At 43.5% G+C, this 144,179-nt stretch overlaps 1 protein-coding gene across 1 annotated transcript; it reads right to left on the reverse strand.

The window, feature by feature from the left end:
* Window positions 1–13,293: 13,293 nt before the first annotated feature.
* kcnv1 (potassium voltage-gated channel modifier subfamily V member 1) lies at window positions 13,294–113,815 on the reverse strand. The gene is made up of 3 exons (XM_068030958.1): window positions 113,651–113,815; window positions 66,146–67,114; window positions 13,294–14,666 (listed from the first exon to the last, which is right to left on the reverse strand). The coding sequence occupies exons 2-3, from the start codon at window positions 67,089–67,091 to the stop codon at window positions 14,158–14,160; spliced, it is 1,455 nt and encodes a 484-aa protein (XP_067887059.1). The 5' UTR covers window positions 67,092–67,114; window positions 113,651–113,815; the 3' UTR covers window positions 13,294–14,157.
* Window positions 113,816–144,179: the final 30,364 nt, after the last annotated feature.

Consider the following 144,179-nt stretch of genomic DNA (forward strand, 5'->3'; position numbering starts at 1 on the left):
AAATGGGAATGCATAGTCCGAGGAGGAATCCTGCTGACGTCTCTTCTCATCCTGCCAGGCCTGCCCCCTATTGGGTACGTAGTTGTGCAGAGCACAGCGAGCAGCAAAGAAAGGAGCTGGCCTTTTCGGCCCATAGTGCAGGGCATCACCCTATCTATTCAGGGATTGGAAGGACATTTTCAGCATGCCGATCACCTGCTCAATGGTAGCTCTTGTAGTTCAGTGGCTGGCATTGTATCTCTCTTCTGCAGCAGTGGTAGGGTCTCTCACTGGTGTCAGGAGCCATGTCTGCAAGGGATTGCCCTTGTCTCCAAGAGGCCACCCCTCCATCTGAGCCAGTTCAGTGAACAGCGGTGGCGCTGGGCTCAGGTGTCATGGCAGCTGCCTGAGAAGCGGGTACAGATTTGCATGAAGCATCTCTGGTGATCACATACCAGTTGCACCTAGATTGTGAGGATTCCTTTAATGGTAATGTCTGCAGGTGGTAGGCTGGCGGGTGGCCTGATGGCCACATGAGTGCAGTCTATGAACCTGAAAACCTATGGTTCTCCAGCAATGGTGCCGAAACCAATGGCCCTCTGGGCCTGGCTGTGAGAATCCGTCCTGAAGCGGACATACTCACTGGCGCTCTGGTGCAGGGCATCGGTGACCTCCCTGATGCAGCAATGCACTGCTGACTGTGTGACCCCACAAAGGTTTCTGGTGGGCACCCAAATTGCAGCATAGGCATCAAGCTTAAGAGCCACTGCCACTGTGAGGATCGCAGGCATAGGGTGTCCACCAAAGCCCATGGGCTGCAGGTCATCATTGAACAGGGCACAGAGACGTGCTTCTACCCTCTCTACAGGCGCAATCACCTCTGAAACTGGTGCTCTGACATCTGATAATATGTTATGTGGGACTTGTAGATACACGGCGAGTGTGATGGTGAGCTCCCATTGGGGGCTACTACGTGCCAGTTGATTTTGCCTCCGGCGCATATGGATCCTCAGGAGAAGTGGATCACACAATCTAGGATGAGCCATACCCATTTCCATGTGATAAATAAAGTCGTATCCTTCATTTATTCAAAGGTTCCTAACAGGGCAGGGATTGGTGTTGACGGGTAATTTCATGGATCAACTATATGGCGTGCCATGGCATTGCCCATCTTGGCTAACACTCAGAGTGGCACAGCATGACCACATCAAGATCCTACCAGCTGCACTGATTGCCCCCACCACCCATATAACCTTACTCTCCTATCCTTTCTGCTGCCCTCCCCACACACAGGGTGACTAGAGTGCCATTGCTCCTTCACACACACAAGCAGAGTGTGCATTGTTTATGGAGGGAGGGTACACTGCACCTCCCTTCATGCCTGCAGAGCTTTCCCTCCTGTAATCCCAGACCTCCTCCCGCCTCCCTTCCAGTATGCAGAGTTCAGACCCCTATAATCCCCCTCCCTTTAAGAATGCAGAGCTGAGACCACTGTAATCTGCCTGTCCCTCCTCCCTTCAAGTATGCAGAGTTCAGACCTCTGTATATCTGGACTTACCGTCACTGTTGAGTACTCCTGCTTCTGATGTACCGTCTGCTTTTAGGTTCGTGAACGGGATGGCACGTGACGGCCACCTGTTCAACGTAAAATGCCAAAGTGTGGAGTGAGAGGCGATGGGATGCATAACCTGGAGAGGTAAGTAGCGTTTTACATATGGTAATTGTAGTGCTGCTGCCGAGTGGCGGTGGGGGGCCACACCGAGGTCCCCCCACCACCGGTAACACGCGGGCCTTTATCAACATCAGGGGTTGAGGCAGCTCTCTCCCGGCAGATTTTACGGGCCCCTGCGCTGCGACCTATGGCGTCAAGGGGCTGGTAAAATTCTGCCATTTATGTGTGTGTGGGTGAATTAATAAATTCTATTTGGCCCGCTAGATTTGAACACAAAGGAAACAAATTGAACAGAGCAGAGGCATTGGCAATCTGATTGAAAATCTCGAAATTTTTAATCGAGTTTAAGGATAAGGAAATTTTGCAGGTACACAGTTGATTTGCCAAAGAAAAGGTCACATCTATAATTTGTCCAATGTCAAGAGTCAACAACAACAACTACTATTACTTATATTTATATAGTGTTTTTATTGTTAGAAAACATCCCAAAGCCCTGGCAAGTAAATTTGAAATTGCTGTAAAGTGCTTCAAAAGTCATTTGAAAAGGCAATGGAAAGATAAAGGCATGTGCCAGACATGGCCCACAGATGAAAGGGAGACATCAGAACATGCAGCAGGAAAATCAGATACGGACCCTACTCACCGGGTTAAATACATTTTCAAGTAAAGGCAGGAGGGTTAGAAGCACCTGGAGAAGTTGTGTTATTCCAGTTAACTCTAATCAACCAAACGCAGCTTGCTTTAGCATTAACAGAGATAGCTTCAAGGTGGATGGTTCCGTACAAACAGCGCACAGTTTTAAAAACTTATAAAGATATATAAAAACATTATAATTCCTCATTTAAAAATTTTTTTTTAGCTCCCACATTCAAATACCTTTCTCAGTCACAAGACTGGGCTCTCCAGCCTGCAAACCTTTCCATTGGCAACACCAACAATGACAGTTTTCAATCAAAATACAAACAGAAGTACCTCGATGGGGGCGGCAAGATACTCATCAGTTTTCTTCTTCCAAAGATTCAAAGTGGGTTGGGGAAAATTTCTCATCCAGGCTTCCCCAGGTTCAGTCAAGCTTCAGATCTGAATTTAGGTTTCTTTAGATGTCCAATAATTTAATGGTTTAACTGTTAGGGTAAAACTTCTCGTGCATTGTACTGTTTATATCTAAGCATTGTAGGTATAATTTGAAGTTTTAGTTATTTTGATTGTTTTGCATGTTTACCCAATCTGATTCTACCCTGACTGTTACAACCAACAATTTTTCTAATGTCTTTTTCAATTCAGTGTACTATTGATTAATGAAAGTTATCATGTTGTTGGGTTGTGTTAAATGTTAACCTGTAGCAAAAACATGAATGCTGCAGTGCCATTTAGCTCTATCCAAGATGAAATTGCAAATTATTAATCAATGTTAAGTGATGTGATATTTTAGTTACTAGTAAACAAAAATCTTCCCATAATATATCTGATGCTAACAGAGGGCAGGCCGCACATTAAAATAGCAGCTATTCAAATACAAAGTGAGTCTCAAGATAATTCAGGACTGGTTAAAGGATTCCCCAGTAATACAAGGCTCAATTAAGGCAGTCCATCAGAATCCTTGTATTTGATCTGAAGGTGTCACAATTATTTCAACTCCATCTACATATTCTGTCTCCACATGAAAAGAATTGAAAATGCAACACAGCTATTGTGGTCTTTATCAAAACACTATATGTATGGACTTGATCATCTTCTTCATTTACTGATAAATTCTCAGCATAGACTGAGTTTGCCATCCTTTTCAGCATCAGTATTATATTTAGCATCTCTATAATGAGCATACAATGCAACGTTAAATAAATGGTCACATGATACTTTAAATTCAAGTTTGATTCTCATTTGAAATAGCTGTAAAATTTGGTGGGACTTTCTCCTGAGGGTTGGTGTTAAAAGGGCTGCAAAACTGGGGAAAATCTGATTTCTACATCAGCTAATAAACTGGGTTTGGCACAAGTCTATGTGTTCTGTCCAGTGACATAAAAAAGTAATCATACACTCAACTAGGCTGACCTCCAGAGCACCAGGGTCTACTGCTGGAGCCATCCCATTCTGACTCAGCTAGTATAGAGGTCATTTCCATCTTCGCTTCCAGTCGGAGCCTTGCCAGAAGAGCAAATTAAATCATAATTTTCAGATCATTCATTTTAACTTATGAATAAACAATATATGCAGCCTTACCCCTTAATTTGTAATATGTGCAAAATCAAATAAATTACTGCATACAATGTACACAAATGTAACCTTTTATCTACATCAGATGAGCCAGGAGTAACAATTTCAAATGAAAGAATAACAGGTATAGCATTCTCCATTGCTGTCTGCGTAATATCACAAACCAGGGACTGAATCTTGAATTGAATCTTAGCAATACTATACCAAATGACACAGAGTCATAGTCAATGGCCGGAATTTTACCCTTGGCAGATGGGAGCCATCCACCAACTGAAATGTCGATGGCGAATCAACCTACGCCTGGCCTGCGGATCCAATCTGCATTTTGTGGTCCCCAAGCCTTTAATTGGTCTGAGACGGGACTTCCACCTCATTGAGGCAGGAAGTTCCGCCTAATAGAGCTGCTGGCCAATCAGAGGGCTGGAAGCTCTCTGTCCCAGTGGCGCCACTGGGAGCAGTGGACACTGCTCCCAGTGGCGTCACTGGGAGCAGTGGACACTGCTGGGACTGCAACCCAGCCATCGCAAAGAAGATGTCGGGGAGCCCCGGACCAAGGTAAGTTTTTGGTGCTTCGTCGGCGGTGATCAGTTGGGCCCCGGCGAGGCGAGAGTGGTCGACTAGGGGGACGGGGGGGCTTGTTGGGTCCTGGGGTGGTTGGGGCAGTGGGGGAGGCTCTCCGTCGGGCACAGGGTGCCTGATCATGAGGCACCCCCCCAGGCCGTCAGAGAGTGGCCTGCTTTTGTCAGGTGACTTCTCTAGGGCCTGGGCTGCTCAACCGGCCACTTAAGGGCCTTGATTGGCCTGGGGCAGGCGGACCATTATTCACCACCGGCACCCTGCATAAAGTGTCGGTGGAGGTTGGAGCGGGTTGGGAAGGCCTCCTTGAGCCTCCTGCTCCATTTTACACCCCCCATCACCTTCACACTCTTTGGGGGGATGTAAAATTCCGGCCATAGAGTCATAAAGTCATTTATAGCACAGAAGGAGGACATTCGGCCCTTTGAGTCCATGCTGGCTCTCCACAGAGCTATGCTGTTAGTCCCATTGCCTGGCTCTATTCCCATAGCCCTGCAAGTCTATTTCTCTCAGGTGGCCATCCAACTTCCTCTTGAAGTAATTGATCATCTCCACTTCCATGACCCTTGTGGGCAGCGAGTTCCAGGTTATTACCACCTGCTGCGTAGAAATGTGTTTCCTCATATTCCCCCTGCAGCTTTTGCCCAAAATATTCAATCTGTGTCCGCTAGTCCTTGTACCATTTGGTAATGGGACAGCTTCTCCTTGTCTAATTTACCTAAGCCTATCACAATCTTGTACACTTCTATTAAATCTCCCCTCAATCTCCTTTGTTCGAAGGAGAACAAACCCAGCTTTTCCAACCCAACCTTGCAATTAACATCCTCCATTCCTGGAACCATTCTGGTAAATCTCCTCTGCACCCGATCAAGGACCCTCACATCCTTCCTGAAGTGTGGTGACCAGAACTGGATGCAATACTCCAGTTGGTGCCTAACCGGCACAAGGTATTGTTGTTAGGCCTTGAAAATGAACAATTTAAAAAATCTATTTTCTAAAGGCTCTATAAATCAGTATTGAGCTGCATATAAGTGGCATGTTGCATTGTAAGCACTGTAAATATAAATTAATATTTTATGGTTACCATAATGTAATTTTTTCTGATTTTTATATCAAATTGGATGTTTAGAGCAGTAGACCTTGTCATGTATGCTGCTATTTACATCCAGAAGCTACAACACACCTGCCAATTAAACCATTGTGCTCAAGGAAAATTACAGAACCAATAACCTCAAGTGGTAACATTAGTGGACCAATAAATGCCTTCTATCAAATTGAAGAAATGTTACCTCGTGATCACCTTTCTTTTCACAGTGGTGGCCTTATAGGATTGAAAGAAGGTTGACTAACTTCACTCGTCTGGCAAAGTGCTCCCATTTTGATATCAGCAAAACTGGTGGTAGGCTGCAGTTGTCCATGCTAGGACCTTTGAGATGTTCATGATTGGCTGGAGCTGGTGAGTACCCAACTTCAGACTGTTGCAACTCCACTACTGCGGATGCTGGAAATCTGAAATAAAAACAAGAAATGCTGGAAATACTCAGCAGGTCTGGCAGCATCTGTGGAAAGAGAAGCAGAGTTAACGTTTCAGGTCAGTGACCCTTCTTTGGAACTGGCAAATATTAGAAATGTCAAAGGTTATAAGCAAGTGAGGCGGGGGTGGGACAAGAGATAACAAAGGAGACGGTGTAGATTGGACAAGGCCACAAAGCTGACTAAAAGGTCATGGAGCAAAGGCAAACAATATGTTAATGGTGTCTTGAAAGACAAAGCATTAGTACAGATAGGGTGTTAACGGACTGAAGATTGAACAGCAGCAAGTACAAACATGAAAAAAAAACAGTGGGTAAGCAAACTGAACAAACTAAGATGAAATGAAATAAACATACCAAAAAAAATTGTAAAAAGTGTAAAAAAGATAAAATAACTAAAAATAAAAGTAAAATGGGGGGCCCGTCATGCTCTGAAATGATTGAACTCAATGTTTAGTCCGGCAGGCTGTAGTGTGCCTAATCGGTAAATGAGATGCTCTTCCTCGAGCTTGCGTTGATGTTCACTGGAACACTGCAGCAAGCCCCGGATAGAGATATGAGCATGAGAGCAGGGGGGAGTGTTGAAATGGCAAACAACCGGAAGCTCAGGATCCTGCTTGCGGACTGAGCGGAGGTGTTCCGCAAAGTGGTCACCCAGTCTGCGTTTGGTCTCCCCAGTGTAGAGGAGACCACATTGTGAGCAGCGAATACAGTATACTACATTGAAAGAAGTACAAGTAAATCGCTGCTTCACCTGAAAGGAGTGTTTGGGGCCTGGGATAGTGAGGAGAGAGGAGGTAAATGGGCAGGTATTACACCTCCTGCGATTGCAGGGGAAGGTGCCATGAGAAGGGGATGAGGTGGTGGGGGTAATGGAGGAGTGGACCAGAGTGTCATGGAGGGAACGATCCCTTCGGAATGCTGACAGGGGAAGAGAGGGGAAGATGCGTTTGGTAGTGGCATCACGCTGGAGGTGGTGGAAATGGCGGAGGATGATCCTTTGGATATGGAGGCTGATGTAGTGGAAAGTGAGGACAATGGGAACCCTGTCACGGCTCTGGGAGGGAGGGGAAGGGGTGAGGGTAGAGGTGCGGGAAATGGGACGGACACGGTTGAGGGCCCTGTCAACAACAGTGGGGGGGAATCCTCGGTTGAGGAAATAGGAGGTCATATCAGAAGCACCGTCATGGAAGGTAGCATCATCAGAGCAGATGCGTCGGAGACAGAGAAACTGGGAGAATGGAATGGAGTCCTTACAGGAGGTAGGGTGTGAAGAAGTGTAGTCGAGGTAGCTATGGGAGTCGGTGGGCTTATAATGGATATTAGTAGACAGCCTATCCTCAGAGATGGTGACGAGGAAGGGAAGGGACGTGTCAGAGATGGACCATGTAAAGGTGAGAGAAGGGTGGAAATTGGAAGCAAAGTTGATAAAGTTTTCCAGTTCGGGGGCGGGAGCAGGAAACGGCACTGATACAGTCATCAATGTACCGGAAAAAGAGTTGGGGGAAGGGGCCTGAGTAGGACTGGAACAAAGAATGCTCGACATATCCCACAAAAAGACAGGCATAACTAGGACCCATGTGGGTAACCATAGCAACACCTTTTACTTGAAGGAAGTGTGTGGAGTTGAAGGAGAAGTTGTTCAATGTGAGAACAAGTTCAGCCAGGCGGAAGAGGGTGGTGGTGGATGGAGACTGGTTGGGCCTCTGTTAAAGGAAGAAGCGGAGAGCCCTCAAACCATCCTGTTGGGGGATGGAGGTGTAGAGCGATTGGACATCCATAGTGAAGAGGAGGCAGTTGGGACCAGGAAACTGGAAATTGTCAAAATGACATAGGGCGTCAGAAGAGTCACGGATGTAGGTGGGAAGAGACTGGACCAGCAGAGAAAAGATAGAGTCAAATTAGGAAGAAATAAGTTCAGTGGGGCAGGAGCAGGCTGACACAATGGGTCTGCTGGGACAGTCCCGTTTGTGGATTTTGGGAAGGAGGTAGAAGCGGGCTGTCCGGGGTTGCGGGACTATGAGGTTGGAAGCTGTAGAGGGAAGATCTCCAGAGGAGATGAGGTCAGTGACAGTCCTCCATTACCCCCACCACCTCATCCCCTTCCCATGGCACCTTCCCCTGCAATCGCAGGAGGTGTAATACTTGCCCATTTACCTCCTTTCTCCTCATTATCCCAGGCCCCAAACACTCCTTTCAGGTGAAGCAGCAATTTACTTGTACTTCTTTCAATGTAGTATACAGTATTCGCTGCTCACAATGAGGTCTCCTCTACATTGAGGAGACCAAACGCAGACTGGGTGACCACTTTGCGGAACACCTCCGCTCAGTCCGCAAGCAGGATCCTGAGCTTCCGGTTGTTTGCCATTTCAACACTCCCCCCTGCTCTCATGCTCATATCTCTATCCGGGGCTTGCTGCAGTGTTCCAGTGAACATCAACGCAAGCTCGAGGAAGAGCATCTCATTTACCGATTAGGCACACTACAGCCTGCCGGACTAAACATTGAGTTCAATCATTTCAGAGCATGACGGGCCCCCCAGTTTACTTTTATTTTTAGTTATTTTATCTTTTTTACACTTTTTACAATTTTTTTTGGTATGTTTATTTCATTTCATTTTAGTTTGTTCAGTTTGCTTACCCACTGTTTTTTTTTCATGTTTGTACTTGCTGTTGTTCAATCTTCAGTCCGTTAACACCCTATCTGTACTAATGCTTTGTCTTTCAAGACACCATTAACATATTGTTTGCCTTTGCTCCATGACCTTTTAGTCAGCTTTGTGGCCTTGTCCAATCTACACCGTCTCCTTTGTTATCTCTTGTCCCACCCCCGCCTCACTTGCTTCTAACCTTTGACATTTCTAATATTTGCCAGTTCCAAAGAAGGGTCACTGACCCGAAACGTTAACTCTGCTACTCTTTCCACAGATGCTGCCAGACCTGCTGAGTATTTCCAGCATTTCTTGTTTTTCTATACAACTCCACTACTATTGGGACAGATTGCTCTGGCTGATGTCCTGGCACCATGGCAGCTATTGTTTCGGGGTTGGCAAGGTGCAGATGTGCTGACGTTCAAGCACCATGGCGGGTATTGGTTGAGGGGGGTTGTGGTGAGGGTGGAGACATGCTGATGTCCTAAGACAAGCAAACCTCTGCTCTTCCTATCGTGCCACTGTCACTCCCCTGGGGTCCTGTTTCATGAATTCCACTGATATGCAGGAGAGCATGCTTGAGGAAATCAGTAATTCCTGTGGAGCCCACAGTCTGGCTGGCAGCTGTTTGAGTTTCTGCCAAAGCTGCAAAGACTAGTGACTCTGAATCTTGTTGCGACAGCCCAACTTCAATGCCCCAAGAGCTGGCTATATGCTCTATATCAGAATGCAAAGTGGTGATGCGATGTGAGATGACAGCACATAAGCTGGAAGTGGGCTTCTCCATACTTTCAGCCACGATGTGGCAACTCTTTGGCGGTTGTTTCAATACCTCATACAATTGTTCGTTTACCTCAAGGAGTATTCCTTTCAATGCTGGACCCCTGAAGGCTGTACCTCTGTCCTATTGAGCAGAGCTGGGAGAAGACCTCATCCACTGTTGAGGCATCTCCTGGCTGTCCTTATAACCATAACCTGCTTGTGGTCACTTGCACTGGGTGCTTTAACATGTGCAACCACCTTTAACTCCTTATCTAACCCACCTAGGGCCTCACTCTGTGCTGATTCTTGAGTGGGATGGACCATGTCTTAGTGTATCCTCAGTAAAATTGTTCTATTCTGAGATATCTCCTGCAGGACAAGGTGCTGAGAAGGATCTAGAGAAAAGGAACAAGTGATAGTATTGGACATTAGCACCTGACAATCTTCAGAATGCAGCTTGAAGTTGTTAAGCTGACTAAATGTTCAATTTGACTGAGATGAGAGAAGGGGTACAGGTAATATGCAGACACATTGCTTAGATAAGCCATCAGTGTCACCTTCCCCAATCACTCTTGCCAGGACCAAGACTCCAGGAATTTTTGTTCTGTAAAGGCCTTAACAAGCTGTACTCACCCTTGCTGCTCTTATAAGATCATTCAACCTTTTCCTACATTGAATCTCGGTCCTTGGGGTACTGCTGCTAGCACTGGCCTTGTCAGCACCTCTGTCCAGGTCTGCTGGACATTTGTTCCTCTGTATCTTACCAGTGGTTTGAAAGAATCTTTCCCTCCTCGCCCTGACCTCCTCCACCAGGACCTCCAGGGAGGCATCAGAAAACCTGGAGCAGCCCTGTGACTAATTTCTAGTGGCAGAATTGTGTTCAACATTGATGCAATCAGAGTTTCAAGCAGGAACTACAACCTCCCTTTAAAAGGTGCATTCCCGCTTTCAATAGGCCTTGGGTGGTTCGCTAGAAAATTGTGCTGTGATAATAGGTGGGATGTATATTTCCCAATGCTATCAGATGGGATGCCCACCAAATATATTTAAATGAGGCCCAAGAGTTAAAATTACCAGGGCTTCATGCTGTTGACGTCAGGCATATTTGGTGCTCACCCACCCACCAGAATCCTGCTCCTGAATAAAACTCCCCCCCCTTGTGTTTCTGTCACACAAAGGAGGTAAGTTTGATGTTGGATGGCCGTGTAAAAAGAGCAAACTCAGATCAACTGCTTTTATGTACATGTCCTGATTTTAGAATAGGGAGAGATGTATGAAGGGTGGCTGATATGACATTGTCTATTTTATACAACCATCTGATGTTAAAATCATCACTAAAAAGTCTTGATTGTCTCAAGCTTTCCAGAAATCAATCGATAACAATTACTTCACTGTCACTTACTGTTACAACCAGGTGAGAAAGGTGTCTAGGGGTCCCTCTCAGCCTTCACCTGATCTTACCGTAACAGGGTTTCATTTTAAACACAAGAAATGCTGGAAATACTCAGCAGGTCTGGCAGCATCTTTGGAGAGAGAAGCAGAGTTAACGTTTCGGGTCAGTTCCGAAGAAGCGTCACTGACCTGAAACGTTAACTCTGCTTCTCTCTCCACAGATGCTGCCAGACCTGCTGAGTATTTCCAGCATTTCTTGTTTTTATTTCAGATTTCCAGCATCCGCAGTATTTTGCTTTTAATTTTAAACACACTGTGTTTTTAGCTCCCCCTTGGTGAATCCTTGTTCACCGCTTTCCAATTGTAAGGCAAAGAAACCAGAACAAACATGTTTTCTTAGGTTTAAAGAATAAAAATTGGAATTTATTAAACTTGAACTTAAACTCTAATTTGGTTGACGCCTACGGATACACGTCACGCCCACATTAGCATGCATACGTGATACACACATAGAGAAATGAGCAGAAGAAAAATAAAGTGGAAATGTTTAAGCAATATCTGAAGAGTTTTTGTTACGGTTCTTCAAGCTCACTGTAGAGTCCTTGATTGTAGGTAGATCTTACTTTTCGTTGGGACTCAGTGTTCTTCTTAAACCTTGTTCACTGTAGGAGACTTTTCTCTCTTGGGGTTTATGAGTCTTCAGTGGATTCAGAGGCTTGTGAGAGAGAGATGGGAGCAGACAGACAGGAGAGATCTTCTCAGTCCGGGAGCAAAAGGTCTTTCTGCCCAAACTGTTTGTACAAATTCAAAAAACTCAGGTTGCCCAGCAGGTTAAGTCATGTGACTAGCTGGTTTGACATGTCAGTTTGTGTATTCGGCCATCTTAGCAGTCAACCTGGAATGCGAGCTCCCCCACCTTCAACGTCTGGTGATCAAATGTCCATTGTGGGTTGAATGTGTCAGGGAATGGTCCTTTGCTCTTCCAAACACTGTCTGTTAATATGCAAATATCTTTCCAGCCAAGATCTAGCAATTTTTTAAAGCAAATTCTTTCTTCACTTCCACAACAGTTTGAAATTTAATGGCCATGTGGTGAAATTAACATGCCTCATGCTTGGCAGGTGGGGGCCTGCATGACACTTACCATAATTTTTATAAACTTATTTCCATATCCTTTTAATGGTGATATGCACCTCTATCACATTCCTATTGCCACACTTCAACTTCCTTCACAACAGTGTAACCTCTGGCTTATTGTATACAACTACATAGGGGATTTGCCAATCTATATAAATGTTTTGAGTATCTATCATACACCAGACATTATACTTGATGTAAAACCACAAGTTAAAAAAAAATTTTACCTGTGTTTTATTTAGGATTTGAGACATCCTGGAGAGAATATTGAGATAACAGGCAGATCCAGAAAGCAATTCTAATCCAGCAAGCAATTCTCATCTAATACACCTTCTAATAGTGACAATAATTGCCTTTAATTGACCTTAAGACCTATGCAGATTACTTGCTCACAGGGTTTATTTGAGCCAAAGCCTTGAAAGAATAGGCCAGGATTTGGCATGGAGAGTGTTGCATGGCACATTTGTGTGCAATATGTTTTTAAACAAATTCACAGACTTCCAGGTCACCTGCAACTTTTGTGGCCTGGGAGAATCCATTTTCCACCTGTAGATGGGGTGTGACAAATTGCAGCACACATCTTCCACTACTGGAAGGGGCTGCTCCTTAACTTCAGATTACACTTCAGTCCCATGGTCCTGACCTTCAGCCACCTGATGCAGAGGAAGGACTGGTTAAGGCTGAGGATCCCCTTGGGTGCTGCTTCTTCACCTGGCTAAGGTAGCCATCAATAGGTCCAGGCAGCGCATGGTCAAGGAGACTGACCATTCCGACTGCCTGCCTCTCATTTTCAGTCTTCTTGAAGAGGGAGCACGTGGGCTCTATCAATACACTTGAGGCCTTCTGCAACCATTGGGCACTGGTGGGATTGACGTGCAACCCAGCCAACAATATCACAATTGAATAAACTGTTATTTCCTGGTTTTAATTTACTGATCAAAGTTGGACCTCTTTTTTCTACCCCTTTAAAAAGGGACACATTTGTTCATTTGATTCTGGTTGGTCCACAGAGGTGACTATGCCACCAATTAAAAGAGAAAGGGCAGGCCAGGTGAGCAAATAAAGATTACAACATGTACAGACCCAGATCACCTCTGACCAATGCCAGAGAGACCAGCTAGTCTATATAATATAGATGTGGGCACCTGCTAGGCTGTAATTTTATGATGTCCTTTTCAGGGTGCATGATTGAGATGCATTTTGCTGTGTGCCCTTAAAAACTTTTATGTGGCATCCAACTTCAGTTGCCCTGAAGCTTTTCGACCTTTTCAGAAAACAATCTTTTGCATTCTTAATCGCAGATAAGATGACAGGAGGTACGGCATATTAATTCTTTTATTCAGACCAAGGAAAAACAAATTCTGGAAGTTATGGGTGTATTTTACAGCCAATTTAACAATACTCATTCCATTATTCAATTTTACAAATTCCAGAGCTTGTTTTTGCACGCGAGCTCCAATTTGCACAGAGAGTTTGTTAGGTCTCAGTTTGATTTTTGATCATTTATTTTTGATTTACAGTATTTGGTCTAGGATTATCACATGCACTCAGCAGTCACAGAATAAAAAGACAGACATAACTTGGTATTACATTAGACATTTGATATCTGCTCTGGTTTATAAAATCCAGTAGAAAACTGTCTTCTACTAATAACTAGTTCCTAAAAATAATAGGCACGGAGACATCAAAGTAAAATGCTAACAATGGTTCAGTTAAAAATTCCAATAAATAACTGGTATATAATAAATAGTTTAGAAATGTAATCTTGGATCTATTTAGTTCAGTGTGTGTACATCTCAGTTGTGGATGTTCATCCTCAGTTAAATTGCCCAGTTCTCCATAACTGAACAGTATTAAACTTGAAAATCCTTACAGGGCACTTTACGAAGACAGTGCCACTTCTCCAAGTAATTATTTACAGATATGGTTGGGTGACAAAAGTAGTCTTGCAAACACCAGAAACTGTTTGTAAATCTGTCAATAATATCCAGGACCTTGTGATTGCGAGGAGGCTGGTTTCCATCACAAAGATTTCATCATAATTAGCAGTACTGAAATTTACAAACCTTTTTTGGTGTTTTTACTAAGACTTAGATTGAAATTAGGACCATAAATATGTAATGTTTGTGTCTGAGATCAGTGTACTGAGCAACTATGTGCATTTTTGAGACACTGCAGCTTTTAATAATGCTTATAAATAACTGGCTATCTTTAGACTGTGTGCTACATTAATTAACACTAGGTCACCACATGTCATCTCCAGCACTACTTCTGGTACTTGCCCTCTCTCTATTCTTGATCCGTAACATTTCCATAATGCTGCGAGCATAAATATCTCGCAAATTAACATTGACAACGGAATCAAAAGCTGAATTCTTGGTGAGCCTCTTCAAAGCATCACGGTGTCGAAGGGCGGCATCTTTCATCTTCAGAGTAAAGTAACAAGAGGAAAACCTGTCGTTTATAATAGCTATGGGTAGTGATAAGACCAATATGCCAGTCAAAATACATAAAAAGGCAATTATCTTCCCGATAGTAGTTTCAGGTCGGATATCCCCATAACCCACAGTGGTCATGGATGTTGTTGCCCACCACCATGCAGAGGGGACACTAGAAAACGTTGTCTCTGGGACACTGTGCTCCACAGCATACTCCACTGTTGAGAAGATAGAAATGCCCACGGACAGGAAAAGGAGGAGTAAGCCAACCTCTTCATAACATAGAGTGACAGTCATTCCTAGAGATCTCAAACCTGTAAAATGACAAACAATAAACATTGATATATTATATCTGCTTAGTCCAAACTCTGGTCCAATGAATGGTTCACCTGATGTAGAATATGGTAGGACATTACTGCTATTGATAGATTCATAACTGGGAATGAGAAGTGATATATAAGTAAATTGCTCAGCTGTGGAGGTTTCTTGCTGCATGGCATGGCTCTACATGTGTTTTGGTGGTTGGATTGATGTTATAATTGGGATGATTTGGATATGCATTGTAATAAAAGCAAACAAGCTGAGATAACTTCAGGTGACAATTGGATTGTAGCAGAGGCCTTTTCAGTACTTCGTAAACAGAAACAAAAGACATTAGCAAGCAACGGCGATACTCAACTTGTGTGGATGAACCGTGGTTGTCTAATTATTTAAGCTGAAAACATAGTAAAAATGATCAGATGGCGTCACTTAGTCATTGCAATATAACAACTGCAATTAATGCAAGTATTTTCCACTGGTATGAGTCTAAACAGGCATAATAAAAATGAATCAGCCCTTGTACATCTTAAGGATTTGTCATACCACGGATATTAATATAGTTACATTTGTACTTGGCACATGCGTTTAATTATCCTGTTGGCTCTCTCTTGCCATACACTATACTCAACTGAGCAACAGCAGAATACCACTTAATGTGTGCAAACACACAGCACAACCTGTTGGCCAATTAAATTATCATGCTTGGAGTGCAGCAGAGTGCATATGGTGTCTCCAGGCATTCAAAGGTAAGAAAATGAATTTATAACCGGCTAAGCACATCTTAATCTTGGATTTGCAGTGGGATTGTGCTGCACCTGGTATGATGTCACAGAATCAAAGAATTATTACAGCACAGAAGCAGGCCAGTCAGCCCATTGTGTCTGCTCTCTGAATGAGTAACTCATCTATTGCCATTCCCCTGCCTTCTTGCTGTAACCCTGCATATTCTTCCTTTTCAGACAACTATCTAATTCCCTTTTGAATGCCTCAATTGAACCTGCCTGCACCACACTCTCAGGCAGTGCATTCCAGACCTTAACCACTCACTGTGTGAAAAAAAATTTCATGTCGTCTTTGCTTCTTTCTCAATTATTTTGAATCTGTACCATCTCGTTCGCAATCCATTCACGAGTGCGAACAGTTTCTCCGAACCTACTCTCTCCAGGCGTGTCATGATTTTGAATACCTCTCAGCCTTCTCTTCTCTAAGGAAAACAATCCCAACTTTTCCAATCTATCATCATAATTGAAGTTCCTCATCCCTGGAACTATTCTCATGAATCTTTTCTGCACTCTCTCTAACACCTTCACATTCTTCCTAAAGTGCGGCACCCAGAACTGGACGCAATACTCCAGCTGAGGCGGAACTAGTGTTTTATACCAGTTTAACATAATCTCCTTGCTCTTGTACTCTCTGCCCCTATTAATAAAGCCTAGGGTACTGTATGCTTTATTAACTGTTCTCTCAACCTATCCTCTCAACCTGCCTTATGCACATATATACCCAGGTCTCTCTGCTCCTCCACCCCTTTTAGAATTGTACCCTTTATCTTATATTATCTCTTCATGCTCTTCCTACTAAAATGAATCACTTCACATCTCTCCCCGTAGAATGCCATCTGCCACTTGTCCGCCGATTCCATCAACTTTTCTATGTCCTTTTGATGGCATACACTGTCCTCCTCACAGTTCACAATGCTTCCAAATTGAAATTGTGCCCTGTACACCAAGGTCTATATCATTAATATATATCAGGAAAAGCAACACTGACCCCTGGGGAACTCCACTACAAACCTTCCTCCAGCCCGAAGAAACATCCATTAATCACTACTCTCTGTTTCCTGTAACAAAGCCAATTTAGTTTCCATGTTGCTACAATCCCTTTTATTCCATGAGCTATAACTTTTCTCACAAGTCTGTTGTGAAGCACTGTATCAAATGCCTTCTGGAATGCCATGTACACCACATCAATAGCATTGCCCTCATCAACCATCTCTGTTACTTCTTCAAAAAACTCCTGCACGTTAGTTTAACACAATTTTCCCCTAACAAATCCATGCTAGCTTTCCTGAATTAACTTGCATTTATCCATGTTCCTGTCAATTTTGTCTTGAATTATTGTTTCTAGAAGTTTCCCACCACCAATGTTAAACTGACTGGCCTGTAGTTGCTGGGCTTATTTTTACACCCTTTTTTGAACAAGGGTGAAACATTTGCAATTCTCCAGTCCTCTGGCACCATCCTTGAGTCTAAGGAAGACTGGAAAATTATGGCCAGTGCTGCTGCAATTTCCACTCTAACTTCCCTCAGTATCCTTGGATGCATCTCATCCGTCCTGGTGCTTTATCAACTTTAAGCATAGACAGCTTATCTAATGCCTCCTCCTTATCAATCTTAAGTCCTCTTTCACCATAGCCTGAGTAACATCTTCTTCCTTAGTAAATACAAATGCAAAATATTCATTCAGCACCTCAACTATTCCCCTGCCTCTATGTGTAAATCACCCTTTTTGCTCCCTAAATGGCACTACTCCACCTTTTACTACGTTTTTACTATTTATATGTCTATGGAAGACATTTGAATTCCCTTTTATGTTAGCTGACAATTTCTTTTCATACTCCCTTTTTGCTTTTCTTATTTGCTTTTTCACTTCCCCTCTGAATCTTCTATATTCAGCCTGGTTTTCTGTTGCATTATTCACCTGACATCTATCATAAACACACTTTTTCTTTTCATCTTAATCTTTATCTCTTTTGTCATCTAGGGAGCTCTGAATTTGTTTGCCCTACTTTTTCCCTTTGAGAGAATAGACCTTGACTGTGCCCGGATCGTCTCTTCTTTGAAGGTAGCCCATTGCTCAGTTACCGTTTTTCCTGCGAACCTTTGATTCCAATTTATTCGGCCCAGATCCATTCTTATCCCATTGAAGTTGGCTTTCCTCTGGTTAATTATTCTTGCTCTAGATTGTTCTTTGTCCTTTTCCATAGCCAACCTAAACCTTATGATACAATGATCACAGTCCCCTAAATGTTCTCCTACTGATATTTGATCACTTGGCCCACTTCTTTTCCAAGAACTAGGTTTAGCAGTGCCTCTCCTCTCGTTGGACTGGAAATATACTGCTGTAGAAAATTTTCCTGAACACACTCTAGAAACTCTTGACTCTCTCTGCCCTTTACACTACTACTATCCCAGTTTATATTCGGAAAATTAAAGTCCCCAATATAACTACCGAATAATTCTTGCACCCATGTTTGCAAATTTGTTACTCTACATGCTTTCCACTAGTTGGCGGCCTATAGACTACACCGATCAATGTAATTGCACCTTTTCTGTTCCTTAGTTCTAGCCAAATAGGTTCCATCCTTGACCCCTCTCCTTAATCAATATTTCCATTCCTCGCCCTTTTCTTTCTTTCTTATCTTTCCTGAATAGCTTGTATAAAGGAATATTTAACACCCATGTCCTGCCCTTCTTTGAGCCAGGTCTCTGTTATAGCCACAAAATCATATTTCCACATGTCAACCTGTGCGTGTAACTCACCAATCTTATTAACCACACTCCAAGCATTCACACACATGCACATTAACCCTGTGTGATGAAGACCCTACATGCCAAATGAAAAATATTCATTTTGTGTGGAACGTTGCCTGAGACATTTACTAAGACTGTTACAAATAACTTTTAAAAAACAGAACAGCGAGCAGCCAAGATGGCCACACACAATTTGAGCATGAGAAGCTAAATATCTGCTGGAGAGAGAGGTAATTACCCAGTCTAGCCAGAACAATGGAATGCTCTCTGATTGATTTATCTGGGATAGCCTTATCAATGGGGGTCGTCAAAAGCCATCGACACCCATTGACTTTGAACGAGCCAAAACCCCCTACCAAGTATGTTTGAACAGCTTGAGAGGAGAGCCTCGAATTTCAAAGACCTTTCTCCGGAAGCTTCTGTTTCAAACAAAGAGGTGGTCACATCATATTACTGCTTGTGTAACTCTGGGAATTTGTTAATTGTGCCTCAGAAGGCAGACTGTAACTGAAATCCAGTGAAGGAACATCTCCTCTCTCCCTCTCAACAGCAAAGATCCAGAGAAGCCTCAACTGCAAACCTACAGCCCAGTACAGCCAACAACTAAGGGGACATGGATAAAGCCCTGCTTCTGCCTTACAGAACCAGAGAAGCAAGCCCAAATTGTGCACATGGCCCAGCGAGGACCTCAGGGCTACAACTTCAACTAAGGATTCTGGGACTAAACTTCAGTATTTAAATTACATTTTTATAAGGGAGTCTACTCCAACCTCCCAACTCTGTTTTATTCATGCGCAATATTTATGTGTATGTGCTCTCATGTGAATGTGAGCATGGATCCATAGCATATGTTAGGAATTTTAACTGGTTTAGAGTGATAAGGTTAATAAACTTATATCTTTCTTGTTTAAACTCAAGAAAACCTTTCTGATTGGTTCATTTGCAATTATATTAGAGGAACAGGAGCAAGTGCTCACTGAGGTGGTAGGTTAAATCACTGTTAAATAAGATAAACTCTGTTGCGGTCAAATCAGAGAAGTGCGAAAGGGGAGCTTGAGCCCCCCTTCCTCACCTGGGCATAACAGAAATTTGGGGGCTCTAGTCTGGCATTGTACCTAGAGACAAACATGAAATTGGAAGTGAGAAACCAAATTGATCCCAATCCAAAAAACTTCAATACAGGTTTTCTTGTGGTTTGTGTTGCTAGAATACTAACATGTCTGCATCCAATGCCAGTATTTCCCCAAGCCAGGGTGAAGTAACTTGGGATAAGATGAAGGCCTTATCTATGGAAGAGTTAAGTGTTACGACCGGGTGAGAAGGTCTAGGCGTTCCCTCTCAGCCTTTGCCTGGTTTAACCGTAACAAGGTTTAATTTGAAAACACTGTGTTTTCAGCTCCCCCTGAGTGAATTCTTGTTCACTGCTCCAATCATAAGGCAAATAAATCAGACAGGTTTCCTTAGATTTAAACAAGAAACATGGAAGTTTATTGACCTTAAACTCTAATCCAGTTAACAACAATAAATATGCGACATGACCACGCTAGCATGCATATGCGATAAACACACACGCAGATCGAGACAGAAAATGTAGAAGGAATAAAGGGGAAATGTTTAAGGCAATATCTGGTAGTTACAGTCCCTTAAGTTCAATGTGGAGTCTTTGGTTGCTGATAAATCTTGCAATTCGTTGGGGCCCAGTTCACACTTCAACTTGTTCCGATGTAGGAGTCTTTTCTCTCTTGAGGTTTATGTGTCTTCCATGGATCCGGTGGCTTGGGGAGAAAGTGAGAGAGAGGCAGCCAGGAGAGAGAGGCTTTCTTGTTCCAGGCTCCGGTTCCTTTCTCTGTGGCATAATTCAAAAAACCCTAGTTTGCTCAGCAGGTTAATCATGTGACTATCTCCTTATTTGGACCAGTCTCTCCTGCAAAGTTTGTACCTCAGCGGTCTCTGGAATGCATTTCCTTACATCTTCAATATCTGAAGATCAAAATCCATTTGGGTTAATTGGAGCAGGGCATAGTCCTTTGTCGCCACAAGCAGCGTCTCTTAGTAAGCAAATGTCCTTCCAGTCCAGTGTCTGGTGATCTTCAAACAAGTCATTTCTTCACTCCAGCAACAGTTTAAAATCAATGTTCATATGACAAAATTAATATGCCTCATTCTTGGCAGATGGGCGTCTGTATGACATGAGGAATATAGCTGGGCAGTGTGGGATCACTTTCCATGCAAAAGCTAGGAAGTCCGAATTCCTAAGACTTGTGGCTAACCATTTTTCACTCAAACCTGAAGATGCAGAGACAGGGTTGGTGTTAGACTCGAACAGGGTAATGTTAGGTAAAATACAATTAAAACAGAGGAGACTTGAATTGGAAGACAAAGAGAGAGAGAAGGAAAAAGAGAGAAGAGAGAGATAAAGAGAGACAGCAGGGAGAAAGAGAGGGCATTTTCCAGAAAGAGCAAGAGGAAAGGGAGTTGAGGCAGCTTCAACGAGCTATGGGGCAACAAAGTAACCCCAGTGAAAGCATGGCCAATATGGAGATTGCTCTTAACTCAGAACCATGTGCTGAGCTCTTAAAGTTCTCCCAACTGATCCCAAAGTTCAATGAGGGAGATGTGGAAGCATTTTTTGTCATGTTTGAAAAGCTTGCAAGGCAGTTAAAATGGCCGGCCGAGAGCTGGACACTACTGCTACAAAGCAAGCTAACAGGAAAAGTCCATGAGGTTTATTCCCTGTTGCCAGATGAAAGTTCATTAAATTATGAACTGATTAAAATGCTATCCTCGGGGCATATGAGCTAGTACCAGAAATGTACCGTCAGAAATTCTGAACTCTCCGGAAACAAGCTGATCAAACTTACCTGGAGTTTGAGAGAAGTAAGCAGCTGGCTTTTGACCAGTGGTTAAGGGCCCTTAAAGTGCAGCCCACATATGAAAACCTCAGAGAGGTGATTCTTCTCGAGGAATTTAAAAACTCTCTCCCTGTCTCTATAAAGACCCATGTAGAGGAACAAAAAGTGTACAGAGCGAGGCAAGCCGCAGTTCTGGCTGATGAGTTCACTCTCATATACAAATCGGTTCCCCAAGGATAAATCTTTCATAGTCACCCCCACAAACCCGAGAAGTACAAAGGGTGGGAGGGTGATAGGAGCCCAAACAGTCCTGAGAGAGAAAGGAAAGTGGGACACACAGGAGGCTCTCCTCAAGCCAAAAAAGATGGTGCTGAAAGCAAAAGTGAGACCAGGAGACCTGTGTGTTTCCATTCTAACAAGGCAGGTCACCTCAGAGATGACTGCTGGAAACTACGAGGAAAGCCAGTAGGGTTAATCAGGACACACCCACCCAGTGCAGGAGAAGGGACCCTAATGGAAAGCACAGCAGAGCAGGCTGTGGATTTAACTGCAACAGCAGTACGACCCAGAAAAAATACTGCTGTGGGTGCAGGAAAATTTAACAAGATCCCTGAAGGTTATCAGGATTTTGTGTCCGAAGGGAGAGTAACCTCATACCCCTTGAGTGGGGCAAGCAAGCCCATCATCATATTCAGGGATACAGGGGCCACCAGATCCCTTTTGCTGGTCTGTCCCCCAGAGAGTGCAGTGAATGTGAGGATGAAAGTGAATGGTATTGGAGGGTATGCCCTTACTTTTACATCGGGTGCACTTGGAGTGCGACCTAGTTTCGGGACTGGTGACCGTATGGATTGTCTCTAGTTTGCCTGTGGACGGGGTTGACCTGCTCCTAGGTAATGATCTGGCAGGGGCAAAGGTGGTAGCCCCCCAGTAGTTGTAGAGACCAATGGAGGTCAAAAAGACAGGGTAGTGGCAGGAGACGGTCCCCTGCATTTCCCCTGAATGTGTAGTGACTCGGACCATGGCCAAACCAACTCCCTCAGAGGAGACTGAGCTGGCACTACAGACAGATGACCCTGCTGTCTGGTTGTCTGAAACTTTCTTTGGGAAGTTAGAAGACCCAGGAAATGGATTAAATGAATCTTCCCTAGTTGAGGCTCAGCAAGCCGACCCAGTATTAAGGAAGATAGCATAAGCTGCCCAAACTGAAATTGAAGCAGAGGAAGTCCCTGATTGCTACTATGTGAAGAATGAGGTGCTAATGGGGAAAAGGAGTTCTCCTCATAGACCTGTGGACAAAGAGTGGACAGTGGTTCTCCAGTTAGTGGTGCTGCCGAGGTACCATAGAGAAATATTAAGGATGGCCCATAAATTTACAATGGCTGTACATGTCAGTGTACGAAAAACCAAAGCCGCATAAGACAGCAGTTCGACTGACCAAAACTCCTCAAAGAGGTAGTGGAGTATTGTAAAACCTTCCACATATGTCAGGTTGTGAGAAAGCTCCAACTTGCAGTAAAATCTGCACCCCTAATTCCTGTACCAGAGTTTGGAGGGCCCTCAGCAGAGGGCTGGTGAATGGTGAGGATCCCAAAAGGGGACAGACAAGCACAGGTCTGGCAGAAAGATAGGGAGGAAGGGGACAAAAAGAACAAAGAGGGAAGGTTAGAGGAGGATTCCTAAATGCAACCCGCTACTGTCCAATCAGCCAACCCTGAAATATTGGAAAGCTTAGTCCCCACACCCTCCTATGTAAATACAGGGAAATGGAGCACCCTACCAGGGCTGCTACCAACGTTTACAGAAACCTGCAAGGATGAAGAAAGTCCCCAAAGGGGCACAGAAACAGTGCGGGCAATGCCTCACCTAGTCGAAGTGCCTCAGGAGAGTGCAGTGGAATCCGGACAGATACCTGTAGCAGGAATGTCCCAGTGGACCTGGGGGAGATTAGCAAAGAGTCCCTTCCCACAGTCAAGAGAAAAGGGAACCAACAATGCCCTAAAGTGACCAGCACTTGAATGACTCACCAGAACACCGAAAGTGAGGTCAGAGTGGATCCACCCACTGTAGACTCCCATGATCAGAACTCAAGGCAAAGCTAATTAAATCCAACAATTTCACTTCAGACTCCAACAAGAACAAAGGCCCAGGTGAAATCCTGGACACCTCACAGGGGCTTAAAACTAACTCATAACCCAATATTACCATATGGAGAGAAATTAGCAAGGTACTGGAGCCTGACGGATTAGAACCACATGTTACAGAAACAGCAGCTAAGGGGTTAAACCTTGTGCACGAAGGAGAACTTGCCCTAGCCAATTATAGAACTTTGCAGACATCAAGCTTTCCCAACAACCACATGCTTATTAGGAAGCCCATTTCCAGCTTATTGCAAACTGATACCAAAGAAACTTTAAACCCATTGGATAACACCTAACCATCTCAAACCAACCTCAAGGGAAAAGGGCAGTTTAAATCAGCACTGCTGCTGCAGAGAAAAAAAGACAAGCTGCAACAATTTTCAGATTTCTAAGTGGATGAGAGTGAATGAAAAAAGGCATGTGTGTTTTCTCTTTTTAAGTCCTATAATGAAATGCTCCCATTGTCGCATTTCATTCTACGTGGTCAGAGGTGTGACGAAGACCCCACATGCCAAATGCAAAATATTCATTTCATTGTGTGGAACCTTGCCTGAGACTTTTACTGAGACTGTTACAAATAACTTCTAAAAAAACAGAACAGAACACAATTTGCACATGAGAAGCTCAAGGTCTGCTGGAGACAGAGGTGATTACCCAGTCTAGCCCGAACAAGATAAGATTCACTTATCTGGGATAGCTTTATCAATGGAGGTCGTCAAAAGCCATCGACACTCATTGACTTTGAAAGAGCCAAACCTCCCTACCAAGTATGTTTGAACAGTTTGAGAGGAGAGCCTTGAATTTCAAAGACCTTTCTCCGGAAGCTTCTGTTTCAAACAAAGACGTAGTCACATCACCTGGCTGCTTGTGTAACTCTGGGAGTTTGTTAATTGTACCTCAGAAGGCAGACTGTACCTGAAATCCAGTGAAGGAACATCTCCTCCCTCCCTCTCTCCAGCAAAGATCCAAGGAAGCCTCACCTGCAAACCTACAGCCCAGCACAGCCAACAACTAAGGGGGCATGGATAAAGCCTCTCTTTTGCCTTCCAGAACCAGAGAAGCAAGCCCGAATTGTGAACGTGGCCCAGCGATGACTTTGGAACTACAACTTTAAATAAGGATCCTGGGACTAAACGTCAGTATTTAAATTACGTTTTTATATGGAACTCTACTCCAACCTCCCAACTCTGTTTTATTCCTGTGCAATCTATTTATGTGTATGTGACTCTCATGTGAATGCGAGTGTGGATGCATCATGTATATTAGCAATGTTAACTGGTTTAGAGTGATAAGGTTAATAAACTTACATCTTTATTGTTTAAACTCAAGAAAACCTTTCTGATTTGTTCATCTGCAATTATATTAGAGGAACAAGAGCAAGTGCTCACTAAAGTGGTAAGTTAAATCACTGTTAAAAAAGATAAACTCTGTTGCAGTCCAATCAGAGAAGGGTGAAAGGGGATCCTGAGACCCCCTTCCTGGTCAGAAATTTGAGGGCTCTAGTCTAGCATTGTACCCACAGACCAACAAGAAATTGGAAGTGGGAAACCAAATTGATCCCAATCAATCTCCCCTACTCTGATCCCACCTAATAATGTACTATTCCCTACTCTAGTGCTATCTATCTCTCCCAATATTATGTGCACCTTGGTATCCCTCTCTGATATTTCATCCTGGCTCCCACACCATTGTCAAGTTAGTTTAAACCCTCCCCAATAGCACTAGCAAATCGCCCTGCAATGAACTCAGTCCTGGCTCTATTTAGGTGCAACCCATCAGGCCTGTACAGGTCCCATCACCCCGAGAGCCAGTCCCAATGTCCCAAGAATCTAAAGCCCTCCCTCCTGCACCATCTTTCCAGCCAGGCATTCATCTGCTTTATCCTCCTATGTTTATACTCACTTGCACGTGGTATTGGCAATCCAATTGATGTGTTACTTTACTAGAGATAATCTCAAACATTCTAGCTTTAGTAAGCTCAGTCCTCACATCAGGACCTGATTGTTAAGTTGTAGGACCCCTAATGCATCAACATGCATCAGAAACTAATTTACATTGATATAAAAGTGGCAGTTTACAGTTATATTTGATCCAAGATTTTAAATTAATTTCAATGGTTTATTTCTATTATCTTGTCTCATTACCCAAACAAAAATAATGGGCTGGATTTTACTGCAGGCTTCAGGACCTTGATATCAGGACCAAATGGGAGGCCTGAGCCTGCACTTGCCATCAGTGAGACTGGCTCAGCAATCTTCCCAGAGGCGGCCTCCCAGTTGGCCATCTGAGCTCACTAGAGGGCTCCTGATGCTGCTAGGAGCAATCGGAGGGCTGGCAGCTCTTGGAGCCTTGGCAGCCCTATATGGAGAGGTGGGCACTGCTGTGGTAGGTCTGGGACACGAGGACACCTCAACATGGAGGCGCCCTCAGAGGCATGGATCTAAAATAAACATTATTTTGGGTGAAGCCGTTAGACCCTTTGTATCAGAGGGGAATCCCCTCCAGCTGAAATGTTTGAGCCGCAGGTGTGGCCTTCCTTGCCTGTGACCCTCTCTTTGGGGCATGGAGCCTCTGGGTCTGATGACACCCCCCAGCTTGCTACTGGGAGGTCACCTCCATTGAGTTGGCGGCCTCTGCAAGCGGCAAGGTCACGCTTTGTCGGTGGCCAAATGTCGGCGAGCTTGCAAAATCGCCCCTACAGGGGGCTTAAACATCTTAATTGGCTGCCCGCCTTCGTGTAGCTGGCAGCCGAACCTACTCCCAGCTAGCCTCAGGAAAGATCCCTAGCAGTGGGAATGCATCAAGGAGCCATCCTGGCATGGCTCCCCCCATTTTCCCGGCCCCACCGCCTCCAAGTACATCATCACAGGTTAGGAAAATTCAGTCCAATGTGTCACGGCCATATTTACGAACTGCAGGAAGAGGAATTTAAATTGCTTCCTGTGAATTTATATCTCACTGTCAATATAGCACCTCCAAACTCACTAGGAATTTCTTATATATTTGGGTATGCAAGCATCAGAGTCAAACTTCCCACACTTACCATGACACCATCAGTGAGACTACAGCCTCCAGCACACCTATCTGACAACGACCAAGCTTTGGGTCAACACAAAAAACAGTTGAAGATCTATGCCATCTGCTCAAGAACATCTGCAGTCAACCTGCACCATAAGGACTGCAGTGTTAGTCAAAGTCAAGGTCACCAGTTGCACTTTTTTACTGCCAGCTCCTGCCAAGTATACAGCATTATTGTCCTCTGGGAATGATGTGCTGAAGCACCAAAAAGGACAACATTCCTCGCATTCACCTCATTCTCCAGCATCAGTATAACAGGGATGGTAGCATACTGGTAACGTTACTGGACTAGATGTCCAGAGGTCCTGACTAATTCAAAGCAGCTGGGGGAAATTTAAATTCAATTAGTTAATAAATCTGAAATAATGGTTATGAAATTACTGGATTGTTATAAAAGTCCATCTTCACTGGTTCACTTATGTCCTTCAGGGGAGGAGATAGAGTTATAGAGTCGTACAGCATAGAAACAGGCCCTTCGGCCCACCGTGTCCATGCTGACCATAATGCCTCGGGCGGCACAGTGGCGCAGTGGTTAGCACTGCAGCCTCACAGCTCCAGGGACCCGGGTTCGATTCTGGGTACTGCCTGTGTGGAGTTTGCAAGTTCTCCCTGTGTCTGCGTGGGTTTTCTCCGGGTGCTCCGGTTTCCTCCCACAAGCCAAAGGACTTGCAGGTTGGTAGGTAAATTGACCATTATAAATTGTCACTAGTATAGGTAGGTGGTAGGGAAATATAGGGACAGGTGGGGATGTTTGGTAGGAATATGGGATTAGTGTAGGATTAGTATAAATGGGGGGTTGATGGTCGGCACAGACTCGGTGGGCCGAAGGGCCTGTTTCAGTGCTGTATCTCTAATCTCTAATCTCTAGACTAATCCCACCTGCCTGCATTAATTCCATATCCCTCTATGCCTTGCTCATTCAAGTACCTGTCCAGATGCCTCTTAAATGTCACTACTGTTCCTGCCTCCACCACCTCCTCAGGCAGCTCATTCCAGATACCCACTATTTTTTGTGTGAAAAATTTACCCTTTTGATCCCCTTTAAACCTCCTCCCTCTCACCTTAAATCTATGCACTCTAGTTTTAGTCACCCCTACCATGGAAAACAGACTCTGGCTATCTACCCTATCTATGCCTCTCATAATTTTATATACCACTATCATGTCCCCTCTCAGCCTCCTTCGCTCCAGGGACAACAGACCCAGCCTATCCAATCTCTCTTTATAACTCAAGCCCTCCAAACCAGGCAACATCCTTGTGAGTCTTTTCTGCACCCTCTCTAGCTTAATCACATCTTTCCTGTAGTGCGGCGACCAGAACGGCACACAGTTCTCCAAGTGTGGCCTAACCAATGTTAGGTACAACTGTAACATGACATCCCAACTCTTGCACTCAATGCCTCGGCCAATGAAGGCAAGCATGCCATACGCCTTCTTCACCACGCTGTCTACCTGTGTTGCCACTTTCAGGGTACTATGTACTTGCACCCCAAGGTCTCTCGGCTCAACAACACTCCCCAGGACCCTGCCATTCACTGTATATGTTCTGCCCTGGTTTAACTTCCCAAAATGCATCAATTTGCACTTGTCTGTGTTAAATTCCATTTGCCAATCCCTTGCCCACTTTCCCAGTTTATCTATATCCTGTTGTAACCTTAGACAACCTTCTCCACTGTCCACTATACCACCAATTTTGGTGTCATCTGCAAACTTACTAATCATGCCCCCTATATTGTGAAGGGGAGGTCGTGTCTCACTAACTTGATTGAGTTTTTTGAGGAAGTGACGAAGATGATTGATGAAGGAAGGGCAGTGGGTGTTGTCTATCTGGACTTCATTAAAGCCTTTGACACGGTCCCTCATGGCAGACTGGTACAAAATGTGAAGTCACACGGGATCAGAGGTGAGCTGGCAAGATGGATACAGAACTGGCTCTGTCATAGAAGACAGAGGGTAGCAGTGGAAGGGTGCTTTTCTGAATGGAGGACTGTTCCGCAGTGATCAGTGCTGGGACCTTTGCTGTTTGTAGTAGATATAAATGATTTGGAGGAAAATGTAGCTGGTCTGATTAGTAAGTTTGCGGACACACAAAGGTTGATGGAGTTGCGGATAGTGATGAGGATTGTCAGCAGGATATAGATCGGTTGGAGACTTGGGCGGAGAAATGGCAGATGGAGTTTAATCCGGACAAATGTGAGGTAATGCATTTTGGAAGAACTAATACAGGTGGGAGGTATACAGTAAATGGCAGAACCCTTAGGAGTATTGACAGGCAGAGAGATCTGGGCCTGTCAGAGAGGTCCACAGGTCACTGAAAGTGGCAACTCAGGGGGATAGGGTAGTCAAGAAGGCATACGGCATGCTTGCCTTCATTGGTCGGGGCATAGAGTATAAAAATTGGCAAGTCATGCTGCAGCTGTACAGAACTTTAGTTAGGCCACACTTAGAATATTGCATGCAATTCTGGTCGCCACACTACCAGAAGGATATGGAGGCTTTGGAGAGGGTACAGAAGATGTTTACCAGGATGTTGCCTGGTCTGGAGGGCATTAGCTATGAGGAGAGGTTGGATAAACTCGGATTGTTTTCACTGGAACGACGGAGGTGGAGGGGCGATATGATAGAGGTTTACAAAGTTATGAGTGGCATGGACAGTCAGAAGCTTTTTCCCAGGGCAGAAGAGTCAGTTACTAGGGGACATAGGTTTAAGGTGCAAGGGGCAAAGTTTAGAGGGGATGTGCGAGGCAAGTTCTTTACACAGAGTGCCTGGAACTTGCTGCCGGGGGAGGTGGTGGGAGCAGGTACGATAGCAATGTTTAAGAGGCATCTTGACAAATACATGAATAGGATGGGACTAGAGGATATGGTCCCCGGAAGTGCAGAAGGTTTTAGTTTAGACAGGCATCAAGATCGGCGCAGTCTTGGAGGGCCAATTGGCCTGTTCCTGTGCTGTACTGTTCTTTGTACATTCTCATCCAAGTCATTAATATATATGACAAACAACAGAGGGCCCAGCACTGATCCCTGCGGCACACTACTGGTCACCGGCCTCCAATCTGAAAAACAACTCTCCACTACCACCCTCTGCCTCCTACCACCAAGCCAATTTTGTATCCAATTGACTAGCTCACTCTGGATCCCATGTGTTTGAACCTTCTGGACCAGCCTATCATGTGGGACTTTGTCAAAGGCCTTGCTAAAGTCCATATAGACAACGTCCACTGCCTTGCCCTCGTCAATCCTCTTGGTCACCACCTCAAACAACTCAATCAAATTCGTGAGATATGATTTCCCACGCACAAAGCCATGCTGACTCTCCCTAATCAGACCTTGCCTTTCCAAATGCATATAAATCCTGTCTCTCAGAATCCCTTCCAATAACCTTTCCACTACTGATGTATGGCTCATCGGCCTGTAGTTCCCTGGCTTATCCCTGCTGCCCTTCTTGATTAAAGGCACAACATTAGCTATCCTCCAGTCTTCCGGTGCCTCACCCATGGCTAATGATGATACAAAAATCTCTGTCAGGGCCCCAGCAATCTCGTCCCTTGCTTCCCATAGCATCCTAGGATACACCTGGTCAGGCCCTGGGGATTTATCCACCTTAATGCGCTTCAAAACCTCCAACACCTCCTCCTTTGTAATGTTGATATGCTCCAGGATATCGCCGTTCCCTCCCTTGAACTCATTAGCTTCGATGATCTTCTCCATGGTAAATACAGACGAGAAATATTCATTTAAGACCTCGCCCATTTCCCGTGGCTCCACACATAGATTACCACACTGATCCTTAAGGGAACCTACTCTCTCCCTAGCTACCCTTTTACTCTTAATATACTTATAGAATCTTTTAGGATTCTCCTTTATCTTATCTGCCAGGGAAATCTCATGGCCCCTTTTCACCCTCCTAATTTCCTTCTTAAGTGTACTCCTACATCCCTCATACTCCTTGAGGGACTCGCTTGATCCCAGCTTCCTATACCTGACATATGCCTCCTTCTTTGTCCTGACCAGACCTTCAATATCCCTCGCCAACCAAGGTTCCCTAAACTTGCCAGCCTTGCCCTTCAATCTAACAAGAACATACCGGCCCTGAATGCTTCCTATCTCACTTTTAAAAGCCTCCCACTTGTCAGACATCCCTTTACCTGTAAACAGTCTCTCCCAATCAACTTTTGAGAGTTCCTGTCTGATGCCATCGAAATTAGCCTTCTCCCAATTTAGGACTTCAACTTGAGGACCAGTCCTATCCTTTTCCATAACTATCTTGAAGCTAATAGAGTTCTGGTCACTGGTCCCAAAGTGCTCCCCCACTGACACATCAACCACTTGCCCAGCCTCATTTCCTAAGAGGAGGTCGAGTGTAGCCCCTTCTCTAGCCATCCACATACTGCTTTAGAAAACTATCCTGGACACACTTAACAAATTCTTCCCCATCTGACCCCTTAGCACTAAGGCAGTCCCAGTCAATATTAGGGAAGTTAAAATTACCTACTATTACAACCCTATAATTCCTACACCTATCTGTGATTTTCCTACATATATGCTCCTCCAATTCCCTCTGACTATAGGGGGGCCTATAGTATAATCCCATCAAAGTGATCACCCCTTTCTTATTTCTAAGTTCTACCCATATGGCCCCCGGGATATCCTCTCTAAGTACTGCCGTGATGTCCTCCCTAATCAATAGTGCAACTCCCCCTCCTCTCTTACCTCCACCTCTGTCACGCTGGAAGCATCGGTACCCTGGAACATTGAGCTGCCCATCCCTCAACCACGTTTCCGTAATAGCTATAGTATCACAGTCCCATGTACCGATCCATGCTCTGAGTTCATCTACCTTACCTGTAAGGCTTCTTGTATTAAAGCAAATGCAGTTTAGCCTACCAGACCTTCCACGCTCCCTGTCCTGCCCCTGCCCGGCCTGCCTATTGGACTTGCTTGCTTTAACCTCTACATTTGTCTCAACTATCTCATCAGAGAGACTACTACTTTGGGTCCCACCCCCCTGCCAGCCTAGTTTAAACCCTCCCGAGTAGTGCTAGCAAACCTTCCAGCAAGCATATTGGTCCCCTTCCAGTTCAGATGCAACCTCTCCCTCTTGTACAGGTCATCTCTGCACCAGAAGAGATCCAATGGTCCAAGTAGCTGAAGCCCTCCCGCCTACACCAGCTCTTCAGCCACGCATTCATTTGACTAATCCTCCTATTCCTACTCTCACTAGCACGTGGCACAGGGAGTAATCCTGAGATTACAACCCTAGAGATCCTGCTTTTTAACCTTCTGCCTAACTCCCTATATTCACTTTGCAGGACCTCATCTCTCTTACTGCCTATGTCGTTAGTACTAATATGGACCACGACCTCTGGCTGTTCACCCTCCCCTTTCAGAATGCCCTGTGCCCGCTCAGAGACATCCTTAACCCTGGCACCAGGGAGACAACACACCATCCTGGATTCTCGCTCGCGGCCACAGAAATGCCTATCTGTGCCCCTGACTATAGAGTCCCCTATCACTACCGCTCGCCTACACTTTGACCTTCTCTGCTGTATAACAGAGCCAGTTGTGGTGCCATTGACCTGGCTGCTGCTGCTGCTTTCCCTGAGAGGCCATCCCCCCCAACAGTATCCAAAACAGCATACTTGTTATTGAGGGGAATAGCCACAGGGGACTCCTGCACTACCTGCCTGCCGCTCCTGGTGGTCACCCATCAATCCGGCTGAACCTGTGGTGTGACCACCTCCCTGAAACTCCTATCTATGATACATTCTGACTCCTGTATGCTCGTCAGTGAGTCCAACTGCCGCTCCAACTGATCCATGTGATCTGAAAGGAGCTGCAGCTGGACACACTTCCTGCAAATGTAGTTGTCAGGGACATTTGACTTCTCCCTGATCTCCTGCATTTCACAGGAGGAGCATACTACCCCACTGACTGCCATTTCCACCCCTCGCATTACTTCTGGCTTAAAAGAAAGAAAGAAAGAAAGACAGAAATTGGGAATAAAAACAAATCTGCCATCCTTACCCAGTCTGACCTATATGTGACTCCAGACCCATTGCAATGTGATTGACTCTTAAATGTCTTCTGAAATGGCCTAGAAAACCACTCAGTTGTATGAAACCACCACAAAAAAGTCAAATAAGAATAAAACCAGACGGACCAGCCGTCATCGACCAAGGCACCGGAAACGACAAAACCACACCCTGCCCAGTTAACCCTGCAAAGTCCTCATCACTAATATCTGGGGACTTGTGCCAAAATTGGGAGAGCTGCCCCACAGATGAGTCAAGCAACAGCCTGACATAGTTCTACTTGCAGAATCATACCTGACAGTCAGTGCCCCAGACTCCTCCATCACCATCCCTGGGTATGCCCAGTCCCACCAGCAGGACAATCCCTCCAGAGGTGGTGGCACAGTCAGGTGTGAGTGGCCCTGGGAGTCCTCAGTATTGACTCCAGACTTGATGAAATATCATGTAATAAGGTCAAACATGGGGTCAAGGAAAGCTCCTGTTGGTTACTACAAACCATCCTTCCTCAGCTAATGAATCAGTGCTCCTCCATGTTGAACACAAATTGGAAGAAGCACTGAGGCTAGCAAGGGCATAGAATGTTCTCTAGGTGGGGGACTTCAATGGCCATCACCAAGAGTGGCTCGGTAGCACAACTACTGATCGAGCTGGCCAAGTCGTGAAGGACATATCTGCCAGACTGGGCCTGCGGCAGGTGGTGAGAGAACCAAGAGGAGGGTTCTTCTTGACCTCGTCCTCTCAAATCTCCCTGTCACAGATGAATCTGTCCATGACAATATTTGTAGGACTGACCACCACACTGGACTTGTGGAGACAAAGTCCTGTCTTTTGAGGACACCCTACATTGTGTTGTGTGGCATGAACATCATGCTAAATAGGATAGACTTGGAACAGATCTAGCAGTTGAAAACTGGACCATCAGCAGCAGCAGAATTGTATTCAACCACAAATGGTAACTTCATGGCCCAGCATATACCTCGCTCTACCATTACCATCAAAGGAGGGGATCAACCCTGGTTCAATGAGGAATGTAGGAAAGCATGCCAGAAGCAGCACCAAGCATACCTAAAAATGAGATGCCAACATGGTGAAGTTACGACACAGGACTGCATGCATGCTAAACAGCAGATAGCATGCTACAGACAGACCTAAGAGATCCTACAACCAACAATCAGATCAAAAGTCTGCAGTTGTGGTGGGCAATTAAACAACTAACGGGAGGAGGGGGCTCTAAAAATATTTCCATCCTCAATGATGGGGGAATCCAGCACGTCAGTGAAAAAGACAAGGCTGAAGCATTTGCAATCATCTTCAGTCAAAAGTGCTGAGTAAATAATTCATCTCGGCCTCCTCCTGAAGTCCCCAACATCACAGAAGCCAGTCTTCAGACAATTTGATTCACTCCACATGACATCAAGAAAGGACTGAAAGCACTGGATACAGCAAAGGCAATGAGCCCTGACAATATGCCGGCTGTAGTACTGACCTGTGCTCCAGAACTAGCCACAGCCTCAGCTAAGTTCTTCCAATACAGCTAGCCAATAATGTGGAAAATTGCTTGTCCACAAAATGCAAGACAAATACAATCTGGCCAATTACCGCCCCATCTGTCTACTCTCGATCATCAGTAAAGTGACGGAAGGCGTCATCGACAGTGCTATCAAACAGCACTTACTCAGCAACAACCTGCTCACTGATGCTCAGATTGGGCTCTGCCAGGGTTACTCGGTTCCAGACCTCACTACAGCCTTGGCCCAAACATGGACACAAGAGCTGAATTCCAGAGGTGAGATGAGAGTGACTGCCTTTGACATCAAGGCAACATTTGATCGAATGCAGCATCAAGGAGCCCTAGCAAAATTGAAGTCAATAGGAAATAGGGGGAAAACTCTCCACTGATTGGAGTCACACATCACACAAAGGAAGTTGGTTTTGGTTGTTGGAGGCCAATCATCTCAACCACAAGATATCGCTGCAGGAATTCCTCATGGCAGTGTCCTAGGCCCAACCATCTTCAGCTGCTTCATCGATGACCTTCACTGCAACTTAAGGCCAGAAATGGGGATGTTTGCTGATGATTGCTCAGTGTTCAGTACCATTTGTAACTCCTCAGATACTGAAGCAATCTGTGTCTGTATGCAGCAATACCTGGACAGCATTCAGACTTGGGCTGATATGTGGCAAATAACATTCATGCCATACAGGTGCCAGGCAATGACCATCTCTAACAAGAGAGAATCTAACCATCTCCCCTTGACATTCAACGACATTACCATCACTGAATCTCCCACGAAAAACATCCCGGGGCTTACCATTGACAAAAAACTTAACTGGACCAGCCATATAAATACTGTGGCTACAACAGCAGGACATCGTTGGGAATTCTGCAGTCAGTAACTCACCTCCTGACTCCCCAAAGCCTGTCCACCATCTGCAAGGCACAAGTCAGGAGTGTGATGGAAAACTCTCCACTTGCCTGCATGAGTGCAGCTTCAAAAAAACTGAAAATGTTCAACACCATCCAAGACAAAACAGCCCGCTTGTTCGGCACCTCACCCACCACCTTAAATATTAACTCACTCCACCACTGGTGCACAGCAGCAGCAGTGTGTAGCAACTACAAGACGCACTGCAGCAATTCACCCAAGGCTCCTTTGACAGCACCTTTCAAACTCGGACCTCTAACACCTAGAAGGACAGGACAGCATACACATGGGAACACCATCACCTGCAAGTTCCCCTCCAAGTCACACACCATCCTGATATGGAACTATAGCACTGCTCCTTCATTGTCGCAAGGTCAAAATCCTGGGATCCCCTCCCCAACAGCACTGTGGGTCTACATACATCACATGGACCGCAGCAGTTCAGGAAGGTGGCTCAGCATCACCTTCTCAAGGGCAGTTAAGCATGGACATTAAATGCAGGCCTCGCAATTGATGCTGAAAACCCAAGAACGAATAAAAAATCTCCACTTGCTCAGCCATCAAACAGCTTGTTCAGGTGCTATACTGTCACATTACTTTTCCATACACTTTACATCCTGTCTCCATGGTTATTTTGCATGTTTTCTGCCCCCAACAGCCTTTGTAAGGATGAAACATATACTGGAACCATTTACAGTATTACTAAAGGCTGAACTACTTTTTTTGCCCCCATATGCAACCAACTTAGTTTTAACAGTTTGCTTTTCACAAGTAACTCGTCTGGGCTTCATGGATTACTGGCACCAATACTGGGACAAGAAAGTACTGATGTATTGGGATGGGCTCCAGCTGGATCAGGCTGGGACAAGGGTCCTAGCAGAAAGGAGAAATGGGTTAGTCAGAGTCTTTAAGCTAGTTATCGGAGGAGGGGAGGGCTCAGGTGGAAAAGGCTGTGTAAATAATAATTCCATAAAAAATGAAAGGACGATAGTAGAGTAACAGTCAGAAATTGTGTGTTGAGCACTACAAGTAAAGGGAAAAACAATGTAAATTAATTAAATTAGGAGAGAGAAATAAGAAACGTGAGCAAAACAACATTAGGCTAGCATGAGTGACCTAAATAACTGTTTGTTACATAAGCGCATCGAGTCTAAGGAACAAATTGAATGAATTGTAGGTGCAAATTCTACATAGAAGGTGTGACATGGTAACCATTACTGAGACGTGGCTACAAGACAGTCAGGACCGGAAACTAATTAAACCAGGCTATAGGAACTACAGGAATGGTAGGGAATCTGGTAGAGGGGGAGGAGAAGCCTTGGTGATCAAGGATGAAGTAACTTCAGTGATAAGTGATGGCATAAAGAGAGGTAAGCAGGCAGTGGAGACTTTATGGATAGAATTAAGAAATAGAATTGGATTTAAGACTGTCATGGAAGCTGTGTATAACTGGTAGCAGCTGTGAAGTGGCAAAATGTATTAATGCAGAGATTAGATAAAAATGTCATAAAGACTGATTGGTTTTAATGAAGGATTTTAACTTTCATATAGATTAGGATAAGCATATGAGCTCACGTCAGAAAGGTCTAAAATTTCTTGAATGTGTTCGGAATAGTTTTCTGCAACAATATGTCCCAGAATAAACAAGGGGGAAAGCAATATTAGTTTTAATAATGAGTAATGCATGAGATTTAATTAACAGCCGAATGATGCATTAACTTAAATAAGGGCAATTATGAGGGCATGAGAGCAGAGCTAGCTAAGGTAACTGGCAAATCAGGTTAAGGGAAAGGTCAATAGAGATGCAGTGGCAGACATTTAAGGGGATATTTCAGAATACACAGAATAGATACATTTCAACGAGAAAGAAAAATTCCAAGGGGAGGACCCACCATCTGTGGTTAACTAAAACAGTTAAAGATAGTATCAAACTTAAAGTATTAGCCTATAGTTGCGCAAAGATGGGAGGCAGGTCAGAAGATTGGACAGAATATAAAAAACAGCAAAGAATGACTAAAAGATTGATAAGGTAGGTAAAATTAGAGCACGAGAGAAAGCTAGCTGGAAATATAAAGACAGATAGTAAGAGTTTCCATAATTAGTTATAAAAGAAAAGAGTTAACAAAGTGAGCGTTGGTCCTATAAAAAGTGAGTCTGGGGAAATAATAATGGATAATAAGGAGATGGCAGATGAACGGAACAGATATTTTGCATCGGTCTTCACTATTGAGGATACAAATAACATTCCAGTATTAGCTGTAAGTCAGGAAATGGAAGGGAGGGAGGAACTCAAGAAAATTACAACCGCCAGAGGAGTGGTACTGAACAAATTGTTGGAGCTGTGGGCTGACAAGTCCCCGGGTCCTGATTGACATCATCCTAGGGTGTTACAAGAAGTGGCTAGTGAGATAGTTGCTGCGTTAGTTTTAATTTTCTAAAATTCCCTAGATTCAGGGAAGATTCCGTTAGATTGGAAAATAGCAAATGTAACTCCTTTTGTCAAAGAGTGCGGGAGACAGAAAGCAGGAAACTACAGGCCAGTTAGCTTAACATCTGTCTTAGGGAAACTGTTAGAAGCTATTATTAAAGATGTTAAAGAGCGGCACAGTGGCACAGTGGTTCAATTCTGGGTACTGCCTGTGCGGAGTTTGCAAGTTTTCCCTGTGACCGTGTGGGTTTTCGCCAGGTGCTCTGGTTTCCTCCCGCAGCCAAAGACTTGCAGGTTGATTGGTAAATTGGCCATTGTAAATTGCCCCTAGTGTACGTAGGTGGTAGGAGAATGTGGGGATATGGTATGGAATATGGGATTAATGTAGGATTAGTATGAATGGGTAGTTGATGGTCAGCACAGACTTGGTGGGCTGAAGGGCCTGTTTCAGTGCTGTATCTCTAAAATAAAAAAAAATGTTACAGCAGGGCACTTGGAAAAATTCAATGTAATCAGGCAGAGCCAACATGGTTTTGTGAAAGGGAAATAGTGTTTAACCAATTTATTGCAGTTCTTTGAGGGAGTTACATGTGCTATGGATAAAGGGGAACCTGTGGATGTACTGTATTTAGATTTCCAGAAGGCATTTGATAAGGTGCCACACCAAAGGTTATTGCAGAAAATGAAAGCTCATGGTGTCGGGGGTAACATATTGTCAGCGATAGACGATTGGCTAGCTAACAGGAAACAGAGAGTAGGCATAAATGGATCATTTTCTGGTTGCAAGATGTAACAAGTGGATGCCACAGGGATCTGTGCTGGGCCTCAACCTTTTGCAATTTGTATAAATGAATTAGATGAAGGGACCGAAGGTATGGTTGCTAAATTTGCTGATGACACAAAAATAGGTAGGAAAGTAACTTGTGAAGAGGACGGAAGGAGGCTACAAATGGATATAGACAGGTTAAGTGTCTATATAGACAGGTAAAGTGTCTATATAGACAGGTAAAGAGACCTGGCAAATGGAGTATAATGTGGGAAAGTGGGAAATTGTCCACTTTGGCAGGAAGAATAAAAAAGAAGCATATTATCTAAAGAGTGAGAGATTGCAGAGCTCTGAGATGCAGAGGGATATGGGTGTCCTTGTTCATGAATCACAGAAGGTTAGTATGCAGGTATAGCACGTAATTAGGAAAGCTAATAGAATGTTTACTGTGAGGGGAATTGAATACAAAAGTAGGGAGGTTATGCTTCAGCTATACAGGGCATTGGTGAGACCACATTTGGAGTACTGAGTACAGTACTGGTCTCCTTATTTGAGGATGTAAATGCATTGGAGGCAGTGCAGAGAAGGTTTACTAGATTAATATCTGGAATGGGCGGGCTGTCTTATGAGGAAAGATTGGACAGGCTAGGCTTGTATCAATGAATTTAGAAGAGTAAGAGGCAACTTGATTGAAACATACAAGATCCTGAGGGGTCTTGACAGGGTGGATGTGGAAAGGATGTTTCCCCTCATGGGAGAATCTAGAACTAGTGGTCACTGTTTAAATGGTCGCCCATTTAAGACAGAGATGAGGAGAATTTCATTCTCTCAGAGGGTCATGAGTCTTTGGAAATCGCTTCTTCAAAAGACAATGGAAGCGAGTCTTTGAATATTTTTAAGGCAGAGGTAGATAGATTCTTGATAAGCAAATGGTGGAAGGTTATCGGGGGTAGGTGGAAATGTTGAGTTATCAGTTCAGCCTTGAATGTATTGAATGGAAGAGCAGGCTCTAAGGGCCGATTGGCCTACTCCTGCTCCTAATTCGTATGTTCGTATGAACATTTATCCACTAGCGACTATAATATGATTAAGTTTAATGTTGTGTTTGATAGGGAAAAATGCGAAACAGCTGCTAAGCTTCTAGATTTGGGGAAGGCTGTCTTCAATGGAATGAGACAGAGACTGTCCACAGTAAATTGCGAAATTTGTTAATGGGTAAAATGATAGATGTTCAGTGGATGTGTTCAAAAAAGAATTTAACGTGATAACCAGTTTATACCTTTAAAGGGCAAGAGCTCTACTTGTCAAAAAACAGCCATAGATGACTAAACAGGTAAGGAATTACATAAAACTAAAAAGAAAAGTGTATAAGAGTACAAAAAATAGCTCAGGTCCTGGCAAATGGGAGATATGCAAAGAACAGCAAAGATAATAAGAGCTACAAAAAGGGAGTATGAAAAGAAACTTTTGAGGAATCAACACAAAAAGCATTTACAATTATATTGGGAAAAAGAGGGTGGTTAAGAGCAATGTGGACCCCTTAAAAACTGACAATGGGTGACATTAAATCAAAATAAGGAACGAGTAGACATGTTAAAAAATTACTGTGCATCAGCACTTACAGTAAAGAAAGCGGATCATATGCTGGACATACCAAGGAAGCTAATATTGAATCAGGGACAGAAGTTTTCCCATGGACGTTGGGACCCTGACATCAGGATCAAATGGGAGTCAGAAGTCCGCACTGTGTGGGAAACAATCACCTGGCAATGATTTCCCCAAATTAGCCAATTAGTGGCCAGAGGACAGGCTCATGAAGCTGGAGGACCAATAGGAGGCCCTCCAGCACTGAAGAAGCAGAAGCCTGCCTTTCCAGATAAGAGAGACAGGGCATCCCTCCAACTTCTTTAACTTCTAAATTAAAAAAACCCTCAGCATCCGGGCCACCATTATGTGGAGGGGGAGCCCCTCCACAGGGTTGCCTGTGGCCACATCTGAGGCTAGGCGGGTGGAGAAGGCCTCAAAATCTGCTTGGAGCACCGACCCCTGATCTGCTCTTCTGTTCCCCAATGTATTGGGAGGCCAGGAGGCAGACTGGAAAATTCTGACAATAGGCCTTAATTGGCCTTCAACTATCATTAAGCGGCTACCTGCCGCTTGTGGGTGGATAGTCCTGTCATTTCCAATCCCGCCTCTGGGAAAATGCCTGGGGGCGGGATGGAGCTGGTAGACCAGCATACCAACTAGTAACATAAATTTTGGTGCTCGCCCCATCGAGGGCTAAAAATGCTGCCCAGAGCTCACCAAAATTTATATAAACAACAGTAATGAAGAAAATAATAGCACTTAAGAATGACCAGATGGTTTCCATCTTAGGGTTTTAAAGGAAATAGATGAGAACATTCAAGATGCCCTAACAAAGATCTTCCAAAATTATCTCAATTCAAGAACTGTTTCTTTCAATTGGTAAATTGCACATGTCTATGTAAGAAAGGTGAGAGAGGAAAACCAAGAGATTATAGACCACTTAACCTAACATCTGTTGTCAGGAAATTACTAGAGCCTATCATTAAAGATGAAGTGACTGAACACTTTGAAATTTTTCAGCTAATCAGAGACAACCATTAAGGATCTGTAAAGTGTAGGTAGTGCCTAACAAATCTGATTGAATGTTTTGAAGACGCAGCTAAAGTAGTAGATAGGGGAAAGTCTCTGGATGTTTTTTATATGGACCTCCAGAAGGCATTCAGTAAAGTTCCTCATAAGAGACTGTTAGCTAAAGTTGAAGCTTGTGGAATACAGGGTAAATTATTGACTTTGTTCAGAGATTGGCTGAGTGGCAGGAGACAGAGAATAGGAATAATATGGAAGTACTGTAATTGACAGCATGTGACTAGTGGCATCCCAGAGGGATCTGTGGTGGAGCCTCATCTATTTATTGCATTTAATTCATGATATACATGATGGGATAGAGAGAGCTACATATCCAAAGTTGCTGATGACACAACTACTGTAAGCAGTGTAGACGGAAGCATATATAAAAGAGATATTAATAGATGAAGTGAATGGGCAAGACTGTGAAAAACGGATTTCAATATAAGCAAGTGTGAAGTCATCCACTGTGGACCTATAGAGGATAGAACAGGGTAATTTCTAAATGGTGAAAAGGAAGAAACAGACTTGGGGGTCCATGTACATAGATCACGAACAAGTCATGGAAAGGTACAAAAAAAATCAAAAAGGCTTGTTGACCTTTATATCTAGAGGCTCCCCTATGAGTTTCTGCTGCCAGAGATTTCATGGAGGCAGCCTCCCTGCAGCAGCCTGGGACCATCGGAGCCAGAGCCTTCGTGGCCCAAAGAGGGGGCTGCAGACAGGAAATGCAGCCTCATGGCCCCTACGATCTCCCTGGAGGGGTTTGCCCTGCGATCAGTGGGCATTGGCCATCCAGAATTTTAAATAATACTTACTTCTCTGAGGTCCTAGCTGCCTCAGCATTGCCCAATTCTCCTGGTCGGGCTGCTGAGGCTTCAGAGCTGCTGACCCTCTGATTGGGCTGGCAGTATTAGGAAGCCTGTCTGCTGTCCTTAATTGGGTGACAGACCCGGATGCAGCTAATTAGGAGGCTGCCTCTGGTAAAATTGTCGAGCAAGTCCCGCTGCCAACAAGTGCAAGCTTGGGACCCTCATTTGGTCCCAACATCAGGGTCCTGAAGCTCGCAGTAAAATTCAACCCTATGCTCCTAGGTTCTCACCATTCCCTTTGGTGAGTTCCCTGAGCCTAGCTTAATATGAGACTGGAGATGACATGAATTAATCTTTAGAAGGCAACTCAACTCCAGGAAATCCTAGCCGATTGGCCTTGATTAAAATCAATGTGCATTATACTTGTTCACCAGTTTTCTGACTCTGCAGAACACCTATCCTATGTTTTGTTCATTCATATTCTGCAAACTGTAACTCTGTGGCTGTTAAGGTGTTTTTATACTTGTTTTTCCTCTGATCTCTGTGGAGCAAAGCTCCGTTCCATCTTTCATTTGTACTGTTATTTATTTTGGTCTCCTTGTAGGTCTATTGAAGACTAATTAAGAGGAAAATAGACTTGGAATATCACTAATGTAAGCACACAGAGCTGGTTCGCTGTACTAGAGACATTTTGTCATGTTATTTGCATTATTTTCAAGGACACTGGAATGGTGAACTGGTTGAGTCCAGTTATCAGGCCACAGGAAGAAGTCATTATAAGTTTTGCTAATTATCAAAAAATGCATGAAAAATGAGACTTTGCTGTCATTGGCTCTATTGAGGTGAAATGCTTGCACTTTAGAGGGCCACTGACCTCACATAACCTATGTGTCGACTGTCAATACACTCTAGGATAGTAAAAACATGTTTCATCTAAGTGCTCTTTATTCCCCATTCTGATTTGATTATGTCTCCTCTTCTCTGATTAGGTAGCTGACTGATGATTTGGAAACAACCTATTTAGGCTTAATTGCTTAAAATTCAATGCACCCGTGGAGCATAAGAAATAACACAGAATTAAAACTTGTCAAAACTACAAGGCAAATCAAAGTGAGTCAGCCTCTACTTAGTTCAGTTGGCTGCCGGATTTGGCACTGTAATGCCTGTTTTTTTCGGTGCTACAAATGCCATTTTGCTACTAAATTGGTGGCCTTGGCGCACTAGCGTGGGACACCATTTTGGTGTAACTGTTAGTGCATGCACAGGGAGCAGCTCCAGGATGTAAGCAGAGTAGGTAGATCATGACGTCAATCAGTGATGTCATGCTTATTTGATGCCAGCCTTGCCATTTTGGAGCGCAATACTCCAGCTAATGCCCTCTCTTAAACATGCAAGCTGAGCACACATTGAGTTGCAGGAAGGACCCCCCTCCTCCACTCCGACCCCTGCCAACCAGTGCTGTTTAAAGGAATCATCAACTATTTACAGGTTGCTGCAGGCTTCACAACTTCACCATCTTGAGGGCACAACCATTGTCACCAGCTATGCAATGACCAGCTGAGGAGCAGTAGGATGAGGAGGGAAAGGAAGAGGGAGAGGATGGAGAGGAGGAGGCATCCAACACAGTCCCTTTTTGGCCGGGCTGTCCGTGATCGACTCATCCCACTGTGATAACAGTAAATGCAACCGCAATTCTCCATTCAGTAATAGTCCCACACCTTCCCTTCCCTTTGTTACTGATCATCACGGCATCTGCTTGGCCACAATGCAAAAATAAAAGTCAACACAAAATAAACATTCCAAACCAAATTTCTAAATCAAACCATGGCATATTGCATACAATCATCAACTAATCACCCTTGTGATTTTCGTTAGTGCCTGTCTTCTGTGTGCCTTTGCCTAGTGCTCTTATGAAGTGTTTCCTCAGTGGCTGCAGCATGACTGGTGGAAGGCTGCTGACATTCAGTGTGGGAGACTGAAGATGACCTTGCAGGATTACCTCGAGCAGCTCTGGCTCTAGAATCCCAGCTTCGGACTGTATCATCTCGGCATGGGGGGCAGCAGTCCAGGCTGACTGGGTAACAGTAAGGGCACTGGCAGCGTGGCAGTGCTGAGAAGACTGTTGAGAGTGGACAGCAGATTTGTGCTTCACAGAGCCAATACCATTCCCCTGGAGTGGCACCTCAGCAATCCTAGTAATCTGTTGGAGGACAGATTGCAGAACTGCTGTGACACCTGACAAGCCCCTTTGAACACTGGTATTCACAATCATGATGGCAGTAGTCTGAGCCTGAATGGCAGCAAGCTGACCTTACATTTCAGAAGTTTAAGCTTTTACTGCAGCACTAAGATGTTGGACGGCTTCCCCTTGTGCTGCAATGGGAGCTGAGACATCGGCCATCAGACACTGCATCAAGATTGGGTTCACAATTGTGGTAATGGAGTTGGCCTCCATTTCCTTGCTGGAATGGATGGCATCCAAGCTCTGCACAAAGCCCTGTGCTAAGTTGGTGCCAGACTACTCCACTGTTCTTAACATTGTACGCTTTCTGGCAGCCTGCCAATGCACCAAGCATTTCATTGTACTTTTTTTTTTATTTATTCAATCATGGGATGTGGGCATCGCTGGCTAGGCCAGCATTTATTGCCCATCCCTAAGTGTCCTTGAGCAGGTGGTGGTGAGCTGCCTTCTTGAACCACTGCAGTCCATGTGAGGTCGGAACACCCACAGTGCCGTTAGGAAGGGAGTTCCAGGATTTTGACCCAGCGACAATGAAGGAACAGTGATGCAGTTCCAAGTCAGGATGGTGTGTGACTTGGAGGGAAACTTGCAGGTGGTGGTGTTCCCATGCATTTGCTGCCCTTGTCCTTCTAGTTGGTATAGGTCGTGGGTTTGGAAGGTGCTGTCTATGGAGCCTTGGTGCATTGCTGCAGTGCATCTTGGAGATGGTACACACTGCTACCACTGTGCGTCAGTGGTGGAGGGAGTGAATGTTTGTGTATGGGGTGCCAATCAAGCGGGCTGCTTTGTCCTTGGATGGTGTCGAGCTTCTTGAGTGTTGTTGGAGCTACACCCATCCAGGCAAGTGGAAAGTATTCCATCACACTCCTGACTTGTGCCTTGTAGATGGTGGACAGGCTTTGGGGAGTCAGAAGGTGAGTTACTTGCCGCAGGATTCCTCGCCTCTGACCTGCTCTTGTAGCCACAGTATTTGTATCACTACTCCAGTTCAGTTTCAGGTCAATGGTAGCCCCTAGGATGTTGATAGTGGAGGATTTGGCGATGGTAATGCCATTGAATGTTAAGGGGAAATGGTTAGATTCGCTCTTGTTGAAGATGGTCATTGCCTGGCACTTGTGTGGCACAAATGTTACTTGCCACTTATCAGCCCAAGCCTGGATATTGTCCAGGCCTTGCTGCATTTCTACATGGACTGCTTCAGTATCTAAGGAGTCACAAATGGTGTTGAACATTGTACAAAACTGTTTGTATGTTTGTACGTTCGAAGCTATTGTTACGACCAGGTGAGAAAGATGTCTAGGGGTCCCTTTCAGCCTTCACCTGCTCTTACCATAACAGGGTTTAATTTTAAACACACTGTGTTTTTAGCTCGCCCTTGGTGAACCCTTGTTCATCGCTTTCCAATTATAAGGCAAAGAAACCAGCACACACAAGCTTTCTTTGGTTTAAAGAAGGAAAGTTGAAATTTATTAAACTTAAACTTCAACTCTAGTTTGGTTAACGCCTATGTATACAAGATGCGCCCATGCTAGCATGTATACCTGATGCACACATGCAGATAGAGACAGAAAAGAGCAGAAGAAAAAAAAATAAAGTGGAAAAGTTTGAGGCAATATCTGAAGAGGTTTTGTTATGGTTCTTTGAGCTCACTGTATAGTCCTTGATTGTAAGTAGATGTTGATTTTCGGTGGGACCCAGTATTCTTAAACTTTGTTTGCTGTAGGAGAGTTTTCTCTCTTGGGGTTTATGTATCTTCAGTGTATTCAGAGGCTTGTAAGAAAGAGATGGGAGCAGATAGGAGCGATCTTCTCAGTCCAGGAGCAAACAGCCTTTTTCAGTTCAAACTGTTTGTACAATTCAGAAAAACCCCAGGTTGCCAAGCAGGTTAGTCATGTGACTAACTGGTCTGACCACGTCTTGGATTGTATCACCTTAGCAGTCTCTGGAATGCTCCTCTTACACACAATACTTGTTGATCAAGTCCATTGTGCGTTGAATGTGTCAGGGAACGGTCCTTTGTCCTTCCAATCACCTTTTGTTAATATGCAAATATCTTATCCAGCCACAGCTGATCTACTTAACAAGTCCTTTCTTCACTCCTGTAACAGTTTCATATCAATGTTCATGACAAAATTAATGTGCCTCATTCTTGGCAGGTGGGGCCTAGCGTGACACTATGATTGTTAGGTATGAGTCATGCTTGATAAGCATCGTTGGTAGATGAGTTATGGGGGTATGGTGCATTAAGTAGTGGCTAAGGTGTAGTTGATAGGATATGACATTTTAAGACGCGTTCTCTGATCTTGATCACCTGTCTGAGATTATTGAACTTTTTGCGGCACTGCATCCAGGTCCTCAGGGTTTGACTCCTGGCATTGACCTCCATGACTATCTGGTCCCACTGTCTTTGCCAAAATTGTATGGGGTGCCTCCTTGCCCCCTGTGGCTAAATCATATTTCTCCTCTCCATTTCTTTCTCAAAGGCATCCAGTGTAGCATCAGAGAACCTTGAAGCATACTCTCTCTCCTGTTAGAGTCATAGAGTTATACAGCACAGAAACAGGCCCTTCAAACTATCGTGTTGTGCCATAATTTATTCTTCTTCCTGTTCAAACTCTCTTCCACAGATATCTGCACCCGCTTCAGCTAGAACCCACCTCCCCTTTAAGAGGTGCAAGTTGGCATAGGTCTGTCACAAACCTAGGCCCCAACCAAGGCATGCAGCCAATCAACAGTGCGCTTAGGGCTGGCTGCAAGCAGCAACCAAATATTTCAGGGCTATTTGCCCCATTGTATATAATGAATCCATCTGTAAGAGTGGAGGAATATATGTCTGTCAGGAATACGAATTTTATTTGTTGCTTTAGAATAACAGAAGGGCTTCTATCAATCATACCTCAGAAGCTGCAGGGAAATAAAATCACCAGCAATTATATTTCAAAGAAAAGCCTTTGACAACCCCTCTATCAGTTCCACCCACCAAAGATTACAGCCCCTACTGAGTAGCCAAACTCCTGACTGCTAATTGCCAGTTATCCACCTCCAGGCTACTGTATTTTGCTTGTTGTGTTACTGAGTCTTTAACAAAAATACAAGGTAAAGATTGAATACTTATCAAGATTACTGATTTAAAGTTTTCATGAGAAAATGGACAAAAGTTGATCATGAAAATACTGTCAAAAATCCCAGAATACTATCTATGAAAAGTGTAAATTGACTTATAGAGTCATCATAAATCAGTGCCCCAATGTTAACATTTTATGCATCATTGTGCATTCAAATTTCTGATGATTCCCAACTTCAGCATTGACACGTGAAATTACAATGCATGTCATATGAGACACATCTCCATTATTACAAAATAGCATATCCTTCAACTCACCATTGACAATGACACACAGGAAAACCAGTTATAATATAACAAAATGGTATAGTGGCAAGCAAGTCCTGCCTGTAATGCTGTGGCATTATACTTCCTCTGTCACGCCCTCATGTCACACTGTTACAGTTTTTAATCAGTTGAATCAAAGCAAATCTTGGGCTGAGTTTCTATTCAGGCAAAAACTCAAATGAAACTACAATGGGCACCACTCACGACTGCTTAAAGTCCAGCGGGCTGCCACTGCCACAGTTCTCAGGATCCATCTAATTTGAACAAATGTGTTAGGCTCTTTACGGTAGTAATGCCTCTGAATGGCAGCTTCCAACTTAGCAAGAGGGCATGTGAACTTTCATCATTTTACTGCATTTAAAGTGCATACAGTCGTCAGCACGAGAAATTCTGAAGAAAATCAAATTAGAAAGTGTCTATCAGATTTGATAGTGTACTGAGATCCCCAGTCTTCCTGATGAAGCTGTAAAAGTGCTTTTATTGGAAGTTGGACTGCAAAGGGGTGCTTTTTTTTATTTGTTCACAGGATGTTAGTATCGCTGGCAAAGCCAGCATTTATTGCCCATCCTTAATTGCCCTTGAGAAGGTGGTGGTGAGCTGCCTTCTTGAACTGCTGCAGTCCATGTGGTGTAAGTACACACACAGTGTTGCTAGGCAGGGACTTCCAGGATTTTGACCCAGCGACAGTGCAGGAGTGGTGATATAGTTCTACCTCAGAATGGTGTGTGACTTGAAGAGGAGCTTTGAGGTGATGGTCTTCCCATGCATCTGCTGCCCTTGTCCTTCGAGGAGGTAGAAGTTATTGGTTTGGAAGGTGCTATTGAAGGTGCCTTGGTGAGTTGCTGCAGTGCATTTTGTAATTGGTACACATAGCTGCCACTGTGCACCAGTGCTGGAGTGAATGTTTAAGGTGTTGGATGAGGCGCCGATCAAGTGGGCTGCTTTGTCCTGGATGGTGTCAAACTTCCTGAGTGTTGTTGGAGCTGCACTCATCCACGCAAGTGGAGAGTATTCCATCACACTCCTGACTTGTGCCTCATCAGTGCGAAAGATAAGGCTGAAGCATTTGCAACAATCTTCAGCCAGAAGTGCCGAGTTGATGATCCATCTCGGCCTCCTCCTGAAGAACCCAACATCACAGATGCCAGTCTTCAGTCAATTAAATTCACTCTGCGTGATATCAAGAAAAAACTGAAGGCACTGGATACTGCAAAGGCTATGGACCCTGACACTATTTCGGCAATAGTACTGAAGACCTGTGCTCCAGAACTTGCTGCACCCCAAGCGAAGCTGCTCCAGTACAGCTACAACACTGGCATCTACCCGGCAATGTGGAAAATTGCCCAGGTATGTCCTGTACACAAAAAGCAGGACAATTCCAACTCGGCCAATTACTGCCCCATCAGCCTACTCTCAATCACCAGTAAAGTGATGGAAGGTGTCATCAACAGTGCCATCAAGCGGCACTTGCTTAGCAATAACCTGCTCAATGACACTCAGTTTGGGGTCCGCCAGGGCCACTCAGCTCCTGACCTCATTACAGCCTTGGTTCAAACATGGACAAAAGAGCTGAACTCAAGAGGTGAGGTGAGAGTGACTGCCCTTGACATCAAGTCAGCATTTGACCGAGCATGGCATCAAGGAGCCCTAGCAAAACTGAGGTCAATGGGAATCAGGGGGAAAACCTCCGCTGGCTGGAGTCATACCTAGCTCAAAGGAAGATGGTTGTGGTTGTTGGAGGTCAATCATCTGAGCTCCAGGACATCACTGCCCTGAGGAACTCCTGCAGTGATATGCTGGGTCTGAGATGATTGGACTCCAACAACTACAACCATCTTCCTTTGTGCTAGGTATGATTCCAACTAGTGAGGAGTTTATCCCCTAATTCCCAATGACTTCAAATTTTGCTAGAGCTCCTTGATGCTCCACTTGGTCAAATGCTGCCTTGATGTCAATGGCTGTCAGTCTCACTTCACCTCTGGAATTCAGCTCTATGGAGATATCTGCCAGACTGGTCCTGTGACAGGTAGTGAGAGAAAATCAACAAGAGGGAGAAACCTACTTGACTTTGTCCTCACAAGTCAATCTGTCGCAGCATCATCTGTCCATGACAGTATTGTTAGGAGTAACCACTGCACACTGCTTGTGGAGATGAAGTTCCATCTTCACAGCAAAGACAAGCTCCATCGTATTGTGTGGCACTACCACCGTACCAAATGGGATTGACTCAGAACAGATCTAGCAGCTTAAAGCTGGGCATCCATGATAGCTATGGGCTATCAGCAGCAGCAGAATGGTATTTAACCACAATCTGTAACCTCATGACCAACTCTGGTTCAATGAGGAGTGTAGGAGAGCATGTCAGGAGCAGTACCAGGCATACCTAAAAATGAGGTGCCAACCTGGTGAAGTTATAGCACAGGACTACATGCATGCTAAACAGCTGAAGCAGCATGCTACAGACAGAGCTAAGCAACCCCATGACCAACGGATCAAATCAAAGCTCTGTAGTTTACCGTATCCAGTCGTGAAAGGTAGAGGACAATTAAACAACTAACGGGAGGAGGAGGCTCCACAAACATCCCCATCCTCAATGCCCAGCATGACAGTGCAAAATACAAGGCTAAGCATATGCTCTTCAGTAAGAAGTGCTGAGTGGATGCTCCAACTTGGCCTCCTCCTGAGGTCCCCAGCATCATAGATGCCAGCCTTCAGACAATTCAATTCACTCCATGTGATATCAAGAAATAGCTAAGGGCACTGGATACAGCAAAAGCTATGGGTCCTGACAACATTCTGGCAACAGTACTCAAGACTTGTGGTTCAGAACTAGCCATGCCCCTAGCCAAGCTGTTCCAGTAGACCCACAACACTGGCGCCTGTCCAACTATGTGGAAAATTGCCCAGGTATGTCCTGTCCACAAAAAGCAGGACAAATCCAATCTGGCCATTACTACCCCATCAGTCTACTCTTGTTCATCAGCAAAGTGATGGAAGGTGCCATTGACAGTTGTTACGTACAAGTGGGAAAAGGATGTGGATGGTTCCCATTGTGCACCTCCCAACTGACCGCAATCGTGTTTTTTTTTAAATGATGAGTTAGCCCCTGTGTGTCTTTTGGGTCAAATAAACAGATAAATGACAGGTTTTCTTGTAGGTTTAGAAACAGAAGATTAACTATTAATTGAACGATATTCATTCCCCAAAACGTTCCCAAATTTCAGAGTCTTCCGCATTAGAGGCCCCAATGACAGAGGCCCTTAGGGCTTTGTCCATGGATATTCAGATTGCTGCCACAGACACCTGAGGTGTCAGGTGAAGTCAGCTGTCTCTTTTGGTTTCCAAGTGAGTGAGGCTGAGATGCAGACAGGCATCTTATGGGTTTCACTTATCTCATTGTTACATTGAGGTCTGCTTTCTCACAGATCAATGCCATGTGGAGCCAATGCCCAGTATTATTGATGCAGCCATGTATATGTATGCTGTTCTTTCTTTGGATTACAACATACCCAGCTCCTCCAGCCAGTCTCCTCCAGAAAATGTAGCTGAAAAGACTCAGGGCCAGTTTGTCCATGCAGATACACAAGATGTTTGGCTTACAAACAGTCCATCTTGGAATTTTGCAGCTATTAGTCGGGAGTCACCTCAGTCCCAAGAGGGTCAGGTAGCTATGCAACAGCCAGTCACTTTCCAGACTCCAGCCACTGAAGGAGAAGCAAACGATTAGCTTCCACATCACCAAACACAATGGCAAGAAGGACATGTGACAAAAATGCACTTAATGTACGTTGAATTTTTAACTTGTATTTTATAATGCTAGATAAAGTACGTAAAGGATTAACGCCAAAGGTTTCACAAATTATTAAGAAAGCCACCAGTTTGGCTGTGAGAACTTCACAAACTATAAATCTCTAGGGTACACATATCTGAGATGTCAACTCTGTATCAACCATAGCTATTAAGTGCATTCACAAATCTCTTTGCATTGTCAAAGGTTGGTTATCTGTTCAGTATTGATGAATGACTGTTTGATCTAATCTGATGAGGAACGATGTAGTCATTAGCTATCTTCTGCTTCAATATATTTGCAGAGGTGGTCATATGCCACCTTGATACAAAACAAAGAATCAGACCTCAGCCTGGGCCAGTGGGCTTGATTGAAAGCTCTGTCTGAGACCTTTAGGAATGGGACATGCTGGTTGATTGAGTGTAATCCTCAATGGCAGACAGCCTAGTGGTCAGAGGTTTCTGATCATAGGATTGCATTGGGAATCATGCGGTAGTCTATATCTAGTGTCAAAATTTCAGGTCTTGGAGGCAATAGCTGAACAGCTGTTCATTTTAAAAAGCTTTGGGTCTGCCAGCAGATGCAGCTGAGCTACTTTTCTAATGGTAGTCAGTTCTACAGGGGAAGAGGTGAGTTTATATTTTGAAGACTACCAACAGATGCAATGGAGTGTTGTTACCCACACAGACTAAAGATAAAGTGAATTCCTGGAAGTACAACAACAATAAAATAAAATCTATTAAATATAAAAGATGATATATATATATATTTAAATAATATATTAATTATAATGTAATTCATTATATATTAAATATAAACTAATCTATGATATATTAAAACTATCATTTAATATCTGAATGTAAAATAAATCAAAAGTAACATTAAAAACCAATTAAATATTAAAGAGATCAAAATGAGAAGGTTTAATTACCTTCCGGGAGTACTGGAGAGACATGTGGTTCAATTCCAGTACATTTACAGAGGTGGTAATGCGAATATAATTCTTTTCCATTCATGTAGGACCTAATGACCCTGGCCACTCATTCCTGTGGTTCTGATTTCTACTTATGAAAAGAAAGAAGTGAAAAAGAGGAGGGGGAAGAGAGGGGAGAAAGGAAGAGGGGAGAGGGTAGGGTAGAGAAAAGAGAGATGAGAGCAGTAAACAGGGAGGGAAGGAAAGGTGGAGAAAGCTGCCATTTTACCCAAATGTTCTGGTGAAATATAAGTGCCGATGCAGGGATATTTAGTAAGGAAGGAACAAAGCAAATAAGAAGTTTTTTTGGGCTTTTGCTGTACAAAGCTACATCTTTAGCAAATGAGCATTTTAAAAAAAGACTTCCTCCATATTACATGAGGGTTTATTGACGTACTTATTGATCTACTGCAGCAGGTAAGGAAAACACTGTGGGTGAGAAATTGGGTTCAGTAGCGCTCATTTTTTGGCCTCTACAAGTGCCATTAGGGATCCAAAATGGCATCTGTGGCACGCACACACACTTCAGATGTGAAGCGCACTGGATGCCGTCTCTGTAAAGAGGTTAGCATGTGCAGAGCAAGTATGCAGAGCAGGCAGATCATGACATCAACGCAGCTTTGATGTCAGCACTGCTATTTTGGAGCTCCATACTCTAGCCGTTGCCCTCTCTTAAGCTTGTACACCATCCACCACGTTAAACATTCACTCCAGCCACCACCATTGCACAATGGCAACAGTTTATACCATATACAAGATGCACTGCAGCAACTCACCAAGGCTCTTTCAAAAGTATCTTCCAAACATGCGACTTCTACCACCTAGAAGAACAAGGGCAACAGATGCATGGAAACATCACCACCTGCAAGTTCCCCTCCAAGCCACAAACCATCCTGACTTGGAACTATATTGGTGTTTCTTCACTGTTGCTGGGTCAAAAACCTCAACTCCATCCCGAGCAACACTTTGGGTGTACCTACACCACATGGACTGCAGCGGTTAAAGAAGGTGACTCACCACCACCTTCTCAAGGCCAATTAGGGATGGACAATAAATGCTGGCCTATCCAGAGATGCTCACACCCCATCGAAGGATAAAAAAAACATGGGTTCAGCAGCCAGAAGGAATACGCCCTTCCCCCCACCCACCTCCTCCCACCCACAACCAGTGTTATTTAAAGGAATCATCAACTTCTTCCAAGTTAGTTAGTGGTGGATTTCTTCAGCTGTTGCTACAATTCTACATGCTTATGGTGCTTTTCATGGTTGTTTCAAGTTTCAAAAGTCTGCAACAAGTGGGTTGGCAGGTGTTGAAGTACTTTATGGAGACTTCAAGGCTTCTGCACTAATCATTTTGCTCTCAGACATGGCCTTCCTCTTGAAATCATACATGACTGGGAGAATGAGCAGAGGCCATGCACTGGAACCAAAAGAGATTCCACTCTCTCAGTAGCTGCTGATGTGTGTCCATAGGTAGCATGTCATGGAAGTCAATGCCCAATACCCTGGCAACAGTCATGATGCCTTCATTCTGCTGCAGTCCACTATGCCAGCTGTATTGCAGACACCACAGCAAGTCAAAGGGTGGCTATTGGGTGACAAAGACTATCTGTTGATGACAAGGATCATGACTCTGGTTAACAACACTTGTGCACATGTGCAGCATGCATACACTGGCTGGATTTTGCTGAGACTGTTGGCACCTCAACATTGGGACTATTTCAAGTCCCTGACCCCGCTGGAGGTCAAAGTGTGACATGCATCAGTATTTTGCTGGAGGTGACCAATTCGTGAGTCACCTCCTCAATATCTGTCCAATTATGGATGGCAGGCACGATCAGCAGGTAGGAGCTGAAGGTGGTGAATCCCATTTAAAGGGCGCCTGTCACCCATCAAAGTGGATGCAGCCAGAGAATGCTAGCCCTGAGGGAACAGGCTTTCAGAGCATTAAAATGGCAGTTTGTCATGGTAGGGTGACCCCGCAGTTCAGTGACACCTCCCTGGAGGTCACGCTAGAGGTGGTGAGAGCTTGCAGGGCCACGTTATTTCTGTAGAGCGGCAGGAGGAAGACTGCCAGGCAAACAAAAGAGGCATGGCTGGCGGTTGCCAGGGAGGTCAGCAGCCTCAGCGTGGCTAGTAGGACTTGGGTCCAGTGCAGGAACTGCTTCAACAGCCTTCTGAGGTCTGGAAAGGTGAGCAACATGCAAAGTCAATCTGTCAGCCATGAGGGTCTTAAAGGAACTGAACACCTCAGTGCAGTAGGGCCTCAAAGCAGCCAATGACGAGATCTGCTGGAGGACAGACTGGTGGACTGCTGATACATCCTGATAACTCCTTTGAACGCTGTGATCCACAGGCATGATGGCAGCAATCTGAGCTTGCATGGCAACAAGTTGACCTTGCATAACATCAGCCTGATCTTCTACTTTGGCACTCAGACTTCTGGCGGAAGCTGCTTGTACTGCAATAAAAGCTAAGGCATCAACCATCAGATGCTGCACCTCACTTGTTTATAATCTGTGACTTTTCTAATATTTGTCAGTTCCGAAGAAGGGTCACTGACCCGAAACGTTAACTCTACTTCTCTTTCCACAGATGCTGCCAGACCTGCTGAGTGAATCCAGCATTTCTTGTTTTTGTTTCAGATTTCCAGCATCCGCAGTATTTTGCTTTTAATATAGATGCTGCATCCTTGTTCGGACCATGAGTGTGTTGATGGAGTTGGCACCAGTTCCATGATGTAAAGGTTGGGTTCCAAGCTTGGTGCAAAGCCTTGTGTCAGGTTGGTGTTGGACACCTCCTCATGTCTTGACATTGACCATAGGCTGTCAGGCAGACTTTCCAATGCAGGAAGTATTTTGTCATGTACACCCATTAATAATCTTCTATAGCCCAGCCCATTCAAGTCCTCATCTGAGCTTTCTGCAGCAGAACTTGTGTGCAAACTCACGCTTTGGCAAGTTGCCACCTACTCTATCTTTGTGCCCTGCCCTGTCTGCAGTGCATTTGTGCCTGGTGTCTCACCACGTGCAGATCCTGCTTCTATGCTATCCTCTAAGATATGTGCAGTATCAGTAGCTGACTCAGTAGCTGCATGTGAAATCAAGTGATTTCACTTGATTGATCATCACTGTCTTCTTTGTTTTCCTCAGCTGCTGACCAGGTTACACTTCTTGGGTATCTGAAGGGGAAAAAGCACGAGGCTTGTGGTGAGGGAAGAGGGTATAGTAAGAAGTTCATGCTCTGGGAATGAGAGTCCACACTACATGAGGACCTCAGTCTCCTGTGTAGCCAGTATGAACAGCACACACATTAAATTAGGACCAGCACATGACAAGATATCACAGTTTTCTGCTTAATATGAGATTGCAAGGATGAATATGGCAATGTAAGCCATGTATTATTTAAGGGGCACATGCAATGCGCATCTCCACAGATAAAATGATGATGCAACATCTAAAAGTAGGCACTTAGCAATGTCTGTATGATCACTGTGCTTACAAGAGATGGTACTGAGAAGGAAGAAGCTGCTTTAGCCAGATCCTTCCACTCATTATCAACATTGAGGTAGGTATCCAGGAGCAATTAAAGACTGGAGCTGTCTTCATAAACTTGTCATTGCCATACGATATTGTCTGGAGCGAAGGCCTGCTACTGAAGCTTTCAACAATACATACCGCAGAACTCTTTGGCTTATCAACACCCGAACAAGCAACTGTAAGTTCCACATTTATCTTGGTGACAAGACCAACTGAACACGGATGCTAAACAATGGTCTGCCATAAGGGTTGATGGTCACACCAGCCTTTTTCAACATCTATACGGTGGACATGCCCTGTACCAAATCCCGGCAGTTCATCTATGCTGATGACATATCACTGCTAACGCAGGCATCAACATTAGGGAAAACAAGGAGGATGCTCATGAGTGACACACATTAGGAAGGATGTGAAGGAGTTAGAGAGATGCAGAAAAAATTCATGTGAATGGCTCCAGGGATGAGGAACTTTAGTTATGAAGATAGATTGGAGAAGTTAGGACTGTTTTCCTTGGAAAAGAGGTGATTAAAAAAAAGGGAGAATAGAATACGAATGTAAGCTAGCAGAAAATATAAAAACGGACTGTAAAAGCTTCTGCAGGTACATAAAAAGGAAACGTTTGGTTAAGAAAAATGTGGGTCCATTACAGGCAGAGTCAGGAGAATTTGTAATGGGGAATAGAGAAATGGCAGAGAAACTAAAGTATTACTTTGTGCCTGTCTTCACTGAGGAAGATACAAGAAATCTCCCAGCATTAGAGATCCAAGGGATTAGGAGGCATGAGGAATTGAAGGAAATTAGTATGAGTAAGAAGGCTGTAGTGGAAAAATTAATGGGGCTGAAGGTTGATATGTCCCCAGGACCTGATATTCTATATCCCAGAGTTGTGAAAGCGGTAGCTACGGAGATAGTGGATGCATTGGTGATCATCTTCCAAAATTCTATAGATTCTGGAGCAGTTCCTGCAGATTGAAAGGTCGCAAATGTCACCCCACTATTTAAGAAGGGAGAGAGAGAGAAAACAGAGAATTACAGACCTGTTAGCCTTACATCAGTCTTTGGGAAAATGCTAGAATCTATTATGAAGGATGTGATAAATGGACACTTGGGTAATAATGATCTGATTGGGCATAGTCAACATGGATTTATGGATGGGAAATCATGTTTGATGAACCTATTGGAGTTTTTGGAGGATGTTACTAACAGAAATAATAAAGGAGAGTCAGTGGACGTGGTACACTTGGATTTTCAGAAGGCTTTTGATAAAGTCCCCCACAGGAGATTGGTTAGCAAAATTAAAGCACATGGGATAGGATGTAATATACTGGCATGGATTAAGTATTAGTTAACAGGCAAAAAGCAGAGAGTAGGAATAAATGGGTCATTCTCGCATTGGCAGGCTGTGACTAGTGGAGTACCGCAGGGATCAGTACTTGGGCCCCAGTTGTTCACAATATATATCAATGATTTGGATGTGGGGACCAAGTGTAATATTTCCAAGTTCGAGGATGATACAAAACTAGGTGGGAATGTGTGTTGTGAGGAAAATGCAAAGCAGCTTCAAGGGGATTTGGACAGACTTAGTGAGTGGGCAAGAACATGGCAGATGGAATATAATGTGGAAAAATGTGAGGTTATCCAATTTAGTAGGAGTAGATGTGCAGAGTATTTCTTAAATGGTAAGAGATTAGAAAGTGTAGATGTACAAAGGGACCTGGGTGTCCTTGTCAATTAGTCACTTAAAGCTAACATGCAGGTGCAGCAAGCGATTAAGAAGGGTAATAGTATGTTAGCCTTTATCGTAAGAGGATTTGAGTACAGGAGTAATGAAGTCCCGCTTCAATTGTATAGAACCTTGGTTAGACCACACTTGGTGTACTGTGTGCAGTTTTGGTCCCCTTACCTTAGGAAGGATATTATTGCCATTGAGGGAGTGCAACAAAGGTGCACCAGACTTGTTCCTGGGATGGTGGGACTGTCCTATGAAGAGAGACTGTGGAAACTGGGCCTGTATTCTCTAGAGTTTTGAAGAATGAGAGGTGATCTTATTGAAACCTGCAAAATACCTAAAAAGGACAGACGGGGGAGATGCAGGTAAGATGTTCCCCCTGGTTGGGTAGTCCAGAACCAGGGGACATAATTTCAAAATAAGGGGGAAGCAACTTAGGACAGAGATGAGGAGAAATTTCTTTACTCAGAGGGTTGTGAATCTTTGGAATTCTTTACCCCAGAGAGCTGTGGAAGCTCAGTCATTGAGTATGTTTAAAGCAAAGATTGACAGATTTCTAAATACCGATGACATAAGGGGATTTGGGGATAATGGGGGAAAAAGGCATTGAAATGGATGATCAGCCATAATCATATTGAATGGTGGGGCAGGCTCGATGGGCTGAATAGCCTACTCCTGCTCTGATGTTCCTATGTTTCTAAGGCTGAGAGGTGATTTGATAGAGGCATTAAAAGTTATGAGGGGTCTGGACAGAGTAGATATGGAGAAGCTGTTCCCATTTGTGAAAGGATCAAGAACAAGAGGGAACAGATTTAAAATAATTTGTAAAAGAAGCATAATCAACATGTGGAAAAATTTTTTCACCCAGCGAGTGAAGGTTTAGGTCTGCAATGCACTGCCTGAGAGTGTGGAGAAGGTGAGGGATACGAAAATGCTTCCATTATTTTTAATATTTTTATTTTTGCCACCTGTGCTGGAGGCCACCTGTGATTTGGGTTCAGAAAACAGCAGAACCCTTGGTGACCAGAAAAAAAATGGTTAGGGAGAAGTCACATTTCAAGGTTTATGGAAGTCAGGAGGTCGACTCACTGTTTGGGGTTTAAACATTGTTTTCAGTTGTTTCATTGTTGTGGTGACTGTTTGAAGACAGTTGGTGTTTTCCCGCCAAGGGGAAAAGCAACCACCCAGCATTCCTCCTTCTCTACCTTTTTGAAGAGATCCTGCCATGATCCAGTGTCAAAAAAAAATCCCTGTTGCCGTATAGCTCCTGAGGAGCTGGAAAAAAGTCCTGTGATTCAAGTGTGTGCTGGTGTAAAAAACTTGATGCTGTATTCCTCCTAGAAAGCCTATTAGAATAATTCTCGACAGCTGCAGAACAGACTGCTTCTTAAACAAACTCAGTGACCCGTCTCCGTATACCTGGATGCCAGACCAAAAAAGGGACAACTAACTTCCTTCCGTATCTTCTTTCTAACCTCATCAAGAATTAGCATGTATTTGATGTAAGCAGTCTTTTTTGTCTTTTTTTGTAACAGACCTCTGCAGAGTAAATTGGTATATTTTTGCCAGTGTGTGTGTGTGTGTGAGTGTAATTGGGGTATTTGTAAAAAGGGAACTTTCATATCTTAATTGGTGTTTTAATTTGCTTCGATACTGGTTAAGTCTTGTTTTATAATAAACTAGTAGTTTTGTAGTTCATATAAGAAACCTGGTTGATGCATTTTATTCTGGGATAAAAATTGGAATATATGATTGTCTGTATCATTAACCAAGTAAACATTTAAATAGATGTTGTGACCTGTGGGGAAGTGGAACTAGAAGACAGTGCACTCCTCCTGCCTTGATTGTAATAGCTAATTGGGTTCATCATCTGTGTTACCCAAAGCCAACAATGTGCAATTGTAAGTGGGGTGATACTAACTGAAAAGAGGAAAAGTAAAAAAATAAGGTTTCTTGTGCATTAGAGTAAAGTTTACACTACCAGAATGTCTTTGTCAGTTGCTAAGACCCTACATCAGACCAGTGGGAGTCATTCAAAAAGGAAATAGTGAGAGCTCAGGGCCAACATGTTCCTGTAAAGGTGAAGGGTAGGACCAACAAGTCTAGGAAACCCTGGATGTTAAGGGATTAGAGGATTGGATAAGGAAAAAAAAGGAGGTTTATGGCAGATTCAGAGCACTGAAAACAGCAGAAGCCCGAGAGCAGTATAGAAAGTGTAAGGGAGTACTTAAAAAAGTAATTAAGAGAGCGAAGAGGGAACATGAAAAAAAACTGGCGGGCAAGATAAAGGAAAATCCCAAGGTGTTTTATCAGTATATTAAGGGCAAGAGGATAACCAGGGAAAGAGTAGGGCCCATTAGGAACCAAAGTGGCAATCTGTGTGTGGAGCCAGAGGACATAGGTGAGGTTTTAAATGATTACTTTTCATCTGTGTTCACTATGGAGAAGGACGATGTAGGTGTAGAGATCAAGGAGGGGGATTGTGATATACTCGAAGAAATTAGCATTGAAAAGGAGGAAGTATTAGCTGTTTTCAAAGTGGATAAATCCCCAGGCCCAGATGAGATGTATCCCAGGCTGTTATGTGAGGCAAGGGAGGAGATAGCAAGGGCACTGACATAAAGTTTCAAATCCTCTCTGGCCACAGGAGAGGTACCAGAGGACTGGAGGACAGCGAATGTGGTACCATTATTCAAGAAGGGTAGCAGGGATAAACCAGGTAATTACAGGCCGGTGAGTCTAACATCAGTGGTAGGGAATCTATTGGAAAAAATTCTGAGGGACAGGATTAATCTCCACTTGGCGAGGCAGGGATTAATCAAGGATAGTCAGTATGGCATTGTCAAGGGGAGATCATGTCTAACAAATTTGACTGAATTTTTCGAGGAGGTGACTAGATGTGGGTAAAGCAGTTGATGTCGTCTACATGGACTTCAGTAATGCTTTTGATAAGGTCCTGCATGGGAGGTTGGTTAAGTAGGTAAGAGCCCATGGGACCCAGGGCAATTTGGCAAATTGGATCCTAAATTGGCTTAGTGGCAGGAGGCAGAGGTTGATGGTCGAGGGTTGTTTTTGTGATTGGAAGCCTGTTAACAGTGGTGTACCACAGGGATCTGTGCTGGGACCCTTGCTGTTTGTAGTGTACGTTAATGATTTAGATGTGAATATAGGAAGTATGATCAGTAAGTTTGCAGATGACACGAAAATTGGTGGTGTCGTAAATAGTGAGGAGGAAAGCCTTAGATTACAGGACGATATAGAGGGGCTGGTAAGTTGGGTGGAGCAGTGGAAAATGGAATATAATCCTGAGAAGTGTGAGGCAATGCATTTTGGGTGGACTAATAAGGCAAGGGAATATACAATGGATGGTAGGACCCTAGGAACTACAGAGTGTCAGAGGACCTTGGCGTACTTGTCCATAGATCACTGAAGGCAGCAGCACAGGTAGATAAGGTGGTTAGGAATAATAAGGGATACTTGCCTTTATTAGCCAAGGCATAGAATATAAAAGCAGGGAGGTTATGATGGAGCTGTATAAAACACTAGTTAGGCCACAGCTGGAGTACTGTGTACAGTTCTGGTCACCACACTATAGGTAGGATGTGATTGCACTGGAGAGGGTGCAGAGGAGATTCACAAGGATGTTGCCTGGGCTGGAGCATTTCAGGTACGAGGAGAGACTGGCTAGGCTAGGGTTGTTTTCCTTAGAGTAGAGAAGGTGAGGGGTGACCTGATTGAGGTATACAAAAGTATGAGGGGCATTGATAGGATAGATAGGAAGAAACTTTTTCCCTTAGCGGAGGTGTCAATAACCAGGGGGCATAGATTTAAGGTAAGGGGCAGGAGGTTTAGAGGGGATTTGAGGAAAAGTTTTTTCACCCAGAAGGTGGTTGGAATCTGGAACACACAGCCTGAAGGAGTGGTATAGGCAGGAACCCTCACAACATTTAAGAAGTTGGAATACTCTCCACTTGCCTGGATGGGTGCAGCTCCAACAACACTCAAGAAGCTCAACACCATCCAGGAGAAAGCAGCCAGCTTGATTGGCACCCCATCTACAAACATTCACTCCCTCCACCACCAATGCACAGTGGCAGCAGTGTGTACCATCAACAAGATGCACTGCAGCAATGCACCAAGACTGCTTAGACAGCACATTCCAAACCCGCGACCTCTACCAACTAGAAGGACAAGGGCAGCAAATGCATGGGAACACCACCACCTGCAGGTTCCCCTTCAAGTCACACACCATTCTGACTTGGAACTATATCGCCGTTCCTTCACTGTCGCTGGGTCAAAATCCTGGAACTCCCTTCCTAACAGCACTGTGGGTGTACCTACCCCACATGGACTGCAGCGGTTCAAGAAGGCAGCTCACCACCACCTTCTCAAGGGCAATGAGGGATGGGCAATAAATGCTGGCCTGGCCAGCGACGCCCACATCCCATGAAAGAATTAAAAAAAAAGTATTTAGATGAGCACTTGAAACGCCATAGCATACAAGGCTACAGGCCAAGTGCTGGAAAATGGGATCAGAATAGATAGGTGCTCAATGGCCGGCACAAACATGATGGGCTGTATGACTCTACGACTCTATTCTCATGAAGTTTATGCTATGCTTTCTGAAGAGGATTTTGCAGATCATGAGATTGCAAAAAGTGCTATTCTCACTGCGTTTGAGTTGGTCCCTGAAGCTTACCCGCAGAAATTTTGGAACCTCTGGAGACAGCTTGAGCAGACTTAAATAGAATTTGAGAGGGCAAATCAAATTAATTTTGCTCGTTGGATGTGGGCTATATAGGTAAAGGCAACATACGAGCACCTTAGGGAACTAATTCTCCTGGAAGAATTTAAAATGTACTCCATCCATTAGTAAGAACCCAGGTAGAGCACCAAAAAGTTTCAACAGCCAGATAGGCAGCAGAAATTGCTGATGATTACGAGCTTGTTTACAAGCCCAAACCCTTTGCCCATCACCCCACAAACCCAAAAAGGATAAAAGGTGGGAGGGTGAAAGGAAGATAAGTAGTTGGGGACAAGAAAGTACAGCTGGGAACACCCCAGAATCCCCTTCTCAGGCCAGAAAGAAGGTTGCTGAGGGTGGAAATGAGGTCCGAAAGCCTAAGTGTTACCATTGTCACAAGGTGAGACACCTTCGTGCAGAATGCTGGAAGTTGCGGGGTAAACCCCTGGGACTTATTGAGGTGCACAAGGCCAATGAAGAGAAAGGTGCCCTGACTGGAAGCACGACAGATCAGGCTGTAGCTCTGACTGCAGCTGTAAGGCCAAGAACAAAAAGTGCTGTGAGTGCGGGGGATGCAAACAAGATACCTGAGAGTTGTAGGGAATTCTTGTCAAAATAAAAAGTAACTCCTTATCCCTCAAGTGAGGCAGGTAAACCTCTAGTTATACTTAGGGATACCCAGGAGCCACACAAACTCTTTTGCTGGGGGAAGGCATAACGTTTCCACCAGAGTACACATTGAATGCCAAGGTTTTAGTGGGGAGTATATACCCGTACTTTTGTATTGGGTGCACCTGAAGGGTGACCTAATGCCTGGAGCGGTAATTTTAGAAGTTGTCCATAGTTTGCCAGTAGACTGAGTTGAACTACTCCTGGGGAATGATTTGGCCAGAGCGAAGGTCGTAACTTCTCTAGTAGTCATGGAAAAACCAAGTGAAGTTAAAGAGACAGAACAGTTGCAAGAAAAAATTCCAGGAATTGTTCCTTCATGTGTTGTGACCCGAGCAATGGCTCTTCAAGTTCTACTGTCAGAGGTAAAAGTGGCACTCGAGACCAATAGCCGAATATCTGGAACTTTCTTTGGGGATTTGGATGATGTTTTTATTTCTGTCCCACACTGCCCTGTTTGTCATTTGCCGCGATGCCATCATGCTGCGCGAGATGAAACAAGTTTTGAGCAACACTAATCTTCCCATTCACACAGACCTGAAAAACCTCTGGAGAAAGCTCTTAAAATCATGCCAGTCACTCTGGGAAACAGCAGCTAATATTCAAACAGCTGGTATCAACCAGTTAACCAGATAGATGGAATCGTAGGATGCATGCAGTGCAAAAAAAATCTAATTGCTGACCCAACAGCAGAGGTCCTTTTTGATCTCCTTTAAGACAGTGGACAACGCTCAACTAAAACCACACAGGGCATGTGGCCATCTGCTCCATAGTGGACGATGAGGGACAATCCAAAGTGCATTTGTGGCCATGAGTCCAAGACCATGGAGCACATCAAATCAGCCTGCACACTACATAGAAAGTTTAAGGAACAGAAAGAGGCCTCTTGGCCCAAAATGTCTGTGACAGCTGAAAAAAGATCCACTTGTTCTAATCCCACCTTCCAGCATTTGGTCCGTAGCCCTGCAGATTACAGCACTTAAGGTGCATATCCAGACTCCTTTTGAATGAGTTGAAGGTTTCTGCCTCAACTACCCTTTCAGACAGTGAGTTCCAGACCCCCACCACCCTCTGGGTGAAAAAGATTTTCCTCATCTTCCCTCTAACTTTTCTACCAATCACTTTAAACCTATGCCCTCTCATCACTGACCTCTCTGCTAAGGTGAATAGACCCTTCACCGCCACTCCATATTGTTCACTAAGATCTGTTGCAGGAAGCTCCTCACTTCCCAACTCAGCAACTCAGGAGGCCATCCAATAAATAGTCACACTCAACATCCCAAACCTTTCCCATCATACGAAAGTAGTAATAACACATGTTGCAGCTGATCAAGACTTACTAATTTCAAATTCTGTGAAACTGTGTTTGAAAATAATTATATTTTATATTTTTACCTGAGGATTATGAAGCATCTACCATCAGACTTCCTATGTTACACTTACATAACTCACAAATTTCTGTGTCACACTTGCATTCAATAGAAAGTTTGGACTAAAAATCACAACTGACCCATGACAAAAAATACCAAGCCACATACAGCTAGCCAGATAGGGGAAGCGGCGGCATAGTGGTAATGCCACTGGGCTAGTAATCTAGAGCCCCAGGCTAATGCTCTGAGGACATGGGTTTGAATCCCACCACAGCAGATGGTGAAATTTGAGTGTCCAATTAATAAAGCTGGAATTAAAAGCCAGTCTAATGGTGACCAACTGAGCAAGCCACTCAGTTCAAAGGCAATTAGAGATGGGCAATAAATGCTGGCCTAGCCAGCAACTCCCACAAACAAATAATAAAAAAACTGACAATCAGTAGTATCTTTTCAAATTCATCAGTCTGTAAATAGTTGCTATTAAACAGGAGCATAAATAAAATCACTTTAAGTACTTTTTGAAATTTTTTTCAGGTGCCATCTTGGCTTCTTCACTTAACTGAGAATTTACTGATGGAAGTAAGGTTCCCTACACAATAAAGGCATGAAAAAGTTGCACCATCTATACAAAGATTATTGAGTTACTAGTCTGCAAAAGCCTTGAGCAGAACTTTCAATTTTGGTAGTGGTATTAAACAGACGGTAATGAATTGGCCATTCGTTATACACCCTGTCTGATTTTCCATTCCAATGACTTCAAACCCTTATCGTCCATTTTATGCTGCTGCCAAAATGGTAAGTTCCACCATTTTCTGTTTGAAATGCCTTTAATGTTTTCCACTGAAAGCCTAGGGCTCGATGAGGTGCCTGAGGTTGGTGCTCATGAGGCTTTCCAGTCCTATCGCTGCCATCTAAAAAGACTAAGGTATAAAGTAGACTATGGGAGGAATGTTATGCTCTCCCCCGTGGTGGGACTGGAAGCAGGGAGAGCATATAATCGGGTGGGATGGTGAGAGCGGACTCTGTCACCTTCCCCCTGCACTGAAATTAAGTCTGGGGCGGAAAGGCCTGTGAACGGCCTTCCCCTCCACCCCCCACCACCAACAATTGAGGTCCTTAAGTGGGAAATTAATGCTCAATTAATGGCCTCATCCTGCCACCACTGCAATTAGCTGAGTGATGGGCGGGCCGCATGGGAAACACAGCAAGAAAAACCGTGTGGGTTGCTTGCAGGCGTCAGGGTAGGGGGAGGGGGGAACGGGGATTGTCAATTGTTAAGTGCCTGAACGAGGGACATGGCATTGGGAAGGATGGAGCCCGCAGAGAGCTAACCCACTGTCTTTGCTGTCGACCCCTCTACATTTCCCTCCCTCATAAAGACCCCTTCTGCCCTGACCTACCTGTGGTCTGAGTCCAGCGCTGCTCCTGGGCCTTGTGTGGATGCTCCACAGGCAACAGCCACCACCTCCACTGTGGCATTGCTCAGTAAAAGAGCTGCCATCCTCTGATTGGCCGGCAGTTCTCATCAGAGGGCAAGACTTCCGTCGCTGGGGTCCTTGATCCCGTGGAAAGCCAGCCGGTCCCCAGTTAAGGGCCGAATTGGCACTTGATTTGGCAGGCCTCCCACAGAAGGGACGACGTGGGGTTCTCATTGGCGCTTTTGCCGGAGGTTGAGACACCCGTTGCCCGGTTAAAATCTCGGCCTACAACTTCCAGCATGCATCTGCCCTTATAACTGTGGGAGTTGATTTATTGATCATTGGGAAGACGGGCTATTCACAGAGTGTGGCAGGACTTGCTATTTGTCAGCTCCACCACCACCGCAATGCCAATTCCCCCATCTCCACAGGAGTGACTAAAAGTTTATTCATTGTGGTAGGGTATAAGGAGGATCATGTAGGAGGAGGGAGTTATAGAAAGGCAGAGAGTTTTAAGGTGGGGATTCCAGAGCTTAGGGCCTAGACAGCTGAAGACACCCCTATCAATGGTGGACGAAGGGAATGAGTGAGGTGTAAGAGGCTAATGCTGGAAGAAGTTACAGAGACAGGGAGGGACAAGGCCATCAAGAGATTTGAACATAAAGATGTGAATTTTAAATTTGAGGCATTGGTAGATTAGGAATCAATGTTGGTGAGCGTGCACAGGCTGATGGGTGAGATACAAGTGATGGGCAGCAGAGTTTTCTATGAGATCAAGTAGAACATGGAAGCCAGCTAGGAGAGCATTGGAATAACATATTTTGTATTAAAGCTAATACTTTTTATTGATATTTTATATTGGAAAATTTCTATGTGAAGTGTTGCTTACCTGTTGAGTGCCTGCCAAGCTTCAACATACGTAGTGATCTCATCAACCTCAGGATCTGGACAACTTTCCCTACATTTTCCAGTTCTGTAGAACCTCCATAAAGTTGCTCCACCAGCATAGTGATGTAAAATGGGATCACAGCAATGAGATCTATGATATTCACCAGACTCTTAAGGAACTTGCACTTATTTTTCACACACAAGAATCTCAGTAGATACTCTGCAGAGAACCATGTGATGCAAATATACTCAATCGCGTTCAATAAAGGGGGTTCCAGTACTGTATATTCAAGGGAAAAGAGTGCCATGTTTGCAATGGAAATGAGAACAAAGGCGACAGAAAGTATTCCAAATATTTTAGCTAGCTTTGAAGAGTCAGGTTTCTCCATCATGACCCATAGTTTTTGCCTTAGTTTTTCACAAATTACTCCAGAGAAATCTTCCTCTTCATTCTGAATCATTTCTGTATCTCGCTTTATGTCTAAAGCTTCATTAATTTCTTTCCGTCTGTAATATTTGTCTCGGCAGCAAATGTCAATGTTAAGTTCATCTATTCCCCAGTATTCAATTTCCTGCAGAAAGGACATTGCACAAAGTTCTTCATTTACATGCAATCTTCCAGTTTTATAATAATTTATGATGTACTTGAATGTCTGAGAACTCCGGTCAAAGAAATACTCATTGTCCACAAAGTTGGCATCATCACATAGTTCCAGCACAGAATCCTGTTCAGATGTAGCCAGTTTCCCCAGGCGTGTTTCAGGGTAGGACAACAGAATTTCATGTGGCAAAATGAATCTGCTTCCACCAACATTTATGATGAAGGTGTTTAAAGGATTTTTATTCAGATGCTCTTCGCTGCAGAAAACATTGGATTCCAGTGAGAAAAACGAACAATTATCTTCATTCTGCTCAACTAACCAAGGAGAACAACTGGGAGACTTCATGGTACATGGTCACTGATGATGGCCTGATAAATAAATTTAAAAATTATCTTTATTAGGACACATAAAGAACATTAAAAACGTTGCTATATCCCTTTGCATTGCATTACACATTACCCATTAAAATGGATTGCGTAAAACATTTCATGAAAAGCTGCCTCAGCAATGCGTTATGAAGGTGTTTCCATGTTTTAATATTTTTGAGGACTTTTATGTGTAAATTGCTATGAAATGTGATTTTGAATGAAGGTGTTACATTTTTTCCAAACAAAAGTATAAGAATTTTTCTGATGTGGCTTGAGCACAGGCTGGTAGAAAGGGTTATTGTAACTTGAAAAGTCAGCATCATAAACTGTGTCCACAAAATCAAAAGGCAATACAGATAGGAGGAAAGCATTATTTGGTGGATGTTTTTTTGATTTTGACTAAACTGGATTTGTACTTTTCATTAGAATACGTAGAAAAAATATGAACACAGGATTTCGTAAACTCCTTGATAAGCCCACTTTAGGATATTAAATTTAGAGTTTTAATGACCTTTTCCTTTTGCCTCTGCTGGCAAAACTGTTCCTGTAATTCAAAATTTTGCTAGACATGCATTAATTTGGTACCTGTCACTTGATCTTGTAATTAGTCAAAAATTTTCAGGAAGTGCTACTTTCCAAATGTCAATGGTTCTTAAAGTAAATTTGCATATTCTGAAAGGTAGCTGACATGGCATAAGAGTGCATTAACATGTTGTTAACGCCAATCTGTATTCTTTTCCATCATGCATTTAATGTATCCTTATATGGTTTATACCTGTAGACTGAAGATACATTTGAGGCATTGGAAATGGATGAATCCAACCAACAGAAGTAACGCTAAAAAAAACCTGCAAATACTAGAAATCTGACCTGAAAACAGGAATTGATAGAAATACATAGCAGGTGCTTTATCAATGACAGAAGTTTTGGTTGTGACCTTCCATCCTAATAGTGTTATGGGAGAGGGAAGGGAGATAATTACCAGAATGTCCAAATAGATTATTTTTTAAAATGTAGCAAGGGGTGAAAACTCAGTAAGATAATCTCAGTGAAGCAATTAGAAGAATAAAAAGCAGTGAACATAGGTAAGGAGAACAGTGAAGTAAAAACAAAATAGCCAAAAGAAGGAATGAGCTAAATGTGGATGCTACAAAGCCTTAATAATGCAGGTCCAAAACCTTCCAGGATAACTACTTAATTTTTAACACTCATGTAACTTTAAAAATGTTAATTAAGTGTAAGGGCTGGAAGCCCTTTAAAAATGGCGTTGGTGTCTGCGCAGATGTGCCGGATATCGTTGCTGGGGACGAAATGCCCGCCCCCTCCACGTCATCGGGGGGGGGGGGGGGGTGGTGCGCTCCACCCCAGCCATGTAAATGAGCCACCATGTTTAATATCGCAGTGGCGGCTCTGCGGAGTAAAGCCTGCGAGTGTGGGCCGCCATCTTTGAAGCTCGCCACCAAGATTGGCGGCGAGCTTATAAAATGCAGCCCGCAAACTCAGAATCACAGAATAATACAGTACAGAAGAGGCCCTTCGGTCCACCCAGTCTGCACACATGTATTAAAGACACCTGACCTGTCTACCTAATCCCATTTGCCAGCACTTGGCCCATAGCCTTCAATGTTATGACGTGCCAAGTGCTCATCCAGCTACTTTTTAAAGGATGTGAGGCAACTTGCCTCTACCACCCTCCCAGGCAGGGCATTCCAGACCATCACCACCCTCTGGGTAAAAAAGTTCTTCCTCAAATCCCCCTTAAACCTCCTGCCCCTCACCTTAAACTTGTGTCCCTTTGTAACTGACCGTACAACTAAGGGGAACAGCTGCTCCCTATCCACCTTTTCCATGCCCCTCATAATCCTGTACACCTCAATCAGGTCACCCCTCTGTCTTCTCTGCTCCAGCGAAAACAACCCAAGCCTATCCAACCTCTCTTCATAGCTTAAATGTTCCATCCCAGGCAACATCCTGGTGAATCGCCTCTGCACCCCCTCCAGTGCAATCACATCCTTCCTAAAATGTGGCGACCAGAATTGCACACAGTACTCCAGCTGTGGCCTTACCAAAGTTCTGTACAACTCCAACATGACCTCCCTGCTTTTGTAATCTATGCCTCGATTGATAAAGGCAAGTGTCCCATATGCCTTTTTCACCACCCTATTAACCTGCCCTTCTGTCTCCAGAGATCTATGGACAAACACGTCAAGATCCCTTTGTTCCTCTGAACATCCCAGTGTCAGGCGATTCATTGAATACTTCCATGTCACATTACTCCTTCCAAAGTGTATCACCTCACACTTATCAGGGTTAAGTTCTATCTGCCACTTTTCTGTCCATTTGACCATCCCGTCTATGTCTTCCTGTAACCCAAGACACTCGACCTCACTGTTAACCACTCGGCCAATCTTTCTGTCATCCACGAACTTAGTGATCCTACCCCCCACATAGTCATCTATGTTGTTTATATAAATGACAAACAATAGGGGACCCAGCACAGATCCCTGTGGTACGCCACTGGACACTGGCTTCCAGTCACTAAAACAGCCGTCTGTCATCACTCTCTGTCTCCTACAGCTAAGCCATTTTTGAATCCACCTTATCAAGTTACCTTGTATCCCATGTGCATTTGCTTTGTTGATAAGTCTCCCATGTGGGACCTTGTCAAAGGCTTTGCTGAAATCCATGTAAACTACATCAACTGTACTACCCTCATCTACACACCTGGTCACATGCTCAAAAAATTGAGTCAAATTTGTTCGGCATGACCTCCCTCTGACGAAGCCATGTTGACTATTCCTAATCAAATTTTGCCTCTCCAAGTGGAGATAGATTCTCTCCTTCAGAGTTTTCTCCAATAGTTTCCCTACCACTGATGTGAGACTCACTGGTCTGTAGTTCCCTGGCTTATCTCTATAACCTTTCTTAAATAGTGGGACCACATTAGCTGTTCTCCAGTCCTCTGGCCCCCCCCCCCCCCCCCCCCCCCGGCCCTACCCTGTGGCCAGAGAGGAATTAAAAATTTGGGTCAGAGCCCCTGCCTCCCACAGCATCCTGGGACACAAATCGTCCAGACCTGGAGATTTGTCCACTCTTAAGCCTGCCAAAACCTCCAATACCTTGTCACTCCCTATGACAATTTGTTCAAGAACCTCACAGTCTCTCTCTCTGAGTTTCATATCTACATCCTCATTCTCTTGGGTGAAGACAGATGTGAAGTATTCGTTCAACACCCTATCAATGTCCTCTGGCTCCATCCACAGATTTCCCCCTTGGTCCCTAATGGGTCCTACTCTTTCCCTGGTTATCCTCTTCCCATTGATATACTTATAGAATATCTTGGGATTTTCCCTACTTTTACCAGCCAGAGTTTTCTCATATCCCCTCTTTGCTCTCCTAATTGCTTTCTTAAGCTCCATCCTACACTTTCTGTACTCCACTAATGCTTCCATTGATTTGCTCCCCTTGTATTTGCTAAAAGCCTCTCTTTTCTTTCTCATCGTACCCTGAATGTTTCTGGTCATCCATGGTTCTCTGGGCTTGTTGCTCCTACCTATTACCCTAAAGGGAACATGTTGGGCCTGTACCCTCCCCATTTCCTTTCTGAATGCCCCCCACTGCTCTTCTGTAGATTTCCCGACAAGTAACTCTTTCCAGTCTACCTTGGCCAGATCCTGCCTTATTTTACTAAAATTCGCTCTCCCCCAATCCAAAACCTTTTTTGCAACTTGTCTATTTCTTTCTCCATAACAAGCTTAAATTGTACCATGTTGTGGTCGCTATCACCAAAATGCTCCCCCACCAACACATCAACCACCTGTCTGGCTTCATTCCCCAGAATTAGGTCCAGCACTGCACCGTCCCTTGTTGAATCCTCTACATATTGAGCTAAAAAGTTCTCCTGTATACATTTTAAGAACTCCACTCCATCTAAGTGCTTAACACGATGACTATCCCAATTAATGTTGGGAAAGTTGAAATCACCTAATATAATTACCCTATTATTATTTTTACGCACCTCTGCAAATTACGCACATATTTGCTCCTCAATTTCCCGCTGACTATCTGGGGGTCTATAATAAACACCTAGCAATGTGGCTGTCCCTTTTTTATTCCTAAACTCTACCCATAAAGCTTCATTTGATGCCCCCTCCAAGATATCATCTCTCCTTACTGCAGTAACTGACTCCTTAACTAATATTGCAATGCCCCCTCCTCTTTTACCCACTCCTCTGTCTCACCTGAAGATTCTATATCCCGGGATATTGAGCTGCCAATCCTGCCCCTCCCTCAACCATCTCTCCATGATGGCTACTATATCACAGTTCCATGTGTCAATCCTTGCCCTTAACTCATCCGTTTTACCTGTAATACTCCTGGCATTAAAGTAGAGGCCATCCATCCTGGTCTTACTCCCTTGAAACTTACTTCCGCTGTATTCCCTCTGACTTGTTTGCTTTCCTGTGTTTAGCTGTGTCCCTATTCTGCTAGGAGTCTGCATCCCCTCCCCCTGCCAAATTAGTTTAAACTCCTCCCAACAGCACTAGCAAACCCGCCAGTAAGGATGTTAATCCCCCTCTGGTTCAGATGTAGACCATCCACTTGTACAGGTCCCACCTTCCCCAGAAATGGTCCCAGTGGTCCAGGAATCTAAAACCCTCCATCCTGCACCAACTCTTAAGCCACACATTCATCTGTGCTATTCTCCTATTTCTATACTTGCTAGCACGTGGCACTGGGAGTAATCCAGAGATTACAACCTGAGAGGTCCTGCTTTTTAGTATACTGCCTAACTCCCTGAATTCTTGATGCAAGACCTCATCCCTCTTTCTACCTATGTCATTGGTACCAACATGTACCATGACCTCTGCCTTATCACCCTCCCCCTTCAGGATGCCTTGCAGCCGTTCAGTGACATCCCGGACCCTGGCACCAGGGAAGCAACACATTATCCTGGAGTCATGTTGACAGCCACAGTAGCACCTATCTGTTCCCTTGACTATAGAATCCCCTATTATTATTGCAAGTGGGACCCCAGGGGACTCCTGAACTACCTGCCTGTTTCTCTTGGACTGCCTGGTGGTCACCCATTCCCTTCCTTCCTCAAGTCCCTTCAGCTGCGGTGTGACCACCTCTCTAAACGTGCTATCCACGATGCTCTCAGACTCGCGAATGCTCGTCAGTGTTTCCAGCCGCTGTTCCAGCTCTGAAACCTGAGCTTCCAGGAGCTGCAGCTGGACACACTTCCTGCACACATGCTGGTCCCGGGGACTGGAAATGTTCTCGGATTCCCACATGCAGCAAGAGGAGCAAACCACGGCTTTAAGCTCTCCTGCCATGACTAAACCCTTTAAATTTAAAACTTTCGGAGACTATTATAATAAAAAAAATCAACTAAGTCTTGCTAAAACAATGACTTACAATTCAATCCAGTTTGAAAAATACCCACCAGGACTTACTCATCAGTCAGATGTGCTCTTTGGAAACTCTTGGCTCCCCTCACATTCTTTGAGGACAGGTAGGAAATGAAAGGAGCTCCTTGCTCCCTCCTCACCGAACTTCCTCAGTCACAAAACTCTGACTTTAGCACTCTAATGCAGCCCCAAGGCAGCACTCCAGTGCAAATGAAGTCAGCACTGTAAGATGGCCCACTTTTAGACTGTCTGACTCTAACCCCTGAAAACTAGTTTAAGCCAGTTGTCTACTTAATAAAGTGCAGCTGCAAACAGAGTCTGAGTGAACTCTGTTTAAAGCTGGTCTAAAACTCACCTTCTCCAACCCAAACAGCAACTGTTAAGTTAATTTGCTAAATAAAAGACTAGACTTTAGATAAAACTAACCCTTAATTACCCTCAGTCACAAAACTCCCACTTTAGCACTCTAATGCAGCCAAAAGTCAGCACTCCAGTGAAAATGCAAACTCTCAAAAAGGCAGCTCTGATAATTAATGTATAGATCTTGCCATATCGGGTTGTTTCAACTTTCAGGAGATCACCTCTCGGCTCCTTCTGACCCAACAAAAAAAAACAGAAACTTTCCGCTTGTCAGCAATTTTCCAATGGCCTACAGTGGCTCCTTTATGGACCACTGTGAGACTGCTTAAGACACAAGCCCTGCCAATTTGTACTCCAATTTTGCAGTTGGTATGGAATCCCTATTTGTTAAAACGATCAGCCCAATGCCTATTTCAGGCAGGCACCCTGGACAACTAAAAATCACCTGATCTACGTTAATGTCAGCCAAAACTCCAGTGCAAACTCAGGTGTAGGATTTTAGTAAATTTTTCCCTCATTTTATAAGCAGAAAATGGGGGAACTTGGTTGCATTTCTCCTCCATGAATCCCACAAATTTCACTTAGGGGCATAACATTTTAGATGTAGATTGTCAAAAAAAACAAAAATCTAAAAACTCAGGAGAAAGCCTGAAATCTTCCGATAAATAAACTGATAAATATCAATACCTCTCACTCTGTAACTACGACTGCATGACTTCTTTTGGTATTGTCACTTGTCAGGTTTTAATAATTGTTTATTTTAGTTTTTAATTGCCCCATAGTTTTGTTTTTCTGTAAAATGTGTATATTTTGCAAATTGATTTGTATTTTGCATTAGTGTTGCAACCAATAAAAGATTAGCAAAAATATTAGGAGGCAAGAGCAAATCTTGTAAAGTGATATTTTGTGCTCCACTTTTGATCAACTACTCTAAGCATAGTTCCCAGACTGGGTGATTGTTCAATATATTAGGCACATTATTAATTAGCTAGAAGCAAGCTTTCCCATATTCTAACTGCAACCACAAAAATGTAAAACAGAAAAAAATCATTTTAATTCCTGTTCTTGCTGTTGTTCATTTACAGAAAGTTACTCTGGTTATTAATCTGAGACAGATTGTTTGTGGAAATTCAAAAGAAGACACTTCATCACTGGTTTATTTAATTAACAGATGGCAAAAAGTAAACCACAGTTTTGGGCCAACGAAGATACAGATGGAATCCAGGCTGCAGATCATAAGTATTAAATCTCACTATACACAAGTTATGTGCTTTTGTAAATCTCTGGCCAAAGGGTTGCATCGCTAATGTTAAGGCTTCTAACAAGCAATACTGGGAAAAGATTTTCTCAGGTCCACGTATTCGCAACTTTATCAACTCAGTGTAAAAATATCTTTGATGACAATTTCTAGCGCAATATAATCCTGCTAGAAATAACAAATTGAGGAAGTTTTCCCACTAAATTGCCAGATTATGAAAGAAATTTTAAAAAAGCATTTATATGGTGCCTTTCACAACATCAGGACATTCCAATGTGCTTTATAGCTAATTAAGTGTAGTCACTTTTATAATGTAGAGCAGTGAGGCAACCAATTTGCACACAAGGTCCCACAATGAGATAAATGGCCAAATAAATTGTTTTAGCGATGTTAGTTGAGAGATAAATATTAGCCAAGACTAACATATACTAAGCAGACCAAATTTTCCCCAGTAGTGTTCTGGTGAGGATTAATGTCAATTGTACTCTCCTTAGAGTAAAGGAGATTTGATGGAGGTGTTCAGACTCACAGACTAAATAAGAAGAAACTGTTTCCAGTGGCAGAAAGATCGATAACGAGTGGACACAGAATAAAAGAACAGAGGTGACACAAGATAATTTTTTTTTATGCTGCAGTTTGTTGTGATTCGTAATGTACTGCCTGAAAAGGTGGTAGAAGTGATTCAGTAGTAATTTTCAAAAGAGTACTGAGCTATAGCGACAAATAGGGAAGTAAGACTAATTGTATTGTTCTTTCAAAGAGCTGGCACAGATACAATGGTCTGAATTACCTCATTCTTTGCATCATTCTATAATTTTATGATATATTCTTAGATCCCATGTTCCTGCTATGAATTGAAAACACGTTGCCTATTAAAATGGATCAATTCAAGTTTCAAACACTTAATAATACAGATCACACAAAATCTGTAACTTCCATACAAGACCAACTACCCTCCTCTTTTATGTACTAATGGGGAGTGCAGAAACAAATTGTTCCCAGTTGATTGTCCTTATTGGAGACAGTTAAAATTTTAAAGACATATGTTATTTCCAATATTCAGAGATCAATATTCACCTAACTTACTGGGCGGGAAACCAATGGGCTTGAGTGAAATGCCAATTTTTCAACTTGCCCAATATTACTTCCCATTTTCCTGATGGGTGGGTTAGGTTAACATTGACTGCTATGCCTGAGAGATGAATAGGCAAAGTGGCTCAGTGAGGGAGTTCCAATTTAGAGTGTAGACAGCTGAAGGCACGGTTGCCAATGGCAGGGCAAAGACAATGGGAGATGTATAAGACGCTAGAGTTGAGAGAATGCAGTGTTTACAGAAGACTGTGGGGCTGGAGGAGGTGACAGGGAAATGGAAGGGTGAGACGATGAAGGGATTTGAACATGTGGATGAGAATTTAAAAGTTGAGCATTGGTGAAGCAGGAGTCAATGTAGGTGGAGGATTATATATATATCTAAGGAAGAAAATACTTAACTTGGAGGTAATACAGTGATATGCACTAGATTGGTTGCTGGTATGAGAAGGCTGTCCTATAATGAGACGCTGAGGAAATTGGGCCTGTATTCTCTGGCGTTTAGAAGAATGAGAGCTGATCTCATTGAAACATACAAGTTTCTGAAGGGGCTTGACAGGGTAGACACAGAGAGGTTGATTCCCTGGCTTGGGAAAACGGGGGCACAGTCTCAGGATAAAGGGTTGACCATTTAGGACTGAGATGAGGAGAAATTTCTTCACTCAGAGGGTTGTGAATCATTGAGTATATTCAAGACTAAGATCGATAGATTGTTGATCTCTCAGGGAATTAAGGGATATGGAGAGTAGGCGGGAAAGTGGAGTTGAGGTAGAGGGTCAGCCAGGATCATATTGAATGGTGGAGCATGCTTGAGGGGCAAATGTTCTACTCATTTTCCTATTTCTTATGTTCTTATGTTCTTCTGTAGGTGAATGAACATAAAGTTGAGGGTGAGCCCATGAGAAGAAGCAGGATCGATGAAAGACTGCTGTCTTTTGACTGACGACTCTGAGGGCAGAAACCTCCAAATCTGTGTTTTTTGCTGATTTTATCAGCCTGCCGAGTGAGATTTCATCCAGTGGAGAAACTGGGCAAATTGAAATCTATGTCAGTGGTTCACTGAATGTGAAGTATATCAATTGTTAAGTTTCCATGTATGTTAAGAAATGGCTTCGAAGAAAGCATATTTTATTGTTGGGATATATAATAACTAATGTATGATATCGCTATAGGATGTACAGTTTTGCACCGAATACTATTTATTTATTATTCTACGTTAAGTTATTGGTATGTTGCTTTAATGCTGGAGCATCAGTTCGATATAGTTTGTATTAAATCTCCCTAGTGAAGCAGAGGAGAATGATGCTGTCACAGTAGTAGGTTCCAGTAAGCCAGAATACAGATTCTCTGTTCAAACCCTGGGGCTCATTATAATTTACTTAGATATTAGGCAGGCAAAGGTACACCCTAGATTTTTGGCAATGTGCCATCTGCTTACTGGAATAGTTAGCAACACTGACACCAAGAAGAACATCTAGTGCAAAAGTCAAAAACAAAACAGTTTGGTACCAGTTAAAGAACCAAAAAAATCTATCTTTGTTGTTTTGAGGCCATTTTAGATTTTTCTTCTCCTGATACACAGTGCTTCATGAATCTTTGTGTCAATTGTAATATTTATTTTCTTTCTCCTGAGGCACTATTGTAGGCATGAATGGATCTTCTGGTGGGAATTCCCAATGCGAATGTTTAGGACTACTGCTCAAGTGTGGAGCGCAGAGTGATTGGGTAACAGAGTGCTTCATAAACTGAGTGTTAAAGTCGAGAATTTGGTGCAAGTGGGAATTTGGTGAAGAAGGGAAAGGAGGTGTTGCTTTTTACTTTTTTTGCTTTACCTCCAGTAGCTGGTGAGTGTTCTTGTTTTGTTTCCAAGCTAGGGGCTGTAACTTGCTATTCCATTACTTTACTAAATTAGTAACTAGTTAACTAATCAGATAGACAGACGTGACAGGGTAGGTGACATGTCATGACTGCGACATATGGGAGTTTGTGGAAAGCATTACAATCCCGGACAGCTATATCTGCATTAATTGTCTGTGGCTTGAGCAACTGCGGATCAAAGTTGCTGAACTGAAGTCTGAGCTGCAGACATTGCAGGGCATCAGGGAGGGGGAAAGTTACCTGCACAAGAGTCAGTTGCACCCATTTAGGTTAAGTTAAACTATAGAGTTGGCCAAAAGTCAGGGACAGGGTGTGACTGCGAATCAGGCAAGTATGGGGATTTAGGATGCACTGAGGGAGGAGCGTCAGCCCTTGACTTTGACCAACAGGTATGAGGTACTTGCTACCTTTATGGATAAGAACTGTAAAGATGTGCAAATTGACTCAGCACCATGGTGGGTGGAGTGAAGAGGAATGTGGGAATGATAGGGGATAGTATAGTCCAGGGAATAGATACAGTTCTCTGCAGCTGTGACTGGGAGTTCTGAAAATTGTGTTGCCTGCCCGCTGTTAGGGTTAGAGACATCTCATCATGGATGGAAATAAACTTGGAATGGGGGAGGCAGGAAGAGGTTGTCATGGTCCATGTAATATCCAATAACATACGTAGAACTAGGAATGATGTTCTGCTGAGTTTGAGGTGTTAGGGTCCAAATTAAAATGCAGGACATCAAAGGTTAAATTCTCCATATTGTTACCTGAGCCATGTGCCAACTGGCATAGGGTCAAGCAGATTAGAGAATTAAACAGATGACTCAAAGAGTCATCTGTTCCGTTGGATTGGGCTCCACTTAAACCAGGATGGGATCAATTTCCAAGTGAATTGTATGATGAGTGCTATGGATAGGGCTTTAAACTAAAACAGGAGTGTAGGGAGATTTAGAAATCTAAAGAGAAAAGTCGAAGCAATAGAGCAGTGTAACAATTTGAGTAAAGACAAGCCAAGTTTTTTAAAATTCATGCATGGGATGTGGGCATCGCGGGCCAGGCCAGCATTTATTGCCCATCCCTAATTGCCCTTGAGAAGGTGGTGGTGAGCTGCCTTCTTGAACCGCTGCAGTCCATGTGGGGTAGGTACATCCACAATGCTGTCAGGGAGTTCCAGAATTTTGACCCAACGACAGTGAAGGAATGGCGATATAGTTCCAAGTCAGGATGGTGTGTGACTTGGAGGGGAACTTGCAGGTGGTGCTGTTCCCCATGCATTTGCTGCCCTTGTCCTTCTAGTTGGTAGAGGTCGCGGGTTTGGAAGGTGCTGTCTAAGGCGCCGTGATGCGTTGATGCAATGCATCTTGTAGATGGTACACACTGCTGCCACTGTGCATCGGTGGTGGAGGGAGTGAATGTTTGTAGATGGGTTGCCAGTCAAATGGGCTGCTTTGTCCTGGATGGTGTCGAGCTTCTTGAGTGTTGTTGGAGCTGCACCCATCCAAGCAAGTGGAGAGTATTCCATCACACTCCTGACTTGTGCCTTGTAGATGGTGGACAGGTTTTGGGGAGTCAGGAAGTGAGTTACTCGCTGCAGGATTTCTAGCCTCTGACCTGCTCTTGTAGCCATGGTATTTATATGGCTACTCCAGTTCAGTTTCTGGTCAATGCTAGCCCCTCGGATGTTGATAGTGGGGGATTCAGCGATGGTAATGCCATTGAATGTCAAGGGGAGATGGCTAGATTCTCTCTTGTTGGAGATGGTCATTGCCTGGCACTTGTGTGGCGCGAATGTTACTTGCCACTTATCAGCCCAAGCCTGGATACTGTCCAAGTCTTGCTGCATTTCTACACAGACTGCTTCAGTATCTGAGGAGTCACGAATGGTGCTGAACATTGTGCAATCATCAGCGAGCATCCCGACTTCTGACCTTATGATTGAAGGAAGGTCATTGATGAAGTAGTCGAAGATGGTTGGGCCTAGGACACTACCCTGAAGAACTCCTGCAGTGATGTCCTGGAACTGAGATGATTGACCTCCAACAACCACAAACACCTTCCTTTGTGTTAGGTATGACTACAGCCAGCAGAGGGTTTTCCCCCTGATTCCCATTGACCTCAGTTTTGCTAGGGCTCCTTGATGCCATACTCGGTCAAATGCTGCCTTGATGTCAAGGGCAGTCATTCTCACTTCACCTCTTGAGTTCAGCTCTTTTGCCCATGTTTGAACCAAGGCTGTAATGAGGTCAGGAGCAGAGTGGCCCTGGCATAACCCAAACTGAGCATCACTGAGCAGGTTATTGCTAAGCAGGTGCCGCTTGATGGCACTGTTGATGACACCTTCCATCACTTTACTGATGATTGAGAGTCGGCCAATGGGGCGCTAATTGGCTGGGTCGGACGTGCCCTGCTTTTTGTGTACAGGACATACCTGGGCAATGTTCCACATTGCAGGGTAGATGCCAGTGTTGTATCTGTACTGGAACAGCTTGGCTAGGGGTGCAGCAAGTTCTGGAGCACAGGTCTTCAGTACTATTGCCGGAATATTGTCAGGGCCTATAGCCTTTGCAGTATCCAGTGCCTTCAGTCGTTTCTTGATATCAGGCGGAGTGAATCGAATTGGCTGAAGACTGGCATCTGTGATGCTGGGGACTTCAGGAGGATGCCAAGATGGATCATCAACTCGGCACTTCTGGCTGAAGATTGTTGCAAATGCTTCAGCCTTATCTTTTGCACTGATGTGCTGGGCTCCCCCATCAGTGAGGATGGGGATATTTGTGGAGCCACCTCCTCCAGTTAGTTGTTTAATTGTCCACCACCATTCACGGCTGGATGTGGCAGGACTGCAGAGCTTAGATCTGATCTGTTGGTTATGGGATCGTTTAGCTCTGTCTATCGCATGCTGCTTAAGCAGTTTGGCATGCAGATAGTCCTGTGTTGTAGCTTCACCACGTTGACACCTCATTTTGAGGTATGCCTGGTGCTGCTCCTGGCATGCCCTCCTGCACTCTTCATTGAACCAGGGTTGGTCTCCTGGCTTGATGGTAATTGTAGTGTGGGGTATATGCCAGGCCATGAGGTTACAGATTGTGGTTGAGTACAATTCTGCTGTTGCTGATGGCCCACAGTGCCTCATGGATGCCCAGTTTTGCATTGCTAGATCTGTTCGAAATCTATCCCATTTTGGCACGGTGGTAGTGCCACACAACATGATGAACGGTATCCTCAATGTGAAGGCCTATAGCTCCTTGTCAAATTTTTGCTGAGAAAAATAGACAGCTCTTCTCTTCAGTAGCAGGCTTCACTGGAGGGTCTCTTAAAACTGGTTTCAGCTGATATTTACACAGTTAAGTGGAAACATTATACCGTGTGACCTCTCTCTCTCTCTCTCTTGCTATCACCTAGGTAAGAAAATGCAGCTGGCACACTGTGCCTCAGAAATCCAACAGCTTCTCTCCCTGTCTTAAAGGTACACTGTTTTTAACAGAGTCTTAAAAGCACACTGTTTTAATCCAAGGAGAAAATAAATATGGTTCCATGACAAAATCAATATTTGAGTTACACAAATTTTGAAAAGACTGTTCTGGACTGGTGGTAAGTGTATGGGTGTCTCCCACTGTTCACCTCCCAAATAACCAAAATCGTGTTTTGTAAAAATGATGAGTTAGCCCCTGAGTGTTTTACTTGTCAAATAAACAGTGACAGGTTTTCTTGTAGATCTAAAACAGAAAATTAACTACTTATTGAACAATATTCATTCCACAAAATGTTCGCAACACCACTTATGTGCGCATTGACTCTCACAAGCACTCTCAAGAGAAGATAGATAGAAGGTAAAGGGAAGAATCCAACGTGTGGTAGGTGTTTGTGGTTTATGGTAAACGTGTTCAATCATAGAGACATAGAACATTTACGGCACAGGAAGAGGCTACTTGGCCCATTGTCTAAGTAGAGCAGTCTGTTTTTGAAGATGCAGACCTGGGAGGTTTGTAGTCTTGACTTGTTGAGGTGTTGTAGATATCTGGTGGTTAAGATTTCAGATTGGAGGTGGCGATCACTTTTAGTTCTCTGCTGCAACAGGTTGAAGTGTAGAATCAGCAGCAGGGCTTCTTCTTCTTGGTTAGGCTGGGTCTTTCCACAGCACTTGGCTGGACTTCTTCTGTGAGGTTGTTGTGATCACTCTCTCTCCAGTGGGTTGCCTTTTAAGGTCAAAATCCATCAAATTAGAGTCATTGTTAGTTGACACATGGCCCGCTCCCCCTCGTGTGATCACTCAATGGGCAAGATGTGGAATCCATGACCATCCATTGATGTCTGGATGGATATAATGCTGTTATGATGTGGCTACTTTACACCTTCTTTGTTTCAGAAGAACACATTCAATTCAGGAATACCTTTTGTAATGGTTTGAGGATGGGTGTAATTGACACCTTAGTTGGATTGTATCCTTTTGTCCTTTCGCGACAGTGAGACAGTTTAAATATACAGGCCAAGTCAGCTGACCTCTGGTGGCCATTTGCAGCACATTGACCACTTTTTAAAGGAAGAGTCAATTTCAAAGATTTCACATTGAATAAAGCTCATATCTTAAAAGTAGGAATATGATATGTCTTTATGGGGCATGACACGACAGACAGAATGGAAAAAGGAGGACAGTCCTGTTAGTAAAGGATAACATAAGGACAGAAGTGAGAAAGCAACTTGGTTCAGAAGATCAGGAAGTAGAATCACCGGGCTGGATTTTAATAGCCCGCCGCCAATTTTAGCGGCAAGCTCAAAAAAATGGCGACTCGCCCGCGCACGCCGCATGCCAAAGAACCGCCACGATCTTAAATGCGGTGGCTTATTTAAATAGCCTGGGCAGCCCACCTCCCCCAAATCATGTGGAGTGGGCGGGCTGTCCATTCCCGGCAATGGAGTCAGCTGCCTGTGTACAGGCACTGGCGCCATTTGTAAAGGGGAGACATGCCAAGCCGGCACATTTAAATTTTTAAAGAGGAAACCCCCCCGCAAAGTTAAATAAATAAATTCCCAATGCCCCTTTCCCACCGCCCCAATAACAATTACATTATCTATTTGCCCTTACCCCAAAACACTTACCTTTCACACCTGACCTTTCTCCCAAAACTACACAAAGTTTAAGGTTCAACCCTTCCCACAATCCCCTACAAACATTATGTATATTTGATCCCATTGTACCCTCCCCACTCCCGGCACTGACAAACTTACCTCATTCCCCTCCCCACCAGTGTGGTGCCTTGTTTTCCCGGACAGGGATCTGAAGGCATGGGAGTGCCAGCCACTGCGTCAAAGATCATGGCTGGCCCTCAAGATTGGAGGTAAGTGTATTGAAATTTATTAATTTTATTGATATTGATTGCATATTTAAATTGTGGTCCTGTTGCCCAGAGGTGGGCGGGGGAGCCGCAATGGAGCCTCACCGCTCCGGGAGAATCGGGTCAGACCCTGTCGGCATCGAGGTCTGCGGCGGGCCTCATCCAGAGCCATCTTCAGGCCACCCGTGCACCCACCCCCCACCACCACCTCCACACCAACCTGCCAAGGATCACGCATCAAGGGCTTGTTAAAATCCAGCCCAGTATGTGTGGAGACTAGGAATAATAAGGATCAAAAAAAGCTGGTGGAAATAATTTATAGACCCCCCAATGGACAGAACATTAAGCAAGAAATAATTGGAGTTTGTAACAAAGGAAATGTGATAATTGTGAGGGACTTTAATCTTTCTATAGATTGGACAGATTAAATTGGAAAAAGGTGAGATGAGTTTGTAGAATACATTTGCAATAGTTTCCTGGAACAATATGGATTGGTAACAACTGGAGATAATGTTATATTAGACAAGTATTGTACAATGAGGCATGTTTAATTAGTAATCTCATTGTAAAAGATCTTCTTGGAAAAAGTGATCATAATACAATTGAATTCCATATTAAGTTTGAAAGTGACATATGCCATTCCCCAAAAAAATCATAAAATGAAACAAAGCCAATTCCATAGGTATGAGAGCAGAGCTGGCTAAGGTTGATTGAATAAAAGGTAGGGTTAAATAAACAGTGGGTAACATTTAAAGAAATCATTCAAAATGTCCAACTAAAATAAATTCCATTAAAAAACAAAAACTCAGCAAAAAGATCCATCGTGGTTTACTAGGGAAGTTAAGGGTATGATTAGATTAAAAGAAGAGGTTTAAAAGTACAGGCTTATAATGATGCAAGTAGTAGTAAGCCTGAGGATTGGGAATATTTTGGAAACCAGCAAAGGGCAACCAAAATGTTGATAAACAGGGTTGTGGATGCCCATCCCTGCGTATATTCAAGACTGAGATCAATAGGTTTGTGGGGCTGGATTTTACCCTAGGCGGACGGGAATTCACCACCGATGCAAAAGTTGGTGGCGAACCCACTTCCGTCTAGCCTGGGGATCCATCCCGTATTTTACGGGTCCCCAGGCTTTAACTGTCCCGAGGTGGGACTTCCACCCACTTGAGGGAGGAATTCCTGCCTCAGTGAGCTGTCGGCCAATCAGCGGGCCGGCAGCTCTTAGTCCCGGCAGCTCTTAGTCCCAGCAGCACCACCGGGAGCAGTGGCCACTGCTGGGACTGCAGCCCAGCCGACACCATTGACCCTAGAGAGTGGGTAAGTAGGGGCATGCCTCACCAGGGGGATTGGTCGTGCTCCGGTGAGGCTAGGATGGTCATTTGGGGGGAAGGGGCGTCTTGGGTCCTGGGGGTGGGTTGGGAGGCAGGGGTGGCCCTCAATCGGTCACCCTGTGCCCGACTGCCATGGCCCCACCCTCCCCCCCAGGGGGCAGAAAGGCCAGCAGCTTTTGCTGGGCGGCCTTTCACGCCCCCAACACACCTGCTTGCCACGGGTAAAAAAGTGGCCACTTAAAGGCCTTGATCAGCCTCGGGCGGGTGGGCTGTTTCCTCCCCCCGCCCGACCGCCGTAAAGTTCACCGGAGTCGGGAACGGGGCAGGTAGGCATTCCGGAGCCTCCCACTCAATTTTACGCCACCCCCACGCCATCATCCGACCCTCTGGGGCGGCGTAAAATTCGGCCCCTGATCTCTCACGGAATCAAGGGATATGGGGAGTGGAGAGGAAAGGGCAGAGAAGGTAGAAGATCAGCCATGATCATATTGAATGGCAAAGCAGGCTTGAAGGGCCGAATAGGCTACTCCTACTCCTAATTCTTATGCTCTTATGCATGGAAGGTGAATACCAACACAATGTGACTGTGCCGAACAACCCATTTCCAGATTATAATTTTCACACAATTCTATGTGATTTGGTGTTCAAGGATGTAGATGGGATCTGTTCATAACACCATGACTAGGGCATTACAAAACACTTTTGCTGCATTTTGTTCGTACTGATAACTGCTGCTTATTCACAATGCTTGATATTTCATTCAATTGTTCTGCTTTGCTTTTATTGAACATTTACCAAATTATTATAAAAATATAACATTGCAGGAAACACAGTAGTTATTGCACTTTCGAGGGGTATATAAGATAGATGAATGCTACATTCTGTAAATATGTAAGACATGTACCCGAAATCTAAATATGTAATCAGTACATGACATAGGGTATGAGGTAATCTTCCTATCCCCATGGCACAACTAACACCATCACAAAAAATGAGTATTGAGAATCACAATAAGTGCTTCATCATATTATTAATTGTCTGAGGGCGGGTAAAATCCAACTTTTGCAGGAGCGTAAAACCGGTGGTAGCAGAATGTTTGCCCATCACACACTCAGTACAACTTACCTTTCCATTAACTTCAATGGAAATGAAAATTGAATGGACTGTATAACAGGTGTTATGATCCTGTAGTTTTTTTTCTTTTCAGGGAAGTATGCGGTGTGCCTTTAAGGCTGGAGAAGGATCAGTACTGCTTTAAAGTGGCAAGCTCCAGAGATTGAGTCAAAGAATGCATTCTTGTTGCTGTAGGATACAGCCATTCGGAGAACAAGGACACAGATACAATGTTACTGATTGACATTTGAAACTAGCTTAAAAACTGGCTTTTGAGACACAGTTAACAGACACAGACAGACAGCTGGATCAGCATGAATGGAACAGAGATCTCTAATAATTTAAACTGAAGGAAGGGAAGTTAGACTGTGACAATCTTTGATCCCTCAAAAATTCTAAAGCCTAATTGATTCATTAAAAAGAGTTTGCAAGTTGAATTCATCGCTGGAGAAGAAAAGCATCACTTCAACTGCTGAACTAGACTACGGACTGTTCTACTGTTAAAGAACCTTTCCCCCCCTCCGCCCCATCGGACGGCTCTGAGAACCTCAAGCAACCTTGGACTGTTCCACATTGGAAGATTTCACTTTGGCAGGTGCGTAAATCTGCAAAGACACTAATTTTTCTATTTTAAATGTTGTTTATATCTTAGTTATATATAAGAATTTAGTTTTTCTAATTAAACAGTTAATTTGTTGATCTAAAGACAACTGATTTGGTTAGCCTCATTCAGGGGTTAATAGATGGTACAATTTGGATGGGTCTTTCTTCAATTTGGAAAGTTTAAAATGATATGTTAAATGATCTACGGAGGGGCAGGACTGAATCAACAGTGCGTTTCTCCCACCACAATCAGAATCATACATTTTGATTGGGGGCTTTTTCTTGAGTGTTCGGTCATAACACAAGTGGTCATCCGTTACTATTTTGTGGCCCTGTCCAAGTTGAGTTTGATTCCCTTAGCTCATCATAGTGCAACCATCAGCTCAGTGTAGCACAATGTCTCAGCTTAGTTGGATTTTATATAATCACTATATTGTGGAGCTTTAATTCATGTTCCGATTACAGTATGAATTGCCATGGTTAATCTTACGCTTTGTATTCAATGACTCATTGACAAATTTCCAGCATTTGTTATTCCTCTCTAATATGGTCGTAAATTATTCAGAGTCTTCCTTTTAGAATACTGGCTGTAGTAGTTGTGGGTTGTTCTGGCTTCTTCTGGAATTCTTTGCTTCTTCCCTGGGATGCTTATAGTATGTTGTCATCTGTGGTCATTGTCTTCTTTCTTCAGTTGTATTTTTCTCATCCTAGCTGCAATTAGCTTTGCATATATGTTATCTCTCTACATTGTTAACCATGTTACTTTACTCTGGGTTCAGAGACTTGAGATGAGACTGAGATTTTGTTTCCATTGAACATTTCTTTAATTTGCACCTTTCATTCTTTTTGCGACACAATAATCAGTCCACTACTCCATACCTTCAAAAGTCTTGTTCAGATACCATCTAAGCAAGTACTATTCTCAAGTAAAACTTTTTGATATTACCAGAATGTATAAGTCATGGCTGACTTTAACCTTTATTGCACTGAATGTCTGTAGTGTGGCTTAAATTAGCCATCTCTCTCACAGGTGTTAAGACAACACAAATGATACAACAAAATAAAAACAGAATTGAAAGAGTATAACTATCAGAACAGGCTGAGGCTCTTTTCTGTGGAAAAGAGAAGGTGAATAGAGGTCTTTAGAATTATGAAGGGGTTTGATAGGGTATGTGTAAAGGAAATGTTTCTGCTTTGGGGAATCCAAAACTACAGATTATAAATCTAAGATAGTCACTAATACATGCAATAAGGAATTCAGGGGAAACATCTTCACCCAGAGAATGGCTAGAATGTGGAACAACTTGGAATAGTTGTGGTGAATAGCTTAGATGCATTTAAGGAGAAGCTAATATAAGTACTTGAGGGATAAAGAAACAGGAATACTGATAGGATTAGATGCTTGTGTGAAGCATAAACACAGCATAGATCAGTTGGGCTGAATGGCCTATTCCTCTGCTGTAAATTCTGAGCTGTACATTCTGTGTAAAGTAAAATAATTTTCAAACATTGTAAAACTCAGCCAACTTCAAATATCAGTTGTCAAACAATACTGAAGTTCCCAAGTGCTCCCATTCTGAGCATGCTACTGAAAAATATATGTCTGTTCCCATTAGCCTCAATTTACAGGCATTACTGTTATATTGTTATAAGAAATTACTACCGAAGTTCTAAGTTTGCCAACATCCTGACAGAACAATTAGCAACAATATAGTATAATAATTATTCTGTGAGGTACACTCAAACCAGGTTCTTTGTCTTTGTGACACGAGGGTAAGGAAAGGGTTATTTTAACAGTCTTTTTCATATTTATTCATTCTTGGGATGGGTGCATCACTGGCAAGGCCAGCATTTATTGCCCATCAATAATTGTCCTTAAAGGTGGTGTTGAGCCACCTTTTTGATCTGTTGCAGTCCATGTGGTACAGGTGCATCCAGAGATCTCTTCGCGAGGGTGTTCCAAGATTTTGACCCAACAACAGTGAAGGAAAAGTGATATAGTTCCATGTCAGGGTGGTGTGTGACGTGAAGGGGTACTTGCAGGTGGTGGTGTTCCCATGTGTTTGCTGCCCTTGTCCTTTTAGGTGGTAGAGGTCATGGGTTTGGAAGGTGCTGTCGAAGGAGGCTTGATGAGTTACTGCAGTGCATCTTGTAGATGGTACACACTGCTGCCACTGTGTGCTGGTGGTGGAGGGAATGCATGTTTAAGGTGTGGAAGGGGTGCCAATCAAGCAAGCTGCTTTGTTTGGGATTGTGTCAAGTTTCTTGAGTGTTGTTGGAGCTTCACTCATCCAGGCAATTGGAGAGTGCCTTGTAGATGGTGGTCAGGCTTTGGGGAGTCAGGAGGTGAGTTACTCGCCACAGAATTCTCAGCCTCTGACCTGCTCTTGTAGCACAGTATTTATATGGTTGGTCCAGTTATGTTTCTGGTCAATGGTAACCTCCAGATGTTGATGGTGAGGGGATTCAGCGATGGTAATGCCATTAAGTGTCAAGGGGAAATGGTTAGATTCTCCCTTGTTGGAGATGGTCATTGCCTGGCACTTTACTTGCCTCTTATCAGCCCAAGCCTAAATGTTGTCCAAGTCTTGCTGCATGCAGGCACAAATTGTTTCAGTATCTGAGGAGTTGTGAAGTCTCTTTATATTGTAGTCCTATTAACTTTTAGTTTTTGACTGTTAAAATGAGTAAAGTCTAATTGTAAGACAGGCTTGCTTTATTTTCAGTTTTGACAGTAAAGGCTAATTAAAAGTAGAGACAAAGAGCTTTAGTTGATAGCAAGTTCTGAAAGAGGACACATCTGTGAATACACCATTCTTTTCAGATGGGAAGAGAACCTGTTCAAACAAAAGTTACTGCACACACGCAGAACAGGTAGTGAAGATTTCTTTATTTGCTCAAGCCTTGAAAGAAGTACCTGCCTGAGAAAGACCATGGAGCTGGAAATTTAATGAGTGAGTGAGTGAGTCAAATTAAGGACAGAACAGGCAAATCAGTGTTGAATAATAACCGTGGATTAGGTGATACTGTGAAACATGTGCAATATTATGTTGCAAGGTGGAGAAAAAGCATTTAAAAAGTGTGTGTTAGAATAGATACTGCTTGGCCAATCAACTACACCAAGCTCATAACTGTAACATATTTTGAATTTCCTAGTGAATTCATAAGGTTTTGCTATAGATGTGATGTTAAGTATATGCGTAATTACTGTCGATAATTATTACTGTATGCTTAATTCCTATGAACATCAATAAATGTTCTGAATTCTATTGTTACGAGGAGTAACATAAACTTACGTAAACATCTGATCATCACCTTCCTCCTCAAGAAACTCACACTTGACCCCACTGTCCTTGCAAACGTCTGCACCATCTTCAACCTAACATTCTTCCCTAAAGTCCTTGAACATGTTGTCACCTCGCAAATTTGTTCCCATCTTTCCCAGAATTCCATGCTCGAATCCCTCCAATCAGATTTCCACCCTTGCCACAGGACTGAAAGAGCTCTTTACAAAGTCACAAATGACATCCTATGTGACTGTGACTATGGTAATGATCCCATCTATCATTCTCAAACTGTCTGCAGCCTTTCCCTCTCTCTGTAACCTCCCCAGCCCAATCCTGCAATTCTGACCTCTTGCACATTTCTGATTTGAATTGCTCCATCACTGGAAGCCATGCCTTCAACTGCTTGGGCCCTAAGCTCTGGAATTCCCTCCCAAAACTCTCCACCTCTCTTTCTTCCTTTAAGATGGTTTTTTAAAACCTACCTCTTTCACCGAGTTTTTGGTCACTTGTCCTAATACCTCTTTATGTGGCTTGGTGTCAAATTATGCCTTGTGAAGTATCTTGGGATGCTTTACTACTTTAAGGGTGCTATATAAATGTAAGTTTTGATGTCGTGAGAACACTTATCCTCTAACATTAGGATGAAGAGAACATCAATGCCCTGAAGTGTAACAGAGTTTCCACTGCAGGTTCACTGAGGAATATCCTGGAACACTATGCATATGTATGAGAAAAATAAAGTACTTGCCTTTATATTGCGCTTTCCATTTTTGCAGTCTGTCCCAAAATATTTCACAGCCAATCAAGTACTTTTAAAGTATAGTTACGGTTATGTCAGCAGATGTGGCAGCCAGTTTGCAGCAATGAGGTTTAATGCACTTTGATGATGTTTTTGAGGATTCAAGTGTTGATGAGAATAATAAAAAAGTGCCATGTGAACTTTTACATCCACTTGATCAGGTTTAAAGTCTCATTCAAAAGATGATGGGGGTGATTTTCGGCAGTGCATCAGGTGCGAAACAGCCTCCGAGGTATCGAAGCTGGGGTCTTGAACGGAAACACTGGCTTGGCCCGCTGTCTTGGTAAAGAAGTTGAAACCTGCATTAGGAACAGTCGCCCGGAGGATGGTTAAACGGCTAATTGCCACTTAAAATGCCAGCTAGCGCTCATTAAAGAGGCTGCATGGAATTTTGCTGGTTAACATGATCTCTTAACAGTGACCAGTTGTTTGGGAGTAAACAAAGAGCTGGATCTCGTGCTCGGCCCGACATCGGGATCCGTGGCGGGGGGACCGGAGAATCAGAGCTGCAGCAGCCGCCACGGAACTTGACACGAGGATTGCGGGGCCTGATCTTCCTGGGGGTAGGAAGCTCTGTGGCGGCACTTCTTTAGGGACCCTACTTCAAATATTTAAAATACCTCTCTGCATACATTACAATGTCATCTGCTGCGATCTTCCAATCTGTTCCCGATCTTGAGCTCAACATGCGGTACTCACGCACCTTAACTTTCCCGTCCACGAGAAGCTGGCACCACCGAGCAGGGGAAAGGGGTCACCTCTGTATTCTGTGTATAGGTGGCGGGCGGGTGGGGAGAGGGTGCGGAAGGGGTCAACTCTGCATTGTGTGTAAGGATAACGGGGGGAAGGGGTCAACTCTGCATTATGTTATGGATAGGAGGGACAGGGTAACTCTGCATTTTGTTTGCAGGGCTGGCAGCCTTTTAAAAATGGTGCCAGCACCTACTCCAGCATTAGGTGACGCTGTTCATGGCGTCGCTGATACTGTCCCCGCCATGTGATTGGGGGCAGCTGCCATCAGTATGTTAAGTCGCCGCCCGCCACAGAATCGCGGCGGCGCGGTGGTGTGGATCCTGTGGGGGGGTGGCTGCTATTTTCTGCACCTGCCGCTGCTCCCAGCAGAGGAACAACAAAATCCAGCCCAAGGTGTCGCTGTCGATTTCAAGGGCTACTTAAAGGGAGACTCACTGTTTCATGTTTCCTTGATGCTGGAGCTGCAAAGAGGACTTCTGAAACAACTTCTGGGACACGTTATCAAGACTTCATCAACACTCATGCAATATTTATTCCATAAATTCTCCGCGGACTTCACCTAATAAGAGGTAGTGCTGTTCTATTCCACCTTATAGGAGTCACCAGGAGAAAGGAAGTGCTTGAAAATTCTGATACAAGGTCATCAGCCTGAAACATTAATTCTGTTTCTCTCTCCACAGATCCTGCCAGGTTTGCTGAGCATTTCCAGCATCTTCTGTTTTTACTTGATTTCCTGCATCCATAGTATTTTGCATTTCCTCTTAAAGGGAAGCTGCACTGCAGAACTGAAGGCTGCTGGTAATTCATTTTGTAAGAGTGAAGGTGAAGGATGATGATGCAGCAGACAGGGGAGAGGGCTTCCAGAGTTAATGACGCTGCATTGGAGGTATTAGTGACCCGGATGGATTCCCAGAGGGAGGCCATGTTTCCCTGGGGGAGGGACGGTGGGAGGGGGGGCGGGGGGTGGTGCTGCAGGAGGTGCTCACACATCAGCCTCTGAAGGAGTTGGAAGCACATTAGCAAGGAGGTAAATGCCCAGAGTCTGGCCCTGAGGACATGGCAGCAATGCTGAAAGAAGTTTAATGACCTCACATGGCTTGTCAAGGTGAGTGAATGCATCCTTACATTACATCTCATGCCCACCACAATACCAACCTCTCAAGCTGCTCAATGCACCTTACCCTCACCACACCCAGCAGCATGCCCTGGCATTCAGGACTCGCACCTAATATTCATACAGTCCATCTTCACACTAACCTCCTTATGTTATCTCCAAGGGCCTCCAGCTGTTCAGCAATGGCAAGCACATCGGCCAAACACAGTGCAGCACATTCACTACTGATATTAGACCATTTCTCTTGTAGGCAAAGGTGGCTCATAACACCAGGAAGATCCAGAAAACCGACGAGGGTCCACCACAATTCCAACCCCGTGCTTCCTCGAGGCAATGGTGCTCTGCATTATGGAACCAACAGCAACACAATCTGTAGCATTCGGTATCACTAAGGCCATCCAGAATGATGGTAAGTTACTGTCCCTTCACAACTCTCTCCTCACCTTCACCCTGAGATGTGGCATGAAGTGGAAACTGCAGACGGTGTGACCATGGAATTCCTGCTTTTCTCCTCATTCTTCTTCCCTCACCCCAACTCTGCCCTTCTGCTTTAATGATAAATAAAAACAAGAAAAGCTGGAAATGCTCAGCAGGTCTGGCAGCATCTGTGGAGATAGAAGCAGAGTTAATGTTTCGGGTCAGTGACTCTTCTTTTGGAACTGGCAAATATTAGAAATGTCAAAGGTTATAAGCAAGTAAAGTGGGGGTGGGGCAAGAGATAACAAAGGAGAAGGTGTAGATTGGACAAGGTCACAGAATAGCTGACCAAAAGGTCATGGAGCAAAGGCAAACAATATGTTAATGGTGTGTTGAAAGACAAAGCATTAGTACAGATAAGGTGTTAACGGACTGAAAATTGAACAGCAGCAAGTACAGCAGCAAGTGGCACCTTCCCCTGCAATTGCAGGAGGTGTAATACCTGCCCATTTACCTCTTCTCTCCTCACTATCCCAGGCCCCAAATACTCCTTTCAGGTGAAGCAGCGACTTACTTGTACTTCTTTCAATGTAGTATACTGTATTTGCTGCTCACAATGTGGTCTCGATATTGGGGAGACCAAACGCAGACTGGGTGATCGCTTTGTGGAACACCTCCACTCAGTCCGCAAGCAGGACCCTGAGCTTCCGGTTGCTTGCCATTTCAACACTTCCCCCTGCTCTCATGCTCACATCTCCGTCCTGGGATTGCTGCAGTGTTCCAATGAACATCAACGCAAGCTCGAGGAACAGTATCTCATTTACCGATTAGGCACACTACAGCCTGCTGGACTGAACGTTGAGTTCAATAATTTCAGAGCATGACGGGCCCCCCATTTTACTTTCATTTTTAATTATTTTTTCTTTTTTACATTTTGTTGTATATTTATTTTATTATATCTTAGTTTGTTCAGTTTGCTTACCCACTGTTTTTTTTCATGTTTGTACTTGCTGCTGTTCAATTTCAGTCCATTAACACCCTATCTGTACTAATGCTTTGTCTTTCAACACATCATTAACACATTGTTTGCCTTTGCTCCGTGACCTTCTGGTCAGCTATTCTGTGGCCTTGTCCAATCGACACCTTCTCCTTTGTTATCTCTTGCCCCACCCCCGCTTTACTTGCTTATAACCTTTGACATTTCTAATATTTGCCAGTTCCGAAGAAGGGTCGCTGACCCGAAACATCAACTCTGCTTCTCTATCCACAGATACTGCCAGACCTGCTGAGTATTTCCAGCTTTTCTTGTTTTTATTTCAGATTTCCAGCATCCGCAGTATTTTGCTTTTATCTGCCCTTCTGCTTGTCTGCTTTCAGGTACCCAACAGCTGCCTCAATGCAGCCAGGAGGAAGAGGAAGAACAACCCTGTGACATGCCATGTAAAAGCTGATTACATTAAATATGCATCATTCTTTGCTGTGCTCCTAGCCTTGTTTTCCTTTCATTACTCTGAAACAAAGGAATTACAACTTTAGAAATAACAATCATGTAGGGAGATTTTCAACCCATAACAGGTGCAAAATGGGCAGGGAATTCACAGCACCCACCCAATCATGTGGGCCCATCACTTCCACGTGATGGGTGAAATGTCAGCACTACTGCACTAGTTATTATTGGCAGCTCGCCTATTAGGTAGGAAGGCAGGAATTCAGGCAGGCGTGGTCACTTCAAGGTAAGTGGTACCTCTTAAAGGGAGGTGCACTTTGCCTGTGCAGCATGCTTCAGACTTCAAACAGCCAACAGTCAACATGAGTTCTGCAATGCCTCCTCTATCTTCTGACAACGCAGTGTAAATCTATTTAAAGGAGGTCTGCAGCCATAAGGAGGTCCTCTTTTTAGTAAATGGTTAAAGGGTTCCAAAGTAAATAGCACGGCAACAGTCAGAGGTGACTGAGCAGGTGAACATACAGCATTATGCTCAGATTCAATGAGAATAGTTAAGGTAAGACTACAGCTCTGTCTTCTCTTATACTCTGTTTAGTTCTGTACCACCTATAGCCCCAGCATTCACAAGCTTCCCTTTCCCCACAGATAAAGATCTCCAGGGCCTGTTCTTTAAAAAAAAACCTGGTCTTCCAACTTGTGTAGAATCTTGTTTACAGCATCGAAATAATGTCATCAAGCATGGAGCGTGTGGTCACTTATGCACTCTACAGTGGTGCACTCAGTTATAAAGATTGTCATAGAAATCAAAGAAAATTTATGTCGCAGAAGGAGGCCCTTCGGCCCATGGTATTCATGTTAGTCAAAGAAGAGCTGCCCCACCTAATCCCACCTTCCTGCACAAGGTCTGTAGCCCTGCAGGTTACAGCTCTTCAAGTAACCATCCAAGTACTTTTTAAATGTGTTGAGAGTTTCTACCTCTACCATCCTTTCAGGCAGAGTTCCAGGTTCCTACCAACCTCTAGTTCCATGGCTATATCCTGGTACTTAGCTCATTAGCATACTGAGTTCTTAGGGACATCACTCTTAAAGCAATCATACAACACATATGAGTCTATAAAAAGCAGGGAATGGGTACTGAGATCTGCAGAACCACAATGGTAACAGCCTTCCAGTCACAAAAACACCCATCAGCTATTACCCTTTGCTTCCTGCCACACGGCCAATTTTGGATCCAATGTTGTGACAGCCCGAGCAGCTTTGATGGAAGCTCACTCAGACTGCTCCCATTCATGGTCGGAGTTCCACCATATCTTCCAGCTTGCTAAGAACGAAGGAAAATATGCATTGAGACATCCAAACTGTCACATTAGTCCTATGCTGCTCACAGAACAGTGGGAGTGCTGAGGTGCAGCTCTATGCAACTGGCAGTGGCACCATGGGAGAGGCACGTGTTATCTCATTGAAGATGACAGCACACCTCCTTCCCACCACCCCCACAACCAGAAAGTCAGCTGGGCCAGATTGCCCCAGACATAGCTGATATGCTCCAATCTGCAGATAGGATCTCTCGAACTGGAACACCCACCATGGCCATCTTACTTCATCTCAGTAGATAAACAGCAGCCTTTCATCTCCGATGTTGTAGTCACTTGCCTACCCGGACTAGGCGGCACAGTGGCGCAGTGGTTAGCACCGCAGCCTCACAGCTCCAGGGACCCGGGTTCGATTCTGGGTACTGCCTGTGCGGAGTTTGCAAGTTCTCCCTGTGTCTGCGTGGGTTTCCTCCGGGTGCTCCGGTTTCCTCCCACATGCCAAAGACTTGCAGGTTGATAGGTTAATTGGCCATTATAAATTGCCCCTAGTATAGGTAGGTGGTAGGGAAATATATAGGGACAGGTGGGGATGTGATAGGAATATGGGATTAGTGTAGGATTAGTATAAATGGGTGGTTGATGGTCGGCACAGACTCGGTGGGCCGAAGGGCCTGTTTCAGTGCTGTATCTCTAAAAACTAAAACTAAAGGCAAAACTGTACCTTGACAAGCACAAGAGATTTGTGTAAGAGCGGCCTTTAGTTTTGGAATTTGTTTGATTCCAATTTATAATGATTGTTATATAGCAAATTCTTGCAGTTTCTTTGATTGATGGTTATTGATCAAACCATGTATTGACAGAAATACCCATCCTGTGTTTAAGTTGATGACTGGAGGGTAGAAGGACTGGATCTGATATTAGGAGGGACTGTTGGTGCAGATGGGAAAGTACATACCTGACTGTGGCTGAGGAGCCCTTTAAATATCACTGGTAAAATGTCCCAGCTGCTCCCCCTGGGATTTGTGGGATTTTTGTTTGAGGATGGGTGAATTCTGCAGCCAGACATTTGAAAATGGTAGAAAGGTACTCAAACACTCACAGGGCCCTCATTTACAAGTATTTATTAAACACTTGCCACTTTAGGACAAGCACCCTGGGTAACCAAAATGCGCCCAACTCAAAATGATTTTGAATAGACTGTCAGTGGGCATCAGGCATGAGAGATCACCATACAAAATTTGGAGGCCGAACACACAATTTAGCAGTGCCATGAGTCGAAAATCCATCCCATAATTTTTGTTCTTACAATAACTACAGCTTATAAACACTTCTTTGATGCTTTTCTGTTTCTGCTTAATCAAATGTGTATTTTGTGGCTTATGATCAATCAGGAAAATAATGTATTTTATAGATATTTAAAACACACCATACATAAATATTTTCACCTCCCTATATTCAGCAGAAATTAATAATGTGTGTTTTAAGATACTTTGGTGCTACAGATCTACAATCATATCTAGTCTATGGGGGTTCAATATGCAATGCAAGCATATAACACGTAACTACACTGAAAATATAAAGGATAACTGCGCACAATGATTGATATTTAAGTGTTGAAATTACTCTGAATGCTATGTTTAATGGTTTAGTTAATGCACTTATGTGAAGGGCCTTTGTCAGCTGTTTCAAAATAAATGGGTTAACTGGTTTGTCAAAATATCACAAGTAGAAATTTTACAGAAGTGTGTGAACCAAGGTGCTAAAGATAGAACTCAAAATGATATCTATCCCATGAGATCTGCACTACTGAATGGCAGAATTTTACTCACAAATAGGCACAACTAGATTATCAATAGATTTATTGCTGTTGTCTCATGGAAAATCAGACACTACCAGCAAGAAATTACAATGGGATTCACATGCTATATTTCCAGAAATGTAAAAGGTAACTCAGAATTCCAGGACATCGAACTGGAGACGCATGTCTAACAAGGTGCATTCCGGAACAATGCCTCATGAATTTGGAATCCGCTCACAGATTCACTTCTAATGACAAAACATTCAAAGCTATCTTAGAACATTGACAATGGAGTCATACCTCAAGGGGGTGTTCAGTGAAACAATGAGACTCGAGAGAAATTGAAAATACCTAGACTTGAATCTAATTAAATTGCAAACGAGGACACTGGACAATTATGTGACCACCTCCCCATCTGTGGAAAAGCTAGCAGTCTTTTGCAAAAGGACAAGCCCCTGAGACTTTGGAGCAGACAAGCTTTGAGTGCTAACCAGATAAGACCCCAGTGGGGGCGGTCTCTCTCTCTCTCTCTCCAGATAACCTCACAATTTTGAAACCTGACTGCGACTGTGGAACATCCAAGTCTACCATTGCTACAGACAGACACCCCAAAGAAGAAAGCCACCTACAACTCTGACTCCAAGAAAAACCTGAACCAGGTGGGTGGGCTAGCCACAAAGTGCACTTCCACCGGCCAGAGACTTCAAGATCACAACTTCAGACAGAAAACAATGGAATTATCTGACCCTACAGATTGTATATTATTTTTACTTGTTCTGGATTTTAATCCAAACCAGACTATTCCTTGTCACTCTGTACGCTATTTGTGTGTGTGTGTGTGTGTGTGTGTGTGTGATTCTCATGTATGTGTGTGAGTGAAAGGTAGTGTAATTTTATTATTTTATTTAGATCGAGTTTAGTTTTTTGTATGTACAATAAACTCACTTCTTTCTTCTTTATACTCAAGAAATCCTGTCCAATTGGTTCTTTTACAATCACAGCAAAGGTAAAAGGTAAAGCACTCACTGAAGTTGTAAGCACATCCACTGTTTTAAAAGGAATAAACTATGTTGCAGTCAAACAAGGAGAATGACAAGAGAGGAGCCTTGTGACCCTTCCTCACCTGATTGTAACAACAGGCATCCTTCAACACATTGTCACACATTATTAATGTGTTTCCTACACATGTACAGAAGATTAGGTTAATTGTTGCAGATATTGCACTGAATCCAACAAGACCTGGCTCTCATTAATCCAGTTTACTGCAGATGGCTTTTCAAAGCATGGCCCTGAAACTAAAGTTGCACATGACTGAGGAGGTTGCAACTGTGCCAGTGGTGCTGGGCGACACACTTGTGATGCCAGCTTACATCTTCGCCAGCATAGGCTTCAGGTAAATGGAAAATGACTGTTTTCCAAAATGCACAGCTCCTCACTTCTACTGCCACCACGTTCACTTTCCCTCTCACCTCTCTGAATCAGAGTGTGCTGTTAACTGCCCAGTATCCCGGCAAACAAAGATTCTCTTGAACTATCCTTCAAAATTAAACTGACCATGAAACACCATTCGTTCACTTCTCATGTGGCTGCACAATATCACAGAATGATTGGCCCACCTCTATCTATCTGTGCTGACTTCAGACTAATTATAGATTTTGTGCAATACTGACCAAGATATCGCCAAACAAACTAAAAATTTTAAAATTCTCTTAACTATGTTAAATGGCCAACCATTCACAAGATTCTTGTAATGAATAAAATGAGTTGATTGCTTCTGGAAAAAGCCAATTATCAAACATTTTGAATAATCTGTGACATGGGACCCAATTCAAGGACATTGATAACAAACTGCATATTCAGATTAGTGTCTTTGGCATATCAGACCAAAATGTATATTTTCTGCAGCTTGAAGAAACAGTCCCAGGGCATCACTGCAGGAGTTCCTCAGGGTAGTGTCCTAGGGCCAACCATCTTCAGCTGCTTCATCAATGACCATCCCTCCATCATAAGGTCAGAAGTGGGGATGTTCTTTGAAGATTGCACAATGTTCAGGACCATTTGCGACTCCTCAGATACTGAAGCAACCTGTGTCCAGATGCAGCAACACATGGACAACATTCAGGCTTGGGCTGATAAGTGGCAAGTTGCATTTATGCCACACAAGTGCCAGGCAATGACAATCTCAAAAAAGAGAAAATCTAACCATCTCCCCTTGATGTTCAATGGCATTACCATCACTGAATCCCCCACTACCAACTTCCTGGGGTTACCATTGACCAGAAACTGAACTGGATCAGCCAAATAAATACTGTGGCTACAAGAGCAGGTCAGAGGCTAGGAATTCTGCAGCGAGTAACGCACTTCCTGTCTCCCCAATGCCTGTCCACCACAAGGCACAAGTCAAAAGTGTGATGGAATATTCTCCACTTGGCTGGATAGGTGCAGTTCCAACAACACTCAAGAAGCTTGACACCATCCAGGACAAAGCACCCTGCTTGATTGGCACCCCATCCACCACATTCAAAGTTCACTCCCTTCACCAGTGACGCACAGTGGTAGCAGTGTGTACCATCTACAAGATGCACTGCAGCAACTTATCAAGGCTCTTTCGACAGCACCTTCCAAACCCATGACCTCTACCAACTAGAAGGACAAAGGTAGCAGATGTATGGGAACACCACCACCTCCAAGTTCCCCTCCAAGCTACAGACCATCCTGACTTGGAACTATATCACTGTTCCTTCACTATCGCTGGTTCAAAATCCTGGAACTCCTTTCCAAATAGCACTATTGGTGTACCTACATCCCAAGGACTGCAGCGGGTCAAGAAGGCAGCTCACCACCAACTTCTCAAGGGCAATTAGGGATGGGCAATAAATGCTCGCCTAGCCTGAGATGCCCACATCCCATGAATGAGAAAAAAACAGTAACCAATTTTACCCTGGTGTGTACTGTGACCAGTAAGAAAGAATCCAATAAATATTTCTATCATAGACAAAATTTTTCTTATCATAAAGGTACTTAAAACACAAAATTATATATTTCACAGTACATAATCAAATTTAAGTTGCTTGAGGGTCAAGCATGGATCCTGTGGAGTGATGGCCCCATCTGATGAGCCGTACACAAAATTCGTGGGGAATTCCCTGCAATGGAGATTTTCGGTTATCAGTACAATTTAGATTTATTTTGCCAAATTGCTAGAGCACAGTTAGCTAGCAGCAGGACTAACTGCCTCCAATTTTCCATGGATAGCTCACTTGAATAATTAATCATACCTGCCTACGCAGCTTTGCCCTCATAGAGGAAGCAAGCCTAATGGAAAATGTAGAAATTCTGGTCAGTGGATCCAAATGAAAGAGATTGACATATTTAAATGTAAATGTCTGTACAAAGAAAAAATATTGTTTCATCTTTCATCAAGTTGCGTAATGAATTTTAGATATTTCCCTGCCAATGCCAGCAATAGCAGAGCAGAGAGGAGAATACCAGGCATAATTGAAGCACAAAACATATTGGGCTGGATTTTGTTCTCCCCCAGGTGTCAGGTTTCCGTGGTGGGGGACGGTGGGGGGAGGGGGTGCACATGTAGATGGCTCTGGATGAGGCCCGCCACAGACCTAGACGCCGGGAGGACCTGGCCCGATCTTCCCGGCGGCAGCAAGGCTCCATGCCAGCCTCCCTGCCACTGGACGACGGGACTGCAATTAAAATATTCAAATCAATACATTTACATAGACCTACCTGCAACCTTGAGGGCCCACCGAGATCTACAGTACAGCAGCCAGTACTCCCGTGCCTTCAAATCCCTGTTTGGGAAAACACGGTGCCACACTGGTGGGGAGGGGGGAGGAGGTCACATTTTCAGTGCGGGAAATAAAAGTAATAGGTGTAGAGGATGGTGGGAAGGGGTGAACTTTAAACTTTGTGCAGTTTGTTGCGGGTGGGGGGGAGGTCAGATGTAAAAGGTAAGAGTTTTTTGGGGGGAAAGGGCAAATAGTTAATGTAATTGTTATTGGGTGGGTGGAAAAGGGACATTATAAATTTATTTCTTTAATTTTGCAGGGTTACCTCTTTAAAAATTTAAATGTGCCGGCAAGGCTGGCTGCCCTTTAAAAATGGCGCCAGCGCCTGCACATAGGCAGCTGATGCCATTGCCAGTGACGGACAGCCCGCTCCTCCATGTGATCGTGGGCAGCACAGCCAGCTCATTATGTCCATGATTGAAGTATAATACAGAGATGTACAGACTAGAAGAGTCCACAGTTTGATCCTGATCTGTGCAAAATTAGCTGATCCCAGGCAGAACAGAGATCGGGCGCTGTAATTGGTCTCAGGAACCTTGGTTTTGGAAGAAGTAAAAATATTCAGTCAAGGTATCCACTTCTGATCTCTTGTCCAGTGACCACTGCTGGAAAGTATATATGTGAAAACAACTATAGATGGTATTTCTCCCATTGATTGTCTTTTTCTGCTAAAATTGTCCGAGTACTAAATGTGATTTCTCACTGAATTTTTTGTTAGGATTATTGACAGGAGGACTTTCATTCTCTGTATAAGTACTGTCAGTAGTAATTACATACCTAACATTGCACATTTTAAAATATCTCTTTTAAAGATCCCTGCAATCATTCATTTGCTACACCATAATTGGAACAGATGTGCGGAAGCAATATAGGACAATGGCATCCACTTCCTGCAAGGCTAATCATAAGCAGGCTCCTAAAAGTTATCCCCTTTAACAGATGTCTAATTACCTCTTTAATTGCCAGAAGTTAAATGTTATAGTAAATGTTATAGTTAATTCTTGTGCCATATTTCAGTTTCCTTCTAGGCTTTGGCAACTTCCTTTCAGCATACTATCTCCTATAAAATGTTAATCTGCTGAGCAAATTGGACCTTGTATCTGAGATATCAAATTTTGCAGATTTACAACTCTATTCACCAGCATGTGGATGACAGTTAAAAACTTAATGTAGGCACATAGCCAAATATCCTGTTCTCCCATTTGAACATTGAAAAGATTTTTTTTAAAGTTGGAAAAGTTGCCAGGTCCTGCAGTTATAATGAAGCTAATAGTGTAAAAGGCTATTTCTTTGATTTGGTCCCAGACCTCTTGTGAGATACACTTCAAATGACTTAACGTCCTAAGTATTCTATAGCTTCCATTGATGCAACATCAAAACCATTTGTGTCAATGTAAACCCAATTGTATTACAGGCCCAGATGTCTACAAACAAATGAAGTGGTCAGATTGTTCTCTTTTCTCTTTAGTTTTTCCTACATGCTGTAGGTGGAGGATCGGGTGTGGAGTCCCATCACTTCTCAGAGGAACATTATATTCAGCACTTCTTGGGTTTCCTAGCTTAGATCTCAATGTATGAGCGAAGAGCCTCTATCCACAAACAACTGTGCATGCATGCAAGGGGTGCTTTGAAACTTGTTCTGCAATGCTTTTCCTCCAATTTTTTCCCCTATGTATTTTGACATATAATTTTCTTGATTCTTGTCTTCGATTCCAGACATGTATGTCCTCATGATTGTCTCAGTATTCAATCTCAAAAAGGAAAGAGTCATAAATGTTAAATGTAATTTGATCATTCTTCCATTCATATCACTTCTGGTATGAGTGTGGAGCTAGAGTTACAAATACTTCACCTTAATATATTTTGATGTTACCATGTAATCTAGATCAGCGCAGAGCTTCATGCAATAAGAGCACCTATTTGGAAGTTAGATCATGATAGCAGCTGAATGGGGGTATGGTGACATAGTGGTTATGTTACTGGGTTAGTAATCCAGATGCTAGACTAATAATCCAGAAACATGCATTCAAATCCCACTATAGCTGTAGAATTTAAGTTCAATTAATTAAATCAATAGTTCTCACACTGGAGTCTGTGGGTCCATAGATACTTTCCAGGGGGTCTGTAAAAAATGCTTACTGAGCTGGTTTTACATGTGGGTGATGATGGGCAGCTGTCCACAAACTTGGAGTGAGGTGTAGCTACCACCTATGCTATGAAGGCAGAGTAGGCTGGCTTTCTCACCAAGAAAGGGAACATGCAAGAAGTGCTGAGAGTAGACAAAGAGAAACTATTTCTTCTCATTGGTGCATCTAAGACTCAGAGGCATAGTCTAAAAATTAGAGCCAGATCTTTCAGGAGTGAAATTAGGTAACACTTGTTCACACAAAGGGTGGTAGTAGTTGGGGACTCTCTTCCATAAATGGAAATTATTAAATTTAAAACTGAGATTGACAGATTTTTGTTAACCAAAGGTATTAAGGGATATGGCAGAAAACGCTCGAGGGACTAAATGGCCAATCCTATGTTCCTAAATTCCTGTGAAGCAGCACACAGATCTGTACACTAAATCTGTAAATAAATTACATGCTTCCTTAAAAGCATTATTAAAACACGCTTTACATTCCACACTTTTATATTATGAGTAATAAATGGATGATAATTTAGATGGGGGGGGGGGGGGGGGGGCTGCAATTAGTAATCCTTTTGAAAAGGGGTTCTTCAACCAACAAATGTTTTGAGAACTGCTGAATTAATTAAATCTGGAATAACAAGCTAGTATCATTAATGGTGACCATGAAACTACAGGATTGTTGTAAACGCCTGTCTTATTCACTAATGTCCTTTAGGGAAGGAAATCTGTTGTCCTCACCCGGTCTGGCCTTTATGTGACTCTAGATCCACAGCAATGTGGTTGATTTTTAACTTCCCTCTTAAATAGCCTAGCAAAGTACTCAGTTGTATTCAAGAAGGCAGTTCACCACCACTTCGATTCACTCCGAGTGATATTAAGAAACGACTGAAGGCACTGGATACTGCAAAGGCTATGGGTCCTGACAATATTCCAGCAATAAAACGGAAGACCTGTGCTCCAGAACTTGCCGCACCCCTAGCCAAGCTGCTCCAGTATAGCTCCAACACTGGCATCTACCCAGCAATGTGGAAAATTGCCCAGGTACGTCCTGTACACAAAAGGCAGGACAAGTCCAACCCGGCCAATTACCGCCCCATCTGTCTACTCTCAATCATCAGCAAAGTGATGGAAGGTGTCATCAACAGTGCCATCAAGCAGCACTTGCTTAGCAATAACCTGCTCAGTGATACCCAGTTTGGGTTCCGACAGGGCCACTCAGCACCTGACCTCATTAAAGCCTTGGTTCAAACATGGACAAAAGAGCTGAACTCAAGAGGTGAGGTGAGAGTGACTGCCCTTGACATCAAGGCAGCATTTGACCGAGTATGGCATCAAGGAGCCCAAGCAAAACTGGAGTCAATGGGAATCAGGGGGAAAACTCTCTGCAGGTTAGAGTCATACCTAGCACAAAGGAAGATGGTTGTGGTTGTTGGAGGTCAATCATCTGAGCTCCAGGACATCACTTGAGGAGTTCCTCAGGGTAGTGTCCTAGGCCCAACCATCTTCAACTGCTTCATCAATGACCTTCCTTCAATCATAAGGTCAGAAGTGGGGATGTTCGCTGATGATTGCACAATGTTCAGCACCATTCGCTACTCCTCAAATACTGAAGTAGGCCATGTAGAAATGCAGCAAGACCTGGACAATATCCAGGCTTGGGCCGATAAGTGGCAAGTAACATTTGCGCCACACAAGTGCCAGGCAATGACCATCTCCAACAAGAGAGAATCTAACCATCTCCCCTTGACATTCAATGGCATTACCATCGCTGAATCGCCCACTATCAACATCCTGGGGGCTACCATTGACCAGAAACTGAACTGGAGTAGCCATATAAATACCGTGGCTACAAGAGCAGGTCAGAGGCTAGGAATCCTGCGGCAAGTAACTCACCTCCTGACTCCCCAAAACCTGTCCACCATCTACAAGGCACAAGTCAGGAGTGTGATGGAATACTCTCCACTTGCTTGGATGGGTGCAGCTCCAACAACACTCAAGGAGCTTGACACCATCCAGGACAAAGCAGCCCACTTGATTGGCACACCATCCACAAGCATTCACTCCCTCCACCACTGGTGCACAGTGGCAGGAGTGTGTACCATCTACAAGATGCACTGCAGCAATGCATCAAGGCTCCTTAGACAACACCTTCCAAACCCGCGACCTCTACCACCTCGAAGGACAAGAACAGCAGATTCATGGGAACATCACCACCTGCAAGTTCCCCTCCAAGTCACACACCATCCTGACTTGGAACTATATCGCCGTTCCTTCATTGTCGCTGGGTCAAAATCCTGGAACTCCCTTCCTAACAGCACTGTGGGTGTACCTACCTCACATGGACTGCAGCGGTTCAAGAAGGCAGCTCACCACCACCTTCTCAAGGGCAATTAGGGATGGGTAATAAAGTGAAGCCCACTTCCCATGAATGAATTTTAAAAAAAAATTTCTCAAGGGCAATTAGGACTTATGTTCCCATCATAAAATGCTCTGCATTGTGAGTGCCACATTGTAAATGCTACTCTATAAAAGAATCAAGAAAAATCAAGGATGAGCAAAAACAGTTCTATACATTAAACATCATATCTCTCGTCTAATAACTAGATAGGAAATGTTTTCCATCTGTGCACACCAGTTTGTATACTCCATTCCTTTAACTTGGAATTACTGCTTATTACCCACTCCATCCAATCTAACATTAGAGAAATCTTCCAACCATGAGATTTAGGCCTGTTCTGATGAAAGGTCACAAACCTGACTCTGTTCCTCTCTCTACAGATGCTGCTAGACTGGCCGGGTATTCCCAGCATTTTCTATTTTTAGACTAGATTTGGACCCTCTGGAATTCTCTTCTAAAATTCCTTTATCTTGCTACTTCTCTCCCTTCATAATCATAATTCTGTGTAATTCTTTTAAAAATCAATCTCTTTGGCCATGCCTTCAGTGTCCCACACTTTCAAATCCCTTCATTTCCTGCTCAATAGCCTTGTAAAGTGCTCTGAGATACTCTTCTATCTGATGAATGTTATATAGGTTGCTATCATTTGATACCTTTTTATTTACTTCACCACATTGTCTGGAAATTGAAAGGAATGTATGGGTCATTTCTTCCAGGTCCCTTTCTAAGCCTGCTGGTGATAATTAATTACATTCATTATACACTAACAGCTCACAATGATGCCAGCATTGCATATTTTAATTTTATCAGTGTTAAATTAAGTTTACCATGTCATTACTCTGTTCTGTAAGTGATCTAACTCCTTTGGAAAACCTTCTCCTGCAACCTTTGTTTCTACTGTTCTCTCTATGGTTTGCTGTCAACACATTCAACAGATTGCAAATTATTGAAGTACATAGATCTTTTAAATAGAGGAACCTCATTGTATTTGCACTTAACTACTGACTGTGGGTTCAAATAATAAAGAAAGTAGTGCCTTTCCAGACTTCAGGATATCCTAAAGCACTTTACAACCAATTAAGTACTTTTGAATGTAGTCACTGTTGTAATGCAGGAAATAATGTCAAGAACCATGGATCAAGGGGATACTTCTGAAAGAAGGAACAAAGAACTTGTCTTTATACAGCCCTTCCATGACCACAGGACATCTCAAACTGCTCCACAAATATTGAAGCACTTTTGAAGTTTTATTTCATCATTATCTACAATGCAATTTGCCATTTATCAGCATCAGCCTGGATATTGTGCAGATCCTGCTCCTTGTAGGCATGGACTGCTTTGTTATCTGAGAACTGCAAATGGGACTGAACATTGCAATCATCAGCAAACAGCTCCCTTTCTGATCTTATGGTGGAGGGAAAGTCATTGATGAAACAGCCGATGATAGTTAGGCCAAGGATCCTGCCCTGGCAAACTCCTGCAGCTATGTCCTGGACTGAGATGATTAGCCTTCAGCAATCACAACCATCTTCCTTTGTGCCAAGTATGACTCCAACCACTGGACAGTTTCCCCAGTCCCCATTGACTAGCTTTCCAAGGATGATACCAGAACTGAAAGGGCACAACTGTCAGAAAAGATGAAACAGGCTAGGGTTCCTTTTTTCTAGAAACAAGAAGACCTGATAGAGGTCTTTAAAATTATGAAAGGATTCAATAGGGTAGAGTAGAGAACACGTTTCCACTTGTGAAAAGTCCGAAACTGAAGGTCATAATAAATGCAGTAAGGAATTCAGGAGGAAGTTCTTTATTCAGAGAGTGGTGAGAATGTTTTTATTATTCTTTCATGGGATGACAGTGTCGCTGACAAGGCCAGCATTTGTTACCAATCCCTAATTGCCCTTGAGAAGGTGGTGGTGAGCTGCCTTCTTGAACCATTGCAGTCCATCTGGTGTAGGTACACCCACAGTGCTGTTAGGAAGAAAGTTCCAGGATTTTGTCCCACCAACAGTGAAAGAAGGGCGATATAGGTTCAAATCAGAATGATATGTGACTTGAAGGGGAACTTGCAGGTGGTGGTATTCCCTTGAGTCTACTGCCCTTGTCTTTCTAGGTGGTAGAGGTAGCGTGTTTGGAAGGTGCTCTCAAAGGAGCCTTGGTGAATTGCTAGTGCATCTTGTATATGGTACACACTGCTTCCACTGTGCTTCAATGGTGGAGGGAGTGAATGTTTAAGGTGGTGGATGGGGTGCCAATCAAGTGGGCTGCTTTGTCCCAGATGGTATCGATCTTCTTGAGTGTTGTTGGAGCTGCACTCATCTAGGCAAGTGGAGAGTATTCCATCACACTCCTGACTTGTGCCTTGTGGATAGGTTTTGTGGAGTTAGGAGGTGAGTTGCTCACCACAGAATTCCTAGCCTCTGACCTGCTCTTGTAGTCATAGTACCTATATGGATGGTCCAGTTAAGTTTCTGGTCAATGGTAATCTCCAGGATATTAATGTTTGGGGATTCAGCAATGACGATGCTGTTGAACATCAAGGAGAGATGGTTAGATTCTCTCTTGTTGGAGATGGTCATTGTCTGGACTTGTGTGGCGCAAATGTTACTTGCCACTTATCAGCCCAAGCCTGCATGTTGTCCAGGTCTTGCTGCATGTGGGATCGAACTGCTTCAGTACCTAAGGATTCGTAAATGGTACTGCACACTGTGCAATCGTCAGCGAACATTCCCACTTCTGACCTTATGATGGAGGGAAGGTCATTGATGAAGGAGCTGAAGATGGTTGGGCCGAGGACACTACCCTGAGAAACTCCTACAGTGATGTCCTGGGGCTGAGATGATTGGCCTCTGGCAAGCACAACCATCCTCCTTTGTACTAGGTATGTCTTCAACCAGTGGAAAGTTTTCCCCCCTGATTCCCATTGACTTCAATTTTGCCACGGCTCCTTGATGCCACACTTGGTCAAATACTGCCTTGATGTCAAGGGCAGTCACCCTCACCTCACTGTTGAAGTCAGCTCTTTTTGTCCATGTTTGGACCAAGCTGTAACGAAGTCTGGAGCCAAGTGGTCATTGCGGAACCCAAACTGAGCCTCGGTGAGCAGGTTATTACTGAGTAAGTGCTGCTTGATCGCACAGTCAATGACATCTTCCATCACTTTGCAAATGATTGAGAGTAGACTGATAGGGCGGTAATTGGCCGGATTGGATTTGTTCTGCTTTTTGTGGAAAGGACATACCTGGATGATTTTCCACATTGCCGGGTAGATGCCAGTGTTGTAACTGTACTGGAACAGCTTGGCTAGAGGCGCAGCCAGTTCTGGAGCATAAGTCTTCAGTACTACTGCCAGGATGTTGTCATGACCCAGAGCTTTTGGTGAATCCAGTGCCTTCGGACCTTTCCTAATGTCATATGGAGTGAATTGAATTGGCTGAAGACTGGCATCTGTAATGTTGGGGACGTTAGGAGGAGGCCAAGATGGATTATCCATGTGGCACTTCTGGCTAAAGATGGTCACAAATGCTTCAGCCTTGTCTTTTGCACTGTTATGCTGGGCTCTCCCATCATTGAGGATGGGGATGTTAGTGGAGCCTCCTCCTCTGGTTAGTTGTTTAATTCTCCTCCACCATTCCACAATGTGCATCACGATACTACATGGAGTGGTTGAGGCAAATAGCATAGATACTTTTAAGTACATAAGGGAGAAAGCAATAGAGGATATATTGAGAGTGTAGGATGAAGTAAATAGAATGAAATGAGGCTCATGTGGAGCATAAATACCGTCAGAATGGACAGAATTTCTGGTTTCTGTGCTGTAATGCAATTAGTGGTGATCAAAGTGCTGCTTGATAGCACTGTGGAAAACTCCTTCCATCACTTTATGATGATTGTGATAGGCTGATGGGGTGGGAATTGACCGGATTGGATATGTCTTGCTTTTTGTGGGCAGGACATACCTGGACTTTCCACTTTATTGGGTAGATAATGGTGTTTTGGAGCAGCTTAACTAGGGGCTTGGCTAGGCCCAGCGCACAAGTCTTCAGGACTGCAGCTGGGGTCTTGTCAGGGCCCACAGCTTTGCTGTGTCTAGTGCAATGAGCTGTTTCTTGATGTCATGTGCATTGAATTGAATTGACTGATAACAGTAGCTATTGTAGAGATATTTGGCAGACAATTTACTCACAGCAAGTTCCCACAACAACAATGAGATAATAATCAGATAATCTGTTATAGTGATATTATCTGAGGGATAAATGTTGGCCAGGGCACCAGGAGAATTCCTTGCTGTTCATCAAATAGTTCTTCAGTATCTTTTGTGTCCATCGAAGAGGGTTAACTGGGCCTTGGTTTAATGTCTCATCCGAACTATGGCACTTCCAACATTTCAGCACTCCCTCAGTACTGCATGGACGTGCCAATGTAGATTATATTATTAAGTACCTGTAGAAGGGCTTGAACCCACAAGTTTCTAACTCTGAGGTGATAGCACGACCACTGAAACAGTGATACTCCAAAAGTAGTCTTTCCACTCTTCCTTCCCCTTTAAATAAGGATGGCACAGATGATTAAAATGAAGGCATTATGGAAGCCTCTGGGGAACGTGAATTCACATGCATTATTCTGCGCTGGTGGTTGCATACCAGGTGCACATGGAATAAAAGCTCTATGGTCCAAATGAGGAATTGAATGCACAGGAACTGAAATAATAACATGGATGCAAGCAGTGACCTCCTGGCTCTTGCAAAACCAGCAGATCTGCAGAATTGTTCTGCCCTATCTTGCTGCTGTTCCTGTCAGTAGTATAAATGATAAAGTTGTTGGCTCACTCGATCATGCCTGCTTTTGTGATTTCCTTAATATATCTGTGGATAGCAAGTAGGCTAACAATGGAGATGCCACCAGTACTAGCCTGAAAAGAGGCTCCACACATAAAAAATGAGAGCAATGGTGAATTTGATAATTACTGGCAATGTTGTATATATGTTTGTACCTGAAGAACTTCATTGATGAGATACATTACTTATTGCCTCCCTACTTAACTTCAGACGGGCAAAGCTCTTTTGTCATTCCCAGGCAGCCGTGCTTAGAGACAACTGAATCGGATGCACCATGTATCAACAAACATGATACAACTTGCATGCTATCTTATATTGGGACGGCTCTTTCCTGCTGTTGCTGGTTCTTCTCAGCCAATTGTAGTGCATGTAGAACACTGAATCTAATACTCATTGTACACAAAATACTCAAGGTTGCAGAGCAGCATTGCAGCAGTAAAATTTGTGCTAGCACACTAGCTGCCCATTTTAAATCATGCTTAATTTTTTTTTTTGCCCATTGACTTCAATGGTGAAGAAAATCTGGACAATTTCAAAATTTGGAGTTTCTAATTCCTAATTGGGGATTTTAGTTAATGGAGAGGACTGTGACAAAATAGAGAACGTGAATAAATTTGCAGAATGGGCTTGTAATTGGCAAATGACCTTTAATATGGATAAAAAGAAAGAACTGAAAGACTTACATTTATGTAATATCTTTCATAACCACAGGACATCGCAAAGCACGTTACAACTATTGAAGTACATTTGAAGTGTAGTCACTATTGTAATGTAGGAAACACAGCAGGCAATCTGTGCACAGCAAACTCCCACAAACAACAAGGTGATAATGACCAGATAAACTGTTTTTGTGGTGTTGATTGAGGGATAAATATTGGCCAGGACACCAGGGATAACTCCCCACTCTTCTTTTAAATAATGCCGGGGGATCTTTTACGCCCATCTGAGAGGCAGATGGAGCCTCAGTTTAATATCTCATCCAAAAGATGGCACCTCCAACAATGCAGCACTCCTTTAGCACTGCACAGGAGTATCAGCTCTGGTTTTCCTGGAGTGGGACTTAAACCCGCAACCTTCAGGCATAGAAGCAAAAAGTGCTACCATGTGAACCACAACTGACACTCAAGTACATGTTGGTACATTTTAGTAAGAAGGAGGCCCATACATCTCAGAAACTAACTCTTTAAATAGGTAGAGGAGAAGAGGGATCTGGGGGTACAGATAGACAAATCGCTAAAAGTAACAATGCAGGTTAATAACACCATTAAAACACGCTGTTATTCATTTCTAGCTGGGTAGAATGGAAAAGCACAGAAGTCATGTTAATTTGTAGAGGACCTTGGTTAAACCATACTTGGAGTACCATGAATAGTTCAGGTCTCAATATTATAAAAAGGATATAGAGGCACTGGAAATGTACAAAAAGATTTGCTAGAATTATAAAGAAAAAGAAAGAAAGACTTGCATTTATATTGCGGAACTTCAGTTATGAAGATAGATTGGAGAATTTGGGACTGTTTTCCTTGGAGGAGAAGGCTGAGAGGAAATTTGATACAGATATTCAAAATCATGAGGGGACTGGACAGAGTAGATAGGGAGAAACTGTTCCCACTCATGAAAGGATTGAGAATGAGAGAGCATAGGTTTAAATTAATTGGTAAAAAAAGCAAAAGCAACATGAGGAAAAACTTTTTCACTCAGCATGTGGTTAAGGTCTGGAATGCACTGCCGAAGAGTGTGGTGGAGGCAGATTCAGCTGAAGCATTCAAAAGGGAATTAGACAGTTCTCTGAAAAGGAAGAATGTGCAGGGATAGGGTTACGGGGAGAAGGCGGGGGAGTGGCACTAGGTGAAATGCTCATGAGGAGAACAGGTGCAGACACGATGGGTCTAATGGCCTCCTTCTGCACTGTAACAATTCTGTGATTCTTTCACAACCACCAGATGTCTCAAAGTCCTTTAAGGCCAATGAAGTATTTTTGAAGTGTAGTCACTGTTATTATTTAGGAACCAGAAATGAGAGGTTATACTGACCAAGAAAGATTAAAGAAATAAGAGATCTTTAAGATTATGAAAAGATTTGATAGGATAGATGTAGAGAAGATGCTTCCGCTTGCAGGGGAGACTAAATCTAGGGGCCATAAATATAACAGTCACTAATACATCCAATAGGGAATTCAGGAGAAATGTTTTTACCCAGAGAGTGGCTAGAATGTGGAACTTGCTAGATCAAGGAGTGGTTGAGGCAACTAACATAGATGGATTGAAGGAGAAGCTAGACAAACATATGAGGGAGAAAGGAACAGAAGGATATATTGATCAGATTAGATGAAGGGTGCAAAACACATGACAGCATGGACTTGTTGGACCGAATGGCCTGTTTCTCTGTGGTAAATACTATATTATGCTATGTAATGATTCTTGATATGATGGATTATATCCCTGTTTAGTAGAGTTTTGAAGTAAATTTATTTTCTGTGACAAACAGACAGAACGTGCTCCAAAATTATGTCAGGTAGCTCACTTGGAGAACAATTATTATGGGGGATGGACTCTAAATCTACTTAACTTGGATTTCCCTTGCAAGCAGTTTTTAAATTTAACTTATAGATTATCGAATATATGCTGGCACATGCTTAAAGCGACAAAGTGATATAGTTGTGTCTCATCATTTCATCACTTGTGTTTACAAATTGGTCCTAGTAACCCTTACAGATTCTTTGCAAGACAACATGACTTCCAAAGATCAAAAAAAAAATGCAAAAGGACTGAAATCACCTGTGCACAGCAACAATAGACAGGAATGGAAAGTTTTAAAAAGGTCAGGCACAGAGAACTATACAGAAAATAATTGAGGGGGAGATGAGAAGTCGAAACAGAGACACCGACAGCAGATACATATCCACTGTGTCTGAAAAAGATGGCACGAGGGGCTAAGTACATAATGCTGTGTTTCTGCCTTTACACATAGCGAGAAATTAAATGCCTCCTTAGTTGCAAATGTATTGTAACAAATGTTTCAGCCAATCATTTATATAACAAAGAGTATACAAAAATCAATCTAATGAAAACTTAGCAATGGTTAGATAAAAAAAGTCTGAAAAGATGCTACTTTTCAGAAATAATCTTGTGGCAAAGTCTTCTGACTGCTTCGACAACAACAACTTTAGATAGCCCTTTCAACATAGTAAAACATCCCAAGGTGCTCGACAGGATCAAATAAAATTTGACACCAAGTAACATAAGTAGATATTAAAACAAGGGACCAAAAGCTCGGTCAAAGAGGTTGGTTTTAAAGAGCGTTTTAAAGGAGAAGAAGATGCTTAGGGAGGCAATGCCAGACTTTAGTAGAGTAACTCATATAATCCAATCTCCATATTAACACCCCGTGAGTGTAAAGAAAGAATGGTCATTTCCTTTGCATGAATGGCGTCACATTAAATAAGATTGGAAATGTGAATTGTTAACAATTGTTCACATTTGTTTTTTTTCTCCCTCATCAATGTGAAACAATCACCAGCTGTGGGCAGTGTCTATTCGAGGTGCATTTACTATTGTACTACAGAATATCTCGCTTTAACGCGACGGAAAGTTCAAGGAAAAACTTTGGCGCTAACGATTCCCATTGCGGCGCTTTTCTTTGTTTTAAATCTCGTCCTTCAATCGATTTTGTGGGAAAATCGATTCAAACGGGCTTTGAAAACATTAGGAACATGTACGCATCTGCATCGGACCTTAGACTTTACTCTGTCGTTTTAAGATAGGTCAGAGAGAACACTGAGGCCAAACACACACATGAAGTGATTCAGAAATAAAAGTGGCAAGAGAAGGTAGAGGGTAAAATGTCATTAAACAATAGAAAGGTATAAAGTGATTGCAAAAATTTATACAAGGAGGGAAAAGCACAAACGTTAAAAAAAGGTATAAAGCAACGTGAAACTGGGTTGGAAGCTACAATTAAGAGATCAGGAGTAGTAGGAATGGTAAGGAGCACAGTGGAGAGATAAAAGCAGCAACGATTGATAAACTGACATACGACGGAAGAAGCCAGAGGAAGATCTACCTGGGTGTGGGATCAGTTTCTCCTCACTGATGAAGGTGCCGGGCAGAAGCTGGCACTGCCCACGGGCTCCGGGGGCACTAGGATGGTTTTGCCCTGACCCTTTGGTAGCACTGATGTCCCGGGTTCTTCTACTCGCAATGTCGCAGCGCTCAGACTGAAAGCTGGAGCCGGGCAGCTCCCAGCTCATTTGGCACTTTCTCCCAGATGTTTTCTCCCAGCTGTTTCATCTCAATCCACGTGGTCCCAAGGAAAGCAAACTACATCTGCTTCCCCCCCAAAAATAAACCCGCCCCGTTTAAAATCACGATATCCCGGGTTCTGTATTATCTGCCTAACTAATATGACATTCTTGCTCACCGTTACAGCTGCATTTGAACACTTTCTCTAGTTGTACAAAGCTCACAGTCCGCCCGCCGTGCACCGGGAGCAAGTCAGCGACTGTCACCAGAGAAAACTTTGGAGCAGTCTTGTGCTTCCTGAAAACAAATCAAATAAGCCTCACCTACAATCTGGCGAGTCTACCTGGTGCAGGCTACAGCTCTCTCTCTTTCCCGACAGATACAAAGACCAGAAATGCAGTGATCGCCCAGTAACTGAGAAAGAGTTCCTTGTCCTACAGCACTGCTCTGCAACGTTCAGCTATTAACATCACTCAGGCGGCAAGTGCTAACGGTGCTAGGACTGACATCCATGATCAAGTCAGGGCCATTAAGTCCATTCACACTTATTTGCTATGTTCATTTTTAAGCAATTTACATCACAATGAATTGCGTTTTCAAACCAAGGTGAGTTATTTCCACAGGGAAGGGTGGCACATGACTATTGTGACAACTGGTTTCTAGAAACCCTTAAGGCAGTTGTGAGGGAGCCCATGTTGTAGAGAATAAAAGATGCTTCATAGCGAGCAGGAACCCGTTTACATTGAACCAAAACATTAAAACTTCTCTTTGCCCCATCCCTTTCTATTCTTTTTTTTTCTCTTTCTAGTCTCTGCCGTTTTTATTTTTAAGTTTAATTTGATTATTTTTGTAACTGTCCTATAATTTTGTAACTGCCCGACGTGTCCTATTTCCTACATTACAACAGTGAATACATATTTTAAAAAGCACTTAATTGGCTGTAAACCATTTTGGGAAGCCCTGAAGTCGTGAAAGGGGTTATATAAATGCAATTCTTTTACATATTCTAATATTTTTCTTACTTTTTCCCAACTTTAAAATCATTTGCTTATCTTTTCTCTCTACCCTCCTGCTCAAGGATGAGGCCATACTGTGGAGGCCAGGGCCCACCTCCTGAATCCACTAAGTGGTCTGCCACATGTGGCTCTCCATGGGGGTTGCCAGCCTCTCAATGGAGGAGGCCATGTGCTCATATGCCAGAGATATGGCACCACTCATGGCATTGATGGACTCCTCCATCGTTCACGCATGGGAGTGAACAGCCTCTGGGAATTCTGACAGATATCTACACATTTCACACTGCTGCTCTAGACCCCCAAGGCTCAGCATCTGCATGAAGGTAAGCATTGCTGGGCATGTCCTCAATCCTCTGATGGACACTGGCCACAGCTGTCACTGTTACTCTGGTGCATCTGTGCCAGCTTGGATTCCCTCAGCGGTGCGGGAGAGACTACATCCATTGCCATAGACTCCCTCCTGCCTGTCCTTGATGTAGAACTTCCTGTAGTCATCAAGGGACTCAGAGACACCACTGCAAACAGTAGTGAGAAGATTTGTCAACAGCGACCATCACTTTTCTCATTCTCTTTGGGCTCCACACTTTCCTTACCTTCTGCGACAAGCTGGCCTGTTGTAATCCATCCCATTTCCATCCTTCCTCCTCTATCTGCATTATTAGGGCAACAAAGAGCACACCTCCTCCTGTGAGACTCTGCTCTCTAGCATTATGAGCTCACTTCTTTTGCAATGACAGAAATAAAGAGTATCACATAACTCCCATGGTCCAGCTATTCTTGTCAGACTGTGCTACTTCAAATGGCCATAATTCCACCCTTCTGAAAATGATCATTCATGCTTGGCACTGCAGCGAGCACCTCTGGCGTGAGGCCACTCCATGCCTCATTGCCCACAGTGGTCCTTGGTGAGACCCCATGCACTGGTTGGTCACCACTCCTCACGTTTCATGGCTGCCCTATAAGACATGTAGGGCTGTCACCTTGCCAGTCCTCACTAGGTCATTGAAGTGCTCCGGCACTGCACCCACATTCGTGCGACCACCCTGTGGCTGCTGCTCACTCCCTCAGCCACTTCCATGCCCTCATTGTGAGGCTTGCTGACCTCCTTCTCCTGTCTATTGGGAACAGAACCTCTCTCCGATTCCTCAAGCACCTCCAGGGAGCCGTCACTGAAACATGGAGCCACCTTTCTTCTCACTGCAGCCATTCCTCCATAAGTTCCCTTGTGCTGCAGCCCTTCCTCTGCCTTCTCTGTGTCCAGCAAGTACGAAGGCTGCACACTGGCCAGTAAAAATGGCATCATTAACCTCCCTGCCAGCACTAGCTCCTGCCCGCCATTCATTATAACCAGCTCCCCCGCCGGCCAGATGCTAATTGGCCTCATAGCCAAAGATTGCCCAACAAGTTCTGCCACCATCCCCCCCCCCCCTCCCCCCCCCACCCCTGCCATATGGCCACGCGACCCTCAACTGATCCCAGCATTGGGATCGCGAATCATTTACTAAAATCCAACTCAAAGTGTACATTGACTGGCAATATTAACTTAACAAGTTAGCAGAGTTAAAATAATTCAAGAAAGCACAATTAGAAAGGTTGGGTTTTAAAAATTTCTATGATTGTGTGACATTAGATATCAACTGCTGGAGGTGCAGTGAGAATATTTTAATCAGAGAAAGACCTTCTCAGCTAATGTGTGGCTTTGCCACTTGCCAGTTATCAAGTCATTCTCAGTCATAGAATAAAATGAGTGCTTCAGTGTTCCCTGTTTTATGCTCTGTTTGCACAATGTGTCAGATTAAAACATGGCTGGACACCTTCATCTCTTACATTCCTGTCATCTTTGCTACTCTTTCACCTTTTTAATTTTTCTTGCACTATGCTGTGTGCACCCTTGCATTAAAAAAAGGAAGAAAATATAGATGGTTTTCAGTTTAAAATATGAATTTAATGTGAAGATCATGCTTATTTTCATAAGCTGCTAATTTTCACCTTTACACTTTATACTGTCATCAAAATCCCTTGATTAAAGTAAGACTTATAATTGAATGCTTGCCATCCATTATCTACATGCAGTTTTGTCCCATATTATCACAAGACTTGTCTTTCACCTATTTGTAGTTATGCTTGACTAACATCTTGCAAAATGTTTAAATAGCTAGATGGATTTTGTTCCGAGCTACATATATCCATTTATTTGTTTAACATTAAGTAAAAATTAATTAGAATGAAAGAACAAAAAATAAGCTCGAAATGACTGCTGCCGATATTAACGTACGAATGCTTAACATGTTTGTATGATGTTCTTTTGCTATTTTAGTGGAGGCTTTAACTGATTTAAAATAAATAGGCTAATATATGCATTAAAGAATTAGATAGCATAAATAGAAATTATTTCCTCTGGTGGGAGAGTCCAGAACATTAAAAATAGAAATAAAAAGAGGTGATTCCAGAAATACTCAGCATCTGTGAAGAGAAAAACAAAGTTAATGAGCTGAATATTTGTTTTGGGGGCAGAAAATGGAGCCAGGACTGTTTCTGGGTCCCGAACCCGCCCCCATGGGGGCAACAGTCATTGGTCGGAATTTTGATTGAGGCGCCCCCAATTCCCTGACCAATTATGGATGGCAGATGGGCTCTCAAAGCTGGAGAACCAATCAGAGGCTTTCCAGCTTCAGAGGAGCACCTGTCTGTAATAAAAGGTAGGTAACTAAGTGGGCTCTCCAACAGGAAGGTGCCCTCTCAGCAACCTTTTGAAGAATTTTATTAAGAAATACAAAACGCAGCCAGGCCACTACTGTGGGGGCGATGAAGTGGTTAGGGTGGAGGGGTGGTGGGGGGGGGGTGGTGTTGGAGAGGGTTGGTGGGGTGGTGGTGGAATCCCTCTCTGCAGCAGCCTTTGGCTACACCCTCACCCAGGCAGGCAAGGAGGGCATGTAGACCTGTCTGGAACACTGGCACCCCAGCCTGACACTAGGTGCCTGCCTCCAGGCAGTGAAACTGTCTCCTGTTGGGTTAAGAAACTGAAGATCGACTGGAAAAACCCAGCCAGGCTCCATTACTTAGCCTTAACAAGGCTCCTAATGAGCCTAATTGGCTGCCTGCCTCATGGAGGTGGCAGACTCGCTGGACGTCAAACCTGTCTCAGCCAAAATGACCACTGCCAGGAACAAGTTCGGGAAATCGGCATGTTGGCCCCTTCCGGTATTTTCGGGCCCCCATCTGACTGCGTTCCCGACCTTGGTGGAGCCCAAAAATTTAGCCCAATGTTTCAGCTTGATGCCCTTTCATCGGAACAGGAAGAAGTTAGAGATGTACCAGTGTTTAAACAAGTACAGAGGCAGGGAAAGGTTGGGGTTGGATGGGGAGGAAAGAACAAGAGGGAAGGTCTATGATTAAATGACAAAAGAGATAATGGTTCAAGGCAAAAGGGGTTTTAATGGGAGAAACAGAAGACGGATCTAGAGAAGCTGTAAATGGCAACAGAAGAACCATTACCAGCATTTGCTATCTCAAAAAATGGGAGCAATGGGTATGATCTAAAATTATTGAACTCAATGTTAATTCCAGAAGTTTGTAAAGTGCCAAAAGCTGATGTGCTGTTCCTCAAGCTTCTTTTGATCTTCTTCGGAGCAATGTATGAGTCCAAAGATAGAGGGGTCAGACCAGGAATGGAATGGGGCAAGTGACCAGGAGCTCAAGACTGAATGGAGGTGTTTCGCAAAGCAAACGCCTTAAAAATAGAGCGAGGCTCTTCAGGGGTGATGTCAGGAAGCACTTCTTTATGTAAAGGGTAGTGGAAATCCAGAGAACTCTCTCCAAAAAGCTGTTGAGGCGAGGTCAATTGAAATTTCCAAACTGCATTTGTTAGATTTTTGCTTATTAAGGGTATTAACGTTTATGGAACCAAGGCGGGTAGATGGAGTTAAGATAGTCATCAGCCATGATCTAGTTGAATAGCGGAACAGGCTCAAAGGGCTGAATGCCCTACTCCTCTTCCTATGTGCTATTAAAATGGCAAATAAAGGAATGTCTTAGAATATGTTAAACATTTGTCTGCTAATACTGTCCACAGTAATTTCTGGTCTATTATTACTTAAGTAGTTAAGTCTCAGGTGCAGTTCAAATAGCTCACTGTTGCCATCTACAGTATAAACATCCACACATGTCAATTTTTATCTTTCAGTTATGTTTTCAACTATCACAAAATTAAACCAAAATACCTATAGTAATATGCAGATACTGTAGTATGGTAGAGACTTTGAACAAATATTTTGTATCTGTCTTCATGGTAGAAGAAACTAAAAGCATCCCAAAAATAGGAGCAAAAGGCAGGGAGGAACTTTAAACAATCATTATCATTAGAAAAAAAGTACTAGGAAAACTAATGGGTTCGAAGGCAGCCACGTCCCCTGGAAGGATGTTAAGGCATTAGAGAGGATGCAGAAAAGATTCACGGGAATGGTTCCAGGGATGAGGAACCTCAGTTACATGGATAAGTTGGAAAAGCTGGGTCTGTTCTCCTTGGAGAAGCGATGTTTAAGAGGAGATTTGATAGAGGTGTTCAAAATTATGAGGGGTCCGGACAGAGTAGATAGGGGGAAACTGTTCATATTGGTCATAGGATCCAGAATTAGAGGACACGGATTTAAAGCGATTGACAAAAGAAGCAACAGCGACACAAGGAAAAACTTTTTTATGCATTGAGTGGTTAGGATCTGGAATGCACTACCTGAAAGTGGGCTGGAAGCAGATTCAATTGAAGCCTTCAAAAGAGAACTGGATAGTTATCTGAAGAGAAAAGAATTGCAGGGCTTTGGGGAAAAGGCAGGGAGTGGGATTAGCTGTGTTGCTCTTGTACAGAATTGGCATGGACACAATAGGCTGAATGGCCTCCTTCTGTGCTGGAACCAATCTATGATTCTATGACCTGATGGCCTGCCTGGGACCTTAAAAGAAATGGCTGCAGCGACAGTGGATGTATTGGTTGTAATCTTCCAAAATTCCCTAAAGCACCATCTCCTCCAGGAGGCTCAGGGAATGAATTGGTTCAGCCTCCCCCACCACCCACACCTGTCTTCTGTCTCTTCCTCGTATTATGGGCAACCTTCTCCTGCAAGAGAGAAGGCAGAGTGTCAGTGATTGTGTGACACTGTGCCTGAGTGATGTGCCTGCCATAGCTGAATAGCTGGAGTTGTGTGGAGGCAGGGAGAGATGGCTTTGATGCTGGCAGCATTGGTAGATGTGTGTGGGTGAGGTGGAGTATCTAGATGTTAGGCGTGAATCCTGAGTGCCAGGGTATGCGGCTGGGTGACTGTGAGGATGTGGTACATTGTGCAGCGTGAAAGGCTGTTGGTGTGGTGGACATGAGATATAATGTGAGGATGTATTCACTCGCTTTGACCACCCATATGAGGTCATTGTATTTTTTCCTGCATTGCTGCCATGTCCGTGGCGCCAGACTCCGGGCATTCAGGTCCTGGGTGATGTGTTCCCAGTCCCTCTTCAGGCTGTGTCTTGAGGCTTTCTTTTCCACCCAGGGAAACATTATCTTCCTCCTGAAGTCCAGCTCAGTGACCAGAGCTTCCAGTGGAGCATCACTGAACGGGGGAGCCCTCTCCTGTGCCTGCTGAGACATCCTTCCAATCTTGAAAACTGATTTTCTATCAGGCATTATTGCAGCTTGGAGGACAGAGAAGGAGTGCTGGAACTGCTCTGGTCAACACAGTAATCATGCAATCAGGTGGGTAGATGAAAATTTCATGGTCCCTGCCTCGATCTGCACGGGAGTGGGAAGGGTGCAAATCACAAAACCTGTGCGCAAAATTCAGCTGAACCAATTTCTAGCCCATAGAATTCTTAAGGGGTTTGATAGGGTAGCTACTGAGAGGATGTCGCCCCTGGCTGGGAAATCTAGAACTAGGAGACAAATAATAAGGTGTTGGCCATTTTGTACTGCGATGAGGAGAAATTCCTTCACTCAAATGGTTGTGAATCTTTGGAATTCTTGACCCCGGAGAACTGTGGATGCTCAGTCATTGAATATATTCAAAACAGAGATTGATGGATTTTTGAATGTTAAGGAGATGAGAGGATATGAAGATAATGCCGGAGGATGGAGTTGATGTACAACAACACGTTAGAAACAACATGTTCAGAGCATGAGGAGGACCTCCTGTTGAATTCTGTCAAGATCTCTGATACTAGGCTGAAAAGCCTTCAAATTCCAGGCCAGAAGGCAAGCCTGAGATGAGTGAATTCAATTCAACGTATTTCTTTCTTTTGGGCCTCCTTATCTTGAGAGACAATGGATACGCGCCTGGAGGTGGTCAGTGGTTTGTGAAGCAGCGCCTGAAGTGGCTATAAAGGCCAATTCTAGACTGACAAGCTCTTCCACAGGTGCTGCAGAGAAATTTGTTTGTGGGGCTGTTGCACAGTTGGCTCTCCCCATGCGCCTCTGTCTTTTTTCCTGCCAACTACTAGTGTCTCTTCGACTCGCCACATTTTAGCCCTGTCTTTATGGCTGCCCGCCAGCTCTGGCGAACGCTGGCAACTGACTCCCACGACTTGTGATCAATGTCACAGGATTTCATGTCGCGTTTGCAGACGTCTTTAAAGCGGAGACATTGACGGCCGGTGGGTCTGATACCAGTGGCGAGCTCGCTGTACAATGTGTCTTTGGGGATCCTGCCATCTTCCATGCGGCTCACATGGCCAAGCCATCTCAAGCGCCGCTGACTCAGTAGTGTGTACAAGCTGGGGATGTTGGCCGCCTCGAGGACTTCTGTGTTGGAGATACGGTCCTGCCATCTGAAGCCAAGTATTCTCCGGAGGCAGCGAAGATGGAATGAATTGAGACATCGCTCTTGGCTGGCATATGTTGTCCAGGCCTTGCTGCCATAGAGCAAGGTATTGAGGACACAGGCCTGATACACTCGGACTTTTGTGCTCCGTGTCAGTGCGCCATTTTCCCACACTCTCTTGGCCAGTCTGGACATAGCAGTGGAAGCCTTACCCATGCGCTTGTTGATTTCTGCATCTAGAGACAGGTTACTGGTGATAGTTGAGCCTAGGTAGGTGAACTCTTGAACCACTTCCAGAGCATGGTCGCCAATATTGATGGATGGAGCATTTCTGACGTCCTGCCCCATGATGTTCGTTTTCTTGAGGCTGATGGTTAGGCCAAATTCATTGCAGGCAGCCGCAAACCTGTTGATGAGACTCTGCAGGCACTCTTCAGTGTGAGATGTTAAAGCAGCATCGTCAGCAAAGAGGAGTTCCCTGATGAGGACTTTCCGTACTTTGGACTTCGCTCTTAGACGGGCAAGGTTGAACAACCTGCCCCCTGATCTTGTGTGGAGGAAAATTCCTTTTTCAGAGGACTTGAACGTATGTGAAAGCAGCAGGGAGAAGAAAATCCCAAAAAGTGTGGGTGCGAGAACACAGCCCTGTTTCACGCCACTTAGGATAGGAAAGGGCTCTGATGAGGAGCCACCATGTTGAATTGTGCCTTTCATATTGTCATGGAATGAGGTGATGATACTTAGTAGCTTTGGTGGGCATCCGATCTTTTCTAGTAGTCTGAAGAGACCACGTCTGCTGACGAGGTCAAAGGCTTTGGTGAGATCAATGAAAGCAATGTAGAGGGGGATCTGTTGTTCACGGCATTTCTCCTGTATCTGACAAAGGGAGAACAGCATGTCAACGGTCGATCTCTCTGCACGGAAGCCACACTGCCTCAGGGTAGAAGCGCTCGGCCAGCTTCTGGAGCCTGTTCCGAGCGACTCGAGCAAAGACTTTCCCCACTATGCTGAGCAGGGAGATTCCACGGTAGTTGTTGCAGTCACCGTGGTCACCTTTGTTTTTATAGAGGGTGATGATATTGGCATCGCGCATGTCCTGAGGTACTGCTCCCTCGTCCCAGCACAGGCATAGCAGTTCATGTAGTGCTGAGAGTATAGCAGGCTTGGCACTCTTGATTATTTCAGGGGTAATGCTGTCCTTCCCAGGGCCTTTTCCGCTGGCTAGAGAATCAATGGCATCACCGAGTTCCGATTTGGTTGGCTGTATGTCCAGCTCATCCATGACTGGTAGAGGCTGGGCTGCATTGAGGGCATTCTCAGTGACAGCATTCTCCCTGGAGTACAGTTCTAGGTCGTGCTCAACCCAGCGGTCCATTTGTTTATGTTGGTCAGTGATTATGTCCCCTGATTTAGATTTGAGGGGGGCGATCTTCTTGATGGTTGGCCCAAGAGCTCTCTTCATGCCATCATACATTCCTCTGATGTTTCCGGTGTCTGAGGCCAACTGAATATGACTGCATAGGTGTTGCCAGTAGTCGTTTGCGCAGTGCCTGGCTGTTCTTTGTGCAGTGCTTCTGGCTGCTTTAAGTGCTGCGGATGTTAAATCGCTGGGGGCTTTCTTGTCGTTCAACAGTGCAATGCGCTTAGCGGCTATGACAGGTTCCAGCTCTTCATTATGAGATTGAAACCAGTCTGCATTTCTCTTCGCACTTTTGCCGTAGGTGGTCAAAGCTGACTCATAGATGGCGTCTCTAATGTGGGCCCACTTGGTCTCAGCATCCCCTGTGGGAGTGTTTTGAAGGGCTGACACAAGTGAATTTAGAAATTTTTGTAACAGCTGTGGGTGAGAAATTCTGCTCGTGTTGTTGCGCGGGTGGCCCGCGCAGCAATAGTGTACTTATTCATAATGAATAAGTACACAGGGCAGAAAATTCAAAAAAGTTATAATGTTTTGAAAACATCAAATGACAAATTAATTTTATTCACCTGCTGTGGTAGTAGTGTGATAGGAAAGGGCCCCAGCAAATAAGGGAGCTCACACTCTGGATTTAATATTCCCGCCGCCGCTTCTGGCGGCGGGCAAAGAAAATAAGCCACCGCGATCTAGCGCATAGGGGCTCAGGATAATACGCCGGTCGGGCCGCCCACCCCTCCCCCCAATCACGTGCTGTGAGGCGAGGGTCTGCGACGCTGGCAATGGTATCAGCTGACTCTGCGCAGGGGCTGGCACCATTTTTAAAGGGCTGCCAGACCTGCTTATAAATGTAAATATATAAACCCGTATTCCCCCAGTGCACGCAAAAAAAGAAAATTGCCCCTTACCCTCCGAGCATAACAATCAAATATAATCGTTTCCCTCTTCCCCCCCCCCAAAAAACATTTACATGGAAGATTTGACCTTCCCCCATCCCTCCAACCATTCAAAGTGCAGAGGTCACCCCTCCCCACCTCCCCTACGCTCCACATGCTGATTGGACCCCGTTTCCCTGCTCCCAACTGCACTAAAAATCCTAAGTACCCCCTTTCCCCACCTCGGTGGCACCAACTTTCCTCATGAGTGCCGGCTGCTGCACAGATGATCCCGGGCAGCCAGTAAGATCGTTGTCAATTTTATTTAAATTTATTCATGTGCTTAATTTACATATGTAAAGTTGGGTCCCATAGTCCAGTGGCAGCGGGGGGCCACCATGGAGCCTCACTGCCATCGCGAAGATCGGGCCTGAGACTCCGGCGTTAGATTCCGTGGCGGGCCGCTGCTGGTACAATCCTCTGGCCGCCCTCACTATGGATCCTGACGTCAGGACCTCGACAAAATTCAGCCCTTAGAAACGAAGATGACTGAGTCATTCTGTACTCAAAGCTAAGAGAATAGGAGTGCTGCTAAAGTGTCACATCACTTCACTCTCCGACACTGGTTAATCGCCTAAAAATGATGTTCACAACCTGATGCAATTTGCGCTGTCAATAATTATATAAGCTACAGTGTAGTAATTGAATGTTGTAGATTGATCTAAGTAATCCGCTGTAATCATGCATTACTAATTTATCCTTAATTGCATATGAGAATCTTATCAGATAGTGCTAATGAGTATTATTCTCTCTCCACAGCTGAAGTGGAACCATCTCAAGCCAAAGATCAATCCAAAAATTACCGCTGTCACCGTCACAGAAGCTGTGGCACCTGCACCTGCAAATCCTTAAAAACCACCACCAGGAGAGTACACACCTGGAACAGAGGATGTGAAGATAACTATGTAACTGTACCATACCTTGGTCAAAATTTGATTTAATGTACATGTTGTATTATATTTTTGTAAGATCTGAAATTTGCATGTTTGTTCAGTTGACTGGAACCTGTGCCTAATATTGCATTCAACTGCTATATTTAGCTCACTGGTTATAACTGGACAATGCTATATTAAAATTATATTGAAATTACAACTCAGTATTCATATTGGGTAGAATATTTTTACATTAAGTCCATTTATCTTTGAATTGCACTAAATTGACATAAAGTAACAGGGAAAACAGCCCCATCTTGTGTGACTGGAAACCAATCAAGCTGCAATTTAGAGCCTGACTCCAACAATCCTTTGAAAACTGCACTTAAATTTTGATGTCAGGTTGAAAAATATAACCAGATATAAATGGTCACATGGAAAAGAAATATGTTTTTGTTTAATTAATTAGTTTAGCCATTAGGTTTTGCAATAGTCAGCATTGTGTCTACCAGAATGAGTTAACATTTGCAATGTTAAAACTGGAAACAATCTTGTAGGTGATTAGAACATTTTTACTTTGCCAAAATGAGACATATTAATTTCGTCATATGGAACATTATTTTTGAAGTGTTACTGGATATTGAAATAACTTGTTTAAAAAGACCACAGAACAGTGGCTGAAAACATGGCTGCACATTTGCATTCTAAAAGACAGTTGCATGAAAAGACAATGGGAGTACTCCCTGATCCAATTAGCCAGGTGGATTTTGTCAATAGTGATGATCAAAAGACATTGAGAGTCGTTGAATATGTAAGAGACAGAAAGACACCCCTGCAAACCCCCCCCCCACCCGCCCCCCTACCCCCGAGAGTGTATGGAGGAGCTTGGAGGAATCCACAAACCTTACAGGTGAGGCTGCTCCAAACAAGGAGCTAGTCACATGACTAACCTGCTGGCCAACCTGGGGCTTTTTGAATTGTGCCTGACACAGAAAGAAAGAGACTGCAATTGAACTTCATGGAGGAAGATCTCCCTCCTTGTCTCACGCAAAGTTCCAGGGACCCATGGAAGTAACTCAAAACTCAAGACAGAAGACTCCTGCAGCCTTCTGTTACCAGCTAAACAAGTTTTAAAGTGTGCACTGGGTCCCAACAAGAACTGCAAGACTTAACTTCAATCAAAGACTTTACATCCAACCTCGAACCAGTAACTGAATTCCATCTATTACTTAAAATCTTTCCCCCTTAATTCTTTCTCTTCCTCTGTCTCTATTTGTGTGTGTGTTTATCGCATATACATGCTAGCAAGGTCATGTTGCATATTCTTAGTAGTTTTAACTGAGTTAGCATTTTAAGGTTAATAAACTTAAAGCTTTCTTGCTTAAATCTGAGAAAACCTGTCTGGTTGATTTCTTTGCAATTACAATGAGAGAGCAGTGAGCAAGGACTCACTGAGGGGAAGCTAAAAGCACGATGTTTTAAAAATTAAACCCTGTTATGGCCAAACCAGGAAAAGGCTGAGAGGGGAGCCCTCGACCCCTGCCTCACCTGGTCACAACTCCTTTTCATTATTTGAATTCTCCTACATTCACTGTTTGGGATTATGTCAGAGACCAGAAGCAACAAAAACACTGCAAGGCTATAGATTTAACTTTTACCTTGTTTGACAACATTCTATGGACATTTATTCTTCAGGTAAATTTTTAGCTATAGATTTTATATCTTAAAATAAATGGAATAAAATTATGGGTTTTACTATTTTAATCGGCTGAAAAAAACATGTTACTAATCACCATAAATAGTAAAATAAGATAAATCAATAAAATATACAAGTTATTCAGAAATTATGGCATTCATGAATGACATTGGAGGAGAGTCAGAGAGATCCTCAGTTATGACAGTTTCAAATCTCTAAATATACTAGTAGATTTCCTATAACATTAATTGTGAGTAGTCCAGCAAAGCTAAATACAATAAATATTTGTAATGTAGCATGAGACAACACTGGCCCACATTTTCCTGTGAAGATAATGGAGTTTAATGATGCTCACGGTTATTAATGTTTAAGTCATCCAGCAACTTGTGTTGAGGAAGAGATAGCCCTTGAATTGCAAATTGTCACATGTTGCCATTCCACCGTTAGCCTCACATAATCGGCAGCTCATCCTCAACTTCCCCATGAGTTTCATGAAGTCGCTGCTTTTGTGCATTAATTGCCAATTAAACTCTGTAGAAATATAGGGATGTTACTTAACAATATAAGTACCTTTTTAATGAGGAGCTATATGTTCTTACAATACCAATCAACCTCTCCAGCACAGAAAGGGAACAATTTAAACTATGGAGTCGCCATCATACATGTAGTAAATTGTTTATTCACCAATTTTCTGCCTGATTATCATGTGACATGGATTATGTCAGTATTCTAGGTATTCAGCAGAATCAGAATCTCTCACAGTCAGGTTTGTCCCCAGCACGTAAAGCTTAAGTACTTGAAAACTCAAGGTGATGTTTGTAGATTCCAGACTGAAGCAAGGCTCAAGCTCTTGAAAGAAGGTCTGGTATCTCCTGCAAAATTTCTTGCAGGGATTTCTAATATTGCTGTTGATTAATTTTATGGGTAAGCTTAATATTTTTAGTGCAAAGCTTTTAAACTTTTTAATGGCAGAAATATTAGCTCAGGATTTTCTGACAAAATAACGGTGAGGCTAATAGTGCTCACTTATGCACAAATCACATAACTTCAGGGGAGGGCTGTTATCCGGCTAATCCAAAAGTTTCTGGCCGAAATACACCAATTCACCATGACCTTAGTGAAAACAGGATCTCACTGTCTGCATCACCATTGAAGGCATTGAACAGAGTGAAGTAGCTATACTTGCATGGTAGATACAAGCTAAACCCATCACATAAAGTTGAGCCAAGCTATTACACATCTAATTCCCCTTGTAATGATGCGATGGTGTTAATTACTGCCTATCAACAACTACCACTGAAACTTCACGACTGCAAGTGTGGAGTGTCATTCCATCAGGTTTTAATTGTTGTTGTTGATTTTTTAAAAATCAATAAGCTGGATTTTGTGGTCAGCAGCGAAGCAATGGCACTCGCTGCTGAGGTCAAAGAAAGCTGCCTCTAAAGATTTAGTGATCTCTGTGGCATGCACCTCCTCTTGCAGGTTAAAATTCCATCCAGTTGTTAGGTATTAGGGAAGCCACTTTTTGAGCTATAGAGTTCTTTTGTAAAGGAAATTTAAGAGGAAACCCTTAAATAAATTAAAATATGATATGGGGCAGAAATATCACAAGATTAAACCAATTACCTATAGACAATTTCAACAGCAAAATATAACTTGGAAAGACACTTTGAAATATCAGTCCCTTATGTTATTAATATTTTAGAAAGACTATATTCTGTGACAACTATACTAGCCAGAAATATTCCAATCGTATCTTGTTCTTGCTCTAGCAAAACATTTATGAGTTTTAATGACACTTAATAAACAAACCATAAAGCAAAGCTGGTGTGTGCTGGCACAATCATGGATCATGAAAAATAGTAAATTATTGTGAAGGCTCTAAGTTGCCCAATTAAACTTTCTGGGCATCTGGAAGATATCAGTTGAGTCTTTCTCTTTATTATAGTGTAGTACTTTGATTCAAAGTTGTAATTTGTTAGGAAGAGTGAATGAATAAAATAAAACTGTAGCTATAACATAAACAGACTTTTCAATGTTGCAGCATCTAGCTTGATGTAAATATTACATAGAATTACATTGATATTATAGCACAGAAACAGGTCACTCAGCTCAACAAGACTATGTCAGTGTTTATGCTCCAGAAGAGCCTTTTTCCACCCTCCTTAATCTGACGTGTCCAATATTGCTTTAGGGTTTATCTTCTGTCCAATCTGTGAAATCAAAATAAAAATACTCTATCAATGAAAACACAGAGGTAATTGATAGAAAAGGTTGAATTTGTTGCTCAAGGGTTATATGATTAATTGACTTGTGAAAAAACACATAATTCACCATGATATGACCTCTAATACATCCAGTGATGTACTATTTTAAGTTCTTAAATGGACAGGACTATATATTTTCACAAAACTGCAAGGCACTTCTAGATTTTGAAAAAGCTCAGAACACTTAGCAACAGAAACCATATAAAGCACAGTTAGAAAATGAATGCTAAAATGTTTGGGATTTCAAACTTATCGTGATTGATTTTAATGCAGGGCAGGATTGGTATGTGGGGAGCCTGAATTGGGCGACATATCACGGGAATGATGTCAAAGTTGGTGTGTGAGAGTGGGAAATGGGCCTGGAGCTGCTGCCGCCAGGGTTCTGGCATAAGGTATCTGCTGCTGGGGAGGGATGCAGAAGCAGTGCCAGTAGGAGAAGGGAGAGAGATCACGGCAAGAGAGGCCCAAAGATTGCTTGTGGGATACTTCTGCTCCTCCTGGCCTGACAGGAATCCTTCCAAAATTAAAAAAAAATGAATTTTTCTTGCCCTCTTCTGTATTTCACAAGGTTGCCCTGGCAGGTTTATCACCATGCAGGTCTCCCCACCAGTACTAAAAATAGCATTGTGGCACCAATGACATGACCGCCTCAGTGGTAAAAGGGCCGAGAACTCAGGTTGAAAGATGAGAAAGCCCTCCCCTGGGGCCCACATGATAGCTGAAACCTTCCACATTTATGCTTTTTTGTTAGATGTAATGCCTTGGATTTGTATATGACTCAGTGTTAGTTAACACTTTAAGGAGGAATCGTTCATAACATTGCTACAAATTCAGAAAATAGAGGCATTTGTGGAATGCGATGGAGACAGGCATCTGTGAGATGTGCTGGATGTACAGTGTTAGGAGGTCTTATTGTGATGCATCTTTTATGCTGAATATAATCTCTTAACTAAACAGTAGTGTTTGATTTTGACTCTGTAAGTCAATGGGTTTTGAATGAGTTAAAATCTCGCTTACATTCTGAGGAAAATATTTTGATGGGAATGAATCTGATTGATGTCGCTCACCTAATTAACAATCAGTACCATGGGATGACTTAACTTCTGCGTCATTAGTAAAACTGTGAGAAATAGTTGAAGAAGAAAACCTCACTCATTAGTTTAGTCTGAGCTACATTAAGGGGGGCTGAATCAGGCAAAACTGGGCTTCAGTCTCTGGAAATAGACACAATATGCAAACTGATGAAAATTATTTCCTGTGTCTTCTAATCTAGATGAAAGAACATCATTCCAAACCAGATTAATTTCCTCCCCAGCTAATGATACAACATTTTCAGGAACTCATACCCTCAGCCCTTGAGTCACCATTTGTTAATTCAATTTCCAGCCCATGCCTGTCCATTCACAGTTCCAGATACACCAGCAAAAATGGCTCTTGTCCCCCTTTGCCATAACCAAAACTCCTTCTACCTTTCATAAACATTTTCAGTCTTTGGTAATTCTTTGGTGCGTCATCTGTTTCCATAAATGAAAAGTAAGACTGTTGTTTTGTAAAAGCTAACCACAAGAATTTCAAAAATAACTTATTGCAGCAGCTCAAAAACTGATGAAAATAAAGATCAGTGGTGGCTGGATTTACCTTTTATATCCCAGATCAAGCCCAAAGATGTATTGGAGGGATGGAAAGCTTTTAATTCTTGCTGTGATTGTTATGAAATGAAAGATACCTGCTATTTTACCTAGAGCTGACTTAAGGGCTCAGTAATAGCACTCTTGCCACTTGAAACAGAAAGTTGTGGTTTCCAGTGTCACTCCAGAGACCTCTGCACATGATCTAGACTGATATTCCAGTGCAGTTCTGAGGGACTGCTGCACACTCAGAGATGCTGGTTTTCAAGTGAGAAGATAGTGACTGCATTTCAAAAGAAACTTAATTGGCTAGAAAGTGCATTGTGACATTCTGAAGTTGTGAAAGGTGTTACATAATGCAAGTCTTTTAATTTGTTTGATATTTTTTGATTTTTTGAATAAACAATATACTTGGAACTCTTACCTATATATCGTATTGGCTGTAAAAAAGGCATTTTGTGACCTGCAATAAGGTCAAAAAACAAATCAGAAATATATCAGTCTCCAAATCTGGCCACCTTCATAAGTGCTATACATCACCATTGGAGGGTTGTTTGTCTCCTTGTAATTATAGTACTGCAAACAAAATTAATTTCAAATATTCATAATCAATGAGTGTGATTTTAACCCCCAAGCCAGACAGCAAGAGTGCATGGGAGGGGTTAAAATCAAGTGAGTTACTCTGTTCCCGCCCAATGGTATTTTATCTTTGCCAACTTTCAAGTTGGCTTAGGCTCCTGCAACAGGCGGGGGTGGAACACAATTAAAGTATAAAATCATTGAAAAGTTGTGGCTCAATGATGCCATTAGTGACAACGCTATTTGTACTGGAACTCAGTGGGAGGCCCGCCTGTTTTTCTTTTTTTGTTGTGAGACAACCTGAGTCACAGCTCCTGGTGACCACTTTCAACCAGTCAGAGGTGGTCTCTCATCAGGAAAGATGGGTAGTATCTAGGGCTTGAAAGCAGCTGGTATGAAGCCCCATCTGAGCAAAAAGGCAAGCTGTTAAAATGAAAACAAACTGATGGCCTGCTGTGGTTGAGTTCACATTTTACAGTTGAAAAGCAGTGCCTTGCCAACTCTTTAAAAAAAAATCACAGTGCTGCCAACTACCATAGTATTAACACGTCACATCGGGGAGAGAAGACAGCACAAAAACAAGATAAACTGGTAATAGTGGGCAGATGGTGGATTTAAGTATTGTTTTAACAATCAAAAATATGTTGGGGTTGGGTGGGGAACTGGCTTTAAATGGAGCTGCCTAGCTGCCAACTGAATAATCCAGCTCATCTTTTCAAATGTTGAAGTTTCATTTCTCTGCATGATACAGGAACAGTGTGTCACAGAGTTGGCCAGCCTTCAGTGCTCCTGGACCAAGGAAAAGCTTTGAACTTTTGGGTCAGGAAAGCATTTCTTTTGGTGCCAGCGATTTGCCAAATTTAACAGTCATCACTCTGTAAACCTCAATAATTGGCTCTAAGGAAGCTACACAAAGAAAAGCAAAGTCCAACATTGAAATATCTGAAATAAGTAAATACACAGTAGTTAAAATATTTAATGTTTAAAGAATAAGCATCGCCAGCTACTGACCATCTCCCTGTGAAAGGTGAATATCATGTGTTCAAATGGTGGGATCCTGTGTCTAGTGTAAAAGAACTGAAAAAAATGAACTTGGCTTTATATAGCTTCTCATCAATTCCTCAGGATTCCCCAAGGAGATTCGCAACCAATGCATCATATTAGAAACATAGTCAAATGTGGCAGACAATTTGTGCACACCAAAATCTCATAAATAACAAATGGGATGATTGAACAGTTAACCTGTTTTTTATGATGTTGGTGAAGGGATAAATCTTAGCCAGGAAGTTGAGCTTTATAAATAAATAAAATAAAGAGTTCTGATGGAAGTTCACAGACCTGAAACTTTAACTGTTTCTCTCTTCACAGATGCTGCCAGACCTGCTGAGTATTTCCAGCACTTTCGGTTTTTATTTATAATAGAGCTTTTATGTCCATATAAACACGAAGACAGAACTTCAATTTGAGAGCTCATCTGAAAGTGCATTGCCCCAGTACTGCTCTGGTGTGGCAACATAGGTTCTGAGCATAAGTACCAACATAATTCAACATATACGCTGATAAATTGAAATGATGATTAGATTCCCATACCATACATGTCAAAATATTCTAGAGGAAAATGTTCCAGATTTATCTATGTCAGAAAGTCATTTTTCACAAACCTTGATCGATTTTATCTTAAGACTTTTAAACGAGCATAGAAGCAGAATTGATCCAGTCACTATGAATATTGAAATCACTTACATGTGTTCTTTTCAATTCATTTATGAATTTGCATGACATGGGGACTCAAGTAATTCTTTCCCCACACTTATCATTCACCACATACGCATTCGTCATGCAATTTATATTGTGGTATTTATTGTTAAGCAGACCCCCACCTGCCAAGAATGAGGCATATTAATTTTGTCATATGAACATCAATTTTAAACTGTTGCTGGAGTGAAGAAATTACTTATTAACGAGACCACCAGACATTTGGGCTGGAAGGACATTTGCATACTAAGAGACGCTGCTTGTGGAGACAAAGGACTATTCCCTGATCCAATTAACCCAAATGGTAAGGAAGCACATGCCAGGCCTGCTAAGATAATACAATCCACAAACCTTGCAGGAGAGACTGTTCCAAATATAGGAGCTAGTCACATAACTAACCTACATTTTTTTTTGAATTGTGTCACATAGAAAGGAACAGAAGGCAGTTTTGCAACTAAAGCTGGATCAAGCAAGTCTCTCTTCTGGCTGTTTTTCTCTCGCTTTCTCCCAAGCCACTGGACCCACGGAAGACATGTAAACCTCAAGAGAGAAAAGACTCTGACATTGAAACAATTTGAAGCGTGAACTGGGCCCCAACGAACAGCAGGACTTTCCGGCAACCAAAGACTCCACATTGAACTCTTCTTCTTCTTCTTCTTCAAAGGGCAGTAAATAACTAACAGAGATTGCCTCAAACTTTTCCCCTTTATTCTTTCTACCTTTTCTGTTTCTATCTGTGTGTGTATTTATCATGTATGCATGCTAGCGTGGTCGCGTCGCATATTCGTAGTCGTTAACCAAATTAGCGTTTAAGATTAATAAACTTCCACATTTCTTGTTTAAATCTAAGGAAACCTGTCTGATTTCTTTGTCTTACAAGTGGAACAGTGATCAAGGATTCACTGAGGGGTAGCTAAAAACACAGTGTTTTTAAAATTAAACCCTGTTATGGTTACATCAAGCAAAGGCTGGAAGGGAACACCCTAGACACCTTTTCACCTTGTCATCACAGAAATTTGGGGGCTAGCGTCTTGGACTTGACCCACAGACAAACGAGAAATTGGAAGTGGGAAGCCAAATCGTTCCCAATCAAAAAAGAGAAAAGATTTCAATACAGGTTTTCTTCTGGTTGTGTGTGCTTGAATACTAACATGTCTGTGACTGAAGCTAGTAGCTCCCCAAGCCAGGGTGATGTAACTTGGGATTAGTTAAAAGCACTGTCTGTGGAAGAGTTGAGGAAAATGGCTGAGCAGTGTGGGATCACTGTACATGGAAAGGCTAGGAGGTCTGAACTCCTACAGCTAGTGGCCAACCATTTTTCCCTCAAATCTGAAGAAACAGAAACTGGGTTAGAAATAGACTCTGACAGGCTATTGCTAGAAAAGCTACAATTGGAACAGAGGAAACTTGAATATGAGGAAAGAGAGAGAGAAAGAAAAAGCCTTCCAGAAGGAACGAGGAGAAAGAGAGAGAGAGAGAGAGGAGAAAGAAAGAGAGAGACAGGAGAGAGAAAGAGAAAGAACCTTCCGGAAAGAATGCGAAGAAAGAGAGCTGAGACGACTTGAGTTAACTAGGGGGAGACAGAGTAACCCCAGGGTAGGCATGGCCAATATGGAAGAGCGTAATTCAGGGCTAGGTACAAAATTGTTAAAACTTTTCCAACTGATCCCAAAATTCAATGAGGGAGACATGGAAGCATTTTTTGAAAAACTGGCAAGGTAGTTAAAGTGGCTGGCTGAGACTTGGACTCTGCTGTTACAGAACAAATTAACCGGAAAAGCCCATGAGGTTTATTCCATGTTGCCAGATGACAATTCATCAGATTATGAACTGACAAAAAGTACGATCCTCGGGGATATGAGTTAATACCGGAAGCCTATCGCCAAAAGTTTAGAACCCTCAAGAAGCAAGCTGATCAAGCTTGCCTGGAGTTTGAGAGAAATAAGCAGCTGGCTTTTGATCAGTGGCTGAGGACTCTTAAAGTACAGCTCAGCTATGAAAATCTCAGGGAAGTAATTTTGTTAAGGGAATTTAAAAACTCTCTCCCACTGTCCATAAAGACACATGTAGAGGAACAAAAGATGCATGGAGCTCGACAGGCAGCTGTCGCTCTGGCTGATGAGTTTGCTCTCATTTATAAGTCGGTTTCCCAGTGGAAGTAGAAAACTTTTCCGAATCACCCCCACAAATCCGAAAAGGACAAAGGGTGGGAAGGTGATAGAAGCTCAAGCAGCCCTGGGAGGGAAAGAAAAGCAGGAGACACAGGGGGCCCTCATCCAGCCAAAAAGGAAGGTGCTGTAAGTAGGAGTGAGACCTGGAGACCTGTGTGCTTCCATTGTAATAAAACAGGGTATTTAAGAGCTGACTGCTGGAAACTAAAGGGAAAACCTGTAGGTTTAATCAGGGCACATCCGCTCACTGAAGAAGTGACCCTGATGGAAAGAACAGCAGAACAAGTTGGCTTTAACTGCAGTAAGAGTGAGACCCAGGAAGCTTAGTGCAACAAGTGCAGGAATATTTAAATAGGATTCCTGAAGGTTATCAGGGTTTTGTGTCTGAAGGGAGAGTAACCCCATACTCCTCGAATGGGGCAAGCAAGCCCATAGCAATTCTCAGGGACACAGGGGCCTCTAGATCCCTTTTACTGGAAAAGGCCTGACCTTTCCCCCAGAGAGTGCAGTAAACTCCAGAATGGTGGTGAATGGTATTGGAGAGCAGTGTATGCCTGTACCTGTACACCGGGTGCACTTGGAGTGTGACCTAATTTCGGGACTGGTGACCGTAGGGATTGTCCCTAGTTTGCCTGTGGACGGGGTTGACCTGCTCCTAGGTAATGATCTGGCGGTGATGAATGTTGTAGCTTCCCCAGTAGTGAAAGAGAGACTGCAGGAGGTCAGCGAGACAGGGCAGTGGCAGGAGACGGTCCCCTGCAGTTTCCCTGAATGTGTAATGAGTGAGGCCATAATCAAACTAGCTCCCCCAGAGGAGACTGAATTGGCACTGCAGGCAGATGACCATGAGGTCTGTCTGTCCGAGACTTTCTTTGAAAAGTTAGAAGACCCAGGGAATGAGTTAAATGAATTTCCCCTAGCTGAGGTTCAGCGAGCCGACCCTGTACTGAGAGAGTTAGCACAGGCTGCCCAGTCTGGAATTGAAGCAGAGGGAATCCCTGATTGCTATTATTTAAAGAATGAGGTTCTGATGAGGAAGTGAAGTTCTCCTCACAGACCTGAGAGCAAGGAGTGGACAGTGGTTCACCAGTTAGTGGTGCCACAGAGGTACCGGAGAGAAATATTAAGAATGGTCCATGAGATTGTAGTGGCTGTACATGTCAGTATACGAAAAACCAAAGCCCACATAAGACAGCAATTTGACTAGCGAAAGCTCCACAAAGATTTGCTAGAGTACTGTAGGAGTTGCCACATGTGCCAGGTTGAGGGGAAACCCCAGCCTACAGTGAAATCTGCACCCCTTATTCCTCTATTGGTGTTTGGAGGACCCTCCAGCAGAGGGCTAGTGAACTGTAAGGGACTCCTGCCGAGAACAAAAGGGGACAGGCAGGCACAAGGCTGGCAACAGGTTAGAAAGGAACAGGAAAAAAGTGACCAAGAGGATAGGTTAAAGGAAATCTGGGAAGGATCTCGGATGAAGACCCCTACTGTCTGGTCAGCAAACCTTGAAAAGTTAGACCCCACATCCTCCTATGTAAATGCAGACTGTAGAAGCACCCCCACCAGAGTTGCTAACAGCATTTAAAGGAACCTGCAGAGACAAATAAAGTCCTCAAGAGAGCAGAGAAACCAAGAGGGTAATGCCTCACCTAGTCAAAGTGCCGCAGGGGAGTGCAGCAGAATCTGGACAAATGCTTGCAAACAGGAGTGTCCCAGAGGACATGGGAAGATTAAAAAATAATCTTGCCCCACAGTCAGGAAAAAAAAAGACATGGATGAAGTTTTTGGCAGCGGTTGGGTTGAGGCAAAGACAGAGATGGGCACTGCTACAGAGCTGGAATTAGGCAGTCTTTGATGGAACGGTTATGGAGTTGGAAGCTCAGCTTGGCTCAAACATAACGCTGAAGCTGCAAACAGTTGGTTTCAAACTGAGGCAGTGATGTGGGAAGGGAATGGAATCAGTGGCGAGGGCGTGGATTTTGTGGGCTCATGGAGGGGTGAAGATAATGGCTTCAGTCTTCCCAAATTTGATCAGAATGTAGTTGCAGCTCATCCAGGACTGGATATCAGACAAGCAGGCTGATAACACAAAGACACTGGAACATTCATGAGATGTGCTGGAGAGGTTTAGTTAGGTGTCGTACAGCATACATGTGAAACCTGGCATGCTGTCTTTGAATAAGGTCACCTAGGAGAAACATGTAAGTGAGAAATAAGTGGGGATTGAGAATATATCCTTGACGAGCCCAGAGGTAATGGTTTTCAGATGAGCAAAGAAGCCATTGCTGGAGATGCTCTGGCTACAATTAAATAGATAAAAGTGGAGCCAAGTCTAAGCTACGTTCCCACACAGGCTGTGTAAAAGTCAGCGCCTTTAAGTCACCAGCATTGTTATGGCCACGTGGTGAGGGATTTGAGTGATTCCCACTGTTCAACTTCCACTTGACCGCAGCAAGTGTGCTTTGTTATTAGGGTTTAACCCCTCTATGTTTTGTCAAATAAACAGACAGCAACAGGTTTTCTTCTAGGTTTAAAACAGAAAATCAATTATTTCTTGATCAATACGCCTTAACCCAAATTTTTTGCAGCCACATCCACTCACACGTTCACTTGCACACACATAATCACAAGAAGAGACAGATAGAGGGAGAAAGGAATAAGCGATGGTAAGTGGGGTGTAGGTCTCCAGAGGTCATGGTAAACCTGTTGAATTCTCTTGCATGTCAAGTTCTTGCTGGTTGCAGGGCTGAGGTGTTTGTAGGTTTCTCCCTTGGTTGAAAGATCAGTTGAAGACAGAGGATCACTTTGATAGAGTCATAGCGAGATGCAGTACTGAAACAGGCCCTTCGGCCCACTGAGTCTGTGCTGATCAACAACCACCCATTAATACTAATCCTACATTAATCCCATATTCCCTACCACATCCCCACCATTCTCCTACCTACACTTGGGGCAATTTACAATGGACAATTTACTGATCAACCTACAAGTCTTTGACTGTGGGAGGAAACCGGAGCACCTGGCAGAAACCCACAGGGAGAACTTGCAAGCTCCTCACAGGCAGTACCCAGAACCGAACCCAGGTCACTGCAGCTGTGAGGCTGTGGTGCTAACCACTGCGCCACTGTGCCACCCTAAATTTACTTTTAATTTACTGCTGTATAAGTATAGATGTAGAATTCTACAGAAAGGCATGTCTCTTGTGGCTGGCCAGATTTTATCAACCCCTTTAGCTGGAAACAAGCTCCTTGGAGGCTTCTTTCTGGATGTCTCTCTCTCTCTCTCTTTAAGGTGGCCTTTTAAGGTAAAAATTTGTTACATTTAGCCTCTGCTGGAAGACAGGTATTTTCTTCTCTTTAGTGACTGACAATGGTCTAGGATATGTCTACTTCACACCTTCTTTGTTTCAGAAGAACCCATTCAATTCAAAAGTGTCTCTTGATGGGTTCAGGATAAGAATAATCTGGTTATGATGTTTCTCTTCACACCTTCTTTGTTTCAGAAGATCCCATTCAATTTGGGAAGGTTTCAGGATGGGTGTAGGATGGATGCAATTGACAACTTTTAGCTTTGAAGGTATTCTTTTGTGCCTGTCAGGCAGTTTGAATATACAAAGGTCAAGTTCTTTACCTTTGGTGACCATTTTGGAGCACATTGTTCACTTTTTAAAAGAAAAAGTCAATTTTTAAATGACAAAATAAATTTTTATAACTCTTCCATTTTAGTCCATCATTTTTCATAATCACACTTATATGTGTGACACCTCCCCCAAAAGGGGGAAAAAATGAAATGCCTTGGATTTCATTTTTATGGTTTTTTTTTTAGAAAGAAATGGGGAGAAAAAGTATGAAGGTTTAGGGGTCATATTATTGTGCACATGGCGCCAATACTTCAATCTCACAACTGCTCAAGTTGGCATTGTCTGTAACAGCAACATTTTGCTAAAGTTGACGTTTTTACATCACCCTACCTTTGTATGAGATACCCTTAAAACTTGCATTTCTTTTGGTGACATGTTGTTAAATGGGGTTGAAGTTTCTCTAGCATCAGTTTGTACCAATTTGGGAATGTTAATCTCAATAATCGTGTCGTTGTTGGTGAAGCTTGTAGTATGCAAATTTCATTACTGCACGGTTCTGGGTTGCTTGCAATTTTCTCTGTCTGTAAAAGTTTCAACCCCTTAACTATTCTTCCACAATACATGACTTTAACAGTTCACATCCTGGCACATTGTTATTTCTTATCTCTAGGGTGATAATGGGCAATAAATCATTTTTTTAGCCCCCGTGTGACATCTGGGGTTTCCTTCACCTCTTGTTCTTGCTGTGATCTGAATCGATATTGTTGGGTTTGATTAGCTTTGGATTTGGAATCTGATCATTTGATTCTTCAGTGGGTAGATCCACATTGACTTCACTTTTAGTTTTCTTGTGATTATCACAAGTGTTGTTTACTTTAGGGTATTTTACCTTCCCTTTTCCTTTTATTTTAGGGATGCATTTTTCCCTAAATTGCCCCAGGTCCTCTGGGACACTACTGCTCACAGCTCCAGATTACACTGCACTCCCCTGTGGTACTTCAATTAGGTGAGGCAGCTCCCTCACTCTCGGCTTGCCTGTTTGGGAACTTTCCTTGTCCCTATTTAAATCTTCAAAAGAAAAGGTTTCAGCTAACCATATCTCTGGTGCTTTTCCTTCAACCTTTGCTGCTTTTATCTTAGCTCCTTTCAATTTTTTCTGGCTCCATCTCGGTCTGTTTAAATTCTACTGGCCCTGTTGTCCCCTGTGGGATTCTTGGGAATTCCCCAACCTTCTGCAGCTGTACAGAGTTTTGTTTGTGCACATCAGTTTCTCCAGTCTCTGTGACTGTTCGGGTCCCTCTGGGTTAAATACTGCACTTCCTGCCAAGCCATTGCCCAGCAATAGGTCTACCCCCTGCCTGGATAAATCTTGGAATGACCCCAATCGTCACTCCCCCAGTGATCAACTTATTCTCCAGGTACACTTTAACTGAGGGAAGCTTCAAGCATTTGCCAGTAAGCCCTTTTATCAATACCATGGTATTTGTTCTGCTTTCGGGTAGCATTTTTATAAATTTGGTTGCCAGTAGGGTTTGAAAACAACTGGCATCCCTGAGAATGGTTATCTCCTTGCCTGGTGCCTTGGATACAAGAGGAATAATTTTTCCTTTGTGTTAAAAGTTCTGGTATGTGTTCTGTTCCTGAATGCTGTTAGGACACACACTTACTACTTTCAAAGCTGCAGGCACTGGTTTGACTGCAGTGTCTCCTGTAGAATTTTTGTCAGACCAACAATTTGCCTGGACATGCCCAGATTTGCCACATTGGAAACATGTCGGGCAGACCCCTACTGATTTATCACCTGTGTTCCTTCTTTTAAAAGTTGGTGACTGATCTGGTTTTCCTTCCCTCCTCTCCTTTTCTTTTGAGTCCATTTCTGCTTCCTCTGCATCCCTGCTACCTCTCCCTAGCTTGTTTTAGTTATTTATTTTTTATTTGGGTAAGAGTTACTAGACCCAAATTTATTCTGAGTTAGGGATTTGTGAATTAACTCACAATCATCAGCCATTGTTGCTGCTTCTCTTACTCTTGTAACTCTTTGTTCTTCAATGTGAGTCAATTTGTATAACTCTTCAGGTTTAGTCCTTTTTTTGTCACACTTCTTATACGCATGGAAGATGGCAGGATCCCGAAAGACACATTGTACAGCGAGCTCGCCACTGGTATCAGACTCACCGGCCGTCCATGTCTCCGCTTTAAAGACGTCTGCAAACGCGACATGAAGTCCTGTGACATTGATCACAAGTCGTGGGAGTCAGTTGCCAGCGTTCGCCAGAGCTGGCGGGCAGCCATAAAGGTGGGGCTAAAGTGTGGCGAGTCGAAGAGACTTAGTAGTTGGCAGGAAAAAAGACAGAGGCGCAAGGGGAGAGCCAACTGTGTAACAGCCCCGACAAACAAATTTTTCTGCAGCACCTGTGGAAGAGCCTGTCACTCTAGAATTGGCCTTTATAGCCTCTCCAGGCACTGCTCCACACACCACTGACCACCTCCAGGTGCTTACCCATTGTCTCTCGAGATAAGGAGGCCAAAGAAGAAGAAGAAAAAAAGTTCTTATACACATTACAGCATTCATGGTGGTGCAAAAAAATTCAAACAGGCTGTGTATTTAAACAAGTCTGCACGCTCAGAAAAAATTAAGGTACATTGGAGCCAACTGAGAACTGTACCACTAAGCAGGACAGTAGAGGAGAGACATTGGAAGAGGATGGTGTGGTCAACCAAGTTGAAGACTGCATCAGGTTGAGAAGTACAAAGATAAATAGTGCAATACAGCCACGGCGAATGTCATTGTGTCTTTGACTAGGGCTGTGACAGGGATGGAAACTTGACTGGAGAGAGTCAGACATGGAGTTATGCCAAGGACAGGCATAGACCTGGGAAGCAACAACACGTTTTAGATCTTTGGAAAGGAAAGGGAGGTTGGAGATGCAGCGACAGTTTGCAAGATCAGAGCAGTTGAGGATGGAAGTTTTGAAAAGGGGTAATTTGGAGGTTTGGGAAGGGAGGGGGATCTAAGGAGAGGGATCTATTTATAATGTGAGTTAGCATGAGAGCCAGGAAGGGGAGTTGGAGATCTGCAGTTTATTCAGAATGGGGTTAAGAATTTTGTGAAATTGATGAAACTTTGACGTACAGCTGGACCCTGAGGCAGTTATTAATTCTCCTTACAGGCTTTATTGCTGTCCAACCACTCTAATCATATTTTGGAGGATTTAAACATGCTTAATAGTGTCTATTCGTGTCTGTCATTCCAAATATAAAATATAGGAATAGCATTATTTTAAGACAGACAATATTGCTCTCTGGTGGTAGCACTGCAGAACTGCATGAATTAATAACAATCATAAACTGAACAGCATACCTGAAATGTTTAATGTCTCTATATAAAATGTTCAATTGTGTAAGTGGAGGAGCAGTGAATAATTGATAAGCACAATTAACTTGGATGAACTATAGACACAGAAAATATTAGAAATGCATGGATGGTCAGTCAGAAGTTTAAAGAAAAAGGTAGTTCACCAATTCTGTTGAAAATTTAATTAGACTTTTGTTCAAGTTGTGAGAGAGATATGGCTGCATTTTACACACCAGCTGCCAATTTATTAACTTTTTGTTATAGTCGTTTGGTATTACAGAACTTGAGTATTGCTGAAAATAGAGACATGTTGTTGAAGCTTTTCATCTTGGACTCATCAGGGCAATCTGCAAGAATACCAATGTCATGAAAAAAAACATCTTTATACTGTATGAGAAAAGAGGGCTGATTGGTTGACAAGTGAACTCTTATTGATAGAGGCGTTGCCATGGAGAATGCACAAGTTTATGGTGACTGACAGTTAACTGCCAAAATTTGTTTGAAATTTAAACCAGGCAGCTTGACTCTAATTGGTCAAGGCATTACCCTGAGGAATGAACAAACGAATGGCTGTCACTTATTTTGTTCAGCTGAAACAGGCGCAATGTGTGTACATTTTCTTTCTGTCTGCAAAGAACAGGGCCCTGTATATTAATATATGTAGCTTCCAGTACGCGCAAATGTGCCAAACTGCGAGCTCTTCTGACAATCTTAAATCGGTTGCTGGCATAATTTGGGAGTGGCACAGTGGTTAGCACCACAGCCTCACAACTCCAGCAACCCACGTTCAGTTCTGGGTATTGCCTGTGCGGAGTTTGCAAGTTCTCCCTATGACTGCGTGGGTTTCCACTGGGTGCTCTGGTTTCCTCCCACAGGCAAAGACTTGCAGGTTGATAGGTAAATTGGCCGTTGTAAATTGCCCCTAGTGTAGGTAGGTGGTAGGAGAATGGTGGGGCTGTGGTAGGGAATATGGGATTAATGTAGGATTAGTATAAATGGGTGGTTGTTAGTCAGCACAGACTCAGTGGGCTGAAGGGCCTGTTTCAGTGCTGTATCTCTAAATAAATAATTCCTAGCACACTGAGAATCATTTGGCAAATGCTGTCCAATTGCAGAATCACATCTAATGTTGGACATTGTGTTATGAGTTTTGCAAGCACGGGCTGGTTGGGTACGACCTGTACCTTGCCCATTGTGAACAGTGGAAGGGACATGTTGTTTGATACGATCCTCTAGTCTTTGGGACGTACGGTCTATATACCTAGCATCACACTGGCATTGAAATTCATATATCATATTACTCATTTGTGTGATAGGCAGAATGCCTTTTTAGCTTGACGGCAGCATCCTGTTAGTGTCAAACGCCACACGTGTTGCTCCTGCCAGTGTGTCTTCATTATTATCTTCCTGCTCTTCCGCGACTGCATGGGCAGGTTGCAGTTCTTGGGAATGTGGAAGGAGAAAGGCACAAGGCTTATTGTGTTGAGGGGAGAGGACAAAGTAAGAACTGTTTGCTTACACCATCAGCAGTTTGTAAGTCAGAAGAGATTGTGGGATGAGGGGGTAGTGGGATGTGAGATGAAGGATTCGGTATGAGGATAATGTTATCTTCAATGAATCAGCCCCACCAGTGGACATGGCCTCAGCAATGGCCTTTCTGATAATGGCCAGCATCATCTCCTCCATTGGTGTTGGGACATTCAGGTGCACCTCTCTCATGTTGGTTAGTCCCTGCTGCCTCTGGTTTCATGCCACTTTTTCCTGCACGAGAGATGGAAGTGTGCCAGTGAGTGTGGTACAATATATTTGGGTGATATGGCTGTTGTGGTGGTTGAATAGCTGGCAGTTTGTGCAAAGTTTGAGATGTGAGTGTGAGGCTTGAGTTTGAGATGTGAGTGTGAGGCTTGAAGCACTGCTAAAGTGAGAGGGTGAAGTGAAGCATATGAATGTTAGATATGAGTCCTGATTGATTGAGATTGTTGATAGGTGAGAGATGGGGGTTTGGTGAATTGAGCAGTGGCTGAGGAGAGTGGTGTAGTTGGTGGGATATGGCATTTGAAGATGCACTCACTGACCTTGATTACTGATGTAAGGTCATTAGACTTCTTGTGACAATGTATCTAGGTCCTCAGAACCATCACAGAACAAAAGGAAAACTCTGCACAGTAATAGCCAAAAACAAACAGACAGCTCAACATGAAAAAATGTTGTAACAGTAAACTGGTCCAACAGTATGACAGAGTATAATGCAGCCCCTGGATGTGGACTCAGAGAACAGGCGA

Source organism: Heterodontus francisci, chromosome 5, assembly GCF_036365525.1.
Source record: "Heterodontus francisci isolate sHetFra1 chromosome 5, sHetFra1.hap1, whole genome shotgun sequence".
NCBI classification, from domain to species: Eukaryota; Metazoa; Chordata; class Chondrichthyes; order Heterodontiformes; family Heterodontidae; genus Heterodontus; species Heterodontus francisci.

Coding starts and splice junctions, on each gene's coding strand:
- kcnv1 (XM_068030958.1), bottom strand. CDS start 67,091: ATGAAGTCTCCCAGTTGTTCTCCTTGGTTAGTTGAGCAGAATGAAGAT. Junction 14,667..66,145: donor GCTTGGCAGGCACTCAACAG/GTAAGCAACACT, acceptor GTCATTTTACAG/GTTTGAGATCTCTAGGAATG.